At 41.6% G+C, this 144,179-nt stretch overlaps 1 protein-coding gene and 2 long non-coding RNA genes across 7 annotated transcripts; all 3 read right to left on the reverse strand.

The window, feature by feature from the left end:
• Positions 1 to 28,625: 28,625 nt before the first annotated feature.
• On the reverse strand, positions 28,626 to 82,284 carry LOC128742118 (interferon regulatory factor 2-binding protein-like B). Of its 5 annotated transcripts, none has more exons than XM_053838338.1 (6): positions 82,171 to 82,284; positions 80,913 to 81,812; positions 47,976 to 48,035; positions 31,189 to 31,401; positions 30,439 to 30,950; positions 28,626 to 30,260 (listed from the first exon to the last, which is right to left on the reverse strand). In XM_053838338.1, the coding sequence occupies exons 2-6, from the start codon at positions 81,604 to 81,606 to the stop codon at positions 30,117 to 30,119; spliced, it is 1,623 nt and encodes a 540-aa protein (XP_053694313.1). In that variant the 5' UTR covers positions 81,607 to 81,812; positions 82,171 to 82,284; the 3' UTR covers positions 28,626 to 30,116. The 5 variants fall into 5 exon arrangements, with proteins under 5 accessions (XP_053694313.1, XP_053694312.1, XP_053694311.1 ...); XM_053838337.1 differs by having other exon boundaries at positions 81,973 to 82,284; XM_053838336.1 differs by having other exon boundaries at positions 80,913 to 82,284.
• Positions 82,285 to 120,301: 38,017 nt separating this feature from the next.
• Positions 120,302 to 120,715, reverse strand: LOC128743936 (uncharacterized). Its single transcript, XR_008412340.1, has 3 exons — positions 120,639 to 120,715; positions 120,505 to 120,573; positions 120,302 to 120,450 (listed from the first exon to the last, which is right to left on the reverse strand). It is a non-coding gene; the product is annotated as an uncharacterized LOC128743936 (long non-coding RNA).
• Positions 120,716 to 123,042: 2,327 nt separating this feature from the next.
• Positions 123,043 to 123,376, reverse strand: LOC128743945 (uncharacterized). The gene is made up of 3 exons (XR_008412341.1): positions 123,300 to 123,376; positions 123,166 to 123,234; positions 123,043 to 123,111 (listed from the first exon to the last, which is right to left on the reverse strand). It is a non-coding gene; the product is annotated as an uncharacterized LOC128743945 (long non-coding RNA).
• Between the last annotated feature and the right edge of the window lie 20,803 nt (positions 123,377 to 144,179).

Raw genomic sequence — 144,179 nt, forward strand, 5'->3', positions numbered from 1 at the left:
TCCTCGATTTGGTCTACTGTCAATTGCTCCAACTAATATCTCATCCATAATGATGAGAGACAGAAGCGGTGATAAAATGCAGCCGTAATCTGACGGGTTGGAAAAAATCTCCGGCCATTTGCTGCAAGCGTCTACGACGATGAGGTAGTATTCTCCATCCAATGGACCCGCATAGTCAGCATAGGCGCGCTGCCATGTGGCGGTTGTGGACGGCCACGCTTCAGCAGTAGCCTTCGACGGAGACCGCGCAGCCACTGCACAGTGCTGGCAAGCCTTGACTGGAAACTGGAAATCTCCTCATCTAAACTTGGCCAGTACACATAACTGGGGGTGATGACTTTAATGCGTTGCATTCCCGGATGGCCTTGTGCAGTTGAGTTAAGCACTTTTTCCGGTAGATGGCGGGGATCACAAGTCTGTCCCCAAACATAATGCAACCTTCGACGATGGATAATGATCCTTCTTGACGATTGTGGAATCGCCGCAGCTCGCTGTCTTGTGCGTCGAGCTTGGACATTGGCAGCCGTCTCGAACGAAGCACTTCCGAAGGACTTGATCGGATTTTTGTAGCTTGTTGAACCATACTGAAACTGAGGCGAAGAGAATTGACGCTACTGGTTACTACCGACCTCAAATCTTCTTCCAAGGTTGTGGACGCGACGACAAAATCTTCGTCCGGCTTGGCATGCTAGTTGATGTGCCTGGACAACACATCGGCATTCCCGAACTTGTCAGTCGAGAGGAATTCCACGGAGAAATCGTAGTTGAGCAGAGTGAGGGCCCAACGTTGGAGCCGGTTGGCAGTGTAGACCGGGGTCCCCTTTTTGGACCCAAAACTCCGTAGTAGCGGTGCATAGTCCGTTTGCAGTCTGAACCTCCTTCCAAAAATGAACTTGAACAAAATCTTCTGAATACCAATAGAGCCAAGGGTTTTCGAGATATTGATTTTTGTCTGAAATTTTTGCTTTTTCGACCATAGTGCACTATCGGAGCAGCCCACTAGCTGTAGTCCACTGGTGAAATAATGTTCAATGTTCCAGTCGATCAAGATCCTTGTCTACTGTAGGGAGCATGGCGTAGGAAACTGGTCTGCGAGGACGGAAAACCAGTCGACAGGATTCCTTAAGGACTACCGGGAACGTACCATATTCTGCGCAGTTAAGACATTTTTATGATTCTTCCGCTATTCTAAGTATTCTAGATTTAAATTAACAACGTGGATAGCAGCAACGTGTAGTGCTACGGTCTATAATATCTGGTAAAAAATATGGGAATTATAAATCGACCAACAATTGAGTATATTTTTTGTTTTGTAAACTTATCCACGGTGCCTAATTCTGCGCACTCTCTTGTCCATGTTCCTAGTTCTGCGCATGTTTGCTCCTAATTCTGCGCACCCAAAAAGTGAAAATAAATACTCCTGACATGCTGCACGCTATATCCGAAGGTACTTATTATATAACTTACATGCACCTCAGATTTCTCTTCACAGGATGTTAGTATTAATCAAAACAATTAATTTAGAGAAGGTGCAAAGGGGATTGATCAATCCGTACAAAACTTTGGGAAAAAGAATGTGGGGTCGAAATGAGCAATTATACCAAATTTGGTTGAAATCGGAGGTGGTCGATTACAACGGATATGATCACTTGAGAGGGGATGACCCCTAATAACCTTGAAAATTGAATTTTTCAAAAAACCCAAGATAGAATATTTTAAGACCTTCTCTAAATTAATTGTTTTGATTAATACTATGAAGGGAAAGGGATTAATACATCCTGTGAAGGGAAATCTGAGGTGCATGTAAGTTAAATAATATATACCTTCGGACATAGCGTGTGCTGTTTATGTCTTTATACGCTGAAAGCACACCAAAAAATCCGGCATTAGCCATTACTATAATTAGATCCATCATCCAGCCTTGTTGTGCTGTTCGGGTGGCAAAGGAATATTGTTATCATTTTGATTGCCTCATTTTAAATATTTTATTCTCGATAACGTGAAAGACGAATTGATTTGCGTTTTCTGCATACTGAACATTACACTTTAGACGCTTTTTACTAATAATTGTGTTTTCATATAGAAACCACTTTCCCACGCTCTGATAGCCCCATGAGGTTAGACATTTAAAAAAAATAGAAGACATGGTTTCATGAATTGGCGCTCGTAGGTTCAGACCCCGAGACACAGCACAGGATTCCAATAAATGCAAGTTAAAGATTCTACTTGAATTGTCATGCCTCTATACATCAACCATTTGGGTGAGGTTGCGTATTCTTTCGCGATTTCTTCGTAGGATACATTACTGCGCAGAATTTGGAACATGAATAAAAAATCTGTGCCTAAATCTGCGCGTTATTGCATCGCATTTTTCTAAGGAAAGCAATCCATGCAATCACTCTTTTTGTCTAAAACGTAACTAAAATTAATTATTCTTTCTAATTATGCTGGGTAATTTGATAATTGCAAAGATTTCCGATCATAAATTTATTAATTTTCTAGAAGGACTTGTCTAGAAGGTTGGTGCCAACGACGATGTTTTCTGCCATATAAAATACTATCAGTTTGACGTTAAATTATTTCGCTCTCAAATATTATGACCCGTTTGTGAATAATGACGTAATATTCAACAGACATTTATAAAAAAATAACGCAATAATCATAGTTATGCACAATGTTAAAAAATACTTATATAAAGAAAAATGCGCAGAATTAGGAGCGGTCACGGTAGCTTGACTTTGGATTTGTTGCACAGCCCTAACGTTGTACTGAAAAGTTTCGGGTACGCCTTCTGCAAGGAATTTTCATCAACTGGTACACCGCGAACCTGGTTACAAAAGTTGTCCATCGGTAGACACCAAAGGCTGAATTTGTCGATGAAGTCTATAGCCAGCAGGTTGACGGAGCATTTGGAGACGAAAATCCGACCCCTTTGGGCCGATCCGTTGAACGTCACCTCACAAGCAAACTCGTGCAGCAAGTCGAGTTGCTCACCTGAAGCTGATTTGGCAATCTGTGTTGTAGGAACCGATGTTGGTTGGCCTAGTTGTTTCCAGACCTGCTTGGACACGATGGTGATGTCCGAAGCCGTATGCAGTTGTAGACGCTCGGGAACCCCGTTAATTTTACTTGTGCGAATCGTCGCTTGCTCTGGACAGTACTGACGGAAACGATAGTTTTGGTGGAATATTTACCGTTGCGCTGCTTCATTGGCTTAGACGAACGCTTGGAACTGGAGCAGTAGCCCTCCTTGTGACCAAACTGCCCACAATCACTGCATCGATGATATCGGAAACTGCAGTGCTTTGAGTAGTGCATTGCACCGCAGTTCCAACACGGCGTTGCTGGTACTTTCTTCGCCTCTTCTGGCATATTGATGGACGATTTCGCCTGTCTCTCGCCCGCTTCCGGAACTTGCTATGATACTGTGGATCTCCCTTGATTGCTTGCACCTGTCCCGATGGGCCTTCTATCATCGTCGTATCATTTTTTAAATTAATCAGCCACTGACATTCTTCGATCATCGCCTCCAGGGTGACGTCATCGTTGTTCTCTATTTTCACCAACAACCTGGTGCGCACATCGGCATTGCGCTCTCCTTTCATGCCGCAAACTGCTGCTGCTCGGACATCTTCGCCAGTTCAAATTCTACGCACCTTTTGTTTACCCGACATCCAAAAGTGACGTAGTCTTCAGTCGGGGCTTTAGTAATGCAGAGGGTACTGTACCGTTTCTACACCGTTGACTCAGTGGTCCCGAACAACGCTGTGAGCTTCTGGATCGTGACGTCGAACTTGTAGTCCTTGGGCGTCTTCGGCAGTATGTAGCTGACGTACCGGTAATGATAGTTGGTTCCTAAAAGACGCAACAGCAACTCTGTGCAACCTTTGGAGAAAAGGTCCTCGTAGCGGTCATACCAGGCAGCAAAAGGGCACTGGTTCTCAGTATCAAACTGGAACTCTTTAATAATACCAGCTAGTGAATGCAAAATGGCTTCGGGATTAAGTGAAACGTTGACGTTGAGTGATGACATCGCGTTCCGGAAAAGTGCTTCCTGCTGTTGTAGAAAACTCTGCTACTGGTGGGCAGATTCGCGCTGCTGCATTTGGACGATGACAGCATCTGCTGATATTCCCGGGGGAAACATTGCCTGCTGGTGAAACTGCTGGTTCTGACCGTTGTGGATTGGCTCCCGGATGCTGATTTTGACTGGGCAAACCGTTTCCCTGGTTTTGATTGTTCGGCTGCCCCTGATCCTCCATGTTGTTGCTGATGCGCTTCCTTTTGTACGGCGGTGGCGTCGTGGTTAGAATTTGATCGCGTTTTTACAATGGAGCCAGTTTTAAATGATTTGGAGAGTGCAGTTATGCCATCTCAACCCGCGGACTATTCTTTCGCGGAGGAATTCATGCATGTTTGCTAGCATTCCCTGTCAAACCAGTCATTTTCTGCACCGGGGTTTCTTAAATTAGCTGTGGTTGCTGACGGCCGAATGAATCCTGCCCCATCCGTCTCCGAGGGCCAAAGCACCTAGCTGCTAGAGGAAGAAAGCACAAATCTTTCATTTCATCTCTTTGCCTGTCAAACCAGAGGACTCATATTCGCCAAAATGCCTGATTAAACAAAATGAGATCACGGATTTTCACCCTTTCAGCACTTTTGTTAAGCACAATTTATCCAAAATTTGGTGAAAAGTTCTATCTGCCCATAAACTTTCTAGGATTGAAAAAATACACTTGATCAATGTTTTGAACCATTCCAATATACATGCATTTAAGTTCTACAAACCACCAGCAAATAAGCTAAACCGAAGATAGAACGTAAGCAGGCTTAAAAATGTGTAGACAGTAAAACGTATGCTGTCGCTGCAACTGCTACTAAATATATAGCTACTACATAAACGAAACTATCGCAAACTAGCCACCGTTTCCGGGCGGTGGGTGTAGGATTGTAGGAATTTCGGATAGAGAAAATCTAGCACGTTAAAAAAGGTTACAGATTTGTTGATTGGTTGAAATTGTACGTGAGTAAAAAAAATGACTGACTGAGCAGGATCGCGAAAAAATATCCATTGGTAGAGACAAAAATATTTTGCTAAAATAAATTAACTAAAAACAAGTCAAATCTAGCCGAACGTTAGCCACCGTGGATTGTTTAATGGATCTAAACAAATGCCGAAAGTCCACAAGAATGTTATTGGAAAACGCGTTTTGTTCAAGTTATTATTTGTAGTAACTTTATTTTCGAATTATTTTACTTCTCCTAAACTTAAAACTTCACCTTCATCCGATGATAGGAAAGCGATCCTCGTGGAAGAAACCGGAATTAGATGACCATCCGAGTAACTACTGTTGGGCGTACTATTCACTCGGTCCGAGGACGAAGCCGAACGTTCTATCGGCATGCTGTTCCGACGTTCACATTCAACTTCACTAGAAGCTAAACTGGAGGTATCATCCGATGATAAGGAACCGTCGCTCGATTGATACGTTTCGTTCCAGGAGCGAATTGATCCGGAAGAGTGCGATCTAGATATTGTAACAGACACTTCATTCAGATTAAGTCTACTCATCGAGTGTTGGCATGAGACCAAAAACTTCTTAGCCGCCCGTTCCACTGCTACGTCCGAGGAGCCCGCGCTTTTTCTGAACCGTTGATTTCGGCCGTCTTCGCAAATTTTCTCGATTACCTTCGAGTACTTGGGACTTTGCTGCAGTACTGCTCTTTGGAAACTTTTGTGATCGTCTATTGCTGCTAGGCCAAGAATGTCCGCAGGTGGGCTGCGCCCAAAATATGGTCCATCTACATGCAAATGACTAGAAGGAGCTACCGGAGATGGGCTCCTCGCATGACGCACCTTCAATTCGTTAATTTGCTTCAAACTTTCCTCACAGTCACGGGTTATTTTAGCAATGTTTTGAGATTCATCCGCAATAACGGCCATATTTTGCTTCAATTGTTCCAAATCGCTCGACAGTTGATTGCTAAGTTTCATATTTTGCGACTGTGCCGAAACAGCAGCTTTCCAAATTTGAAGATTTTCCAAGAACTTCGATGATCCACAAGGTTCCGGAGGGGACATAATTGAATCACCATCAGGTTCTACTATTTTTGATGGCAATTTCGGAGATGATGGCAGTGGGGAAACTTCAACCGTTTGAGCGGAGGTCGACTGGAAGTGGGATGATTTAACAGGACTTGAATGCCGTGGCACTGTTGATAAGGATTTCGGAAGGCGAGTTGGCTCAGAATGATGATGGTAAGTCAAGTCCAACCTTTCAATTTCATTTAGAGCACTGCTTTCGCTGGTATCAGATTCCACTATAATAGGATTTTCACTCTCTGAACTCGTATCATTGTTCATCAAATCATCAAGCAAATTACGCCCCGAAAGTTTGTCTTGTTTTCCAAGATTCACGAAAGGCCGGAAATACTTGTTAGTTTGGGAAAAAGTATTTGCCTTTAGTGTCGATTTTGGCACGATGATAAGTGGCTTGAATAATGGGTTTTTTATACTTTCATTGCCCGACGGGGAAACACAATCGTCTACTTTATCTTCTCGATTTACAGATTTTACGCAACCTTTATTAACCAAACTTTCGTGCTGAATTTCTAAATATTTCAAATTAGAAGGGCTAGCCGATTGACTTACGTCGAGTTTTTCGTCTAAAATATTGACTCTACATATCTCTTGAACCTGCAAGTTTGCTTTCCAGTCACCTTTAATGCTTATTGCTGGAATAATATGTTTCGTAATCGTGGCGGGTTTACTGGATTGAGCTACTATCGGCGTTGGATGTTGCTTTTCTTCAATCGTATTAACATTATTTTGTTTAACCGTTACAATGTCTTCAGCAGTAGAATTTTCCAATCCATTGGAAAGGTGAACGACTTTCTTGTCTTCATTTACGATAGACTCCACAGTCGGAGCTTCTTTCTGCGAAACTTCCATTTCGCTTTTCCTAACTCTTTTCGGAAACAGGCTGTTGGTTGAGCTTTTAAACCCCAACTCGGGGTGCTGCTGTTCCCAAATTTGCACTGGACTAAGCTTGCTGTTATAAAATCTATAACTCTTCACCGCATTCGGCGGTGTGGCCGGTTTTTTACTAATCGATAAAGTTTTAGACACACTTGGTACTGATTCCACAGAACCAACATTTTGTTGTTTGGAAGTTTTTGATGGAATTATAATATTAACATTAGTTCCAATGTTTCGAACTTGTTTCAAATGCTGCGAAGGTTTTTGATTGTTCAGTTCATGCTTATCTAAAATTAAGGTTTTATTTCCTACAATTGGAGGAATGCGTTTTATTATACGAACCGCAGTTGCTCGATTAGTTTCAGGCGCTTTTGCCTGACTCTTCTCTGACCATTTTGGTGGGGTGTTTAATTTTTTGTTGCGTTTTTTCTCCTTTCTCGAACACTGTACCGCATGCTCATCAAACCTCTTCAGATCCTTCTTAATATCACTTTTAATCCTCTCTACAAACTTTTTGGAATACTCGATAAGCTCGTCCACGTCATTGTCTTTCACAAACTCCGTAGGAGTGGAATCCAACGATTTTTCTACAACCACGTTAACCACTGGTTCAAAACTCGAATTCGGAAACCGACACAATCTATCAATTTCTTCGTACAAATCCTTGAAAGCGGTCTTCGTTTCTTCATCCATAGTTTCAGGATTTACAGAATACTTGTGTTCGCTAACGTTGCTCGTCCACATGTGAGCTCAATGCACTTCACACCATACTAGAACGGCAAAACAAACCTATCCTGGCGGAAACAACAAACATCTGGCCCTACCGTACCGTATCGATTGGTCTCCTCCATCTATCAGGTGCCATGTTAACTCACTATGTATCCTGGCCTGGCGAAACATTCACGGTCGACAGCACCCTTTCCTGTGAACTATTGTTCCCCCAAGATAGAGCACGGTTATGCTCGGTTATGCTTGGTTTCCACCGACGCGACGCCCGATTTGTTTACAAATATGAGCCATGGCAACACCGACTCTGACCAGCTTGCCACACCACAGGTAAATAAAAATAAAGGTAACATTGATGTTTTTGTCTCGCGGAACTGCATTCGAAATAAAAAGGATACCTGTACATTATTATAGGCTATAATAATAAAACATTAATGATTATAAAACCAACTTCATCTAATCGGCCACTGTTTTTGCGATAAGTAAATTAATTGCTTAAAAATAATTCCAGTTCCAGGTTCAATTTCAATTTCAGTTATGAATCTAATTTCAAGATTAATTTCAAGCCTAATTTAAGCTCGATTTTAAGTGCAAATTCAATTCTAATTTCATGCCCAATTTCAACACCGCCATTATGTCCAATTTTAAGTTGCAATTTTAGCCCCCTGGTGCCCAAATTTTTTTCAGTCTGAAAAAATTTTGATAGCTTTCTTTTGAGATCCGTTATCCGAATCAGCTGATAAATAACCCCAATTGTGAAAAATATGCCTTATTTACTCAAATAAAGATAGACCCGCCGAAAGGCGGTCTTGGGCAGGTGGGCCATACATTTTTTTTTTCAAAAGTAGCAGCAATTGGAACAAACTTTTTTTGTTTTCTTGGTAAACGTTCAAAGAACATTTTAATGATTTTTGAGCATTGTAAACAAAACACGGCCCGAACACGGTTGCACGATCGTGCAACTAAAAAGCAGTTATCTGTCAAATTACACGTGGTTTTCCCGGTGGTTGCTATAAACAAAAATGCAGCGTTGCCGAATACAAATTCTCTATCTCTGCATTACGTAGATACATTACAAACAAATTCATGCAATTTTTACTAAACTTTGACTAATTGAACACATATTCATTAAGCTTTTAGTCCGTTTGTGAAAATTTAAATGTTTTTCCCAAAATTTAGCGTACGTGTGAATGCATGTGAAGAGTTCTTTACAGTGATAGAACTTTAAGTGATAGATGAATAAATATTGGCAACCATCGTGCAATTAAAAAACGAAATTCGCTAGTCGCATCGCCTCATTCGTGCAATTAGCGAACAAGTGCTGCAGTTCCTGCGAAAAATGTACATAAAGTTCTAAAACCATGACTTTGCATACGAGGCGCCTGGTTGCGCAAAGCATTTTGTGGTATTTTTTCGTTCTCATCTGCCCACGACCGCCTTTACTGCCCATAAATGCATAACAGTCCCATCTGAATTTTCACCACTTTTGAGATAAACCTGGGAATGGGTATGAAATGGGGAAGACAAATGAGCGTCCAATATAGCTCTAGCCATCCCAAGCCCCTACCTAGCGCCTCCACGTGGCCATACCTGGTAATGCTCTATTGAGTAGCCAAGCTAGGAGGTGCGTTGCTGGGTGGTTCCCGGATGCCTGGTCTCAAAACCGCGGTTTTGGGCAGACGGCGGAGCCACACGGCCTAGCTAATAGGTAAGCCTAATAAGTTATTTTAATTATTTTTTTCGTTTTAGCTTATGAAGCATCTCCTACTATATAGTAAAAACTGGCCAAAACGAGTTTTAATACTGCACATGGATACCAGAATGAAAAATTAAATTAACTTTTAAAAATTAAAATTAAATAAGAAGCATTTATGGAACCCAAAGGATGCTACTCTATTCCATACGAAGGACTGCTGGTGAGATTGTTCTATTTTTATCATTTATACCACATTTCATCTTAATATCATATCATATATTAACAGTATTATTATTGATATCATAAATGTGGAAGGCTGGATGACGGAGTGGATTGCCAACCTGAATCCTTAAGGTCTGAAGCAAATATGGCACTTCTCAATTCAAAACAAACAAATCATCACGTGGGTTAAAGTTGGTATAGCGAAATTGATTATTACATGGAAGGATCCTAATGCTGGAAGGCGACTCTTATAACCCCGGAATGCGCACAAGTGCCTCTGCTTGTGGGTCCGCCCAATCCCTTTTGGCCCTTCTGTAACAGCATTAGTGTGAAATTCATTTGATAATCAAATTTGGATCTACTGTAATTCTACCCACATACATTGGCAAGTCCTTGAAATGATGGTGGCTTTCCCCTACTACTACTACTACTACTACTTTTGAGATAAACCTGGGAATCATCTTTAAATTAACTGTTCCTTCAATATTTCAAACGAAAAAGTTATGTTTGTTCCCAAGATGCTGAAAAAAATATCAAACTATGTCAGTCCCACAAATATTACAAATAAACGCATAACAGTCACTGTAGTAAAAATATATCAATAAGCATCTATTTTTTGGAAATGCCTTGACCGATTCGACTGCAGCAACTACCAAACGGAAGATTTTATGGCCTAGAAGAAAACTATTGAGTGAGACTACAGTGGGGATAAGTCCCGGACTTGAACATAGGCGCACCTTGAATCACAACAAACCCATCATTTGATACCTATAAATACACGGATTTGCAAACCTAGACTATTGGTAGTCGTATAAAGTGTTCAAGACGTCATTGGCCAAATCTAAACATGTCCGTGAATGTTCCGGATTCCTCTACGGGGATCAGTTTCTGAATTTAACTAAAATACAACATGTGACATCTCTAAGTCGGTAGTCGAAATTGCAAAACTAGTCTGAAATAGTTCATTTGTTGTCACATATAGTGTCCAGGATCACATTGGCCATAGTCGGACACGTTCTAGAAGTGTTCCAGACGCACAGGAAAGCGACCAGCTTCTGAGTGAAATAAACCCCATCATGCGACCCCACTATAAACTCAAGATAACAAATTACAATAAAAAGGAGAAAAGGTCAGGAAGAGATTTGAGTGAAATAGGACATTTTGAACAATTGATTGAACGAGCACGTGAATTATCAAAGCAACAACGACACGTGGTCTTGAAAATACTGCCGAGTCACTGTTATTCTTGCTTATTCGAGCACAAATAAACGCATATCAGTAACTTCGGCAGTTTTTCTAAGTTTTGAAACAAATTTTAGGTCACTTGTAAACAAATTGCTTGTAAAAGTATTCTGTTATGTACATTCAAGTGATTTTATGACGATTTGGACAATTTGCTTCCAAAATCGATTCAACATTAAAGAAAAATGGTCGTGGCTTCAACAGCGTTTTTCGTAGTTTCACGTTTTTGCAGATGTGACTGTCTTCCATTTATGGGCAGTTTAGGCGGTCTATGTTTTTAGGCAACTATTTAAGTATTTCACCAATAAATACAGGGTGTTTAATAAGTTCGAATACACTTTCAAAATGTGTTTAAAAAATGAAAATGCAAGATATCCTTTCTGAGTCAATTTTTATTGAAGCAGTGTTTATTGACAACCTTTACGACATATCTAATGGAAGCAGCCCCCCTCTAACTAAAGTTTTGTTTCGCATTAAGGATATTAATGTAAATAATTTTCGTCTTGGAGACCAGAGAGGAAATTTGTTTCCCGGTTCCCGCTAAACATAATTCGCGATTACAAAGTTGCTCATAATTGTTTGGGGTGCCGGCGCCACAACCTTCTCCAGAACCTCGGTCTTATAGTACGCGGCGTTGATGTTCACGTTTTTCTCGATAAACACCAGTGGAAGCTTCCCACGCTTGGATACGGCCCCTCAAACCATCACCGACGCGGCGCTCTGGAATCGCGGGATGTTTATGTGGGACTGGGTTATGCTGGCCATCGTCGGCGCCCACAGCCGATCATTTTGGACATTGTGCGGCTGTTGCAAGATAAAGAGTTTCTCATCAGAAAACACGAACTCCTGACCAGCGTGCCGCGAAAGTATCAATTTTGCTCTGTCCAGCCTCTTCTTCGTTGTAGCCTCCGTTACCCCATGAACCTTGCGTTTCTTACACGGCTTGCATCCCAGGTCCTTCGTCATGATGGTGTGGGCAGCCCCGATCGACATATCCAGGTCAACAGCGGTCTTCCCGATCGAGCGGTTCATTTTTCGATGAACCCGCTCCCTCACCACCTTGATGGCTGCTGGCGTCCTCGTCGAACGCGGCCGCCCGGAGCTAGCACGGTCCTTGACCGAGCTCGTCTCCCGGTACCGACGGATGGTGTTATAGATGAAATTCTGCTTCACCCCGTGGGATTTCAACCGCCGGAATATGTCGCCGGATCGCTCACCTCCCGCAAACAACTTTACTACGATGTTGCGGTACTCCTTCATCGCGCGCGGTAACTTACTTACTTACTTAATCAGCTCCAGGCCGTGGTTTCCTCTGCTGTGCGAAGAAGTCGTCTCCATTTCACTCGTTCCTCGTTCTGCGTAGGGTCTTGCTCCGCCGTCTCGTTCCAGTCGGATCGTTATTGAGAACTATTCTAACCGGGCTGTCGTCTGACATCCTCACGACGTGCCCAGCCCATCGTAGGCGACCGATTTTTGCGGTGTGAGTGATGGGTGGTTCCATAAGCTGCTGATGCAATTCATGGTTCGTTCGCCTCCTCCACGTTCCGTCTTCCATCTGCACTCCGCCGTAGATGGTGCGCAACACCTTCTGTTGGAAAACACTAAGGGCGCGTTGGTCATTCACGAGCATAGTCCATGCCTCATGGCCGTAAAGGACTACCGGTCTAATCAGCGTCTTGTAGATTGCTAACTTCGTGCGGTGGCGAGTTTTGTTCGATCGCAGCGTCCTACGGAGTCCGAAGTAGACACGATTTCCTGCCATAACGCATCTTTGTATTTCTCTGTTGGTGTCGTTATCTGCGGTAACCAGTGAGCCCAGATGTACGAACTCTTCTACCACCTCGATTTCATCACCGTCTAAATGAATCCGGGGAGGGAGGTCGGCATTCACTTCTCTAGAACCTCTTCCTTTCATGTACTTTGTGTTCGATACATTAATGACAAGTCCAATCCGTTTGGCTTCAGCTTTCAGTCCGATGTACATTTCCGCCATCCTCTCAAAGGTACTTATAATGATGTCAACATCGTCAGCGAAACCAAGAAGTTGGACGGACTTCGTGAATATCGTGCCACTCGTGTCTATCCCTGCTTTTCTTATCACACTCTCCAAAGCGATGTTGAACAGCAAACATGAAAGCCCATCACTTTGTTTAACCCTCTTCGAGATTCAAAAGGAGTGGGGTTTGGTATCCCGACCCCCCTAATGGGGCGCCAGGACCCAGACCCACTAAAACCCTACTCTACAGATATTGTCCCCTTCAGATATTGTCTAAAACGACCATGCCCTGACAGAATCTGTGTCAGGTGGAAGTTGACTTCTCCGTGGCGCCTGTCGACCCACCCGGATGCTTCCGGAATAAGTCGGTGTGTCCACCGGCCCTTTGTGGAATCAGACCATGCCCGCTGCCATGTGGTCATCGAGGCCGATCTTGTGGTACTCCGTATCCCTCTAGTTCCACGTTGGTTGAAGCACTCAACGTCCTCACTGATGATGATGCCAATAGACATCATACCCGCTAAGACGCAGATTGCGTCATATGAAACTGTGCGATACGCACTCGCCACGCTCAAGCACATGAGACGATAGGTACTTTCCAGCTTACGTAGGTAGCTTTTGGTTCCTAACGCCGATGATCACACCGATCCGCCATACCTAAGTATGGACTGGACCACGTTGGCTAAAAGCCTTCGCTTGCTGCCATATACCGCAGAGCTGTTAGACATCGTACGAGACAATGCCGAAATAGCTGCGGTAGCCTTCTTGCAGGCATAGTCGACGTGGCTCCCGAACTTGAGCGTGTCGTCGACCATGACTTCCAAGAGTTTTAAGAACCGCGTTGACGAAATAGTGCAGTCCCCGACGCTGATATTTGCTTGCTGCACTGACTTGCGGTTGTTCAACCCGATAACCTCCGTTTTGTGATGCGCTAGCTCCAGTTTCCTGGAGCGCATCCAATCTTCGATAATGCTTATAGAGTGGGCAGCCGTCAACTCAATTTCTCTGATAGATTCACCGTAGACTTCCAAGGTGATATCGTTCGCAAAGCCGACAATCACCACCCCTACCGGGAACTTTAGCATCAACACCTCGTCATACATGTTCGACAACACCGGGCCCAGTATGGAACCTTGCGGAACCCCTGCGGTGATTGGAACGAACTTCTGCCTCTCCTTCGTGTTGTAGCATGGCACCCGATTCTGGAAATAATTTTCCAGAATCCTGTACAGCGACATCGGCACTTGGACGTTTCGAAGCGAGTTAGCTATGGAGTCCCAACTAGCGCTATTAAACGCATTTCCCACGTCGAGCGTGACAACTGCGGATACCCGTACTCTTACGCTGTATTGCCACCTCAGCTGTCTTAGTGACAGACAAGATGGCATCAACCGTAGATTTGCCTTTACGGAAGCCGAATTGGTTCCTTGACAGACTGTTTGTACCCTCCGTGTACTGTACGAGCCTGTTAAGGATAACCCTCTCCAGTACCTTGCCGGCAGTATCGAGCAGACAGATCGGCCTATATGACGAGGGGACACTCGGAGGTTTTACCGGTTTTGGTTTTCCTGGACCAGGTTCTGTCGCTTTCATCTATCCGGAAAGTGGCCATCTTTCCGGCATCTACTCATTACTGCTCCGAATAATTCGGGAGTCTCCAAAATAGCCGCTTTAATGGCCAAATTCAGGATTCCGTCTGGTCCCGGTGCCTTGCTCACCTTTAGGGATTTAGCGATCTTAATGAGTTCCACGTTCGTAACCGTCACTTCCTCCCCAACCTCTAAGCCGCCGTCGCCCACGTTACTTTGGATGTTCGGCATGGAGGCCGACCATCCTACGCTATGGTCTGAGATATTGGAACGTCGCCCGTGGGACGACTCAGCGACCTGAGGCCAGGGCCTTGGCTCGTGGCGCGGAAAGAAGCCCTCGATGATTCGCTTCAGCATCTCTGGCGATCGCTCTGCGGGCGCCATCACGCCCTTGGTCTTTGCCATTACGACCCTGTAGGCATCACCCCAAGGGTTCGCATTAGCACTAGCACATAACCTTCGTCCGAACGAGCTCTTTGCATAATTCACCTCGCACGAAATTTCAGCCGTCCACCAATAAGCCGGTGACCTCCCATACCTAGGTCGGCTTTTCCTAGGCATGGCAGCGTCACACGCTCGCGACAGTACCTCAATCAAACGATCAGTGTTCGGATCGGGCATACCGCGATCACCGCACTTCTTCGAATCGCTTCCACAAATACTTCGGGATCGAAGTATGTCTTCCATCCACGGGTGGTTGGAGTGTCGGCCTGCCGCCTCGTTATTTGACCGACACCATAGCGGACCGCCTGATGGTCACTGTGAGTGTAGCCATTGTCTACCCTTCAGTCTCCTTTCAGACCAGGACTGCCGAAAGTCACGTCGATGATAGACTCCGCACCGTTTCTACTAAAGGTACTTGTGTTGCCGACGTTGGCCAGGTCTACGTTAAGCTTTGCCAGAGCCTCAAGCAGAATCCGACCCCTATGCTTCGTGCGACGACTTCCCCACTCTACCGCCCAAGCGTTGAAGTCGCCCGCCACAACCACCGGCCTTAAACCAGTCAGCACAACTGATACTCGGTCTACCATCCGCGTAAACTGCTCGATAGACCAACTCGGCGGAGCATAACAGCTGCAGTAGAAGACTCCACCCACTTTGGCAACCGCAAATCTCTCGTCTGCAGTTGACACAACCTCCTGAACCGGGAATCCGGTTGTCGTCCATATAGCCACCGTCCCAAACCTATTCGAGGCCCAGTTGCCGTTTCCGGCAGGGACGCGATATGGATCCGAGATTAAGGCAATGTCCGTTGCTGACTCAGAAACTGCTTGGTGTAACAGCAGCTGAGCCGTGCTGCAGTGGTTCAGGTTGAGTTTTGTCACTTGCACTATGAACGTGGCTTAGGTGTCGGCACACCGGCCGGGCACCTTGGACCTCCCGTTACGTGCTTTGCGTCCCGTTTACCGGTACAGATCAGGCACTTGGGAGGCTCCGCGCTTTATGACCTGCACTGCCATATCTACTGCACAACTGGCCAGCCACGTAGCCAGAGGTGGGGGCCAGGAGCCCTATCTTGGCTTCTTATACATTATATACATATCTTACTGCTTATAAATATAATACATTACTATACATTTGATGTAGTTCTAAACGAAAAAATATGCATATAAAACAGTTAAAATCAAAATTGGGCCCCGGGCCCCCCCTTCTGGCTACGTGGCTGCAACTGGCTCCTATCTGGCCCCTTGCAGTTCCAGGCTTTATGTCCGTGCTCGAAGCACCGGAAGCAAGCTTACGACTGCTTGAGCACGCTCAGTGGACCTACCGACCACCCACCTTTTAGCCTAGCAGCTTTCAGAGCTTCGTTTCCGTTAGTCAGCGGAAGTCGTATGGTGGCTATCTGGGTCCCGGCCGGACCCTTGCGTAGGCGAACCGCCTCGGTTGCCACTACCACTCCACTTTGCTCTTTGAGAGCTTGTACGACCTCGCGCACTTCGGTGATCTCGTCCAGGTTCTTAAGCTGGAGGGTCACTTCTGGTGTGAGAGCACGTACCTGCACTCCGTCCCAGAGCAGTCCTTCCGCTATGGACTTGTATGCGGAACTCTTCTTGGTGGCGCACTTCTTTAACTCGAGGATCATATCGCTCATGCGTGAGCGTCGGATGCTTGTGAAGCCCATAGTAAGCACGACTTCCGCTGATAATACGCCTCAGAATCTCACGGCGGGCAATGCCGTTACCAGTGAGCCAAGGTAGACAAATTCGTCGACTACCTCAAACTCTTCGCCGTCGATCAAAATACTACTTCCCAAGCGGCGTTGTTCGTCCTCGGTTCCGCTGGCCAGCATGTACTTTGTTTTAGACGTATTTACCCAATCTATCCTTTAACCCAATCTATTCTGCTTCGCGCTTTTGTCTGGTGTACTGTTCAGCCACCGCCACAGATGTTCTGCCGATAATATCCATGTCATCGGCAAAGCAGACGAATTGACTAGATTTGTTGGCGATCGTGCCCCGCGTGTTGATATTCGCTCGTTTCATAACACCTTGTAGCACTATGTTGAACAGCAGGCATGAAAGACCATCACCTTGATGAAGCCCTCTGTGTGATTCGAATGAACTTGACAATCCACCCGAAATCCGAACACAGCACTGTGTATCATCCATCGTAGATTTAATCTGTTTGATGAGCTTCCTGGGGAAGCCGTTCACGTCCATGATTTTCCATAGTTCTTTCCGGTCGATGGTATCATATGCGGCTTAGAAGTCAACGAACATATGATGCGTGGGAACTCTGTATTCACGGCCCTTTTGGAGGATTTGCCGCAGTGTTGTATACCGACCTTAGACGAAGCCGGCTTGTTAAATTCCCACAAATCTGTTTGCAATTGGTGATAGTCGGCGGAAAATGATGAACAATCGATTGCGGACCGTTTTCAAATGTTTTCCTATTTTTTCAATAACGGACAATATATCTTTAATTTCAGTAAATCTGGTTCAGTTCAGTTCAAGTATTTTTGCCTTTTTTGACTGTTGGAGAATTAAATTCCAAAATTTTAGATGTCACCCGTTACGTGAGATGAGACGTTGTGAGATTCTTGAACTCTTAGGACAACTTTCGGATACATTAACGTGCGATTCAAGGCAACTGGCTCGGTATAAATGTTTCAATATGTTCCAATGCATTTTATTCGTATGTACAAACTTGTTTGATTTGTTTACAAATTACCAATTCTTACAATTTACGTCTGAAGTAATTATTTTTTCCTTTTTTTTCTTGGATTATCAAGTAGCTAGTTATCGGTTTTAGTTTCCTCTTCAATGTGTACGTGTCATAAAATGTTTATTTTGTTGATTTCCAATGGCGTAACGCTGATATTTTGTATGTGAGTAGTTTCTCCATCATTTGTCGCGCTAAAAATTCTCATCGGTGACTACAAAAGTTTGACTGATCCTGTTCATTCAATTTTGTTTAGTTTTATGTTTAGTTCCTGTATTAGACTCACGAAAATGTTCCGGTATGAATGTTTGTTTTCGACAAGTTTTGTATTGCTTGTCGTCGTGTTTTTCAACCATTTCAAATAGACATTCAAATGAGAACTAATGACTGCAGTTTTTCTACGCGTAATTTTAATAATTTAACACTCTCTATGGTTACCACGGGTCTCTGATTGATTTCAATAATTGTTCCGTTTACGGTTCAATTTTGAGTTTTCGCTTTTACTGTTTGTTTAATGAGTTTATGCTTTACAAGTATGTACAAATATGGCGAGTGTTGTGTTCCAATGTGTGACTGTTTAGTACCGGCCACTGGCGAATCTAATCAGCACTCGTGCTTTGATCTCTACAGCACGGTCCGAATCTGCAGAACGCATGCGGCCAGTCTAAGTCAGCGAATGCTTAATCAAGTGACGAATTCTGTGAAATCTAATAACCGAAATGGATCCTTTTTTTATCTTTTCTCACAAGAGCATAAAACTCTGGCAGTGACATAAAATAACAAACAGGCGTTACCATTATTTTTCTTTTAAATTTCCAATCGATGGCAAATAAATTAATTTGGTCTTTACGTCTTTCACTCGCTCAGATGTGGAATCTGGTTTTTGTTTAATTTTGAGAGAAAACACATGAACACTACTATCAACGGCAAACCTAAGCCAAGTGGAACGCCATATCGAGTCAACGTCAATACCAACTGGTGAATAAACTTGTAGCAACGAGTGTGTAAAATTGCTACTCTCTGGAAAACAAACAGCTGAAAACAGAGTACTTAATCTTGCGACTCGTTTAAAAGTAATAAGGCTTGATGAGTCCCGATGCTTCGACAGCGGAAGTCAGGCCATAACATTCTAGCTCTACAAATACCCTTGCCTATACGAAACGAAACTGTAGAATCTGATTCTACCTGACTTTCGGTTTGTTTTCGAGGCACACACCAAATGCCTCTGCCTTATGATGCATGTTATAATTGTCGGTTGGATAAATCATATTTTGTTCCTCAATCAAAATGAATTTAGGTTTGTATTTTTTTCTTCTCTATTTGAATCTCGCACTGAACTGTACAGTTCTCCCTCTCGGTTATAATGATTAACGAGTAACAATTGGTGCTAATGTTGGATGTACTGCTGAATTAATATGCTAATAGTTTCCTATTTTTTTCTTTGCTGATTTTTGTTTAATTTCTACGTGATTAATCTCAAAAGAAGAATGTTTTCGCTTTTTTCTCAGGTTTGGTCAATGATTCCTCTAGTTGTTGAGCTAATCGAGCGTTATTTTATTATGAGTTTTTTTTTGGCTCAATGAGGAGAACAGTTAATGTTCTTTTCTAATTATGTTGAATGATGTGTGCTAAAACACTGTCAAGCTTTAGGTACTATTGAGCTTTTGAGGCAAATAATATTTTAAACTAAAAGATTTTTGCGCGGAACAAATATTCAAATAAGATAACTGAGCCAAATTTAAAAAAATATGTGGTATCCTTTGGATTTTCGTCAAAACTGCGCAACTTAGCTTTAGCAGATGGATATATTTTACAGAAAAAGGTAGTCTATAAAGATTCAGTAATTAAACTTTACAAAACTGTGTTATTCTGCAAAACAAATTGGAAAAATCAAGAAACATGTGCACAAAAATAACTGAGGGCTTTGTACAAACAAGTTGAAAGCCTCCTTCATTCATAATTGACTTAGGGTCTAAATTATTCACGAGGGTACTTCGGTGAGCATCTTTGTGAAATGCTTTTATACAAGAAAAGAATGAAAATATAAATTTTAAATATAGTAGATTGTGACGAAAAGAAAAGCACCCAACTTGTTTTGAAATGTTGTCCCAAATTTTCAGGCAACTCTCGAAACGTACCACAAATGTTCAGGTGCCGGCAGACGTACCCTTTGTGATTTTATTTCTGCTGTCGGTCTCGAAGAAGTAACGCAAAGTAATCTAAGCAGACATTGAAAATATTTTGACGTGCCGTTTTTGAACTATAATTGAGGAATGCTGAGGATTGTCAACGTAAACAAAATGGCGTTTATTGCATCCCAAGTACATTTTAATTGCTCTGTAAACATGACTGAGATGGAAAACAACTATAACTTTTGAGAATACAAACAGAAACATACAATTGACACTTGCTTTTACGGGTTTTTTGTTGTACTTTTATGTAGGAGTTGTTTGATCTGCCACTATTTGCCACCTTGGGAAATATTTAAGTTCAAAGAAGTACTATTTTTCACCAAAAAAGCTCAAAACCTCCGAAACTTCAGAAAATAACGTATAATAATGTTTTACAAAAACGTTTATTTTACCAAGATAAATAGCTTTCTAGAACACTATGAACACGTAAAAGTTGATCAGAATATGTCAGGGTTTAAAAACAGTTTTAAAGGGTTTGTCCACGAATAACGTTTCATAGTTAATTTCCATGAAGAGATACAAGTCTTTGACAAAGTTGTTTGTATTGATATTTACTACAACTTTGCCGAAGGTACCCAACCTGTATCTCGAATATGCGAGAAAACACTTAACACTTTTAAATTCCGCCTATAAGGTACTCTCCTGTATTCTGTTCCACAGATTGAGATCGTTATCAAAATCCTTTGTCGGAGATTACCAGTGAGCTTTCGAGAAGGAAGAACGACTACGGATTAAAAGTTAACGTGGCGTCAAATCCCTGACAAATTTCGGGAACCAACTTGCGGACTCACCATCTGTTTGCGGATTTCAAGGCAGCGTACGATTCAGTGAAAAGGAATGAATTATGGCAGATAATGTTCGAACACGGCTTTCCGACAAAGCTAATTAAACTGTGTCGTACAACGCTAATCAAGCGTCAGAATAGCTGGTGAAATATCAGATCCTTTCGTGATGTTAGACGGATTGAAACAAGGCGATGCACTCTCTAACCTACTGTTTAATATGGTACTTGAAGGGACGATAGCAGGCGTGCAAAGGAATGGAACCATCATAACTAAATCACACTTGCTCTTAGGCTTTGCCGATGTCATCGACATTGTTGGTGTTGATCGGAGAACTATTCTAGAGGCATTTGTGCCTTTCAAAAGAGAATCTGCGAGAATCGGACTGATCATAAACACTGCCAAAACGAAGTACATGCTTGCTAGCAGAGAGCGTGGAAGTCTGAATGATGTTGGATGAGGTGAAAATAGATGGGAAACGCTACGAGGTTGTCGACGAATTCACATATCTGGAAACTCTGGTAACATGCGACAATGACGTCACTCGAGATGTGAAGAGACGTATTGCTGCTGCAAATAGGGCTTTTTACGCACTCCGTAGCCAGCTAAAGTCACGAAGTTTGCGGACGCGTACAAAATTAGCTATGTACAAACATTAATATTGCCGGTAGCCCTCTGCGATCATGAGTCATGGACGTTGAGAGAAGCAGATCGGCGTATACTTGGTGTATTTGAACAAAAAAAATTTGCGGTCAATACTTGGCGGCGAGATGAAAAATGGTTTCCGTCCGTGGAAGACGCGTGTTTGTCTTCTTTGAGCCTCTTCCTTTCATGTATTTGGCCTTCGATGCATTTATTTTTAGCCCAATCATCCTAGAGTCCGCTTTCAATCTGGCGTAGATTGCCTTTGCCGTCGCAAACTTCCTGGCTATGAAATCATAGTCATCTGCTAAAAATCATGCCTCTCGTTTCGATCGATGGCCAATCTTCGGATTAGCCCCTGGAGAGCGATGCGACGTTTGCGTTAGTTTGTCCGAAAAACCATCGACTGTATCGTACGCTGCTTTAAAATCACTATAGATGTGAAGCTTGGGTACGCCGTACTCCCGACATTTCTGGACGTTCTGGCGGATGGCAAAAATTAAGTTCGTCCCTAAACAAATGTTTGGCCGATTTTTATGACAAACTTCATAAAAACCCAACTAGCAGTATTCATTTGCAATGTTTGCAATTTTCTAGTGAAGCATGGTGTTGCTTCCTTGCACAAAAGACTATGTGTAGTTCAGTGTTTTTCGACGATTAGTTCAATCAATTTCGTTCGCTCCTCTCCTCAATGTATGGCCGATCTACTTCCAGCTATTCTCCCGAATACTTGTTTCTATTTCGCGCTGGTGACATCGGTGATGGAGTTCCGAGTTGGAAATCCAAGTGTGAAGCCACTAATATCGAATGATGTATCGCTGGTAGCAATTTGCGAAACACTGCAGTTTGCACTTTATCCTTGCCGATACGTCCCATTTCTCGTAGATGTACGGTAGAACAGATTCCCCGTTTGAAACAAAAATTCGTGTGTTGTTCAGTGCTTACTTGCCCAATTGGCTGGTCGTCCTAAGACATAGCCTCATGAACAATTCTCCAATTCCTTAAACACCGTGTACTCTCCGCCAGATCTCGCTCCCTCCGGTCTAGCCATCTTGCTCGTGGCGCCCCGTCTTATTTCTACCGGATTTGAAACAAACACTGTTTTTCCAGGATAGTTGTCCGGCATTCTTGCAACATGTCTTGATTTAGCCACCTTTTGAGTACTGGGTTCACCATAGCATCACCTCCGTTATGCTGTACGCCGCCGAAAATCGTTCTTAGAACTCGTCTTTCGAAAGCTCCTGCCACTCGTAGGTCCTCCTCAACATACGTCTAAAACAAAGTACATGCTGGCCTGCGGAACCGAGGCCGAACGACACCGCTTGGGCATATTGTAGTATATTGATCGATGGCGATAAGTTTGAGGTAATCGATGAATTTGTCTACCTTGGCTCACTGGTAACGACGGACAATGCTCGAGGAGGACCTGCGAGTGCTCGGAGTTTTCGAACGACGAGTGCTAAAAACGATCTTCTGCGGCGTACAGGACAACGGAGTATGGAGGCGGAGGCGGGCATCAAACGCTCCTCCACTTTAATAGAAAGTTTACGTTGGCCCGCGAGTCAGAGACGATTAAAACAAAAATAAAACAAAGAAAAAACAAAAAAACCACTCGAAATCCAAACACACCATATCATAGATTGAATCAGTTTGATAAGCCTTTCTCGTCCATGATTTTCCATAGCTCTTTTCGGTCGAAGGTATCATATGCAGCTTTAGAGTCAACAAACAAATCTTATTTGAGTGTTAGCCATTCCGAAAACCCACAAAAAAACCACTTGCCTTTCTGATTCATCTATTTATAGTCTTGGTGAACATCCCCCTCCTCAACCGGTTGTACAGCTATTATACAGTTAGAAGGATTGTTGACGTTGGTTATGAGACTTGCTGCTTACAGCCTTGGAGCTATCAGAGCGATCATCAAGCTTGCTCCGCACATCTGATCGCAGTTGGAAGAGCAAAAATGTCGTCGGCTCATTGCTTCATTGTGAAAGCATTTCGACTCGATCCTACATCCCGATCGGGCCCGTTCCGATCGACATGTGTTATAACATACGGTGTATTCCGATCGAATCGCAATTTCTGATCGGATCCGACTCCGATCGGTTTGTAGAATAGAGGCGCTTGATTCGGTTTACTATCAATGGAACCAAGCCAATGCTGAACGTGTTCAGCCCAACAAGTAACTAGCTCTATGCTTGAGAAGTATCTTTACGGCGACCCTTACTTCCTCCTCAGCTAGAGAGTTAACTTAGGCGTTCTTTCCCCGTATAATTTTTAGCAAACCCCTAATACGTTTAGCGAACCCCCATTAGAGAATCGCTGCTTTAGTGAACATTATACTACCCATACGTGTTTGCAGGATACATACAGACCATTGATGACCACGGTAAATTGTCAATCGTTCTCAACAATTGGGGCACGTAGAAATTAACAGGCTGGTAAATGGCTAGGTAATGCGTACCATCGGTGCCTTGTGCACTGGGCATAAAATAGACCCCACAGTGGTTCACAGCCTCTTACCTAGCAACTCCTACCCCAACCTCCTCGTGGTACCAGCCGGGATACGAGCAACCTCGGGTGGAGATCGGGTAACCAACCCCGGTGGAAACCAAGGTCGTATGCTGACAGGGGGGGAGGGCTCCTTCGAGCTACGTTGGCCCTCCGGCGATACTGTGGGGTTGGTTGCGGGCTTTGCAAGCCTGAACCACTAAAAAAAACCAAAGCAATGGACTCCGTAAGTAATAATAATAACTCTAATCGGAACAATCGGCAAAGACCCAGGCGACGAAAACGGACTAACGATTGGAAATTAGGAACATGGAACTGTCGGTCTCTAAATTTCCTCGGAAGTACCCACGTGCTTTCTAAAGAAGTGAAGAGCCGCAAGTTCGACATCGTAGCGCTGCAGGAGGTATGCTGGAAAGGAACGATGGTACGTACGTATAGAGATGGTCATACCATCTACCAGAGCTGCGGCAATACACACGAGCTGGGCACAGCTTTTATAGTGATGGGCGAGATGCAGAAGCGGGTGATCGGGTGGTGGCCGATCAACCCCCGAATGTGCAGATTAAGAATCAAGGGCCGATTCTTCAATATAAGCATAATTAACGTGCACAGCCCTCACCTCGGAAGTACCGATGATGACAAAGACGAATTCTACGCGCAGTTGGAGCGTGAATACGACCGCTGCCCAAGACATGATGTCAAAATTATCATCGGGGACTGTAATGCTCAGGTTGGTCAGGAGGAGGAATTCAAACCGGTGATTGGACGGTTCAGCGCTCACCCGCAAACGAACGAAAACGGCCTAAGACTTGTCGACTTCGCCGCCTCCAAGAACATGGCCATACGTAGTACCTTCTTCCAGCATAACCTCTACCATCGGTACACCTGGAGATCACCCAACCAGACAGAATCACAAATCGACCACGTTCTGATAGATGGTCGGCACTTTTCAGACATTATCGACGTCAGAACCTATCCGGGCGCTAACATTGATTCGGATCACTACCTAGTGATGGCAAGGATACGTCAAAAACTATCTGTTGTGAACAACATACGATACCGCCGCCCGCCACGGTATAATCTAGCGCGACTGAAGCAACCAGAGGTCGCCGAAAACTACGCGTTATCTCTCGAAACCGCGCTGCCGGAAGAGGGAGAGCTGGATGAAGCCCCTCTTGAAGACTGTTGGAATGCCGTGAAAACAGCCATTAACAGCGTAGCGGAGAACGTCCTAGGCAGTGTGGCACCGAATCGACGTAACGAATGGTTTGACGAGGAATGCCAGCAGATATTGGATGAGAAGAACGCAGCGCGGGTACAAATGCTGCGTAGAGCCACCCGTCAGAATGTGGAGCGATACAAACAGAAGCGGAGGCAGCAAACCCGACTCTTCAAGGAAAAAAAGCGCCACCAAGAGGAGAAGGAGTGCGAAGAACTCGAACAGCTGTACCGCTTTCACGACACACGGAAGTTCTATCAGAAACTCAACGGATCTCGCAAAGGCTCCGTGCCGCGGGCCGAAATGTGCAGAGATAAAGATGGAGGTATCTTGACTGATGACCGTGCGGTGATCGAAAGGTGGAAGCAGCACTACGATGAACACCTGAATGGCGTGCAGGCGGAAGACCATGATAGCGGAGGAAGTGACCACATTGGTGCAGCAAGCGACGATGTGCCACCCCCATCGATAAGGGAAGTTAAAGAAGCCATCCAGCGGCTGAAGAACAACAAAGCAGCGGGAAAGGATGGCATTGGAGCGGAACTTATTAAAATGGGCCCGGACAAGTTGGCCGGCTGTCTGCATCAATTGATTGTCAAGATTTGGGATACGGAACGACTACCGGAGGAGTGGAAAAATGGGGTTATCTGCCCTATCTACAAGAAAGGTGATAAGCTGGATTGTGAGAACTACCGAGCCATCACTATCCTGAATGCCGCCTACAAAGTGCTGTCCCAAGTCCTCTTTCATCGACTATCGCCAATAGCCAATAGATTTGTGGGAAGTTACCAGGCCGGCTTCATGGAGGGTCGGTCTACAACAGACCAAATCTTCACCCTGCGGCAGATCCTCCAGAAGTGCCGCGAATTCCGAGTCCCCACGCACCACCTGTTCATCGATTTCAAAGCCGCATATGATAGCGTAAACCGACAAGAGCTATGGAAAATTTTGGACGAAAACGGCTTTCCGGGTAAGCTTACTAGACTTATCATGGCTACGATGGATGGGATCCAGTGCTGTGTGAGAATCTCGGGTGGATTGTCGGACCCATTCGAATCTCGCAGGGGACTTCGACAAGGAGATGGTCTTTCCTGCCTGCTATTCAACATTGCGCTTGAAGGTGTTATAAGGCGAGCGGCGATTGAAATGCGGGGCACGATTTTCAATAAATCCAGTCAATTTATCTGCTTTGCTGACGACGTGGATGCTGTCGGCAGAACATTTGAGGCGGTGGAAGATCAGTACACCAGACTGAAACGCGAAGCAGAGAAGATTGGATTGCAGATAAATACGTCTAAAACGAAGTATATGCTGGCGGGCGGGACCGAGCGCGACAGGGCTCGCTTGGGCAGCACCGTGGTAATCGACGGGGATGAGTTCGAGGTAGTCGACGAGTTCGTATACCTTGGCTCGCTGGCAACAGAGGACAACAATACCAGCCGTGAGATTAAAAGACGTATTATCAGCGGAAGTCGGGCCTACTACGGACTCCACAAACACTTGCGGTCGAACAATCTGAGCCCCCGTACAAAGTGCACACTGTACAAAACGCTAATTAGACCGGTTGTCCTCTACGGGCACGAAACGTGGACATTGCTAGAAGAGGACCTACGAGCACTCGGAGTTTTCGAACGGCGGGTGCTAAGAACCATCTTTGGCGGAGTGCAAGAGAACGGTGTATGGAGGCGAAGAATGAACCACGAGCTCGCGCGTCTCTACGGCGAACCAAGTATTCAGAAAGTGGTTAAAGCTGGACGGATACGTTGGGCAGGACATGTTGCTAGAATGCCGAACAACTATCCTGCAAAAATGGTTTTCGCATCAAATCCGGTAGGAACAAGACGAAGAGGGGCACAGCGAGCGAGGTGGCAAGACCAGGTGGAGCGAGATCTGGCGAGCACTGGGTGCCCGCGGAACTGGAGATCAGTTGCCATGGACCGAAACAGATGGAGAAATTATACTGCGCAGGCCTTGTCATAAGACGTTAGGCCAATTAAGTAAGTAAGTAAGTAAGTAAGAAATTAACAGGACGATCGTCACGAAATCGTATGTACATGCTTGTTGGTTTTGCAGATGATGTTGTTATCATCGGAATCAACCGCAGAGCAGTGGAAAAGGCTTTTAAAAATTCACAGCAACAAAATTGGGACTCGATATTAACACTGCCTAAACGAAATATATGGTTTTTCATTCCGCCAGCAAAATCAAATGGGCAAAACAACTCGTTCGAAACAAGTTAGTCGAGTGAAATAAAAATCCTTTCGAAATACGAAATACAAAAAATCTTCCAGATTTGTCTGGATTTGTTTTGGAGACAACAAAAGGTGCTTTCCGAAAATTGTCTTCCGATTAAGTCGAATGACTATCAGATTTTTTCTAGACATTTTTATTCTTGTTTGCCAAATTTTCGTAAAAACAGGTTGACAGCTGTCCGTATTTCTCACCAACAACGTTGGTCTGAATCTAAATTTTGTATTGATCCTGCAGTAAGACACAGTTCTACGTCAGAAACTTATTTCATCTGATTACAAGCTTTAAGAAACTCGTATTAAAGGAATAAACTGTATCAAAGATCTAGTCGACCTTCATGATTGTACTACTCTTCAATACAAGTCTCGCTCGTAGAGCCAGGAAGTGCGGCAATTAGTCCTCATTTGCCAATAAAAAGAGGCTTCATTGTGCTCCTCGAGTCAGTGCCACTCTTATAAATTGGTTTGGCCAAAGGCTTCATCTATTACTATAATCAAAATAATTTTCACATTTAAATTACGGGAAAAGTTATGTGAATATTTTCCATCCAATTTTTCCCGTACTATTTACATGAATTCAACGTAGTATGCGTGCATTTACGTGGAAATCAGATAGATTTTATTGTATTTTCCAATAATGTTCAACTGAAAGTCACGTAACTCCCTCTGTAGAGAAATATACGTGATTTTTCACGTGGAGAGGACGTGTGCATTGTTTTGCGTGTATAAATGTCTTATTTCGTCTGTAACTAAAACGAGGCCCCTGACAGGACACTATATGTTTGTTGTAAGAATCACGTTAAGCGAAGACTTAAACCAATTAGACCATATTGCAGTCAAGACAAGCACCAGTAACGTAGTTGTATCTCGTTGAGTTACGAAGCGTGTGATGTACATCTCCGTTATAGTGAAACTAGATTATCCAAGCCATAAAAATGTTTTTGGGTTGGGTAAAGTACCTTCGATTCGCTCTCAATTAAACGCGACGCGACACACGTGGGCGACAGCTCGTTGGTAATAATCCAGACTTTAGTACAAAGGAAAGCTGTGCAGGGACTTAAGGTTAACTCCCGACAAAAGTCACTTAACACTTAAAATAGCTGGTTCTAGTAAGATTCACAGCCATGACCATTGGCTTGTCGAAGCAGAATCAGTAAACTTGCGGCTACACGCCCCCTCCCAGAAATAAAGAAATATGATACGGATCTAATCCATCCGAGTTAAGTAAATTGAGAAACTTGAATATGAATTGAACAACCTAAACAACTCAAATTTTGACAATCACAGCTTTGCAGTGAACATAAAGTATTGTACGAATGTAAGCAACACTGAACAAAAGTTAGAAGGAGAATGTAAGTTTGTGAAAATTTTAACCTAGATAAAACAAAACAATAAACAAACAAAAGGTTATACGGGCAATAATTTTGCTCTGTATTTATGAATCGGTTCATCTCTGTAACATTATTCTTTTCCTCCATTTAAAATTGTTAAATTAAAAACAAAAAAAAGGTGTTTTTTCTTCTTTTTCTTCCCTATGCTCTAGAAGAACCTCTTGGCTATTTACAGGTATCATAGTTAAAAGCTAGCAACTAATCATAAATATATAGGCTTATAGGCTGTTTAGGGTTATGAATAGAGATAATAGCAATAAAAATTAAATAAGTCAACTCTTAAAATAGAGTTATTTGATTTGTTTCACATTTCGCTTCTTTTTTTTACAAAAACATGGTTCTTATGCTTGACTGCTTCTTCCTATGCAAATATGTTTACACTGTAGAATACATCTAAACTGGCTACTGTATAGCAACTGCTTCATAAGTGGCTATTTTATTGTTTTTTTATTGTTGTATAATCAATTATACGTGCCTTTTCTCCACGTTAAAATATAAAAATCTTAACTAATTAAAAATCTGTATAAAAAAACAAACATATTTTTGCAAGGGATATTTCAACTTCTACACAGTAGTATGCACGTGTACTTTTCTCGATTATCCACAATATTATTTGCTTCTACTGTTTTTTTTTACTGTCTTACCCAACTTACGTTTATCACTAAGAATTCTGTGTGTTTTCTGTTACGACTAAGTTATTTGTGCATATCGATATTTGCACTGTTTTGCAAAAAAGAAAACATACAAAAGATTAGTGTGTATGTGTATGTGTGTGTGTGTGTTTGTTTGTATTTTAAATCCCGTCCCATTCGATCACCGATGGGTTGCCCGAGATATGCCAAAAATTTCCGTCGGTCTTCTGTCTGCGCAAAAGACAAAAATTAAACGCCCCGTTTATCCTACCGTGGAAGGAAAAGGAGCAATCCTCAACTAATGCTATTTTGATTATGTACAACAATTGTGTTCGCTCTACGGCATGGTGTTTCCTCTCCAAAAAAAAAGTTTCTTATGAAGATTACAACACCACGTTCGACTTATGGATTACCAATAGTTTGTCAAAATCATCCCTAAGAACGTACCTCTGACGAGATTCTCTCGCTGCTTTCTAATTTGTATTAGCACTATGGCCTTTCAATCGAGTACGCTGCGTGTTCCGATGCTGCTGAATTCCCAACCACCCGACAACGCAGGCTGCTGGGCAGTATCATTTAGGCTATGGCCGGCTACTGCCAGCTGCCAGGAGGCCGATGCTAGCGGCTGGTGTATCCGCGGATGCGATTGCTGTTGTGACAATATGTACTGCTGATCAACGCCACCATCACGCCGAGTTGCTAAATCCGGCGGATAGTAGCTGCTGCTGTTGTGTCTGCTATCTCTAACATCGTCGTTGTTACTGCTGCTGCTGCTGCTGCTGCCGTTGCCATTGTGATGGTGGTGGTGTTGGTGGCTGCTGCTGTTGTAGTGGTACAAATATCGGTAGGAGGACGACGTCAGCTCGTCACCGTCGCTACCATAGCTCTACGTTTCGCGCTCCTTTTTCACCTTCGTTAGCTCCTCGCCAAGAATGGTCGCGATCTCACCCTGCATAAACGCCCACGGTATCGTCGAGTTGGCCAACGGACACTTTTCGCCGCTCGGGCAGTACACTTCGGCACCGGAGCCCTGCAACAAAGGGAGAAGAACATATTGGGTTGGGGTTGAGCGAAGATCAAAATTAAAAATGCTTGAACAATTTCGGGAATACAGTTTTTACTTGACATTAGAAATCTTTTGAACAAGAAAGCATTAAGGTTCTTGCAAAGCGTTCGTATACTGGGGTTTGACAGAAAGGAAAACCTACCTGACGTTTGATGCTCTCGCGGCTACAGGGGAAGCAGAATTTGTGATGACCCACTGAAGGACACTGGACGAAGTGGGTATCTTCCAACCGTTCCTGGCAGATTGTACATTTGAGCGTAGGATTTGGTGCTGGAGCCGGTGCGGGTCCTCCGGTGCCGTTGTTCGGCTGTGGACCGGTAATGCCCGGCGGAGCTCCTGGTCCTGGAGGACCGGATGCCCCGGGAGTGCCAGGTGGGCCACCGGGCCCGGGAGCCATACCTGCCACGGCATCTGGAGGAGGTTGAGGACCCGACTGTGATTGGGGTGGCTGTTGTGGTCCACCGATGGCTGGTCCACCTAACGGACCCAGTGTGACCGGTGTTGTGCTACCGTTGCCACCGTTGGATCCACTTCCGTTGGGGGTGGATGCACCGCCAGGCACTCCGGGCTGGTTCGATTGTTGTGTTTCGCTTGATGTTACCGTCGTACTAGAAACGTGCCGAGAACCGGAGGAACGGCGACCACTGGAGGATCCTGAAAGCGAGATAGCAAGGCTATTAGCACCATAATCAAAAATGGAATAAGAGGACAAAGGAGGAAAATGGAAAGAAATGAAGAGTGAAAGCAATTTGTCCACAACAAGAAAAAGAAAAAAAAACACGAGGAGTTTGTTTTGATGCGTGATTGCTGTAAATTGCTGACAAACTAACAAGAACGGTGTGCATTTTTGCATAGTCTTTTCCTCTGCATTGGCTTGGCTGAAAACACCTACCGGAGCTGTTCGGCGAATGCTGGGAACCCCGCGAAGCCGTACGCGGCGGTGGCGGTCCCGGTGGGCTGGGACCGTTTCGTGGGCTGCCCGGTGGAAGGGTTTCCGTGATCGACATTAGATTTGCCATCGGACTTTGCAGGGGTGCTACCGATGGGGTCGGCGGCGTCGAGTCGCCCATCGAAACCGGTGGGATCGGTATCACGGTCGGGTACACTGTAATTAGAACCGGCGATAAAGAAAGAAAACGTGATTGCGATATCCTTATCGTGCGTTGGCATCGGTTGGCATGTGGAGGCGGAAAAATGCTCGTGCAAAAAGACGCCAGTTGTCAGATTTTTTTTTATAAATATCTATGTACACAATCTAATTGTCAATGTGGATACTCTTTGATACCGATAGTTGTTATTTATTTGCTCCCCGCATATGGAACAAGTTTGCATTAGAAAATTACAATTACACTAAATTGTGCTGGTTCATATCGATGTTTGAAGTAGGTATACTGATATTACCTACGCTGACTTATCAATCACAACATAGTTTCGTATCTTATTTGCCTTTGGACGAATAGTAAATGCAATGTTTAAAGGCGTTTGTTAGCTTAACGTATTTACTAATGGCTAATATAGTCTTATCTACTTTTTTTTGTATCCTATAATAGGTTTTCTAGAATTTGTCAAGCACACAAATTTGGTTCTATAGAAAAACATTGATTTCTGATAGCCGCCGCACTGTGTCATGCGAGCGAATCCGTTTCTTATCAGTCACTGTGCACCTTTAGCACGCTGATAAACGCGATTCCTTGAACGATCGTCTTCACTAGGAACAGTGCTCGCCGCAGATAAGCGGAACACTGATATGAAGAAAAAAAAAACAAATTCAAAGCATATTTTTTTCGTTGTGCCGGCGCTGATAAGCAGTAACGAAAAATGTTGATATAGTAAACAGAACACTGTATATATGTGTATGGTACAATCGAAGTCTTTATCGCCCCCTTATCGTTATCGCTGTTACAGAGCATCGCAGTGTATAATTCATCCTTCAAAACAGCCACTCGCGCGGTCACTCGAGCGCAGCTGAAACGATTCGGAGGGCGGCGTAATGCTAGCCAGAATGTCGGCGCACGATGCACTGGCGTAGTGCCCGAATGTGAACGTGGCGTGGCGTTATGCGTTATTCAAATTACGTTACATTACAACCTTTGGACTGCTAGTAGCACTGATAACAGTTTGCGCGTGTTTCGTCGAATGCACGGAGGGTAAAGTTTGTCAGATTTGCTTCCTTTGTTTTGTTTGTCGTTAGATTTTTCATCAATGCAGTTTTAATACCAAACCGTCATTAACGATTATAAGTTTAGCTGAAGTGAACCACTTTATTCGCCGCGAGGTACTGACCTGGTAGTCTCGAACTCACTGCCGCCGCTAAATCTGTCTACCACAAGTTGGGATTTTATATAACAGTTCTTTAGTTGCACAGGATTATCGTCAAGAGGTGCCCAGGGTCTCACAAATCTTTCGACGATACGAGCTAGAAATGAGGTGACAACACGGGGAAGAAATCGTCATCAACCGGAATGCCGCATGGTCCAGATCTGGCGATATTTGCATCTTTCAGCAGTATATTTTTTTTAAATCTCATCTGTTGGCAATTTTGCTGCATTCTAATACGGCTAGTTTTTTTCTTTCTTGACAGTGCGGATCAACCGCTCCCATGCTCCTCCCTTATGTGGCGAAAGAGATATTTTATCGTCGTCTCGTTGTTATGAACAGCGAGAGTGACGCCAGTCTCGCAGCTACATCAGAAGCCTGTACTCTTGAACATAAGATTGAAAGTCGTTTGATTTGCAAGTTGAGGTAAACTAAATCGCCAGCTTGTCATGATCGAGCTGTTGAATTGCTGTCTGCAATTCCTTACTGATAGGTTGAAAGTTGGCACCAACATAGTCCTCCTAACCGTAATATTTTGGATCGCTACAGCACAAGAATCGGTAGTCAGTGTATAGGCGATCTGCATATGGATGAAGCTAGTTAGTGGAGGCATGCTGCAGCGAAAACTCTCCATTGCTTCTCGAAATGGTGATCCATCGAAACCGGTATTGGATCAAAGTAATTCATCCACACAAGAGGTATGAAAGGATGGCTGAACGTTGGCAATTGTGACTGAGAAAGCTCAGCCATCATAGGTGGTCGTTGTTATGGTTGAGATTTCTGGCGACATTGGAAATCTATTACAAATACTTTAGGAGGTTACTTTCAGTTCAGGTGCTACAGTAATTCATTCAATCATCGAATGCTTTCCGTAGCCGAACCATTCATGAGCGTCGGTAAGGATCAATTGTTAGTTGTTCGTCCTTCTTATTCAAGAAAGTCAGCTCTCATCCAAGAAAACATCTCGGAAAAACGGATAATCTTCGTTCGTGGTTCTTTCTATAATTTACAAACGCGACTAATGGGTATTTACGGTAAAAATTTGGTTGACTTTCTTTTTATCATGCATTTGAAAAAGCTGAACACCCCTCACTTTGTGGATGTGTGCGTGCAGATACCTCTTTTTTTGACATTTCCTCTCGTTATCTAATGACGCGAAGTAAGCGGAGCAACGCATCAAAATTTTGCTCACGTTACCGAAACCAACGTCATAAAGTGTCCAAAAGACATTCGAACAACCTTTCCATCCTAGATGTTGCAAATAAGCTGAGAGTTCGAGTTAAATCAAGTTAAAAAGGTGAAAACCCTGAACTTATAAAAAGGCAATAACTCTAAATCGCGACGATAAACAAAACTATCCGGCTAGAACACAATCCCGGAAGCTGTACGTGACGATGCTGACCACGTTCGATTGCCTATGGACGACGAAACCAACATCAAATCAGACTTCAAACAAATTTTGGCAGGAATTTTATATGGCAGCCGGAAGGGATAGGGTAAGCAGACATTTTCAAGCATATGAAACCATCAAAGTTCTCTATGAAATATCCAATGTAACAGGGTGTTGGTATAGGTGGCTTGACAGTGACTTTTTCCGTGCAACCGGGACAGTTAACTAGGAAATTTACGTGAACGAGTGTCTGAAAAAAAACGTCTGCTGTCTTTTCTGAAGTAACCCGATCATTCTGTTTTGACTGGGTTTGGTATTCTACTATTACTAATACTATTACTAATGAATTGGTAAATAAGGAAAAATATTTAAAACATTTTAAAAAAATTACAACACGGTTTTTTCCAATTTTGCTTTAGTTTGTTATTAAAATTTTGTGCAAAACTTTGCACCCATATTTTTCTTTTTCCCAAAATTTCTTGTATCATCATAAGAAAAGTTTCTGTTCTACGCCGCTTGGTTCGAAAGTTATGAACTTTTGAAATAAGTGATGTCCGAGAAAATCGTAGGAGTTTTCTGGAAATACAGGACACCTTAAACATTTTAAATATTGCTTTCATCAATTAGTCCATAAAATGTACCACTCGTATGCGAAATTTCACCGAATTCGGAGGTTTTTCTGAGTGCTCTGCTTGGACAACCAGCGCCAGAAAATTTTCCCTCCATGCTCCGTATAGGTACAGTGGACTCTCGGAAAAGTTAATCGATTGGGGAATGGGTCGATTAACTTTTCCGAAATATTAACTTTTCTGAGTAGTCCTAAGAGTCATCAAAAAAAGCGAAAAATATATTCTCGGATACAGGATACACATTTTTAGGAATCTGGAAGTTGTAATGTAAAGTAATATGTAGCAAGATCCTTATGAAATGATACTTAGTTCCTTTCAGTAAATTTAAAATAGTTTACTTTTGATTTTTCGTAGTCTACGACAACGTTTAACTCCGCCAGTGAGGGACCACGCTGATGAACTAGCACGTGTGACTCCATAAAAAGAGTGAACAAGTGATGGGGAAATTGGATCGGGACCCAAACTGTCTGTCACAAGCCAGGATAAAGGAGGAGTGTTGAGATTTGTCTTTCGGTGTGCAGCGCTGGATGGCTCCATGACAAACACGTGATGGATCCATCTAGATCTGCACCGAGTCTCTTCCGCGGCAAATCTTGTAAAAAAACGTTTGCTCCCAATGTAGCAAGCAACATTGGAGCATGCTGCATTCTGAGTAAATTGCGGAGGAGGACCCCAATCCTCGGTGTAACGCGACCCGTGCCTAAGGATGAATGCTTGGGGGGGTCTAATTAAGTCTCCCAAGGTCGAACGGAGCCTGCATGGTACCAGGGCACCCCGTGCAGTAATTTGCTCCCTCTGTTCTAAGCTGGTAACGGACAGCTGATTCTTTCTCCCAGCAAATTAAGACCATTGAGATGGAAACAAATAATAAAACTTTTAATATAAATATAAATAACAAATCAAGTGGGGGATCAGCACTCAGGAGGGACCCTGACATCGATAAGACCCAAGAGGAAACTGGCGATGCTGATATAATCAGTCAAATCCCAGGACCCAGTTGTGTCAACGGTGCAGGACTAAACCCAAAACAGCCCGGTCGTACCACAAATCGTATAAAATTACAAAGAAAAAATGTTAAATTTGTCCAGGTGAATCTTCACCATGCAAAGGGAGCAACTGCTGTACTTTGTAGAAGATTCACAGAAAGCAACCTGGATGTAGCACTGATCCAGGAGCCCTGGACCTATAAAGGTAGGATACAAGGAATTCCTACAAAGTCGTGTAAATTGATTTACGCCGAAGGTGAGCTCACGCCAAGAGCTGCCATTTTGGTAAGTGAAAACATAAAAAGTTTTCCAATTACAGAATTGATTACAAAAGATCTCACAGCAATAATGATGGAGGTTCCAACGACCCATGGCACGACTGAAATTTGCGTAGCATCTGCATATTTTCCAGGAGATTTGGGTGAAGTACCTCCACCAGAAGTGGTAAATTTGGTTTCTTACTGCAAGAAACAAAACAAAGCACTTGTAATTGGATGTGATGCAAACGCCCATCACACTGTTTGGGCCAGCACAGATACCAATAACAGAGGTGAACTCCTTTTAGACTATATATCATCAAATGATATAGATATATGCAATAAAGGGGAAGAGCCAACTTTTGTAAACGCAATAAGGCAAGAAGTACTTGACTTAACACTATGCAGTCCAACGATGACTGATAAAATAAAAAATTGGCACGTATCGGATGAAGAATCTTTGTCCGATCACAAGCAAATCATGTTTGATTACGAAGCTAATCAGCAACTTAAGGAAATTATAAGAGATCCCAGGAAAACAAACTGGGATCAGTATAATTTGAAACTGAAGGTTGGAGTCAAGAACTTGAAAGGCTGCTCAAGGACATGTAAAGAACTTGAGGACAACTCAAAACAACTTTCAAACCTGATCCAACAAGCTTATCACGAAAGCTGTCCTGCAAAGGAACGCTCTACGAATAGAGATGTACCTTGGTGGAACAAAACTTTGGAGAAATTTAGAAAGAAAACTCGGAAATTATTTAACCGGGCAAAAAGAACACAACAGTGGGAGGAGTATAAACAAACTCTCACTGCCTATAATAGGGAAATACGAAGATCAAAGAGGATTCACTGGAGGCACACATGTGAAAACATTGAAAATACTCCAGCAACTGCTAGATTGCAGAAAATCCTCGCTAAAGATCATTCTAATGGGTTAGGTACTTTGAAAAAAGAGGATGGCTCTTTTACTAACTCAACTAAGGAAACATTAGAGTTAATGATGAGAACACATTTTCCCTGTTCAATCATTAATACATGCGGAGACCAAAGTGCACCGGCATTGAGAACTGTAAATCTTGAAACCAGGACAGACATTCTCGAAATAGCGAGTGAAATGACTGGGTTAGATAGAAACAGGAATGATGCTTGTACTTTGGCCAAAAAAATTTTTACAAGAAGCAAGGTTGAATGGGCGATTGACACTTTTGAACCCTTCAAATCACCGGGTAGGGATGGAATTTTTCCTGTACTACTACAGAAGGGCAAGGCGTTTTTAACACCTATTCTAACAAACCTTTTTCAATCAAGCCTGATACTAGGTCATATACCAGCAGTATGGCGACAAGTACGGGTCACGTTCTTTCCGAAGGCTAATAAGAAGGATAAGACTTCACCAAAATCCTTCAGGCCGATAAGCTTATCGTCCGTTGTGTTAAAAACAATGGAAAAAATAATTGATGAGCATATAAAATCATCATATTTAGCCAAAGATCCTTTGAGCGAATATCAATTCGCATATCAAGAAGGCAAATCTTCAATAACAGCAGTACAAACTGTTGTAAAAAAACTAGAAAAGTCTTTTGAAGCGAAAGAAATTTCACTAGGTGCCTTCCTTGACATAGAAGGCGCATTTGATAATTCATCTCATAATTCAATGATTACGGCTATGACGAAACGTGGTTTCGATATATCCATTATCGACTGGATTAGCGAAATGTTATCAAAAAGGGAGATATCAGCAAGCCTTGGAAGCTCATCTATAAGCATTAGAGCAGTAAAAGGTTGCCCACAAGGAGGCGTAATATCACCTCTACTGTGGTCTTTAATAGTTGATGATCTTCTTCAAAAGTTGACGGCGCTAGGCTTTGAAATAATTGGCTTCGCAGATGATATAGTCATAATTGTTCGAGGAAAATTTGATTCTATTATCGCTGACCGAATGCAAATGGCTTTAAATTTGATTTCATCATGGTGTGATAGGCAGGGTCTCAGCATAAATGCCAATAAAACTACTATCATACCATTTACGAGAAGGAAAAAATTTACATTAAATAACATCAGATTGAAAGGAACACTTTTAAAACTTTCAGACACTGTTAAATATCTTGGAGTATTTCTTGACAGAAAACTCAATTGGAACACACATCTAGAGCAAGCAGTAAACAAAGCAACAAATGCTCTATGGATATGTAAAAGAACGTTTGGTAAGCAATGGGGACTGAAACCGAAGATGATCCATTGGATCTATTCGGCCATTGTCAGACCCAGGATTACCTATGCTTCGTTGGTCTGGTGGCCAAAAACGAAAGAGAAAACTACCCAAATAAAGCTGGAAAAACTTCAAAGGCTAGCCACTCTCTCAATAACAGGTGCAATGAGAAGTACACCTTCGAAGGCATTGGATGCTTTACTCTATATACTTCCATTGCATCAGTTTATACAATTAGAAGCTGAAAAAAGTGCTCTGAGGATCAAAAGATCAAAGAACCTTTTTGAAGGGGACTTAACAGGTCATCTCAGTATTCTAAAAACTATTAGTATAAATCCTCTTGTAACCAGTAATGAAGATTGGATGGAGAAAAAATACAACTTCAACCGAATATTTCGTGTATTTGAGCCTAGACGTGATTCCTGGGAAGATGGTGGTCCCGATATTCGTCCAGGCTCGACAGTTTTCTATACAGATGGTTCAAAAATGGACAATCAAGTGGGAGCAGGAGTCACTGGCCCAGGAATAGACATGTCAATTTCTATGGGCAGATGGCCAACTGTATTCCAAGCTGAAATACAAGCAATTCTAGAATGTACGACTGTGTGCTTGCGCAGGAACTATAAACATTCAAATATATGCATCATGTCCGACAGCCAAGCAGCTCTAAACGCTCTAAAGTCGGCGACATGCACATCAAAACTTGTCTGGGAATGTATTCAATCACTCCAAAAATTGTCTCGTCGTAACCAAGTCAACTTGTACTGGGTCCCAGGTCACTGTGGAATTGATGGAAATGAGAGAGCTGATGCACTAGCAAGACTCGGATCATCTCATCAATTTGTAGGACCTGAGCCCTTCTGTTGCTTATCTGCTTCTGCTTTAAAAATGGAGCTAAAAGCATGGGAATGTACGAAAGTGGAATCAAATTGGAATAACACTTTCAATGCTAGGCAGTCGAAACGTTTCATCTCTCCAAACGTTTCAATTACTCGCAAAATACTGGAGCTTTCGAAGAAAGATCTAAGCATTTATACTGGTCTTATAACAGGGCATTGTCCGAGCCGCTATCATCTGAAGCTAATGGGAAAACTTCATGATGATATATGTCGCTTCTGCGGCATAGAAAAAGAAGACTCGGAACACCTGTTATGCCGATGTCCGGCAATTCTCAATAAAAGATTAAGGTTCTTCGAAAGAGGGCTGTTAGAACCCTCTGATATTTGGAGAACAACTCCCAGCGCCGTAGTGCACTTCATCCGAAGTGCATCACCGGGCTGGACAAATGCTATTAGTCAAACAATGACAATCACTTCTGCTAGTGGTGCGTCATCTTGACAACATAGCTATAATAAAACGGGGAATATATCACAATAGATCAAACAAATGGTCGCAGTGATCAAAATACCCAACATGGAAAAAAAAAAACGACAACGTTTTGACAATGTTCGCGCTTATTTTTTGTTCCCTACCGTTCCTTCTTTTGCATTTAAAATTCAATCTGAGTTTGCGCTTTTCCAGTTTATTATCAAAAATCCTGAAGCAACTATGTACCCGTATTGAACTATTACTACAACTGTCCGGTACAAGAGTTTATTTTAATCCCAGCTATGATGATACTCTGTATAAAGCTGTGGAAAGGCGGTAATAATCCGAAAAATGAGAAATAAAGATATAACGAAAACACACGTGTGTGAATGAACGCTTTGCACAACCAATAAATTTAAACTCTCAGAAAAGTTAAGCCAAAAATTAACTTTTTAGAGCATTGCGTGAGAGCTAATATTCGCTTAACTTTTCAGAGAGTTAACTTTTCCGAGAGTCTACTGTATCTTTTATAGCAGATTTAGTAGACTGTACCAACCTTTCCCAAACGCCGCTCGATATGTGGAGCTCCAGGAGTAAAATTCTACTTTGTTGTAATGTTATTAGTGTTAGAAGTGGAAGCATCAAACCCGACTCTTCCAAGAGAAGAAGCACTATAAGTAGGAAAAGGAGTGTCAGGAACTCGAGCAGCTGTTTTATTTTCACAAGACACGGAAGTTCTATCAAAGACTCAACGAATCTCGCATGGAATTTGGGTTGCAACGGAGATGTGACACCCCGTCGATAAGCGAAGTTAAAGAAGCAATATAGCGGCTGAAGTATAACAAAACAGCAGAACAAAGATGGTACTGAAGTGGAACTTATCAAAATAGGCCCCGGGCAAGTTGGTCAGCTATTTGCATGAATTGATTGTTAAGATTTCAAATATGAAACTACTACCGGAGGAGTAGAAAGATGGGGTTATTTGACCTTTCTACAAGAAAAGGCGATAAGCTAGATTGTGTGTTAATGTCATGAATGCCGCCGATAAAGTGCAGTCCCAAGTCATTTTCCATCGACTGTCGCGTCTATTGACTATTATTCGTGAGAAGTTATCAAGCCGGCTCCATGGAGGGTCGGCCTACAACGGACCAAATCTTTACTTTGCAGTAGGTTCTCCAGAAGTGCTGCGAATGTCGAGTCCCCACGAATCACCTGTGAACCTGTAAATCACCTTTTAGTGTAAACCAAAAAAAAATCTGGAAAATTCTGAACGAAAACGGCTTTCCAGGGAAGCTTACTAGTCTTATCATGGCCAGGATGGATGGGATTCAAGTGCTGTGTGAGAATTTCGGTTTGACTGACGGACCCATTCGAACCTCGCAGGCAGCGTTACCAACCGGTTTTCACGAAAATGTGGAAATCGAGAATAAAAACGTCTGGAAAAATCTGGCTGCCATTTGGTCTAATGGAAGACAACGTTTGAAAAACGTCTTTTTTGTCTGATTAGGCATCAGAAAGGCTGGAAAATCCAGACAAATCTGGAAGGTTGGCAACGCTGCTCGCAGGGGACTTCGTCAAGGAGAGTCTTTCCTGCCTGCTATTCAACATTGTGCTTAAAGGGGTTGTAAAATAAATGGTACATCCCTTGCCATCTATGGGGCACGGCTAAAAAAGGACCTGCAAGAACTCGAAATTTTCGAACGGCGAGTGCTAAAAACCAGCTTTGGTGGCGTGCAAGATAACGGTGTATGGAGACGAAAAATGAACCATGAACTTGTGCGTCTTTACGGCGAACGCAGTACTCAAAAAGTGGTCAAAGCTGGATGATTACGTTGGGTAGGACATGTTGCTAGAATGCCGGACTTCGACTATCCTGCAAAAATGATTTTTGCATCGAATCCGGAAGAAACACGATGAAGAGAGGCACAGCGTGCGAGGTTGCAAGACTAGATGAAGGGAGATCTGGTGGGCATTGGGTGCCCGTAGAGCTGGAGACCAGTTGCCATGGATCGAGTTAAATGGAGGAATTACGTTAAAAATGTTACGGAAAGTGCTTAGGCAATGTACTCACAGAATGCGTAAGTGCCATTGTCACTAAATATCTCTAAATCACTAAATCGATTGCAAGAAATGCAGGATAACTTTAATAAACTGTAGACATCCTCGAAATGAGCGGCTCGAACTGTGAGACACGTAAAAAGAGCTAATCATCTCTTCGGGTGGCATACACCAACTTTCGTCCAAACTAATCTAAGCTCAAGTAAGTAAGTAAACGGACGGTAAACGGATTTTCAGGCTCGCTGGGCTAACCTTGCAGATCTTAAACATTTAGCACTTCACTAATAGGTAACTGACGTATGCTTGAAATCGCGAAACGTTATCGAAGTTCATTGACAGTGGTTCAATCAATGTTTGCATGGTGTTAACTGCGATAATAGTCCTCTAGCAGAAGGTTCGCAACTCAGTGTTTCGGTAGGAATTTCTGGATATCGGGCGTCGTAAGTGACGTACTCCGTAGCAACTATATAGCTTCGTTGTCTCAACATTCATCCGACCCTTCATTGACATTAACTACTGCAACTCGCTTTTTCGAGGGACCGAGGGATTCAAGATGCGTAGTTGGATTTCCCAAGTAACAATTCTAAAGCCACTTGGTTTTGCTTAAATTTTATAAAGGTTTTATGGCGGTATTAATCATTACCTCTGGTTTAATTGTGGTACTGCGCAATACCGAAAGGATACGAGTCCAAACACACTTTTAGCTAGCTAGAAAACCATAATAAAACTGTTAATAAAGCAAATTTATTGTGGTTGCTTATATTACCACGTTAAGACTTGTTGGTCTGGCGCACCAATCAAAATTTATCTTATCGCGGTTGCTTGTCAAACCGCAATAAATCTGTTAGTTTTATAGAGCTATAGTTTTATAGAAAAAGACAAAATTTTATTTTTTTAGCAATCTTTTCTTCTAAGCTGTGTTTTATTTACGACACTCAAAAGTTATAAAAGCCTTTGCCAAGCTACTACCAACACAACAACAAAAAAAGTTTGTTACAATACGTTGCGTAGTTTCCGAGAAAAAGGTACATAAAGTTTGAAAATCGTGGTTTTCCAGGAGCGGCGTTTTATTCCGCTGAAGTTGTTCCACGCCGCACTGGAATGCTTATGTGTATGATCGTTTTTCGGCCACTTCCCGTGGTTGGATCATTACAAAATTAGTATCAAAATAAGCCGAAAAGACTGCAGAATCAAAATCTGAAATAAAAAACAATAATTTTTTCAAAATTTTTAGTTGTTTATGGCGCCCTAAAACAACCAGTTTTCGAAAATTGCAAAATTTTAGGGGCGTGTTGATTTTATCCACCTATCATATCAATATTCACGATGAAATTAAGTGCGCACATACTGCAAACCAACGAAATTGCTTAAAATTTATGAAATACAGTAATGTTCCGATTTTGTCAGCTCCCGATTTTGTCTACCTCCGATTTTATCAGCTTTTTATCCCGATTTTGTCAGCCTATAAATTTTGTTTAACTTTTGTGTTTTTAAACATGATTTATAAAACTTTTCAGCCTGCTCGAAACTATTTTGATTCTCTGGGAAGAGTTTCTGAATAAAATGATGCCTTATTGCGAGTAATTCGGGGTCAATGTTCCGATTTTGTCAGCTCCCGATTTTGTCTACCTCCGATTTTATCAGCTTTTTATCCCGATTTTGTCAGCCTATAAATTTTGTTTAACTTTTGTGTTTTTAAACATGATTTATAAAACTTTTCAGCCTGCTCGAAACTATTTTGATTCTCTGGGAAGAGTTTCTGAATAAAATGATGCCTTATTGCGAGTAATTCGGGGTCAGAAATTAGAAAAATTAGAGTATTTTTATAGTAAAAGTTCTATAGTTCCTAAACAAGCAAAGATAGAGGTATACTATATTCAGCAATGTTGTGTATTTTTACTATTTGTACAACTTTATAAAACAGGAAAAAGTTATACAACAACTACAAAAACAACATAGAAAAACTGATTTTAACGATTTTTCATGTAGGCCATTGCATATTATTTTCAAAGTTTTTGTCCCCCCCCCGCCCTTCAAATTTGGCTCTAAAAAATCGGGGGGCAAAAAAAATTTGTTAAGCTTGAGTAAAAATTTGTTGTATAAAATCAATTATCTGTGGGTTTTACAACCTAAAGAACTCTAAAAAAGAGTGTACGGAGTGCTAACGCTTCTAGCACGAAACAAAAGTGGAAATACAAATAAATGCAGCTTCCGAAAACTGGCGAAAATTTATTTTTTTTCGATTTTGACTTTATTTTGGAAGATTTTTGCATAGAAAATAACAACGTATATATCAAAAGTAAGAATAAATTCGGGTTTCACAATTAAACTTCAAGCAAAAAATCTCAAAAATTATAATTTTTTTGCGTGATTAAAAAAATCTTTGTTTTTTTGACCCCCCCCCCCCCCCCCCCCTTCAGTTATCTAGCATCGGAAGGACAAAAAGTTTAAAAAATATTGGTGATGGCCTTATGAGAAACAGGATTTTTCTATCTTTGCTGAATAGATAGAAGGTTACTGTCTTCAGCCAAACTTCTTGTAATAATATGCTGTAAAACTTTGCAAAACACATCAATGTGTTCTATTGAAACTGAAGAAAAATAGATTTTTTAGTGCACTTTTAGGGGGATTAATCAAAATTTGAATTCAGCTGGGCGATAGAACTTTTAATTTGAAGAAATTCTTCCAAAGGTTTCATAAATCTAAAACCAAGTTTTCCCACTCAAAGCTAATGCACGTTTTTGGCGTGTGCGTTTGGGGTTCTGGACCAGTGTGCTGTGCCCGGTCCATTGAGCTGTTGCTTGACCAATTGAGGATTAAAATTTAATTTTTAGTAGAAGTCTTCGATATTGCAAGGTCTTAAGTTTTGAATTTTGAAAAAAATTACGAAAAAATTCCCCTTAGTCAGAAGGCAGTTTTATAGCGATCATCAGAAAGTTCTGGTGAAGCTGATAGTTTTATTAGCGGTTTTATGAAATTGGTCATGAAAACCATTATACGAACGTAATAAAACTGGGAATTTTTACTTGAGTTAGGCAATTCTAGAATACATACTTAAGCATAAAAATAATATTTTACGTACCGAGCAGAGCTCAATTTGCATTGAGAATAGACTCACATAGCATTCGTTTTAGTTTGAAAATCTTGAACAGAAAACGTAGACGATAAACTATTGGTGTTACTTTCCTTGTGCATGACGAAAAACGTTTGAAGTCCAGTCCAGTACTACTTAAAATGCGAAATGAAATACCACAGACCTGACCTTTTCGGTTGTAGATTCCATCGGATCATCCACCTCCGCTCATGCCTGGTCGACTTGGTTAAGCTTGGATAGTACCCATTAGTAAGTCTTCCCTATCTGATGAGCTACGATAGGTTTGTAGCACTGTGAGTCTGACCGAATCCACGATCGCGTACAATTCGTCAAAAGAGTTGAAGAGTTACTAATAAGGCGAATTGACTGACTCCCTTTTATCGAAAATAGTTTTACATTGAATTTGATTATTAAATTTTGTGTCACAAATTGATGTCCGAACTACAAAATTTGAGCTTCGAATTGTGTTTTGAAAGCTTTGACTAGAGTATTTCTTGCTATAGACCTTAAAACAAGAAATCCGGTTAAGAGATTTGATTCTAATAGTGGAATTATAGCATCCCAGATGGCCTCGAAGTACGATACTGGACTAACAAAGCAGTCGTCATGTGTTCGAATCTCAACCTAGAAAGACGAAAAAAGTCAATAGGTTTCGTTTCGCAGCACCAGGCCTGCAATTGTCTTGTACTCGAAGTCTGTCGAATAAAAAACAGCAGATCAAGTTTCGAATGCGGAATGGAGCCCAAGGTTCTGCTTTGCTTTTTTGCTGTGTGGACTCTTCACTGCGACCAGTATAGTTGATCTATTGTGATATCGCCCGGGTGTTTGCTGTATGACCAGCACTGCATTTCTTTTTGCTATAATCGCTAATAAATGAGCGATATGCTTATTAAATTTTATGCGTGCTTGTCTATTGGGGTTTACCCTTCCTTCAAAACTTGATCTACTTTACCCACCTATTCCTCACTGCCAGTACTATCCCATATTATACCCGTCCCTGGCGAGGACTCATTCGTTCCTCTGACCAGCACACTCAACTATAGAAGGAACTTTTGCACTGTCAAGGGGCTTCGGTGGGAAAATTCAGAATTCAGCATGAAGGAAGTGTGAATGAGGCTGAGAATAAATGCATGCTAAAGTCGCTTGACATCGAATGGTTTGATTCTACTAAGATGCGAACCCATGACCACTCGCTTGTCAAAGCAGACTCGGTAACCTTGCGGCTACGGAGCCCTACTAAGCTTTGCTTAGTGAATTTATAGTTGCAATTACAGATTCCGATTATTTTAAACTCAAAAAAATCTAAGAATTACAATTACGGAGTCATTGTTTGAGAGACATTCAATCTGCGGCTGGTTTTATCATCTATCAAAAGATTTTATTATAATTTTAATTTTGGTGCGATTCCGTCTTAACTACAAAAGAACACAATGAATGAAAAAAATATCCAAACAAAAGTGTTCTCTAAGTTTTCATAAATGAAAAATACCTAAGTCAAAAATAAAGCACTACATTTTGAAATGCCAAAAGCTGCTTTATGGATATTTTCCTTAATTTCATACATCAAAAAAAAATTCAAGTAAGAACACAAAACATAGAAAACCCATAAAACTAGACGTTGCCTTCGTTTCCTATTTCCTTCCGTTCTAGAAGGCATTGGACTTCGCTTTGAACTTCTTCTAGTAGTGCTCAAACCGGCGCGCGTAGTCACCGAGAAACCACGTAACCTAATAGAAAGCAAAATATTTACCGTTTCATGTCCAACTTGGCCTTACATACAACAGCACTGGCGTGTTTACAGAAGCATTTGTTTACTGCTGACGTTGACTGCTTGCGAACTGCTTGCTGCAGTTCATTCCCGGTATGAAACGGTAACTGACGACGCTGACGTAATTTCTTTTATTACTCACCGCCACACGAAGGAAGGTGGTAACCAACCGGCTATTGTGTGTCTGGTTGAGTTTACAACCGTAAAAATAACAAAGAAGGAATCGAATTTCGTTTGCTTCCTGAATTCGCATTCGGAGGGTTCTGGCGTGGAGTTCCAGATAACTAGCAGTGTATCATAAAATGTGTCCATGATACGACTAACAGAATTAGGACCAAATTTCTAAGGCACAAAACGTGTTGGCAAACGTAACTGGAACTGGTTGTTGTCTAAAGATATCAGCAGTTTTTCGTTCGTTTAGCTTTACTATTTGAACGGTAAACACGGAACGTGACAAGATCAAGAGCATTTGCTAAACGTCAGTCACGAACAAATAATCAACGGTACAGACGGTAGGGTGCTGGATGGGTTCGTCTACGGCGGGTCTTCGTCTACTTTCCAGACATATCGACAAGAAAACAGCATTATAACCAATTTCGATGCGAATTACAGTCAAACCAACCTGGTATTGATATTTATGGATTGTCTCTTTGCTATCGAGGAAAAGATTATGTTAGAAAATTACTATTTTTCAATATTTGTTCAAAAAATAGAAGTCCTCTTGATTTTCCTACCAGTTTTGGTATGACGAAAAGAAGCTTGAGTATGACGAAGAGTAACTACTTAAAATTTTGAGCTGTGATTCAAACTATTTCCACTCATTTTATAGTAGTTGGGTAGCTCTTGGACACAGCTCAAAGAATATGTGTATAGATTTTTGTAAATAATTGCTGTCTGTCCATGATAAACGAAAGAAATCTGGCTTATGACGAAGTGAATTTTCGTATGACGAATTCCCGCTGGAGCATGAAAAATTGTTCCACTGAGAAATGTTAGTTCCGAAATATTTTTTCACGCTAAATGGGTATACATGTACAGGCAAGATGTGTCAGATTTATCTGGTGTAAAAAACTTGAGTACTTGTGGATTAATTCTTATAAAAACTCGCAATAAAGTCTGGATCGTGTTTACGTATGACGAAGAGGGTCTGTAACCCTACAAAGAAAAACTAGAAATATGTTGAATCTGAATTAGTATTGATTAGTATTGAAAGCCAAATTTTAAGAGGTTGAATTTTCCATTTTGAATTTTACTTGCATCGTCACAAGCTTTATGAGACCCGTCTTAATACCAGCTATCAATATCCAAACCCATTTCGTGACGATCCATTCCTACGGATATGATAATGACAGTAGTATTAGCCATCTGTATACTGTATTATAACATGCAATTGCAGCATTGTAGAGCTCTCCAATTAGGAATTTGAGTTTGCCGCTGACAAACTGGCGTACCAAGAACTCAAATAACGCAGTAAATGAATGGTAATAATAATAATAATAGCCTTCAATTATCTAGTGCATATTATTTGCCGGTGGGTTTGCTCTAGTTAGTTATTTACCTTTGCGTGTACATGGTATGAATTATACATTTTTCTTCAATTTTTAAAATAATACTGTAAAATGAGACAAAAAGAACTAATAACAATACAGTTTTTAACTTACATTTATAACGTTGCACAACAGGGGCGTTCACGTAAATCCCCATATTTTGATGCTTTTGGTCTGGAATAGAATGAAACAATGGGAAGAATTGATCAGAATCAAGATCGGACATGATTATATTTAGGATATTGTAATTAGAAAAAGAAATTTGAATTTACTGAATGAAACATACACTTATTGCGTTTATTTTTGGCGAAATCCACTCAACCAGTTTACGAAAATCTGGCAGTCAAGCGGACAGTACAGTTTGTTGCAGAAAAAAAACCAAAAACAACTACAAAACATTTTCTTCGTATAAAATGGCCTCGGTTAGGTCAAAAACCAAAACGATCGAATACAGCTCCTGTCACGGGACAAAATCCGGAGCAGAAAATTAAAAGTGGATGCAAAATTTAAACACATCCAATTGAAATAAATGTACCTGTCCGATCTTGATCCCCCTTTGTTTTTACAGAAATTCTAATTTTTACTTTTAAGAGCCAACAGTCTTCCTGGAAAGGCTCATACCTACATAGAAAATTTAAACTCAAAGGGTAATAAAACCTATAAAATAATAACTCCGTCAGAGGAGAACTGTTTCCGTGTTTTATTCAATTTTTAGTCATGAAGTTGTTAATATCTATCACCAGAAGAACAAAAACGATTCAACGAGATCCTTTCAACACCTTCCGGCCGTCGTAACCAACCGCGCGGCTCCATTCCGGGAGCTGCCGGCGGCAGCGGGTAAAGAAAAGTATCATCAGTACCGTCGGTCGGTCGTTTCGGTAGCAGCCGTTCGTTTCTGTCTCTGCTGCCAGAAACGGATTCTGACGTCGACGAACTTGCATTTTGTTGCCCCGCCTCTTTCCGCTTCTTTTTCTGAGACCGTTTTTTACGCCGACGGACGGGCGCGCTGCCTCTGCTGCTGCCAGGCTGCCAGGCTGCCACATGCGAATCATTCCGCTTCATTTCGGTGCTCTATTTCCCTCTGGCACCCGAAAGCAGCGAACCAGTCAATCATGCAACACCCAAATTTCCCACCCAGCCGACCAACCCTTACCCAGTCAAGGAAACGGTGAAGATTGTGTCGTCCTTGGTGTGGATTTTTTTTTAATTCGCAAACTCTCACTACTAGCCTGCTTCGTTTGTGATTTCTTATTTGACCATGTGTACACTACACTGTTATCGAGAAACAGTCGTCGCTGGCGTTTTACAGCGGTGTTGGTGCTCATGTAGGTACTCAAATCTTCTACGCTGGTAAATGTATGCCGTTTTTCAATGCTACTCCAACATACGTACATGTTTTTTTTCATCGTCTTCTCTATCTGTTTACAATGTACATAACAGTATAAATTCTCCGCCAAATACCAACCGGCTAACCAGTCAGCCATCCGCCCATCCAACCAAACCAGTCAGCCGAAACCGGTCGGTCAGGTTTTACTGGTGACGTGCTAGTCATCTACATAGCTAGTCACGATCACGACTCGCGGTTGCATTGCGCAGAACGGAGCGCACGTAATCTACCGATACACTCTCAGCACGCTGATGCTCGAGCGGAGCGGTTTGTGTACAGGACGGACGGACGGTGGGTGGTTGGTTGGCTGCGAGCTGAGAGGTACGTAACACTGAAGCGGGTACGAGAGTGAACAAGTCGCGACCGAAGACGAGTGCGACGACGAGATTTTTGCGTAAGCAAACATCGACCGTACATTGCGCCAGAAATAGCTGCCATTATTGTGTGAGTCAGAATGGTGAATGGAAAAAGTAGAAAACCATACCAAATACAGGTTAAACCGATACACACATACTGGCAGCGAACGAGCGAAGGGCAGCAAAATCGATTGGTAACGGTATGAATGCTAGAATGACGTAAGCGACACCGGTTGGTGAGGAACGCTATCGTCTCAATTCTACATTTCGACTATAGGCGTTCTGTTCAGAAATTTAATTCGAGTCGAATCATATTTTGGTCAGAACAAAAAGCACAATGTAAGGTTTTCGAATCCTGTTTATTTTAAATTACAAGGAGATTGCTATTCTAGCCTATTCTGGTAGAAACTCAGAACCTCATTTTAGAAAACGATCTTTCATCAAAATTTGAAATCGAATACAATATAAAAAGTAGTTTGCATTTGACATATAACTACATTTTTGAGTTAGATTTTACAGACATATTGAAGAAAATGTCAAGTCGATTTTTTCTTGATACATATATCAGATTGAAGAATACGAAAACATTTAAAGTCGTTTAAATCGGGGTAAGTCTGGTATCATTACTTAAATATCAGATTGCATACCTTTGTGAATTAATTTCACTTCTTCTGAACATTTTTTCACTTCTTCACTTCTGGAAATTATTTGTTAAAACCTCATGACCGTAGTCTTACGCCTAGAAACAGGAATTACGGCTGGTTGAGTTTAAATTTTAACAATCTCTGCTCAGCAAAACTTTTGGCGAAAAAAATTTGCTTTCAACACAATTGCATGAGTTGCATAAAATCAGCAATAAAGATGCTAGAAGCTTATTTTAGTATGACCTTTATATAACAAGCAGAAGATGGATGTTGAATGTCATTCAAAATGATGAGCAAGACTACAAGGAGATCATGTCTTAGAATTGTATATTTCGCATCCTGGTGGGATGGTGAGGAACGTAAGGTCAATATTTGTTGCTACTAAAGGCCTGCGCATTCTCTGAATCTTCACAAGCATTTTAGAAAGGGAATTGTTAGTAGAAGGAGAACTAGATCATTATAGAACTAGTAGGATTCATTTTATTTGATAATATGATTTGTCAGCGAGAGCTAGGTGTGCATGTTATTAAAAGGGGTACTCTGACGTTAACTAACTCCGGTATTCGACAGCTTTCAGTCGATGGAGATTAATAGATTGGTCATATGACCCCAACAAATTATGTTATAATTTGAAGAGTGAAATAATATTAATTTTGGAGCTTATATAATCGAAAAACGCAGGTAAACATAATCCGCAGCTGCGAACCGAAATAATACTGTGTGGAATGTTACGTCCTTTTATCGCGAGAAAATTGGAGTAACATACCAGAATTAAGCAAAAAAATTTATGCCGAAATGGATATAAAAAGACGTGCTGTGAACAAATACCAGAATTATTTTTTTAAAGTCGGAACGGACCAATCTCCGAACACCCGCGTTGAAAATCGCGGCTTACACCCTAACACGGATGACCAACGTCGCGTGCAGTGCCTTGTAAGTGCAAGCAGGGATGGTACGATCACTTTGACTCAATTCACATTCATTTAACAGTACCGTCTCAACTAAGCAAAATTTGAGAGTTTTATATGGGATATTTGTAGAATTAGTAATTATCTATAATTTTGCTGAATAAAGTTTTGCTGTATCTTTTTTAGTTACGGTTCTACAATGCTAGTAGCTCATTAGTAGCTAAGTGAACGTTCACTCTGCTACTAATGAGCTACTAGCTTTGTGGCACCGTAAATACAAAAGATACAGGCCAATTTTATTCAGTAAAGTTGTAGATAATATTTAGTTCTTAAATCGTCCCATATATAGCTTTTTCAAATTCTGCTTGACTGAGACGGCACTGTAAAATGAATGTGAATTAAATCAAAGTGATTGTGCCATCCCTGAGTGCAAGTATGTACCTGTACAGCTTTGTCGTTCCGTTAGAAAACCAGTTAGATTCAAACTTCTCGTTCGATTGTTAATTACAATAGACGGAGGAAGAGGCACAATTTCTGTCTAAAAATAACTCAACCCGCCAGTGTTCGTGGAATTTGAGAAACGTCACGCGCTTATAAGGAGGTTGTCGAGTGTCCTTTTTACCTAGTCCGCTGTGGTTCACAGGTTCACCAATACTACAACTTACTACAGTGGACCCCCGTTCGTTTGAACGATTCCTGATGCAAACTAACGGGGTTACTTTTTAATTTGAACAACTGGCCACCCTAAATATGCTGAAACTCGTACGAACTGGCCGCCCTGCTCTTTGTTATTGTTTTGGTGGTTTGATTCAGTTGGCAGTGGCAAGCAGCGAATATTTCATTCTCCGATCGAATTTCTATCGTAATTGTTGGGAAACGGAATGTGAAACTGATTAAACATGCTAGATTAGTACAAACAAATCGTGTTTATGTGCATTGTCTGCATAAGCAAATGATGCCATGTTGAGAATGACATTTGAACCATTTTTAATTTGCACATCGTGCAAACCAACGGGGTTCAAATTAAAGTGTTCAGATTAAAAACGGTCAAAAGAACGGGGGTCCACGGTACACATAGTCCTATGACCTGCACTTCGATTTCAATTTATTTAGCTACGAAGCTGATGAATAAAACGTATTCAACACAACGAGAGTGTTGGTTCGGCGATCTCATTGAACAAGCATACCAACACGTTATGCCTGGTGCTAATTCAGTATCATATCAATAAAGGAGATAAAAAGGGAATGTGAAACAACTTCTACTCGATATGAAAATAGAGACCAGTTGCCATATCTGCTGGTTTAGCGATACCGTTGAACAACTTATACTGGCTACATATTGCTTGTGGTGTTTTGCAAAGCCATGAGCATATTTGCCATAGTGTGCGTGTATCGCCGTAAAGTTGTCATTTTTGAATATGGTTCAATAGGTTTACAAAACCATGCATTACTTCTGAGCAAATTATCATGGAAACCGAGAGAAATATGCTGTGGACAATGTTTTGAAGCAACCCTTTGCTACACGGAATATGGAAGGAAAATTGATATTCATGGAAAGTACAGTGCCAGGTACTGCAATGAAGGAACTAAAATCTACATATATACAAATTGAAAGGAAAAGGAATGCACCGTATTTTGAACTTTTGAACATTCAATGCTACGAAACTCAGTGCTTATGTAGTTCCAGTAAATTGAATAAATTGTTCTGCTGGTCTCGTTTGCTATTCAAGGGCTGCACTGATAAAGTCCGGTTTTGCAGATTTAAATCATTTATACGCAAATTTGTATTTATCGCTGGTTGAACACTTACACTGCTCTTACCCCTTCATGTCTTGTTCCACTCTGTTTGGATAATATAAAACACTTTGATTTCGTTACTTTCTTACAGGAAATTAAAACGGTTGACACTTTTTCTGTACTTTTACCAGCACGGAATGCCATGTCAGACTCTGACAAGAATCGAACCAAGCTGTGTTCGAAGCATTCCAACCGGATCCGAACCCGTGACTTGCCGGTAGTGATAATCCTTTGAATCGCAGTGGACTGGACAAAAAACTACAAGGTATACAGCCCAAAGGGTTGTACGAAAAGGTGACGTAGGACTATATCAGATCATTAGATCAAGGACTAATGTAAACTGCACTTCTGGCATATGTATCTTTATACGAAAATTTGTGTACCATTGTTTAATTGAAGAGTAGAGCGAAATATTCAAATTCAATTCTTCATTGAATACGTGGACAGTTCATAAGTACAAGGCCTGCAGCCAATGAGACATATAGTTTCTTTTAAAAATCACTTGTATGCATCATAAAGGTTGAAATGGTAATAAATGACCAGCTCACAGATTATTGTATTGAATATGATTATGCGTAGTTTGACATGTTTCAATAATCTTTCTTTTACTCGCTTGTTGCCTTTAAAAGGGCCATTGGTTACAAATAACATTAAAGCCAAAGCACGTTTATCGCAAATATGACGTGCCATTCGAATGTCCTTCTCTTTTGGCATAAATGGCAACAGGATCATAAGTTAGCGGCGTCGATTCACAGTCTTTTGCTCCAAGAAGATTTTACTAGTTTACTTTCACAGCTTACCACTTGTTACATAGCAGAAAATATGGCTCATACGCAAAAATGTCTGTTTTATTTGTATGAGAGTCCTTATCCTAAAACTGTCATAAAATAAATTCATGCCTCCAATAACCCTCGCATGCCAAATTTGGTTCCTTTTGCTTGATTAGTTCTCGAGTTATGAGAAAATTTGTATATTATTTATATGGGAGCCCCCCTCTTAAACAGGGGAGAGGTCTCAATTCACCATAGAAAAATTGTTAACTTCTGAAACCACCACATGCCAAATTTGGTTCCATTTGCTTGATTAGTTCTTGAGTTATAAGGAAATTTGTATTTCATTTGTATGGGAACCCCCCCCCCCTCTTACGCCCTTCTTAAATTTGGTCTCTAACTCCCCCATAAAATTGCTGGTCATTTTATCTATCCAACGACATATTAATTGTTCATTTTCGTTCAGTAGTTTAGTAGTTATTAGCATTTGAAATCTTTCATTCAAACGTTACACTATTTCGTTTTCACAAAGTTCTATCCAGTCCCAGTATAGTAAACAAAGACGTAGTCCTACGTCAAAAGAGACTACGCACCCCCTTATTACGCATTATTATTGGTGGAGTTCGTTAAGAAGCATGAGGAACTGCGTATCCTTCAATCAGCATGTATTTGTTCTTGGTCGTTTCGTGATAACCAACTTCCGAATGATTTTATGTCAAATTGCATTCGGGATATTGAACATAAGGCGCAAGCTGATGCAATTCTTACAGATCTGACAGCTGCATTCAACCGAATTATTCACCACGTTTTACTAAAAGAGGCTCAAGTCCAAAATGTGAGATTTATTCCTTGCTGGACTAGCATAGGAAAATGAACCCTCACGAGGTTTGTTTACGTTTTCGCCTTGAGCCCTTTTCAATTGTTGGTCATCATTTATAAACAAATCAAATGTGCCGCATGGGTAGCACGCTTGGCCATCTCCTTTTCATTATTTTTTTCAATGACGTAGCAAATGCAATGGTCGTGGGTTTGAATCTTAGTAGAATCAAGCCATTCCTTGTCAAGTGACTTTAGCATGGCTTCATTCTCAGGCCCCTCATTTATCCTTCCTTCATGCTGAATTCTACATTTACCCTCTGAAGCCTCTTGACAGTGCAAATGTCCCTTCTATAGTTAAGTGTACTGGTCAGAGGTAGGAATGAGTTCTCACCAGGGACGGCTATAATATGGGATAGTACTGGCTGCGAGGAATAAGTGGTTAAAGTAGATCAAACTTTGAAGGAAGGGTAAACCTCAATACATACAAGCACGCATAAAATTTAATAAGCCTATCGCTCGTTCAATAGCGATTATAGCAAAAAGAAATACAGTGCAGGTCATACAGCAAACACCCGTGCGATATCACAATAGATCAATAAGCATATCGCTCATTCAATAGCGATTATAACTAAAAGAAATGCAGTGCAGGTCATACAGCAAACACCCGGGCGATATTACAATAGATCAACTATACTGGTCGCAGTAATGAGTCCACACATGGAAAAAAAATCATACGAGTACAATAAAACTTACATTGTTGATTGGGGTGTATCATCATTAGCCTAAGTCAGGCTCAGATAAAATGAGTCGTCATTGATTTTGTACATTTCAAAAGCAGTTTTATTTATTTGAAACAGAAATTCTGTTCATGAAAATATATTCGCTGTGTTCAAATCGGCAAGAAGAATGCAGTGAATACATTTTTGAATACAGAACCCATGTTTTGGCCTAAAAACTGCTTCTGAAATTGAGCTCTCCGACGAAAAGTTAATGACTGCTCATTTCCCGTTAATTTCTTCTATCTTCAGCTAATCATGTAGATGCCAATTCATTGCAAAGCATCTGCGTTTCATGAATCGGTTACTGCTGTTTTAAGGTAGTTAGGTCGTTTAGGGAACTTGCCTTGAAATGCATCAAAAGAAAGGGACACCAAAGAGAACCTCTCAATGTTACCTAGGTCCAGTTTCACGAGATTTGTTACCGTAAGTAATGCTCATGGGTGAATTTTGATATTTGGTGATGAGTTGAACGACCACGATAGACTTCGATAGATTGAAATAATGGTCACAATAGTTTAAGTCTTTGCGTGAAAGCTAACCAACTGACTCCGCGCATCAGAAAACCATGGAAACCACAACCTCCCAGTTGGCTACAACCTTAGCCTAACATCCCGGTAGTCACATGTTCGAATTTAAGCTGGGAGACGCTGTTACAATCAAAAGGATCCTTCTGTTTCTTATTCGACAGACTTCGCAGTCAGTTATTAGAGTTAGAGGACCATTGCTACCATCCTATTGATTCTTGACTGACTGGCCTCTCCCAGTCGAGATTTGAATCTACAACAACTGGTTTGCTAGATCAATGTCGTACTTCAAGGCCAATTGAGAGGCGAAGCCTAATCTCAGCTATTGACACTTAAAAAAATATATATTAAGAGAAAGACTCATTATTGAGGTTACTTTAAATTATTTTTGAAGCTTTTGTTTTTTTAATAGTTTACACTATTCAATTATGAAATTATTTTAATTATTTTAACACATTTTTCACTATTATTTTACTATACAGTAATGTCCCGATTTTGTCACCCCCATGATGAATTTAGGGGTGACAACAACGGGACAGTGACAAAATCGGGCATGTTTTTTATTTTTATTTTTTCTCAGATATTAACTTAGAACGAACTACATATATTTCATTCTGATCACTTTTAGGACATTTCGCACTTCCTGCTACCTCTCTGTGGACATTTGTCACCTTTTCACAGCACAGGTCCCAAAGGTATGAAAACACGCGTTTTTTAATTGCGCCGAAATAGTTGATTATACTGGTTAACTATGTTCAGAGAAATTTCACAGCGTAAAAAGCTCTTTCTTATGGTATGAACCATTCTTTGACTAATCCCTCTAAAAGTAAGATAGAAAATTTATTTTTCAAGCAGTAAGAGATAGAGCAAAACAATGTTCTACAAAATTTTTGACAAGACTATTATAAAGAACTTTGCCAAAGAAAGTAACCTTCTAGCTATTATAATTGTGGAGATAAGCAACAACTTTTGTGAAAACCCCACGATAATCAACTTGTTGAACACAGTTTTTTTCACAGTGTTTTAACACATTTGACATGTTTTAAAATGATTTTCAAACTAAGCTTTCGATAAATCAAAAGCGTGACAAAATCGAGTAAAAAACGTGACAAAATCGGGGAGTGACAAAATCGGGTTACCACTGTACCACCTTTTGTACAAAAAAAACTATTTTTAACTTGAGAGTGTTGCTACATTCATAAAAACCAACTAGAATCAACTAAATCTTCTTAATCAAGTTCAAATTGAAGTAAGATTCATCTCTGATTTTTTTAAATCATTTAAACAGTAGGCAGCAAAATCATGTGACTCAAGCCACTGCTAATAATATTCAAAACCACTTAGAGCCATTTCATAAATATGCAATCGAGCATGTTACTTCTCAGTGGCGTGTGCGTCATTTATACCTTCGCACGTCAGCGAAACCGAATGAATGTTTCGACGCAATTCGACTTCATCGTCACGACTCGCGACAGCCAGCCAGCAAGCAGCATGATGCCGAAGGGGCCTGCTGGCAGCAGACAGAACGGATGAAGCGGCGGGTTACTCTGCTAACCTACACACGAATCATGCGCGGTAACCTCTGCGTGTCGAGCCGATGTATGTCGCATCGATCTCGACGGAGATTTTCTTCAGCACTTCCGCCGCCACCCGCAGCCCGCCGCCCCCCGTTCATCGATACTTGGACTCATCGTAGCGAATCGAGCGGGGGTCATTGCCACCCCAGGCCCCATTCCATCATCGCACAGGAATCTTCGGCGTGTAGTATATTGTGCACTTGTGGGACTTGTTCCGCATTTAAACTGTGTTTTAGTATGTGTATGTGTGTGCGTGTGTGCAAAGGAAAGAAAGAGAATGTGAAGTTAAGAAAGAGAACGCATCCAGCAGGACGGACGGAGACCAGAACCTGGCCCCGGCAACATTGGATCGATATTGCTGCGTTCCGCAGGAGTGTGCTCTCGAAATTATGTACCTACCACGCAGATGTAGCATATTGCAGTCTTATCTACCGCTTTGGTTTATGCAGTTATCGATTGATGGATTATGTTATGTAAGCCTGCGCCCTGGTCGATTCACTTCTTGTCTGTCACGCGTACCGGAATTCGTTAGGTCCTCCTTAATACAGATTTTATGTTTAATCATAGTTTTATTACAATTAACAATGATTTTGAATGGTATTTAAGGTGACATTGCCATTGGTCGTCGTCGATTCAGCCAATTTCAAAAGCAGTTTTTTTGTTTGAAACAAAAATTCTGTATATGAAAATAGATTCGCTGTGTTTGGATTGGCGAGAAGAATGCAGTATTTGCATTTTGACAAACAGAACCCCGCTTTTGGGCCAAAAAACTGCTTCCGAAATTGGACTCTCCGTTAATGACTGCTAATTTCCCATTAAAAGTCATCATTTCATCATCAGTCAACATTTTATACTGCAATTTTATATACCATTTAACTTATTTATTTTTAATGGAATGATTTTTTAAAAGGTTAGGAGCATATTTCTGGAAAAAAAAGTTGTGCTATAGTGTAGCAAGCAAATTACTGGCCGTGATGATACAATTTGTACAGGAAATAAGCACATAGTGCATCGAATTAAATGACAAAAAAATATTTAACCAATTGCAGCTAGCATTCGCAAAAGCGTGCTGATACCTGTAACAGGATAGCTGGGTGTCGAGTTTCGCAATGCGGAAAGCGCTAGCTCCCGAATGCATGTCGGAATGTGACTTTATCGCTGTGTAAAACATGTCATCTGGAGGCCTGAAGCACGCACACGTACACCGCACCGCAAGCCCGCCTGGTCAAAAAATCATCAGCGGAGCGGTTATTTACATCAAAATCACGAACAGTGGGATGTGATGTGTTGTGGAAAACGAAAATCGTGACTGGAAGCGGATTGCGGAAGCGGTAGCGGAGTGCACTCTCGGTCGATAAAATACAACCCAATACGACGTTGTATAGCTCTGTCGTCGCCTTCTCCGAAAGCGGGAGAAGGTGCTGGTGCTCGACGGACGCCACCAGAGGACGAACACCGTCGGTTGATCCGCATCAGCCGACGTATAGACAGAGCTACAACAATACATAATATACAGTTAGTCGAAATGTAGGTTATTGAGTGAGGAACATGAGACGTCCCTACACACAACATAACGCGCACGTACAAATGTGAGGTGGCCCTCGACAGAACCATCGCGCGTGTTCTTTCCCTGGCTTCCATCTCGCGTGAGCTGTATCGATCGCGCTTTAGTCACGCTGACGGAGACTGGCCCCGGTTTGAAGCCAAACGCCGTCGGCATCCTCCTCGTTGTGCTTGCTGCTGATGAACAAACCCTACCCAACCGACCGTCCGACCGACCGACCGCGCTCCACAGTCACTTTCAATGTTTATTAAACCGGATTCCGTGTATTAAGCCAGCAGTTCTTTCAACTTAGATCAGGTTTTATTCGATGTTGAGCTGGACGTAAAAAAATCTCCACTGGCCGGGAACGAACCAATCGGTTTTTATTACGTTGATACCATTTTGGTGTCCGTTAAACCAGTTTATTCTGCAGAGTACATGGTTCAAAAAGCAATTGTGAAAATCATTTAAACTAATTTTTCAATAGTTGTTAAACTTTTAAATCTCAGCCCTATTATCTAGTATAATACACGGTAAAAATTATGTGACGAATTCCATGAAATTAACTGATTCTACATGAAGTTACTTGGCACTGTATAATAACTCCAACTCTTGGTTCCAATTTGAAAAAAAATGTGATAAAAGTGAGCATGGAAACTCACACCGGCACAGGAAAGCATACTTACTTTACAACCATCGCGAAGCTTTCCAATTGCTGCTGTTGATGGAAAATGAATTGTCTGCTTGTACCTAGCATAATGGCATAAACCGTCGCCGTAGCGTGAAAAATGCCTTAGAAATAAACGTTCAAGAATGCATTGCTAATGCCTTTTATTCACGCCATCATCATCAAACGACCACCACCAACACCATCGACAACCCCGCCGGGGTGCTCGTATGTAGGCAAACAATTTTAACATAGTTGGACGGTTGGTTGACTGACTGACTGACTCTCGCAGCAGTCCCGCAGTCAAGCTTTGGTTACTCAGTTATGATGTAATCTATAAACTTGAAAAGCAAAAAAAAAAATACTCCAAACACGGAACGCGCGTCTTATCAAACGTCGGGTTACTCGAGGAGACGCGAAAGACGGACGGACGGGGGGGCATTCAACGGACAGCGTCGGTCGTGAAGCTCGCACAGCCTGAGTAAATGCATTTTTGTAATAGCATTTACTCGGTCGACAAAGTAAACACCGCGCCGCGCAGATGAGAGGAGTTCGTGCGGCACCATTCCATTCCTGTCGTAGCCGCCGTAGCTGCCGTAGCCGGCTGGACGGGTTGATGGAAATCGAAATCATGCTCAAGACCGGTTTCGGATGCCCCCGTCGATACAAGAACTACGCCATCCGATCCGTCGTCGTCGACTGGCTAGCAACGCGAATCGTGCGGGTTTTTTTTCGAAAGTTGTTCTTGATTGTGGCTCTGCACGAGAACTTGTTTCTGCTGTTTTTTAGCGCTATTGAACTGGTCATGTGATGCGAATTGGAACGATGAGGGCTATAACCGGGCGATGTTTTTTTTTGCTGGCCGATGCCAGATCTGGCCTTTCACTTTGCTCCGGCTCAGGCACGTAGTGATTTCTACGATGCAATTTTCTGCATGTTTGTAGATAATATAACTCCTATAAAAGCTAAAAAATTTAAATTGAAAGAAACATTCTTGTGTTACTGCATTTTATTGGGTAACAGCAAAATGGAAAAAATCATTTCACAAGGCGCTTAGAAGTGATATGTACTTCTACAATTATCTGCGACTTATCGACGTAGAATGGAGGCTTTACATAACCTCAAAAAAACATTCGAACGGTATAAAATAGCATAATGTTGAAGGACAGTTAGTTCCCCAAACGTTTCCTTGAATCAATTGTGATACGTGCGGCAAGGTATGTTGCGCCGTCTTAGCGCAACCACAGCACCTGCACATTAAGAGTACCCAATTGAGGTGGCACGAAATTCCCCTGCGACAGAAGTGAGGGGTCTCAAACCATCATAAAAGAAAATCCGGCCTACACAATCCCCCACATGCCAAACTTTGTTCAATTCGCTTGATTAATTCTCTAGTTATGAGAAGGTTTGCATTTCATTTGTATGGGAGCACCCCTCTTATAGGGGGAAGGGGTCATAATTCCCCTCCTAAAGACGGGAGGGATCTCAATTCGCCATAGAAAAAAAAATTGTCACCAAAAACACCCACATGCCAAATTTGGTACCATTTGTTTGATTAGTTCTTGAGTTATGAAGAAATTAATATTTCATTTGTATGGGAGCCCTCCTTCCTAAATCGGGGAGTCCTAATTCATCATAGAAAAAATTCTTGACTCCAAAAACCTTCACATGCCAAATTTGGTTCCATTTGATTGATTAGTTCTCGAGGTATGCCGAAATTTGTGTTTCATTTGTATAGGAGCCCGCCCTCTTAGTGGGGGGAGGGGTCTCGAACCATCTTAAGAACCTTCCTCGGCCCCAAAAACCCCTACATGCAAATTTTCGCGCCGATCGGTTCAGTAGTTTTCGATTCTATACGGAACATACCGACAGATAGACAGACAGAAATCCATTTTTGTAGGTAGGGTATGTTGCTACATCGTCGTAATTGCCAATTCCCGTCCTATCCAACACAAATTATTAAAAATAGCAGCATTTTTATGACACACAATGCAAAACTAGTTATTCCCTAATATTTTAGTTAGTTGTCTATCATACGCAATCAATCAAAGTGAGCTGAGATCTATTTAAATGCTTTTTATCATTAAAGAAGTCCTACCAGCCAAATTTCCTACGTTTTTTCGTGCGACGAAGAAGACAATGTCGACTAATCGTTTTAATTTCCGTCATTCATAATAGAAAATAACTCACGCAAGGCATTGTCGTTATTCTACAGCCTGAAAAACTTGCCTGACCTGCAGAAATTTTGTAGAATAACATTTGTCATGCCATCCTACACAAATACATGCTCGTTAGCTTCGTAAACGTTGTTGTGATTTTTAGTTCGGACGATGAAAAATTTTGTTGGACGGATTTTAAAACGGTACGACGAATTTTAGCAATAAAATCAGTTGCGTAATTTCAATAATATGCTTTAATAGTCGCTTTTCAGTGATTTCAAAGTTCACGGACCGGAAGGTAAGTGTGTTTTTGTCAAATCAGTACAAGAACTTTTGGAGTATTCACTAAATCCATCCAGCAAATGATAAAAATTAGAATGGCTTTCCTTATTACGACGGGAATTAGAAAAAGACCCTATAGATTTCTAATCCCATAACGAACGTTGGAGTAGTTCTGCAAGGTGCTGTCTGCTGTATTAGGTTCCATTATGCATATTCATTATGTACGGTGTACCATCTAATTTTTACTTGCATTTTCATACAAAAAAGACTACACCGCTTGGATCAAGGGTTTCTTATGAGTTTTTGGGATTCCATCACGGTCTAGAAAATCATAAATTTCACTTGTATTGCGAAAAATCCACCTTCTTAGACTCTCACGCGAAAATTATTAGCGCGATTTTTTCTGCGTCTCACGCACACATTTGCAATTTAGCAATTTGACGCCCTTATTCACTTCCAAATTGACATCTCGGTACACCTCCTTATTTGTCAAGCATATTTTCAATTTATTAGTGAGTACGGGATAATTAATGTTCAAATATAAATTTACGTTGAGCTCGTAAAATTGCTGCAAAGCACAATAATAACATAATATTGATTTCATTAAGATAAAGAAACACAGAATTAGTTGATTGTCATTGTTTGTCTCATAATGTTCTAATTTTCGACTACTTCGAGCATGAGATGGTTTCTTTTATGATATTGATGGCATCTTGTAGAATCATGTTCCTGCACCTCGGCCATGTATGAAGCCACCGTGGTCCAACTTCGATTTTTCAAATGGCAAAGATCTGTTGCTTTGGGAAGGTATACTAACAGGCGTAATCCCGTGACGAAGCGCGCTTTCAACCTGGTGAGCAGTGAGTATAGGGCTTATAACCGACATCGGTATTCATGCTTTGTAAATAGAACCCAGGACGACTTAAGAAGAAATCCAAGGTGATTCTGGTCGTTTGTTAATGATAAGCGTAAACAAAATGAACTTCCATCTAGTATATTCCTCGGGGATTCGGTGTCTGATAACATTCAAACCACATGCGACATGTTTGCTAGACACTTATCCAGCGTGTTTTGCTCCACTGTAGCTCCTTCTTCTCAAATTGACGAAGAAATGTGTAATGTTCCGGAAAATATTTTAGACTTTGGACCTCTCCAGTTTTCTATAGCTGATATTGAGGCTGGCCTTTCGAAACTGAAAACAGGTTTTAGCATCGGTCCTGATGGAATTTCATCAGTTGTTCTCAAAAAATGCACTGAAGCACTATGCAAACCACTGCAGAAGATTTGCAATATACCTATCACTTGAACAAAACAAGTTTCCGGAGTCCTGGAAAAGGTCCTATATTTTTTCAATATATAAAAAGGGGATAAGCGCAACATAGCAAACTACAGAAGTATCACTTGTTTATGTGCAGGATCGAAACTGTTCGCGATCATCGTTGGAGAGATGCTGTTCAGCAAAGTCAAATTCTATAGCTTGACGGAGCAACATGGCTTGTTTCCCGAAAGGTCCATTAATACGAACCTGCTGCAGTTTTGTTCGTTTCGCATTCGCCAGATAGAAGACGCAGCGCAAGTAGACACAGTATATACTGATCTTAAAGCTGCTTTTGACCGCATTGACCAAGTTCTGCTTCGGAAACTGAAACGTTTAGGAACTTCCAATGAGTTTGTCTGCTGGTTTCAAACGTACCTAGCAAACCGACAACTCTCAGTTAAATTAGGTTCTACTGAGTCTTACTGCTTTTGTCATCAATCCGGAGTGCCACAAGGAAGCAACCTAGGACCATTGCTATTTACTATATTTTTTAATGACGTTTGTTCTGTGATTCCTCCGGGTTGCAAGCTACTGTACGCTGATGATCTAAAGATATTTCTCTCTGTACGCTCTGTTGAGGACTGTGAGCTACTGCAATGCTATATTGACCACAAAGTGGTGTTGCCTAAATAACCTGACCATCAATTCCCAAGTGCACTGTCATCACCTTCACTCGAAGCAAAACACTTATCGTATATAATTATAAAATCGACGAGTCTAGTCTTGAACGGGTCAGCGTTGTTAAGGTCCTAGGAGTCTACCTGGATACTAAAATGACTTTCAACAACGATTACTCAAACATCATCTCAAAAGCGAATCGAAATCTGGGTTTTATCATGCGCATGGTCAAAGACTTCCGTGATCCATATTGTTTGCAAACTCTCTATCTACTTTTCGTTGGTGCGCTCTATTCTCGAGACGGCTTCCGTGGTATGGAGTCCATTCACTCATATTTGGTCAGCAAGAATCGAAGCCGTGCAACGGAGATTTATTAGACACGCGTTAAGACATCTTCCGTGGTTGGGTCATCAAAATCTCCCACCTTATGAGAACCGCTGTAAACTGCTAAATATGGAAACCCTATATAAGAGGAGAGTCATATCCAGAGCCATTTTTGTAGCCCAGCTTCTGAAGTAGGAGATAGATGCACCTGAACTTCTGAGTATAATAGATGTAAATGTTATACCTCGGCCACTTAGATCCCGAGGATTTCTTCGGCCGGCTTTTCATCGCACACAATACGGGCAACACGAACCAATCCAGGCAATGTGCTGTTTATTTAATGTCGCATATCAACATTTTGACTTTTCTATATCGACGAGTACATTTAAGAATAGGATAAGGACTAATGCATTTTAATGTGAAATATATGTTTTATGTTTGAATAAAGTTTGTGCTTATATATGTTAATATTATCAATCGAAAAGATAATGTGTTTTTATGCCGATTTGAGAATAGGTAAAATCTCAACTCAAATCGGCTTTTCCCATTCACATTGGAAATCTTCATTTAGACTCTAGTTCCGATGGAGAAAACAATAAACAGACATGTTTTTTGCTGTGGATGCCTTAAACTCGCGACGACTTTGCGGTCGCGCACGGAAATTAGTGTAATTATATCGTTCTTCAAGATAAATATATAATTCGTAATAGCGTTATCATTACCGGCGTTCGTCGTTCAAAAACTGTTCAGATATTACTTTTACGGCATCAGGTCATGAACTGTCACGAAAAAAGGAACTCGTTTCCCGGGAAACACGAAACTATTTACGATCCATGAATCCGAGTGTAAATAGTCGAATATCCGAGCGAATACCCAAGTAACATCCTACCAAATCCACGCGTATTTCCCGTCGACAGGTCACATCATACGTTAAGATCAGTAGGAAACAATACTGTTACATCAAACAAAACCATTATTTCGTCATACTCAATATTGCTTGTTGTCTAAAATTTTTCGACAAATCTTCTATACTCTTAGCTGCTCGACTAGGAAATTTCTCTCGCATGTCTAAGAAGTTTTTGACTGGCTATTTTGCCAATATTTCCTTATGAGATCCAATTGCCGAAATAATTTCCCGCATACCATTGCCTGATTTGTTGGTTTTTATGAGATGTTGCATTCTTGGTAACAGTGGGTTTGGAATGTGAAGAGTTTACAGTTTTCAAAATGTCCCATATCTTTATAAAGTACTAACTGAATATACTGAATAACTGAATAACGAAAAATATTTTCGTTTGCTAATGTGTGACTTCGGTTATAGAGTTATGCAGACATTTGTGTTTTGTTTGTATGAGAGCTCACCCTCACAGAGGGGGAAAAAATCCTACCTCCAAAAACCATCACATGCCAAATTTGGTTCCATTTGCTTATTTAGTTCTCGAATTATGCAGAAATTTGTGTTTCAGTTGTACGAAAGCGCCCCCTTCCAGAGAGTGGACGAGTGAACCAGCATAGAAAAAAAATCTTGTCCAGAAAAACTATTGGAAGTCATTTTCGATGGCTCTCGCTTTTAATCCACGACGGACAACTGTTGTTAGGGTTCCGATCACAACGGAAAACTTGACTGAAAATCGTCTGAGAATTAAGCTACGTTTCGCATATGGTCGGTATTAAATTAAACACGACCAAGTCGCAAAATTTAAAAAATGAGTCAATGACAGCAAACGATCAAGAATTTTGTAAGCTACATTTTACTCTAATCAGACTACATCAATCTTGCAAACAGCCAGAATTATGAGATGATTTTAAGCGATTGATAGCTATAAATCATACAGATAACTTTGTCACTTGGTTCGGTCTGACTTAACACCGACCATATGACAAAGATATCATTGCAGCAATCCGGACTACGACTAGTCGGTAGTCTTCGGAGTTCATTCCATCGACGTTTTAACAGCAGACCACGACATCTTGCTCGCAACTTGGGGTCGGACGATCATTTTCCTCAATAATTACGGATTTGTTGGATGAATGCTGTTCATTAGCAATGCTAGAGGAAATCGCACCAACGTCGTTGGGCTGTGTTATCCTCCCGTCAGTAGAAAGCCTGGCGGAGCCGAAGTTGACCGCAGTGCTTTCAATTGGATCGACTTCAGGCAGCGGAGGAACTAGTTCTCGAGTATACTTGCCGGAGGAGGCAAGTTGGAAGACTCCTGATCCACATATAGCCACAATTCCGGAAAGAACCAGAAGCTTCCAAAATGCAGTACAATGAGCGTCCCGACGATGAACTAGTGTGACTCGGACGGTGAAACGGACGTTGAGCATCAATGAAATTAAAAGCAAAAGCTACGTTGTTCGGTTGCGGGATTAAAATATGAACTTTGAAGACGGGCGGACTGAGGGTTTCCATCATGCTATCTAGGTACATTGCGTTCCGTTGCTGAAGATGAGCTCTTAATACGACTAGAGGGTGGTGCAACTGTTTTAGAGTCGTTCTCGTCGGAAAAGTGGCTAGGAGCACTACAGTATCTTGACGGCTGGTCGGAGGCATTCATAGTACTGAGAACACGGCATGGTTAAGTGGAACGAAAGAAATAAGCGTAACAGTAGTTGTCGGGAAGAGTGCGCTGGAAGCCTCGTTCTCTGTGTCACACGTAGGACTGGGGCGACTGATAAACGCTGGCGGCGGTGGCACGGCTACGATGGTGGAGTCAGAGGCTGCCATAATACTTAAACCGTTGCATCCCAATGTCCAATCCGAAGATGGTATTTAAAGGCCTCAGTGCCGACTAGTCCGTTGATAAATATACACTAATCAAAAAGATAGTATGTATTACATTTCTGCGAAATAGTACTTTCCGCCAAACGGTTTTCTGCGAACTATGTAATGTTTTCCGTTAAACAGGTTTTCGGCGTTATAGTACAGCGAATCTTTCTGCGAAAATGTTTTCCACAAAATAGTGTTCCGCAATATGCTACGGCAAAAGGTTTTACTCGATTATCCGATAACCCATTTAAAAATTTTTTTTCACCCGGATAATGGAGTCCGACCTGCATAACCAAAACGGCATGATGTCGATAGATCACTTTGCTTTTAAACTAGTAGTTTATTGTAAAACCTTTGTTAGACAATAAAGTCGCCCAACCACTTTATGTATATTGTTTACAGAGGTTTGATATCGTTCCCGAGGAAAGCTGGTTTCCACTACATGCCAAAGTTTGTTTGCTGTTATTGGGTTGGCTCTGAAAACAGCTACTTTCACGTCATTCCATAAATTCTCCATAAGATCGAGATCTGAAGACTGGGCAGGCCATTACGTAACATCAAGTTTATTAGAACGCAAAAATGCCTTTGCTAATCACCCAATTAGCTTCGAGGTACGATGTTAGTCTAACAAGCCAGCGATCGTATACTCGAATCTCACATAGTGTAGCTAGATGGTCAGCAGGATTGTTGTACTAACCTTGTAATTGTCCTGTACTCTAATAACCAACGGCGAGGTCTGTCGATAAAGAAGGGTTTAATCTCAAAGACGCATATGACTTGGGTTATAGCCTTGAGGTTTGTTTTTTATGTACTGTCTGCGTCTAGCAGTTCGGAACAAAACGACTTAAGACTCATCCGTCCAAAGAATATTGCGCCATTTGGACAGCGGCAAAGCGATAAGTTTTTTGGCGAATTTGAGCGTTAATGAGCTTTCTACTTTTACTACTTTATGATACTTTCAACTTGAGCTCCTGCTTCAAGGCCGTAGGCACGAGAAATGGATCGTTCTTCGATGTACGGAATAAGAGATTTGTCTGCTAATCCAAAAGTTTCTGTCTCCAGCCTCTTGTCTCTAATCTTGAAGTACAGTTAGAGCCAACGTTACAGCGCAAGAGGCCCACTGCAGAATAACGGAAAACTATCAGTCATTAACATTTCTTCGGAGAGCTCAATTTCGGAAGAAGTTTTTGGGCCCAAAAGCGGGGTTTTGTTTATAGAAATGTATTCACTGCATTCTTCTTGCCAATCTGAACACAGCGAATATATTTTCATGAACAAAATTTTTGTTTCAAGCAAAAAAACTGCAATTGGAATTTGCAAAATCGGTGACGGCTAATTTCACCTTGAACAGAGAGGCCCTTTTTTGTGTTCCAGAAGGGCATTGGGTTGAAAGGCCACTATGATAGTCTTAATGATCGTCTTTTGGAGTAGGCTTCGATTGCTGTTCGGACTGATCATATTCATTGATAATGTTGAGCGAGATAGTTATCCAGAGCCGCGATTCTGTACTAGATGATAAATAAAATTAATGGCCTCTTTGGATTTGGATTCTATACTCGGTATGGAGCAAGCAGGAAACTTACGAAGAAGTTATGCCTAGATAATGCGCTAAACTTTCAAATGCAGAGTAACAAGAGCGGATATCATTCGATACTTAAATAATAAAGAGCGTTAGGAGCCCCCTGATTGTGCGTAGCTCACTGTTTTTTTAACTGTTTAGTCCACAATCCTGTATTTGATTCATACGAGATGCTATCCTAACAGCAAAATGTAGGTAGGCTGGTAAGTTAAGTTTTTTACCCCAAACTTTCCTCTGACGATAAGTACTACGTTCGATGTAAGCAATGGTCTCGTAACAAAGATGCGTTACTTGTGAAGGAAAGCGTCGGCCACCAATGACCAAAGCAAGAGTGGGAGAGCTCCTTGTGGACTTTCTTTCATCGCCGAATATGTTAAGCGATGTATCTCCCAATAAGGCTGTGATTTTACTGCTTGAAAGCATTGCTAAAATCAAGCTTGTTGTAGTTGATTCCATTTTGAAAAAAAGCCGTGAAATCTGAAGCGAATGACATGTTATCAAAAGCGCCTTCAATATCAAGGAAAACCCAAAGTGCCTCTCTTGATATTTGAACGATTTCTCAAAAAGTTCAAAAGAACTAAGTACCCACTTGATCGAATCCATCGCAAACAATCGTTGTGCAAGCAGAGCCGAGTCGTTTGGCACATTATGTAACGACACATTACAAAGTAGCAAGGCATAGTTCATCGATATTTTTAACACTTTGTGTTGTATACAGCCAGAAATTGTCCACTAGAATTTTTAACTTTTTCTCTCTAGTCATCACCAAGCGCGAGGCTCCGTTCCACCGCACGGGTTTGCCGGCCTAAACGCCGGCTCTGAGTGCAGTTCTTGGTATATATGATCATTTTAGCACATCAGCCGAGTGTTTTTTGGATGAACTTGTATATTTTGTTTTCAGAGAGTAACTTTCTGATTAAGTCAAGTACTTGTCATTTGTATGAGCTCAAGGAAGTAATGCAAGTTTTCTTGATGCAATGTTTTTGGTAAAGGATTAAAAAAACTAGGTTTGCACATCTACTATGTTGCACGCAGGTATAAGAGACTTTTTTCACAGGGTCGAGCACAATGCGACCAACCGTTGTCGTGCAGCAAAATCACTCTGTCGTGTCTTTGCATGTATTGTAAGTTTTTCATAAAAAATAATGAACATGCAGTGAGGTTTTGTAAGCATTTTACTCGATTGACAAAATACAAAACATAAAAAGCCCAAATTTTGAGATTAAATAGCGGCCAAACAGAGAAAAGGCACCGTGGTATGTCACTTAAATACGTAGTCCTACGTCAGAAAATGCACATACTTCGTATGTATTTTATTCATACATAAATAAAATTAAATCAATGATCAATGTATGACACAACCAACAAACAGAACTGCAGCGGGTAATAATTTTAGCGATGAATTATTGCCAATCCAAACGCTAGTATGACTATAGTATAGCGTACCAATCACGAACCCCACATATTGTCACGAGCTTTGCGAGTGGCAATGAAAAAAAAATCGCACAACTCACAAGGGTAAACGAAAAAACTAACACAACTAAGCAGCAGTTAGCTCTCACTGAAAAAAAAAAACAATCGCCTAAAATAAGACAACCATGAAGAAAGTCAACCATCATGACACACGTCGCAATCGTCGCGGTTAGCGGCACGACACGGCACGGTACGGCAGGCAAGGCACTGTGCGAAACAGTGGCAACTAGTGCAAAATAAATTCGACAACGTCGCGCGTGGATTGCCGTCGCTCGCTGTCGTCGGCCCCGTTGTTGTGCTGGCGTCGGTTCCGAAAAGTCATATGTGCTGACGATGCTGGCCCGCCGCTGCTAGTGTTGGAGGCCATCACCATCATTTTCAATCGATTTAAACCGGTTTTGTTCTCTTCTTCCTTTTCGGAGTGTTCCACAAAAATAACTTACGCGCTTTTCCTTTCTCCCTCTTTGCACACCCATACTACGTGCCCCTCGCTGATACACAATGGTGCAAGTGTATATATACAACAAACCGATCGGCCAGGCCAGCTGCCGTGTCGCACAGTCGCGTTTCGTGCATGACTCAAACTACTGTTCTTTCGCTTTCGGTCTGCGCTGTGTTGTGCTTCGTCGCTCACTGGTGTAGGTGCAGCGTCGTATGCGTGTCGTCTCGTCGCGCGAAAACATGGCAACGTTGCCAGGTTGGAAAAAACCGCTCGATCCTTTACCCGCGCGCATTTCCAGTTCCAAGCCCCCTTCCTCCTCACTTGGCCAATAAAGCTTATTGAAATATGTACAACCGTCTGTAGACAGATGGGATCTGCATGCACGAAAAACCCCCTCAGCTGCCACCAGCCACCACCCGGCTGCCTTGCCCTTTGTCGAAACCAGTCAGGCCTGACATCACACGCAAAAGCAAGTTTTATGTTTATTTTCTGCGCCTTTTTCGTAGTCTTCTTGTCAGTGCTGTTCTATTACCGGTTTCTGCTTTCTGTGTTGATCGCGCGGCGCAGTTTTGTTTAGCAAGAATCCAACATGAAAAGAAAAAAGACCCGGAGTTGCTGGTTGGAGGAGCCTGCAATCTCGCTCGCCTAGGACCTAGACTGGTGTTGGTTTTGGCAATGTTCGTTCGTTTCGCTGGCTTCTGTTGATAGGTACCTATGGGCCCTATTCTGTAAGTCACGTCGAGTGTCACTTTGCTCGACTAGTCGACTTTTGGTATTATGTAAGTCACATGCGACCCGGTTTTGTCGAGTAACTTGACTGAGTCCACCGCCAAAAAGCTAGTGACTAAACGGTTAGCAAATGACGCTTGAGTTAGCTTTGTTTTGGTCCTGCATTGAGTCGCTATGCTGCCCGTTTTTCTTGCACTCGACACTCGACAGTGACTGAGTCGAGCCTAGTTGCTCGACGTGACTTACAGAATAGGGCCCTATAGCTACGTCGTGCAGCAGTTCGACAGTAGAGAAGCAGAAGAGTGAAGGAATTTTTGTTTCTATGAACCACCTTTTGTGTCCATTCATCACGCCCGTATTTTTTAGCCGGCAATAAATAAGAACCTTTCTGTTTTCTTCTCTCGCTCTTTCACGATGATGTTGCTCGTGGTATGTGCTCTGTGCTCTGTGCAAAATGGGTATAGTCGAGGGAAAAAAATATTATACTAGGTATTAATCTTCCGGGGCTACATTCATGATGGCCATAGAGTAAAGGCAAAAAAGCGAGGAAGACATTTTTTGAGTAAAGTAAAGTAACTAACGCGGATGGATGGAAGGAACTGGCTGGCTGGCTGGTAATACGACGCTCTCTTGCCCTATTGCCTTGCCTTGCGTAACGAATGTAAATCAGGGTTCTATCGGATACCGAGAGATGGAAATTGAATAAGTTGCCACACTAGGAATATACCTATGTACATGCGGCTTTTCTAAGTAATGACCGTAAATCATCTGAGAGAATCATATTTTAATGGAACGTTCTGGTCATGGGCAATTCTCCAAGGATAAACTGCAGCACGTGTGCTTGGCATCTTATTAGAAATTAAAGTGTAAAAATATCTAACAATTTTTTCATCCTCCTAGTTTTTACTACATTAGAATTGTTATTTTGTTTATGTTTTATCACTGTACAATAAAACTGAATACTTGAGTGGTACCACTGCTGATTTCGGTTTAAAATTCCCAACCGAGAAAGCTAGGTTCATCCCCGCAGTCTAAATGCTAACGGTTTATCGGATTTTTGTTTTCTTCTCTGCCACTGGGATCTATCCCAATCCCAACATTCAATGCGACATAAAAAGCAAAGCATTCATGAAAGAAACGAGACAACAGCAGAAGAAACACCAACACACCACTAATCGTCTATATTTAAACACGAAAACATTTTTTACCGTTGCTTCGTACCGACGTTTTTCTTCTAGACGTCGTCGTCGTCGTGCTGCTGGCTGGCTGTTCGATTGGGACGGTTTCGTTTTTCATGTTTTTAAGTTGAGCTTTATTTTTAAAACACGCTATACACTTCATCGAAAGCATCGAACTCTCCCAGCCCAGAACATCAAGCTGTAAACAACGTGGTCGTCTTCTTCGTCTTCGAACAAAGAATCTCGATCCTGCCTCTCGATAGCAGATTAAAACTTGAAAAAAAAAAGATCCTATGCATGCACAAAAACTGAAGCCATCTGTTTTTAGCATTCCATGCGTATTCTTTCTATTTCCGTCTAGTTTTACGGCCAGACAATGAACCTTCCGTAAATATGCCGATGAAATTTTCGAGAAAAATCGAATTTAAAACGTCATGGGTGCATTTGCGTCGAAAAGACGAAGAAGGGATTGCAACAGATTTAAAGGGATGCTGATTGTTGAAGCTGCTGCTGCCTAGCCACCGCACCGTTACATTGGTATTTGTTAGCCGACCTAACCGTGCAGGCAGGCATGGCATGGCAGCAGTTTGTGATGCACCAGATGATAATTGACGTCAGTCAGCTGTGTTGATTGGTGTGTCTGCAAGTAGGCACAGTAGCTCGGCTCAGGCGGCACCCTTTTCCAGTGGTTTTGCAGATGAGTCTGATGATGATCTACGTATTGTGTCGTGTTGGATTGCATACGGTTAGCCGCTTTGCACTGCGAAATGAGGAAAGCAGAACTTGGCCTTGACCCCGTGTTACACCAGTTGACGAGTGAGACGTTGTGGATTTGATTAACTGTTTCAAGCGAAATCGGAAATACGTTGTAAAAAAGTCAGTCAGGATGTCAACTAAATTTTCAAATCAAATCTTATAGTTTTCACATGCATGAAACGTAAAGATCTGATCTCTCATTGAAAAAAATATTTTTAAGACGGAAAAAATTAAATTGTTTTTGTAAGGCTAAGTGCTTTCAAAGCACATAGGTTTTCATAAAGTTTTACTAAGATACAGTAATGACCCGATTTTATCACCCCCATGATGAATTTAGAAGTGACAAAAACGGGAAAGTGACAAAATCGGGTATTTTTTCAATTTCTATTTTTTTACAGATAACTTAGAACGAATTACATATATTTCATTCTGATCACTTTTAGGACATTTCGCACTTTCATCTACCTCTCTGTGGACATTTGTCACCTTTTCACAGCAGTCCCACAGGTATGAAAACACGCGTTTTTTAATTGCGCCGAAATGGTTGATTATACTGGTTAACTATGTTCATAGAAATTTCATAGCGTAAAAAGCTCTTTCTAATGGTATGAACGATTCTTCGATTAACTCCCCTAAAAGTAAGATAGAAAATTTATTTTTCAAGCAGTAAGAGATAGAGCAAAACAATGTTCTACAACATTTTTGAGAAGATGATTATAAAGAACTTTGCCAAAGAAAGTGACCTTCTAGCTATTATAGTTGTGGAGATAAGAAACAACTTTTGTGAAAACTCCACGATAATCAACACAGTTCTTTTCACAGTGTTTTAGCACATTTGACATGTTTCAAAATAATTTTCAAACGAAGCTTTTGATAAATCAAAAGCGTGACAAAATCGGGTAAAAAACGTGACAAAAACGGGGGTGACAAAATCGGGTCAAAAACGTGACAAAATCGGGGGTGACAAAATCGGGGAGTGATAAAATCGGGGAGTGACAAAATCGGGTTACCACTGTACTAAGAATTTTCCACAAAATCTTCTGGTAACTTTAAATGGAAGTTACGTGCAAAAAACTATTTTCTGTAAAAATATCATTGAAATCATCACCTACCTCGGATAAAAACAATGCATCTCTAAAATCTTTGATGATTGTAGACACAAACCCATTCGGTTGACAGTCTGATAAATAATAAACTTAATTTTCAGAATCTCTACTGTATATATAATCATATGGGATACTAAAATCCCTCCATCCTTCCCTTCTTCTAGTATTAATCTTTATAAATATTATTTATTGTAAGTATTGGTTTTACTCGTAGTGAAAATACGTCTGTAATGAACAAAATCTAAACTGGGAAGAACATATTTTTCAACTATTTACAGGGTATCTACAACTTCCGGTTTTTAAGACCTGCTTGCTGTGATCGTAGGTTATTTCAGCAACCACACTATATCACTCCTCCTTAACCTAAGATGCCTATTAGCTTCCTGAATTCTTGTCACTTCAGTTTCGCCAACGGCTTTGTGTATCCATCTGCCGGATATTCTTTCGTGGACATGTAATTCAGTTTGATGTTACCATTTTCAATCACATTTTTCACGAAATGGTACCGGATGGATAAGTGTTTAGTCAACGGGTTGACGCCCATTGTTTCGGACGATGCAGATTGCGGATTGGTTGTCGCACAACAGTGGTAAAGCCTTCTTCCGAGCGAATTGCTCCGGCAACTGCTGCCAGCAGAGCCCTTCTTGAATTGTGACCGATGAAGCCACAAACTCTGCCTCGCAACTTGCGAGTCGCAAGACGTTAAGACCACATAGATGGTTGCCGCTTAACGCTCCACGAGACGGCTTCTCCTATCATGGTGAACATGTATCCACGGGTCGATTTCCTCAACACCCTCCAATTGATGGTACCTCCACAGGGTCACATACGTTCGAATGTACCATATTAAAAAGACCGTCCGCCCTCGAGAAACTCGAGCCGAATGTGGCTTTTGCTTGCTTGCCCCCGACTACACGCCACGCAGTTCAGCATTGCATCTTTCTTGAAATCGATTCCGTCAACCATGAACACTTGATTTTGCATGCTCTGTAAATTCGCAGCAGACTCCAGCTTTCGCCGTCAAAAACGATTTGAGGTACAGACCATCAACTTTCGTTCCAGATACGATAACGCCCCCTGCGGAATCCAGGACTTCAAACCCTCCGCTTTGAATACCATCGTTAGCCCGTTTTTGCAGATGTTACCGCCAATAGGTTTGTGGCCATATTAGAAATGTGTAGAGCTTCTTGTACTTCGATCGACCCTTCTAACTCAATTGCTACCAACCCATTGGCAACGGATTTGATAGACTGGTTGCCCGTTGTATCGATGGAACCTACCTAGTCTTCATGCTTCTGAAAGTTTTCACATAGCCCGCGGACATAGCCGGCCCAGTTAGCTTCGGGGTACGATACTGACCTAACATGCCAGTCGTCGTATGTTCGAATATCGGATGGTAAATGGCTGAATAATGCGCTCCAGAACCACCATGAGGTTCCGCAGCCTCTTATTCAGCAACTCCTAACTGTACCTCCTCGTGGTACCATCCGGGATACGTTCCTTAGTGGAAATCGGACAACCGGTGGAAATTAGGGTCGTATGCGGACCGAGAAGGGAACACTCAAGCGTAGGCTGAAGTGTAAACTCTACCTGCAGAACGGTTCTTCTTGACTCCCAAGAACCAACGCAGAGGTTCCAAAGCCCCTAAAGGAGATGGTTGTAATAGATGTTATCCATGGCTATTATGTAAAACCTTGAATGGATACGCCCCTAATCCAAGGCGTGATGCGACCCGTGCCGTGGGATGAATGGTGGAGGGGATTCTATACATTTTCCCGCCGCAACGGAGTCTGTGGAGTACCAGGGCGCCCTCCACAGTAATTTGCCCTTGCTACATCCAGCCGGTCGCTGATGCAGTGGACGATTTCTTACCGTGCATGTTCTCTCTGCCGAAAAACAAAGAAACGAATGAGGCGGAGAGGAGAATAGGGAAGGAGCAGGACTTGAACGATGCGCTAACAGAGGATCAGTCCTGATCCTCGTCTATCCTCAACATGCCGACTCGTTGTGAGTCGACAAACGAAGATGTGGCTCCAATTCTCTACTCACGGGTCGAGATTCCCTCTGCCTGATCTCTGACTGTGTGCTAGAGGGCGGGCGGAAACAAAGGAGAGCCGAACAGTTATGGCCAGTAGGATGGCTGTACAATCGTTCAAACAATCTAAAAATATATAACGTCGAGTATGAGGGTTACTCAAAAGTTGCTGAGTCTCAATAAGAGAGATCTCAGCAAGCTTACCGGTCTTGCTACAGGAAATTGTCCGAGTAAATATCATCTTCGGAATCTCGGTTTCGTACAAGATGATATTCAACCTCGGAACACTTGCTCTGCAATCGTGGAGCACAAATAGTACGCAGACTGCAGTATCTCAAAAAGGGGAGATCTGGTTGGCGTCCCCGATCAGGGTACTAGGTTCATAAACCTAATCATCCCTGATTGGCACATGTCTCGCTTCAGCTACCAGCCTGTCACTTCCTCAATAAGTGATAGGTAAGCTTGAAGCGTATAGTATAATAAATAAAACGGGACATACCACAATAGTTCAAAATAATGGACGCAGTGGTAAGGGTACCCAACAGAAGAGGATGTTCGAATCTCGGCTGGGAGGTGTTTCTGTAGAGTCAGAAGGCTCGTGGCATTAGCCCCGTAATTGTCCTGTACTCTAATAACCGGTTGCGAAGTCTGTCGATAAAGACGGGCCAAGATCTCCACAAGACGTTTATACCCATGGCTTTGCTTATTTTTCTGCGGACAATTCGCTGCAAAATGTGCTAGTTTCTTGCACGTAAAGCACACTCTGTTCTTTTTCTCTGCTTTCGCTTATCGTGGATTCTGTTTGGTGTAGAGAACTCCTTCTATACTAGAGGTCTTCAACACCCACTCGACGTCCTGCAAAAAATCTTCGCTTTTACAGCGTCCGCTGTCAATTCCATTCCGAAGTGGGGTCATGGGGTTGTAGTATTCGGAGAGTCCTTTCTACCGATGCTGGTCTAACAAACCAGTCGCCTTATGTTCGAATCTCGATTGAGTGGTGCTACAAGAGCCAGTAGATTTCACTAGCCCCGTAATTGTCCTGTACTTAAATAACTGGCTGCGAAGTCTCGATAAATAAGGGTAATGTTTAAAGACGGTTATACCCAAAGCAATTTTATGCTTTCATCAGTAATGAACGATGCCAACCATTGATCGCTGACGTCGAAACTGATTTCGCTCTAACTGTTGGTCGTTGTCACCAGCTAGCTCGTCCACGTAGTCCTCTACCGATCCGCACTCCTCGAGCTTTACCGGTATCAGTCGGTCCAGTAGTCAAACAACCTTAGCAGACCGTTGTCCTGGAACGCCTTCTGCAGGTTATTCCACGCCTCTTTTGCCGTATTTGCCCACTAAACCAGGCTGTAATTATTCTTCTCGAGGCTTAAGCAAATCGTCGCTAACGCCCTCTTGTCCAAATGCGGGTCAACGACCTAATTTTCAGCCGGTTTTACTGCTTGTCAAAAATCTTTTCTATGCTCACGATACATAGTTTTGACCTTTTCGCACCCTTTTCATGACCGGTAAGTTCACTGCACTTCTGCCGGAACGGCTACTGCCTCCTGCAACTCCATCAGTATTCTGAGATGTCATCCGTGTGCTTTCAGTTCCTTTACTTCCACGAGAGCTTGATGATCATTCTTCCGAAATTGGACCTTCCATGTTCTTCAGTAATTTAAACTTTGATTTAACAATCTTCCATTTCTTCAGGTAAAGTCTGGAAAGAATATATTTGATCGTAACCCGTATTAAGTGGAACTATATTCTAGCCATAAATGTTATCAAATCATCTATCTTGCAATCTAGAACCATTTGTAAAATGGTTGGGTACCGTATCCCAACTGTTGCCTGGTGTAATATCAAGTATATTAGTTTTATGGTTATTTATCAAGTAACCATAAAAACTATCTGTCGTTAAGAATGTTCACTATACGAAATCGAACGAATTTCCATATACATTTTTGGCATACATGGTGAACACTATCATAATGGGCGAACCATAATATTAATGGTTGCGTTGATGAAAAATTGTGCTTTTGGACTGTACTGTAACCTTTGATCTTATGGTGATTATAAAGATTATAATAGTGATATGGTTTTGACCATTTTCACAATTGTTGTCATTTATGCAGGAAGTTACTTTAACAACCACACTACTTCAGTTTCGTTATTGTGGAGGTTTTCTGACCCGTTTAATTTTCCTTCCGATAATTTCTTCACATTTGGAGTTTTTGGTTGTAACGCATCCAGTTTGGTTTTCGGGTTATAAATTTATCTTCTTTATCGTGTATACCTAGGATAAGGATGATGGTGTTATTGATTAAAATTTTTTGTATATATTTAATGTTATATTTTAGTTATTATTTTGTTACCACTATGTAATATAAAAGGATTTTTGCTGAATATTTCATTTGGTATGATTATTTGGTATTTGGTATGACTACTCCCACTGCTTGTGCTTTTTAAATACAATCTAGTTCCTTCTCTTCTCAGTGCAGTACATTGTTGAGAATGAAAAGTCTGTGAGTTTTGTTTTTCTTTATGAAATTTTTGACAATAACCTTATTTCCGACATCAATGTTGTTTTGCTCAGCTATCCTCTTGTATCAGCGTATTGTTCTTCTTGTTGTTTCGATAATTTATCGCTTCGTTTGGCAAATTAGTTTGAAGATGAAGATGAATCATTTTTCGCAATTTTCAAAATCGCTTCATTGGGTGCAAAGGATTTTGAAGGAACATCCAAAAAGTTTTCTTCGCCTCTATTATTCCAATCACAATAGTTGTATGTATTCATGTGACTGAAAGTACTTCACCTATGGTACGATCTTTTTTCAGAATTTCTTTAGTTGATCATCCTGAGTGGTCATAACGACTTGGTCCACAATCATGTTTTTTAATAGATCAACGTAATTACAATTAACTTTTTGTTTCTTCAATCTTATTACGTAGCTATTCATTTTTTCATTAGGGTTAGGAATCGTTTGACGAAACTTGTGTCGGTCGAACGTTTTCGAAACTCGTGGTATGAGATATTCGTCCAATAGTTCGATTGTCGCATGGTAATGATCTTTCTTACATCTGGGCTCTCGAAAAGCATTAAATTTTTATAATTTTTTTATTAAGATAAGTCAACTACTATTACTATAACGGTAAGTATCAAAAGTATGGATTTTCTGATTATTTTGCCAAATTTCAGGTTTCACGAAATGTGAATCTCATTTCTAAGAATTGGGAAAGTAAAATATTTCAACAATTTGTGGCCAATTTATTTCTAAAATACTGTTTGTCTCTGCACTCCTCGAGAGTCACTTAGTATTCTGTATGCTACAAACTTTAGATTTCATCCCTAAGCAACAAGTAGAAGGATATTTATCCCTAAAGTGCTTATCTCTTGTTTGTCTGCAAATTTAAATGATTTAAGAATCATCTCTTTTGCCGGGCCTTGAAATACCCTGTGTGTGAGCATCATCCTGTATAACATACTATTCAATGCTAATTCCGGGCTTACAATGAAAAGAGTCATCCTAAAATCCGTATCAGTGATGGTTTTCTGCACAATTTTTAGATTTTTTCAAAAGATTCTATTAACATATGTAAACAAACCGAGCTAGTCTTTCTATATTAGTACAGTACAATATATTAGTACTATTAGTTCTATTAGTTCTATATTAGTACAAGAATGGCTCTCATTTACATTTGTTGCTCAGGGTGCTCTTTGAAAAGTTACACCAGACTTGTCCTACAATTACTGTGGCCAATGTTCTCTCGAGGGCAGTCCTAACAAGACGCAAGTCAAACTCTTAAAAAGTACTGTCATTTATCTAATGAAACTATAAAAAAAACTAATTGGGTATCAAATAAGTTTTAATTCAAATTCAAAAACAATAGAATTAAGTATTAAGCATTAACAATCCTCTAAATATGAGAAGAAATTTATCTGCTTGATGACAATTTTCTTGCTCGCAGCCCTTGAAATTGACAAATATACCTCAATGATTCATCCACAAATTTTTCCGTCATCTTCTGATTTATCAACATATTCGACACGCTGTTTCTGTTCTATTATCTGTCTTCCTTAACAAACTGAAGTAACTTCATTTTAAAACCCGAGTAAATTATTGAAAAACCCCATCCTATTCATATTGGGATAGTGCTCAAACATACAGTAACAACTTTCAATAAATCGAGGTTTGATGGGTAAGATTTTTAAGTGCTTGCAATGCACTTAATACTATGACAATACAGAACTTCAGTAGGAGACGGCGATTAAAAAAAGTTCTACTTTCTGTTCTTGCACAATTGCCTTTATGTGAATATCCAATTTAATAAACTCACGCTTAGTTTAAACAACCGCTACTGCTTTTAACAGTCTAATATTTACAGCTCACACACTTCAAAACTTTGACATTCATTATGGAGGAGAAAACAGCTTTTTCTTGAACAAAAAAAAAACAAAAAACGGGATAGAAAGTGTGATCCTAAAGTTCTTTCCCTAGTGGAAACCATCAACTTACCGGCAGGTTTGAACGTAGCCGTATCAAAGGAAGCGGTTCGCACCGGGTGCTTATCCTTGTAGCTGGGCTGCCGATCCGGAACGAACGGTACGGCCGGCAGGGATTCGCCGCGCGTTAGCGGCGGCCGTTGAATGGAAACCGGATCCTCCGGTCCACGTTTGGCACTGCCCGTCGGGCCATCCATTGGGCCATGTTCGTCGTCCTCCGGCGGTGGTCGTTTCAAGTTGACAGAAAGTGCCGGCGGAACCTGCTGTCGGTTGGCGTGTGGTAGATGATGCGGTGGCATATGCTGCTGCAGCCGTGCCCCCGGGCGAACTCCGGGTATGTCATGTGCCTCGTGTTTGGGTGTGAAATCAACCAACGTCGGTCCGTTGGGTCCCGCGCGTACGGAATAGTGGTGATGTGCCTGCGGTACTGACCGGTGTGGCATTTCACCGTTTTCATGACCACGCTTGCCACCGCCACTTCCGCTACCTGCAGATCCACCTCCGCCACCGCCTCCACCTCCACCGCCGGCACCAGCATGAATTCGTTTCATTTGTCGAGCCGTATCCAACACCAGCTCTATTCGATCAGCTCCTTCATAGTTTACACATCCTCGGCATACAGCTTCCGTAAAATCGTGGATCATGGCCCAAGGCATCCGGGGCAGATCGCACAGATAACAGTGCTGGCGCTTTGCTTGAACAGACATTTTGATCACCGATTTAAATCACTTGCAGAAAACAGTTTTTCACCTTGCACTACTTTTTCTCTAACCAATTCACCTTGAAGCGTTAAAATTTAACAATCACTTTGTACGAATCGCTTCTAGCCGGCTGTTATCCATCACAAAAACTATCAGCTCCATTGATATCTTCAGCGCGCTCCACGCTCAGGTTAAACCTAATTTCACACTTCCTATAGCACAAAGGAGAATATCTCAGACAAAAAATTAAAAATTCATTCGTTTCGATATTTTTACTAGCCGTGACACACTTGAACTATCACGCCTGTACTTATCTACTTTAATTCATAACAAATGACGCAATCGTAGTCTAGTTTTCTTCCCGATAATCACCTATCTTGTCACTCTTTGCTTTGCCTTCTGTCGCAAGAATTGCATCAATTTTATTCAACGTAGGTATGGGTTGTGATAACAATTGCAACACCATCGGTGGTGCATCGGTTCGGAAAATTCTATGTTCTATGCAACTTTCTCTGTTTGTTGCGGTTACAAAATTTCCAAAAACGTCCAACTGCCAAAAGATACGCTCACTTTTATTCACAGCGGATGTTCGCTGTAAAGCAAAAAATCACTTCCGAAAAAAACAGAAAAAAGTCTCGACATAACAAACAACGAACGACCAACGAGACGGTGTGAAGCAACCAACGAGCGCGTCACTTTTGAAACGAACGGTTCGTTCGAGCTGCCGCGGGACCCACGTACTCTCGTCGTATACGCGTGTCGCCGTCGGTCGTCGGGTTTGTGTGTAGTGGAAGAGAGGAGAGGCAGAAGCAGTAGCGGCTGCGGCGACGGCGGCGGCGACGACTAACAGCAGCTAGCGTAAAGTGTGTAGGAAAGAAGAACAACAATATTATTATGTACTACCACGAACGACCGCTTGCATACATTCACGTTTGAAAATGATAATGTTCCCGCGGTAGATGGGATTACATACGGCAAAAAGAATACTGCTGCTGCTGCTCTGCTTGAACTGCTATTCATGAGTCGCCTATCGTTGGCTTGCCTATACTCATACCAACACTGTCGTATACGTGCACAAACACATATTCAGCTACTCGCTAGTTGATTGCCGTTAATTCTTATTAGCAAAATCGGTTAGGGTGGCTACGACAGTGAAAGAAGACTTTTAATTTATTAATTTTTATTCCTAATCATACAATTATAAATTCAGCACAGGCAGTATGTTTTGCACGCAGCATAATTTTTGTACAAAGAATTTTAGGTGGCTTTACAGCATTCACATTTTCTAACTATTCTATATACATGTTTTCTATGTTGTTCTTCTATATATATAAAAGTGAACGTACGTTTGTATGTTCCAGGTTTCGGCATGACTCGAGAACGCTGTGACCGTTCTTCACTAAACTTTGCACACATGTTGCTTGACATAAGGGAATCAGCACCGAATGGTTGACAAAAGGGAAACGTTTAATAACAAGGGGAGGGCGGCATAACTTCATAACGCCTTGATCGTTCTCCACCAAACTTGGCACACATTCCTTGACATATAAAAGATGAGATGGTTCCTAAGAAGGGGGGGGGGGGGGGGAACAGCATCAGCAATCAGCAATGGTGAGTTTCCAAAAGGGAGGGGGAGGAGGTTCCTAAGGAGAAGGAATGGCTTAACCCCAGAACGCATTGACAGTTTTTCATTGATCATAGAAGAATCAGCGCAGGAAAGTTGGCGAAATTGGGGGAGAGGTCCAAATAAGTAAAAGGAGTGGAGTTTCTCTTGCATTTAGACCGATTGCAGTTGTGTAAGTAACTGGGAGAAAAGAAGGGGGGTTATAGAGGGGGTCCATCAAGGTGGAATAATTGGAAAAAGGCTTTGTTTCGATTCCGTTATAGGCATTTCCAAACAGCAAACAGATACATACATAATTGACTACGTGACAGAAGGAGGAGCTATCTGGAAAACAATAGGAGAGAACGAGACAAGTGAGTATGAATGTATGTTCCGTCATAACTCCGGAACGCCTGGACGGTTCTTCACCGAACTTGACACACATGTTTTTCGATATAAAAGAATCAGCGCGGGGGGTCGACAAAAGTGAAAGACGATCTGTTACAAGGCGAAATGAATGAAGAGATACGTTTCTTTTGTATTTGAAGCGATAGCAGTTGTTCAAGTGCACGCACAGTGGTCCAAAAGGACGAAAAGTGTAACTTTTTTCCTAATGTCTTTTGCTTTCATTGTATCATTTATGGTCTTCAGCACTTTTATTCGTATGAACATACTCCTCAATCTAAAAGTGTTAAAAGTTAGTTATCGCTCACTATAATAAAAATAAAAAAATTACTTTTTTGTGTTAGGAAATATAAACATAGTTGTAAACAATATAAAATCAAGCAACTTTGCTGAAGAAATAAAATTTCTATCTCAATCGAGTGTTGAACTATAGAACATATTCCTTGAAACTTCTTTAAAAATTAGTTTTTCATACTTAGCTTTTGTTAAGTGCATTTTACAAGCATACATTGTTTTAGGCAATTATCGAAGCACTCAAAACACACGTTTTTGCAGAAGGCCGCAAATCTCTTGGACCTTTACTTGCTAAGTTATCACATATTCAAGCTTTAAATTTCCATAGCTTCACGAGGATTTATGAAATCAGTGCTTCATCTTAAAGCTTAGGCCGAGTACTATGAACTTGTATGGGTTCCGTTTATCCCCGACCACCCAAATGAGAGTACGTCCAACATATGTTTTATGTGTTTCGCGTTCGCTATAGGCTCGATACACGTCCACATTTTTGTTTTAACAGATAGATAGATGGTTTCTTTAGTAAAGTTGTAGAAAATATAAAGGCAAACAATTTTGCTAAAGAAATGAACTTTCTATCTCTATCGAGTGTAGAGCTACAATGCATTCTCTTTGGAAATTCTTTAAAAATAAGTTCTTCATACTTAGAGTATGTTGGTTGCGTTTTACAAAAGTATATTGTTCTATGCGATTATTGAAGAACTCAAAACACATGTTTTTGCAGAAAGTTGCAAGTCTCTAGGACCTTTCCTTACAAAGTTATCAGTTTTGGTTCGTGAAGTTAAGAAAAAATAATGCTTAAATAAGCGATAGCTCTGTAAGGAAAGGTCCTAGAGATTTGCAACCAATATTTTAGTTTCCATAAAGCGAAAGGCTTGCGTTCTTGGAAATTTTTTTCATATTAATTTATGCCGGATGTTGACCGTTCTACCTTTGGTTCAACACGGCTGCTTTATTTTAATTTATCCTGACTTATCCCTGATTCCATCTTCCGGATTCAGGCAAGATCTAAATTGGGATGAGTAACGGGCAGGGCCACTATAGCACAAGGCTCAATACAACTATCTCCAACACAACTTTCGAGTATTGGAAAATGACAAACTAGTTTTTACACCCTACTACTTATTTCTTACCAATGGCCTAATACAGTTGCTAGATATAGACGTTTTCTGAAAGCCCAGTATTTAATCGATTACACCGAACGCTGTACTCCTAAAAAACTACAAAACTTACCTTATACTTCGAGTAGGGATGATGTATGGGGATAGGGACTGATTGGGTTCGTCTATGACGGGCCTTCGTCTACTTTTCCGACGTACGCAGTCAGTCCACAATCATGAGTCACACACAATTGTGGGTCATTTAAGCTTTAACTGCTAATTTTCGTTAAAATATCGCCTTATAATTATTCAAATTATTAATGCTACTTATGAGTAACAATTAAGCCTCCCAGTTGGCTTCGAGGTATGACGCTGGCCTAATAAGCCAGTCGTCGTATGTTCGAATCTCGACTGGGAGAGGCTGTTAGAGTCAATAGGGTCGTAGAAACTGGCCCTGCAATTGTCCTGCACTCTAACAGCTGGCTGCGAAGTCTGTCGTATAAAAAACAGAAGGTCAAGTTTCGATAACGGAATGTAGCACCTAGGCTTTGCTTTATGAGCAACAATTTTATCAATCAATTAGTATAATATTCACGCATTAATCGGCAGATAAACTTAAAATGACCCATAATTGTGTGTGACCCATGATTGTGGACTGACTGTATATGAAAACAGAACTTAGGACCAACTTTGATGCGAATTACATTCAAATTATATCTTGGCATCAATATTTATGGAATGCCTCTCCGTTATCGACGAAATAAATGAGAAAATTATTGTTTTTCACTATTTAAAAAAAAATAAAAGTCTATATTAGGCTTATCTTCTACCAAGGCCGGGAGGCTCAGCCGTCTGCGCAAAATCTTAGTTTTGAGGGCTGGCATCTGGGAACCACACAGCATCGCACCCCCTAGCATAGCTACTCAATAGAGTATTACCGGGTATGGCCGCGTGGAGGCGCTAGGTAGGAGCTTGGGTTGGCAAAAGCTATATTGGTCGCTTTCTCGTTTTCCTTCCCCATTTCATACCCACCTAGTAAAGTATAAACTATTTAGCAATAAAGTTTTTAGTCTTACCTCTTAAAACGTAATGAGCCCGACAAGTGAAGTATGAAGTGTGCTTTAATTAGATACACCCTAGTCGTGCAATACGATTTTGGTGTATACTGAAGTGCACTGTCTACGAAGTACTATATCTTTCAAGAGTTCGTAATGACGAACTAGCGTCAGTGTTAGTAAATAAGTGATAAAAAATTAGAGTAAACATAAAAAATAATCAACATCAGATAATGTGAAATTTATTCACGGCACCACTGTGTATGTAAGTTAACGTTAGTATAAGAGTGAAACATTTCGGAATACTTCCGTCGAAAGTAAATTGTTATTCCGTCTCGTTTATTTAGGTTATAAAATCCAGAAAATAGTACAGAAATACTTACTATATGACGAGATAGGTATTACTCTTAATCTATACCTCAATACTCACGTATGTTCGACGTTTATAAACAGATTCTGCACGATAGGGATAAAAAGGGGAAGGAATGATTTTTGTGTTGGCCATAATATTTCCGCTCGAGATCATTGTAGTATTGCAACATCTCACAGTGAAGAAAATCAGATGGCGCAAGAAGAATTTTAAACATTTTTCACTCTACTTCTAGATGTTTGCAAAAGTGTTCTTATATCCGCTGTAACGCCTACTCGCCATAAAGTGAGTCTAGAGCTACACTACAAATCTTTTTAGAAGTCTTGTGGATACAAAGATGGACGGATAAGATAAGTAATCATGCATATACTCATTGTGTAGAATTATACATCGAACTGTCAAAAATAACCATACTTCATAGTACGGTTGTTTTCAAATTATAGCTAGAAGTGAAAAATTTTTGCTAAAAGGTTTACAGCCTAAGATGAAAGAAATCGTTGTTCTGGAGACGCTTTTCAAATTAATAACATGAACTTTTTTCCCTTGTCTTTATGTTTTTTTATAAAATACACTCGCCATTGTACACACTGATTAAATTTGTTAGCTATTGCAAATCAGATGTTAATGATAATAAAATGATAGGTCATTGAAACTACTGCCATTTTTTCTCTAAAAGCTACAATCGATCCCAAATTGACTTGCATTGGACATGGCCAGCTTTGCTATTGATCATCACAAAGAATTGGATCACCAGAAATATGCACAGCAGTTGTCTCCATACAACTCGATCTTGAGCCACTAGTCGTCAATTTCCCAATCGTCTCAGAACTCGCAAATCACTTGCGACCTGGTCGAGCCATCGTACATGTTGAGCCCCCTTGTTCCTGGTGCCGGTGGGGTTTTTACAGAGAACTATTTACGCCGCTTTGTCTTCCGGCATTCTTACGACGTGTCCGGTCCACCAAAGCCTACCGACTTTCGCCAGATGTACGAAGAGAATCTCTACAAGCAGTGCATTTAGCTCGTGTTTCATATGTTTCTACCTTCAAGAGCGATGCTAAATAGCATGTACAATAAGCCGTCAGCGTTACCTTGTCTCAATCTTTGCTGTGTCTCGACAGTGTCCCCAAAATGCACACGAAACACATCATTCGATCCAATATAGCTCAGTCGGGTCAGTTCATCCGGAAAACCGTGTACGTGCATGCCGGTTGTGTACGTGCATAGCTGGTCGCGATCGTATCGTATGCTGCTTTGAAATCAATAAAGATGTGATGCGTGGGCACGTTGTACTCCCGAAGCGAAGCCTGATAGTACCTAACGAAAGCCTGTGCAGGTAACGTAACAGGAATGTACCTTGTAGGCGGCGTTTGCCGGCGTTATACCGCGTTGCAGCAGTCGAACCGACCACCATTTTGACGTAAGACTACGTCTTTGTTTACTATACTGGGACTGGGTAGCACTCCCGAAAATAGAAGTGTAACGTTTCAATGAAAGATTGCAAATGCTAATAACTACTAAACTACTGAACTACTAAACTACTGAAATGGTGGTATTCCCATACAAATGAAACACAAATTTCCTTATAACTCGAGAACTAATCAAGCAAATGGAACCAAATTTGGCATGTTTTTGGAGACATGAATTTATTTTTTGATGGTTTGAGACCCCTCACCCCTGTGGTAGGAGAATAAAGACTCTCATACAAATAAAACAGAAATTTTTGCGTATGTGCCATATTTCCTACTATGTAACAAGCGGTAAGCTGTGAAAGCGGTAAGTGAATCGACGCCGCTAACTTACGTGCCTGTTGCCATTCATGTCAAAAGAGAAGGACATTCGAATGGCACGTCATTTTTGCGATGAACGTGCTTTGGTCTTAAGGTTATTTGTAACGTCGCTACAAGATACGTAGAACCAATCAAACACAAGAGTTAGTCTTCGTTTATACTTCTATTGATTTTCAAAGTTGACAAGTCTGAGGTTTGAGCAGACAGCAAATAAAATCCGGCACCAGCTTGTGCATAAGGAATTCACAAGGTCGCTCTTCTTCTTCTTCTTCTTCTTCTTCAGCAGCATAGAGCCAGGGTAGCTCGTGCTGTTTCAAGCACTCGTCTCCATTCAACTCGGTCTTTTGCCACTCGTCGCCAATTTCCTAGTCGTCTCAAAAGTCGCCAATCGCTTTCGACCTGGTCGAGCCATCGTGCACGTTGAGCCCCCCTGTTTCTGGTGCCGGTGGGGTTGTTGAAGAGGACTATTTTCGTCGCACTGTCGTCCGGCATCCTTACGACGTGTCCGGCCCACCGTAGCCAGCTAACTTTCGCTAGATGTACGTCTCCCCAAGCAGTGCCTGTAACTCGTGATTCATACGCCTCCGCCACTCTCCGCTTTCAGTTTGTACTCCGCCAAATATCGTCCGCAGCACTTTCCGCTCAAACACGGCAAGGGCGCGTATGTCCTCCGTACGCAGCGTCACGGCTTCAAGTCCATAAAGAACTACCGGTCTAATAATGGTTTTGTAGATTGTTAGCTTCGTGCGGCGGCGTATGCTTCCTGATCGTTTACGAAGTGCGTTTTACGAAGTGCAAAGTAGGTCCGATTTCCCGCTTGGATGCGCCGCTGGATCTTCTTACTAGTGTTGTTGGCCGCGGTCACCAGCGATCCCAAATACACGAACTCCTCTAGCACTTCTAGTTCGTCGCCGTCAACGGTTACCGTCCGTGGGAGGCGCGCGTTTGTTTCCTTTGAGCCTCTTCCTTTCATGTATTTGGTCTTCGACGCATTTATTTCTAGCCCAATTCTCCTAGACTCCGCTTTCAGTCTGGCGTAGATTGCCTCCGCCGTCGTAAAGTTTCTGGCAATGATATCGAAGTCATCTGCAAAGCCTAGAAGTTGGCTACTCTTGGTAAAAATCGTGGCTCTCGTTTCGATGCCCGCTCGTCGGATCACCCCCTCAAGAGCGATGTTGAACAGCATGCAGGATAGACCGCGTCTCGAAGGGACTCTCGAGTGTCCCAGAGATGCGTACGAAACACATCACTCGATCCAAGGTGGCTCTGATCAGGCGCGTCAGTTTATCCGGAAAACCGTATTCGTGCATTATCTGCCATAGCTTGTCTCGATCGACTGTGTCGTATGCTGCTTTGAAATTAATAAAGATGTGATGCGTGGGCACGTTGTACTCCCGACATTTCTGCAAGATCTGTCGGATAGTAAAAAATTGGTCCGTAGTTGCGCGAGCCCCCATGAAACCCACCTGATAATTCCCTACGAAAGCTTGTGCTATCGGTGACAGCCGGCGTAACAGGTTCTTGGAGAGTACCTTGAAGGCGGCGTTTACCAGCGTAATACCACGATAGTTGCAGCAGTCTAGCCGATCACCCTTTTTGTAGATGGGACAAACCACTCCTTCCATCGATTCCTCCGGTAGCTTTTCCTCCTCCCAAATCCCCGAAATAACCCAATGTAGAGCCTTTGCTAGCGTTTCTCCGCCATGTTTATAAAGCTCTGCCGGTAGGCGGTCCTTCCATGCGGCTTTATTGGTCTTAAGCAGCCCGATTTCTCGTTTGACTTCTTGGAGATCAGGGGCTAGGACATTACTATCTTCCATGGGCGCTCCTAGGTTAATTTCCGTTCCGCCTCCTTCTGCGACATCGCCATTGAGGTGTTCATCGAAGAACTGCTTCCATCTGTCGACCACCTCGCGCTCGTTTGTAATTAGATTCCCTCCCTCGTCCCTACACATGTCAGGTTTCGGTGTGTAGCCCTTCAGAGTTTGGTTCACCTACCATGTCGCTAAACACGGTAAAAAATTTTATACTTATCTTTTTTGAAAATATTAGATATTGGATGTCTATGATAAAAATATGCTTCTGACAAACAACATAAATCGGAGGATTTTCGGATTAGTACAAACAAATGTGAAAAAACACTTCATTTAAGATTTTAACCGTGAGTAAAAATATTCAAAATACATAATCAATTGGTTTAGAAAATTATGCTACACAGCGGCAGCGCTGGCTGGTCTGATAATCAACGGAATGAAAGTGGAAGAGATAGAGCTAGCTAGCGACAAGCTCTCGAGCACCAACACTAGTTCAGCACTGAGCGTTTACGGTTCATTATATCGTGCTACAGAATAAAGTTTAGCACTTTCAATAACTCTACGGGGAAAAAATGAAGAATAATTCAACTTTACTACACTTGCTGAGCGTTAAGAGTTTGATGCTTTGGAAATTAAGCTTACAGGACACTGCTCCTCCTGCTGACTGAGACATTATAGTGCAGCAGTATTTACTGAATTGAAGCAATGATCTACATTGGTAAGGTCAGTGGGATGTCCAGTTTTGTAGAACGGTGTTATGTACCGGCTGGCGGTTGTTCTGATTGCAATAATACATAGCACATACAAGATACAACAGCAGTGTCTGTCTCTCTGCGAACGACCGACGATGAAGTAGGAGGACAAAAATAGGAAAAATCGCTATAGAACGGGACGGCTGGCAGAAGGGAAAGAGATGCATAGAAGAACCTGTTTTTGTAACGTTTACTTAGCTAGGTACGTAGGTACTTCTACATTGTATGTGCGAAAATGCGATGTTGCTGATCTCTCGAAACAAAAAAAACACCCACACACCCACGATGACGACAACACTCACTGGGACGAAGAAATGGAACGAATCGCCGTGATAGTAGAGAGCAAGGCAAGAATGTCGCATGCTTTCGCGGAACTGGGTGGTTGGAAGGTGGGTGGATAGATGAGATGTGAGCGAGCGTTTTTCTCGTTACCATGTCTGCGCAGGCTGTCATAAAAGCGTAGGTACCGTCTGTCGATAGTCTCGTGAGCTTTTGCAGCAGGATATCGCGTGTACTAGTATGAATGGGAAAATGCGCTAATACAAGGAAAGAGCGTACATTTTTGGCACAATTTTTGGCATTCAGCCAAATTTACCAAGAAAATTTGTTTTCGATTCATCTAACGGTGTATTCTAATCTTTCTCATGTAGCGCACAAATTGTATTGAATTTGTGGGATCTTTATTCATTTTTTATATTTGAAACAAAGAAAAATCTTTCACAGTGGTAAATCATGAAAAGACAAATTTCTGCTCAGAGAATTCTCTAACGGTCAAATTACAATACTGACTGAAATATATGTTAAAAACCATTAAAATACGTATGTACAGATAATTTTACAATAACCTACATACAAACTGTTTTTTTATCCGTGTAAGCTGAAACTGCATTTCTTACTTGAGGATTATAATTTAGCTAATTCCGTAGCCACTACCTCGGCAACGATGTTTTAGCTAATACTATAGGCAGGGCTGGTGTACATATAACCTCAAACAACATACACGAACTGCACAGTCCAATGTTAAGGTTCCATCGACGTTCTAAAATTATTTTCAGAGCGACGCAGCCTGTTGGCCTTTCCAAACGAACAGTTATGTCTATATTTTATGGATTTCTCTTGACTCCGACTTGGCACAAGGGGAGTCACGAGACTGTGTGAATTGACTGCACGTTGTGTGTTGAATCATGCTTGTGCCTTCTCATACTCTCCACACGCCAGAAGAAGGGAATAAATCTACTTGGCTGATGACGAGAATGACGATGATTGGTATGAACTTGGCTTGGCCAACCTCGGCAATGCGTAAAAGATCCAACGAGCAGGTAGATGGTGAGGAGACGAGCAACCGGAGGATGGTAAAAATAGTGAGAATCGAAATGCAGGCCACTATTATTTAAAGTCACGTCACGGAAGATGATTACCAGAAGGAAGTAAACACGAAATAAAAAAAATACAATTTAAAGACACAGGCAGCGCGTGCGTATAAATTCACCCATACATTCGCGTTGGCATGCAGGGAATCCTACATAGGAGAAGGCACTTGTCGCTGAACAAGGGCTAGTGGAAGGCTGGGCTGTAATCAAATTTTTAAAATTTAATCACGGTTCATAATCATATCCCGAAGGGGCTCTTATCGTTACGGTCGGAGTCGGAGACGAAAGATGGAGTAAAAGTTGATCGTACTTGAGCCAAAATGGTGAAGGTACGAGACGTGATGATTACAATTTTAATAGATATTGCAGAGAAACATTTTATCGTTTGTTGAACAGGCGGTGGCAATTTGATTGGTAAATTGAATTGATGATATCATCCGAGGATTTCTGGAAACTGACGGATATGATTTTTTGGCTTTATCTTTCTTCTTGAATATTAGACGAACCTCGTGTTTTTGTCTTGACCCTTTAATCAGGCATATAATTAAATTTTTTTTAAGTTCTTTCACAATTAACCCAAGTTCTTTCACAATTAACCCTTACGTTTTTTTAAGTTCTTTCACAATTAACCCTTTCTACTGTAGTAGAAAGTAATGAAATCAAAGAATTAGGTATAAGGGAGAGTCATTGAAGCAACGCCTAAGAGCTTTTGTACCGTTCCTTTTAATCCAAGCTGAGGAATTGGCGGATCGAACCCACTTCGCCTCCGAGGTTAGTTATTTCCAAAGCAACGGAGCCTTTCCCCGAACAGTCGCGTTAAGCAAGTGCCTGTACAGTCTTGTTGGTGGATTTTGGAATACGTCGCACGGTTAATAAGGGGGTCGCGAAGTCCCGTCCGTTGTGGTTCAAAGGTTCATCACTATCTGCAATCCACAGGGCTTGGGATGAGAAGTATGTTCAAATCCAGTTATAATTTGCTTCGATTATAGCTAGGTTGAGGGCCGCGGATCACCCAGCTTGAATAAAAGGAAACGGTACACACCTTCTTAAGCTTTGCTTCAATTACCCTTCCTTACTCAATTTCCCAATTGTAGATAATAACTAGTTTTACAGATATCTCATATATAACTTTGTCAAATTTTGCTGGGCTGAGACTGAGACTCTCAAATGAATCATAATTGAGTCAAAGTGGTCGAACCATACAATATAAAATGCTACAAGTTACTCCACAAACCACAACGTGCTCTGTTATGCCTCTGGTATGGTGCTTCTTCTGCTTCTACCAGCCGAAGGCTGGGTGGCTCTAACTGTATCAAGAATTCCTCTCCACTGTACTCGTTTCTGAGCTTCTCATCGCCAATTCGTTGCGCTTCTCGACACATGCAAGTAGGCTTCAACCTGGTCGAGCCTTCTAGCATGTTCGGCCCCTCTATTCTTGGTGCCGGTGGGGTTCTTGAAGAGAACGGATTTCACTGCATAGTCGTCCGGCATTCTTGCGACGTGGCCGGCCCACCGTAGGCTCCCAACTTTCGCCAGGTGTACGATGAGAATCTCTCCAAGTAGTGCCTACAGTTTGTGGTTCATACGCCTACGCCACTCACCGCTATCCGTTTGTACTCCACCAAAAATAGTCCGCAACATCTTTCGATCAAATACGGGAAGTGCATGTATGTTTTCCGTAAACAAAGTTACTGCCTCGAGTACTTAAAGGACTACCGGTCTGATTAGCGTTATGTACATCTTCAGCTTTGTGCGACGGCGTATGCTCCTTGATCAAAGCGTCTTGCGGAGGGAAAAGTAGGCTCGGCTTCCAGCTTGAATGCGTCGTTGCATCTCTTTACTCGTAGCCCCAAGGTAGCTTTGATCAGCCACATCAGTTTGTCCGGTAAACCGTACTCGTGCATTATCTACCATAGCTGTTTGCGTTCAAAAGTGTATCGAATGCTGCCCTGAGATCCACGAATATATGAACCACACCTTGCCTCCATTCCTTCGGTAGTTTCTTCTTTTTCCCAAATCCTTGAAATTGTCCAGTGAAGTGCCGTTGCTAGCGGTTCTTGGCCGTTTTTGTAGAGTTCTGCCGATATTTTTGTAGAGTTTCAGCTGACCGATTTCTCGCCGTATCTCTTCGAGATCGGGAGGTGGAACACTGTTATCGTTTGTAGACACTCTTAGGTTTTTTTATGGGATCCTGAACTACTGCGACCATTAGTTAGATCTATTGTGGTATACTCCGAGTTGCTGTTTGCATAATCAGTTCGTTCCATCACTAAGAGTCAGAGTGTTGGTCGCCCTATGAATTTGCATTTCCCCCCAAGAAGGTATGACTTCCTTAATGAATTTCAGTACCTTTTTTGTTTCAGCAGACAATATCTCGCTAGGCATTAGAACGCCCTCTCCGAGAATACGCAGTCTTCGTTGAATTAGAGCGCTGCATTGACACAGTATATGTTCTGAGGTCGCGATCTCAAAATTACAGAATTGACATATATCATCTGATGCATTCCCAAACCAGCCGTTTTTGTGTATGGCATGTGTATGCCTTTAAGGCATTTAGAGCTGCTTGACTATCGGAGAAAATACAGATATTGGCATGTCTGTATTTCCTAGTCAAGCAAATATTTGTACAAGTTGATATGGCATGTATTTCTGCTTGGAAGACTGTGGTCCACTGTCTCATTGGAATTGATATGTCGATTCCTGGTCCAGTAGCCCCAGCTCCTGTAGATTTGCCAATTTTAGAACCATCGGTGTTAAACAGGAGTGATCCCGGACGAGTCTTAGGACCCCCTTCTTCCCATAATCTGCGATCGGTTTCGATTACTTCGAAGGGTACCATGAACGTACCATATTCTGCGCAGTTAAGACATTTTTATGATTCCTCCGCTATTATAAGTATTCTAGAGTTAAATTGATAACGTTGATAGCAGCAACATTTAGTGCTACGGTAAAAAACATGGAAATTAAAAGTCGACCAACAATTGAGTATATCTTTCGTTTTGTAAACTTATCCACGGTGCCTAATTCTGCGCACTCTCTTGCCCATGTTCCTAATTCTGCGCATGTTTGTTCCTAATTCTGCGCACCTAAAAAGTAACAATAAACATTCATACCATGTAGTTTATGTCTTTATACGCTGAAAGCACATCGAAAATCCGACATTAGCCATTACCATGATTAAATCCATGATCTGGCCTTCTTGTGCTGTCCAGGTGGCACAGGAACATTATTATCATTTGGATTGGCTTATTTTAAATATTTTATTGTCGATAACGTGAAGGGCGTGTTCATTCGGGTTTTCTTTATACTGAACATTATACTTTGGGCTAATATTAACAATTGTGTTTTCATATAGAAACCACTTCCCCACTCCCTGACAGCTCAATGAAGTTCGACTGTCGAAAAAAATCAGAAGACATGGTTCCATGAATTGGCGTTAGTAGGTTCGGACCCCGAGCCGTAACACAGGATTCCAATCAATGCAAGTTAAAGGTTCGACTTGAATTTCTATGCCTCTATACCTCAGCCATTTGGGAGAAGTTGCGTATTTTTTCGCGATTTCTTCATAGGATACATTACTGCGCAGAATTTGGAACATGAATAAAAAATCTGTGCCTAAATCTGCGCACTACTGCATCGCATTTTTCCAACGAAAACAAGGCATGCAATCACTCTTTTTGTCTAAAACATGACTAAAACTAATTATTCTTTCTAATTATGCTGGGTAATTTGATTATTGCAAAGAATTTCGATCATAATTTTGTTAATTTTCTAGAAGGACAGTTTTAGCGTTGGCGCTAACGACGTTGTTTTCTGACATATAAAATACTTTCAGTTTCACTTTAATTTATTTCGCTGTCAAATATTATGGCCCTTTTGCGAATAATGGCGTAATATTCAACAGAGATTTATAAAAAAATAACACAATGGCCATAGTTATGCACAATGTTGAAAAATACATATATAAAGAAAAATGCGCAGAATTAGGAGCTGCGCAGAATATGGTACGTTCACGGTATATCGAAGTTTGTCCTAGTTTCCATCCAGTCTTCGTTCATGATTACCAGGGTGTTCAGTTGAAAATCTCGGAGGATTCGTAGGTGTTCATTGAGATCCCCATCTTGAAAATGTTTAACACGCCTAAGCCTAAGAGCACCTTTTTCTGCTTCAACTTGTACGAATTGGTGCAACGGTAGAAGATATAAAAGAGCATCTAGAGCTTTGGAAGGTGTGCTGGTTATTGCTCCAGTTATTGAAGAGCACACCATACGTTGTAGCTTTCCAAGCATTTTATGAGCTGTTATTTGTGTAGTTTTAGGCCACCACAATAGCGAAGCATATGTTAATCTAGGTCTCACAATTGCCGAATAGATCCAGTGAATCATCCTCGGTTTAAGTCCCCACTTTTTGCCAAATGTATTATTGCTGCAAGCCCACAGAGCATTGTTTGCTTTTGAGATTGCATACTCTAGATGATCGTTCCAATTTAGCTTATGGTCAAGTATAACACCCAAGTATTTTGTACGTTTGGATAGCTGCAATTGGACTCTCCTCAGCTGCAAAGCTGCAATACTGTATTTCCTTCTTCTTGTAAATGGTATTATGACTGTTTTAGAAGGGTTAATACTTAGTCCTTGCAAGTCACACTATTTAAGTCTGTAGTTCAGGGCAGATTGCATTCTATTGGAAATAGTATGTTCATACTTTCCCCTTACTGAAATTGTTATCTCGTCAGCGAATCCTATGACTTCATAGCCTTTTTCAGCCAATTTATTTAGAAGACCATCGACTACTAGGGACCACAGCATAGGAGATAGGACTCCCCTTTGAGGGCAACCTCTAGTTGGTTTTGTCGTTGAAGTAGATCCTCCTAATTTTGTAGTTATTGTGCGGTTGGTTAGCATAGCATGTATCCAACTGGAAATGCACCTGTCAAAACCCCGTTTCTCCATGGCTTTATTTATTGAATTGTGGGAGGCATTATCAAATGTGTCCATGTCCGCCGGTCCGGCAGAACAAAGGGATGAAATCAGAGATCTCCATTATCAAATTATCAAATGCATTATCAAATGCTCCCTCAATATCAAGACAAGCTGCAAGTGAGATTTCTTTATAGTCAAAAGACTTTTCTATTTTTGAAATCAACGTATAAGTGCTGTTTCAGTTGATGATTTCAAATATGATAATTTGATATGCAGATCCATGATTTTTTCAAACGTTTTTAAAATCACAGATGTGAGACTAATTGGTCTGTATGCTTTGGGATTTGTCCTGTCACGTTTTCCCGCTTTAGGAATGAAGATAATCCGGACTTCTCGCCATTTCTTAGGTTAATTTCCGTACCGTCTCGCGTCTCCTTCTGTTATATCGCCGTTGAGATGCTTATCGAAGAACTGCTTTCACCTGTCAACCACCTCGCACTCGTCTATGATTAAATCCCCTGTCTCGTCCTTTCACATGTCTGGTTTAAGCGTATAGCCATTATGAGTTTGGTTCTTCTCGTAAAACTTACGGGTGCCACTAGCCCGGAATAGTTGTTCCAGCTCCTCGCGATCCCTGTGCTCCTTCTGACGCTTTTTCCTCCTCAGGAGCGTGGTTAACTCATTCCGCGCTCGTCGATACTTGCCAAATTTTTCCTCGTGGAAATGCTTAGATAGTTTTTCTAAGTTCTTTTTTCCCTCTATCGTTGTTGTTGGCACTGGTATGGTGCTAATGTGCAAGAAAATTGTGTAGAACGATGATTTTTAAAGGGTTTGCTTTTATGTGTCATGTTAGTTCGTCAGTGGATTTACTTTCAATTGGACGTAAAAATTAACTGGAATTTGTACTTAAAATTGAGCATAACCCATTAAGGGGACATAAACTACTAAAACTTTTGAAAATTCCATTATTTTTTTATTTCAGATTTTGATTCGGCGGTCTTTTCCGCTCATTTTGATACTAATCTTATAATGATCCGACCACAGGAAGTGGCCGTAAAACGATCATGCACATAAGCATTCCAGTGCGGCGTGGAACAATCTCGACGGAATAAAACGCCGCTCCTGAAAAACCACGATTTTCAAACTTTATGTACCTTTTTCTCAGAAACTACACAACGTATTGCAACAAACTTTTTTTTGTTTTGTTGGTAGGAGCTCGGCAAAGACTTTTATAACTTTTGAGTTTTGTAAACGAAATACAGCTTGAGAAAAAAGGAAAAGAAAACAAAATTTTATTTTTTTAGTCATCTTTTCTTCTTCTTTTTCGTTTTACTCAAGCTGTATTTCGTTTACAAAACTCAAAAGTTATAAAAGTCTTTGCTAAGCTCGTACCAACAAAACAAAAAAATGTTTGTTCCAATATTTTCAGGAGCGGCGTTTTATTCCGTCGAGGTTGTTCCACGCCGCACTGGAATGCTTATGTGTTCGATCGTTTTTCGGCCACTTCCCGTGGTCGGATCATTACAAAATTAGTATCGAAATAAGCGGAAAAGACTGCAGAATCAAAATCTGAAATAAAAAAATAATGAATTTTTCAAAAAATTTAGTCGTTTATGTCCCCTTAAGCCACACCTTTTTCACCAGCGATAAAATAATAAAATGATGAAACTTTCAAGAAAGCTTTGTTTTAGAAAAACTAAAAATAAAACGCAAACATGTATTTTTTGTTTTGTCCCTACGTTCCGCAACGTACAGTAGAAAAAAGAGCTCGTAATCCCAATTTTTTAGACGCTGCTAGTTTTGAGTTCTACCAAATTCCTATTCCTATGTAATAAACACCAAAAAATCGATTAGTAATGGTCGTATATTGTACAGACCTCGGGAGGAGGTCCATTTTGCACTTTTATCTCCTAAAGTCATGATGAAAACTAATTAAACTGTAGAAAAACTTCTTTGCCATCCATGAAATGAACTCAAATAGCTTTCAAATATTTTCAAAAGATCATAAGGTTCAAATACCATCATCACAAGAATAGTTCATTTTGCACAATTGAGAGTCTCAATCCATAGTGAAACCTAATTCATAAATGAAGAATTCACAAATGGTTTATTTTACCCCCTTGATTATCCCCTAGGAAAATGAACGGAATGGCGGAAAAACGGACGGAGAAAAAAGGTGAAAACAGTGACATTCGCTCTTTCTTCTTCACTATTAAACAATTTTCATTACTTTCTTCAAAAACTACCGTTCCAAAAAGTATTAAAATGATTTTGTTGAAAAACAGCATGATCAATGAGGGACTCATGTTGCTTCCTCGCGGAACTCACACATAACTAGTGCGAGTCTCAGATCAGTGTAAATCACATCAATTAGCGCTAACTTTTCCATTTTAGATTTTTTTCGTTTCTAGGAGGCAAAAACATTACGACCATTGTATAGCTCTGTTGTGGTATATTCCTGACGTTCTGCCCGTACCCATAAAATGTAATTTTATGACCATTAGTGCTTAAAGGAAAACAAATCTAATCTATTGTCCTCATCCATATTACTACCTTGTTTATCCTGGGCGGCTCTGGACAGGAATTATTGTGAAAGTTGTTCTAACTGACAATATTCAACGTAATTCCAACGCTACAGCACGTAGCCGTATTTGTGCAATCCATCGGGAAAAGGCATTGATCATATCGCTGTCCTAAGTGGGGCTTGTGAATTACTATCACGTATTGCCAGCATTACGCGATAACAAGACGTGACCAGTGATGTTATTCGCTATTTCAATGCTATACTCGGACTGGGCTGGGTGGCTGACTTGGCCGGCTCTGACTGTATCCGTTTTAACATTATCCGAGCCAGCCAGCCAGCCACAGCGTTAGCATTCCGATCAGAGTCGAAATTACACCCAGATTCGTCATTATAGAGTACAAGTCACAAACAAACTGCAATGGGACTTCCGAGCGATGAAGAAACGAAATTTGACAATACAATTGTTTCGATAAACATGCTGGTGTATAATCGCGTATTTTTAAAACATGCATGGAATAGCAGGCGAAATGAAGTAATTAAAATTCCGCTCATAACTTCCCGGCTGGAATAATAAATCTATTTGGAATAAATTTCCCGTCCCGTCCCGTTCGATACGTGCCACATCGAGTTTTTCAAACGGTGCTCAATTCGCCATTGGATTGTAGCGTAAGCTTGTACATGTTTAAACGTCTGCTGGGGATGCTAATATTCAATCTAGTAGATTCGTGATTGGATTGTGTTACGGTGATCCTTTTGCTTATGAGATTAGTCTCTATATGCGATTATTCTCTCCGCAACAGGAATACAAGGAGGCGCTGTGCAATTTATATAAAACGGTGACATGTTTCTGATCATCACTATCTGTCCCAACATGGACGCCATAAACATTTATTGACTGTCATTGATTTTGAAGAAACGAGTAGGAAGTTAATATAATCTATGGAATTGCTAGTAGCATATTAATTTCTAATCAATACAAAATCGAACTTAGCTTTATTGAGAATAGAACCATTGAGTGCGTTCAATGACTCCACGTCTTCCAGGTAGTAAACACTTCGGAGAAATTGGAAAGAAAATGAACAACTTAGCTTCAGAATCTACCACTGAGGCTTTGATAAGATACGGTAAAAAAGTAAATTAGACCACGTAACAACTGATACGTTATCAGCATGAGTAGAGAAAGCATTCAGGCAAACGTAATTAATTGAATCATGCACACAACGACTGACTGACATGCACACATAGTAAGCCTCGCTTATCAGAACCGTGTAAAACTGTAAACAGCTTAATCGTCATCCTCCTCGCGGGTTGTGATAAGAAATCAATGCACATTTCTGGGCCTCGCTTTGGGGCAGCACGAGTTCGGCATTAGCGGCGTGTTATGTACTAGTTAGTCAGTTATCAGGAACACGATGCGATATGTTGATCACCTACCCAACACATTTTGCTGGCAGCTGGTGCTGCGCGCTGGTGGTGGGTTTTAGCCCTTTTCCACAAGTCTGCTCGATCGTTCTCACATAAATGGGTGTATTGTGAAGAACAACTTGCTGATTGTTTCGCGCATTAGGATCTGAGAGTTAGGAGCTAGCTGGGATTGTTTTTGTGCATCGAACTGTCAGTGGAAACTGGGTAAGAACTGTCACTATGAACTGGGCTAGCTCTATTGAATAAAACAGGGGAAGCATTTATTTGCGATAAAATTTCAAACCTCTCGCAAACCCGAGCATGCTGACTTGATTTAAATGGTGCTATTTGAAATTTCTGCATCAAATATAAGAAGAAGAAGAAAACGAAAACAATCAATCTGTCACTGAGCTGGCTCCTCTCTCTCAGATTAGGATGTACTCCTAGAAAACAAAAACTAGATAAGAGTTATAGTGGTAGCATCAGTATGGTACTTTCATTGAATACTCTAAAAGTTCCTTTTTAACATTCATCTAATAAGACGTACAAACAGTATGATAGAGTTTAAACAAAAGAGAATCATCACTTTTTGTAATCAAAAAGATAAAGATTTAGCGATGACATGAAATAAAACAGGTGCTAATCTTAGGCTTTATCTATATTAGACCTCCCAATAGAACTCGAAGATAAAATACAGGAAGAGATAAAACTAAAAATAGATGTGACGTGTATATTGTATTGTATTTATACAAAAGAAGCAGGCAGGCAGTATGTTGATAAAAAGTCGCTTTGATACACTAAACGGTTTATTGTTATGCAGGTGTAATCTAATACTATAAGCGCCTTACCCTGTCTGTGACGAAAACCAGAGCCCTGACCGGACGTCATGTTTTCGTAGCAAGAATCGCAGCTCGGTCCCTAAATGCTTTACAAAAACATGAAATTAATCCATATGCACCTAAACTTCAGCTGATGCGAGCACCTCATGAACACTCTCTTATCTGGAGCAGAGTTTGCTATGGGCCCAAAAATGGTGTTATAAACATAACAATATTCAAGATACAACAATGTATAGATGCCAGTGCTCTGGATCAATAACGTTGTTGTATCTCTTTGAGTTACATACCGTTAGACGTACATCGACCGCATTAATCATCGAATACTGCTTGACAAAGTTTTACGTCTGGGTGCTTCGCAACAGTTTGTCACATGATTACGATCGTACTTGTGCGATAGAGTCCTGCAAGTGAAACTTGGGTCTAAGTTGTCATTCATAAATAACTCGGGTGTACCTCAAAGCGGTAACTTGAGTTCACTTTTGTTCATTTTTTCTTCAACGATGCTGTCTCTGCTCTAGGAACTAGTTGCAGATTGGTCTATGCCGATGATCTTAAAATTTACTTGACGATACGTTGCATCGAGGTTTATTGTTGTCTTTAGACACTTTTGGACACATTTGTGAATTGGTGTAAATCAAATTACTTGACTATCAGTATTCCTAAACGTGAGGTAATGATATTCCACCGTAATAAATCACCGTTCGAATTTAATGGTCATTGGTGGTCCGATATTAAAATGAAAGGGTCGATAGCGTTAACGATTTTGGTGTCACATTAGACTCGAAAATGGCGTTTGATCGGCATCATGCAATGCTAATTTTAAAAGCAACCCGTCAGCTGGGATCTATCGCCGAAATTGGACGAAATTTCAATGATCCACATTGTTTTAAAGCAATCTATTGCGGGTTAGTCCTTCCGATTCTCGAAAACGTATACCTAATTTGGACTCTCCATTATCTCAATTGGAACCTTCGAATTGAACGAGTTCAGAGAAGGTTTATATGATTGGCTCTACGTAATCTGACTTGTCGTGGCGGTGGCAAGCAGAATGGGACCACGCTGAACATGGCAGGTGGACCAATACGCTGATCCAGAACATCTCGTCCTGGATCGGTAGAAGACATGGTGAGGTAAACTTTTTCCTCGTTCGATTTTTGTCAGGTCATAGATGCTTTAAGAAGTACATATCTACATACGCGTGGAGGGGTAGGCTCGTCCTTTTGCCCCGTTTGTACGGTAGCCGAGGAAACGACGGAGCATGTGATGTTTCACTGCCCGCGTTTTGAGGCCACACGGCGGGTGATGCTTGCGGTCGTTGGAGAAGACACCAATGCCGACAACATCGCGCAGAGAATGTGCGCGGAGTAGCGCTCATGCAGCGCCGATAGGGTCGATAGGACAGTGACGGACGTGATGACGGAGTTGCAACGGCTAGAACGTATGCAACGGCAGGGCCTGACATAGCTTAGCCCAGGCCCTAGATGAAGGGTAGTGGCGGTATGAAGTGACAAGGGATGTTGTTTGAACCCACACTAAGCAACGGATACGACGGAGTGCTTATGCACGTCCTTCCTCCAGAAGTAAACCCTAACAGTAGTTCCGGGAGGGGTTCAGGAAACGGGGAGCAGTAGAATTTTTAGTAGGTAGATGCATGTTGGCACCTTGCGAATCCTATTCGGCACCGTGGAGGTGCTGTCTATGAAGATTTTCTCCCTGCATAAACAATATAAAAAATCTGACTTGTGATTCAAATAATTTACCTCCGTATCCTGACCGCTGCCTTTTGCTTGGTCTCGATACATCTGAGTGTCGGCGTAAGATGCAACAGGCGTAGTTTGTGGCGTAGTAAATGGCGAGAATGTCCGGAGTTGTTGTTGCTTTTTCTCTGTGCATCTCAAAGGACTCTGAGATCATCATCGCTGCAGACTAACCGGTTTCACCGTACCGAATTTCGCCGCAATGAACTTTCAGACAATAAAATATAATCCATTAGTAAGCTTTTCGCATATTTATTTCATTCAACTTCAATACTATAACCGTACGTATGCTCGCACCATACGCTTAACTCCACTTATAAAATTCAGTGCAACATCTGACTGCAGCTTCTTCTGTAAGGAAATCCAATTTCTCTTCATGTCTTCTTCAGATTTGACCTTCTTGGAATGCTTCCGTAGTGTCTGCTTCATAATTGCCCAGTATTTTTCGATGGGCCTTAGTTCCGGTACGTTGGAGGGGTTTCATCCCAGCTAGCATTTTTATATGTATAAAAAAGGTAAAAATCAGCATTACGTACAGATATACATGCTAAATAAATCGTATTTCATGCGCAAAATTGGCATATCCGTACTATTTTGGAGGCACTATACGTGATTACGAATAATTTTGAGCGTTACGACTATATAAGTATTTAAATACGATAATATCCGATTAGGCGCGAATCGCTCCGTACTACTCTACGATTTTGTGCTGAAAATCGTATGTATGTCAGTCACTATCATTATATACGACAGAAAATCAACTTGATCCCACTTTATCCAGCTTTAGTTACGATTTCGAGTTTGTTAGGAGATATTTACGATAGTTTTCATACATTGATATACGAGTTGGTGCTAGCTGGGATGTCCTTGGGTACGAAAGTGACTCTGACGACAGTCCCGGTAGCCACGAGCGACGCTCTCCGTTTGAAACATGAGCAGATCGCTTGTCAAGTCATGTATTTCTTGGCAAATTTTGAAAGTTTCTGCTTCCTTACTTCCTCCGGAATATAAAACTTGTGTTGGACGGTTAAGAACAGTAGCTCCGGAAGCTGCCGGAACTCCGATTTGACGTAAGTCTCATCATCCATAATGAGACAAAGAGGCTTTGTCAGCCTCTGGGTGCACAGTTTCCGGGTCCGTGACTTTCCCACCGTATCCCACCGTCCCACTGTACTTTGTACGTATGCAGTCCGTCCCAATCCACGGCGCTCTGAACGAAAGACTTGGACAGATTCAACTTTTTGGCCACAGCCCTGATCGAAGCATTGGGATTCCGCTTAAACGCTTTCACGACACACTTGTGATCCTGATCACTAATAGAACATCCATTCTCACCGCTTTTTTCTTCCGTTCGATGGTCAGAGTTTTGTAGTAACGTTTAATCACTCGACTCACCGTTGACTGCATGTTTTCGAGTTGTTTTCCGATATCCCGACGGTTTTCCAGAAGCTTGCGCAAAATTAATGCGCGACGTTGCTTTTCGGGTGACGCCATTTTTTAAGCTTTCGAAAAACTGACAGCGAAAAAAATACAGTGTAAACAATACACTCTAAACTACTTCAACCCAAACTCTCAAGAGAAAATACCGAATGGGTATAAGCGGTGAGGATGCAATGCCTGCACACCATTACAAGTGCACCATTAATAAAACTTTGGGATCGCAGCTTTTGGATTTGGTTTTGATTCTATTTGAATTTGATTTGGCATGGAATTGTACTAGATTTTCATTAGTTTGGATTACGGTTAATTTCGGATTGGAACTGTATTGGATTTATATTGAATATGAATTGGATATGGATTGGATTTAGATTGCCATTGGACTGGATTTGATTTTTATTGTATTAGGATTCGATTAGATTTGGGTTGAATTTAAGAACTGTTTTTTTTGTTAGATTATAGTCAATACAACACTTTTAAGTCATTCGTGACTTCTATGGAGGTGGGATTTGAACCCGGGTCTTCGGCGCGAGTGGCGTGAATGCTAACCAATACACCAGGACTGACCCCAAGAATTTGGTTGGTTAAGAATTGGATTTGGATTAGATTTGAATTGAATTTGGATTCGGCTTGGATTGGATTTAGATTAGATTTGGATGGGATTTGGATTAGATTTAGATTGGATTTGGATTCGATTTGGATTGGATTTAGATGAGATTTGGATGGGACTTGGATTGGATTGGATTTGGATTGGATTTGGATTGGATTTGGATTGGATTTGGATTGGATTTGGATTGGATTTGGATTGGATTTGGATTGGATTTGGATTAGATTCGGATTGGATTCGGATTGGATTTGATTTTGTTTAAATTTAGATTGGGTTTGGATTGGATTTTTTTATTATTTTCTTTATTCACTAGGAGAAGGGAAACCCCTGTGAGTGAAGCTACTTAGCCTCTTCTCCCACAGGCACAAAACCATCTTTTATGTATGTCAAAGGATTGCACTTCCAGTGAATTAGAAACTCTTTTAAGGAAGTGCATGAATTAATCATTTCACAAAATAGCAATTGCAATTCAATTATGCATAACTAACAGATATGTTATTACAGCCAACTGGGGCTTTCATAAGACCTTGTGTGCATTCAAGTTGAAATCCGACACTTGATCGATGAACTTGGGCTACTGGGCCAGAGGACGGAGTGGTCTACACGTCGCTGCGGATAAAAGGCATTTCAGTGCAGGGAAATCCGGAAATATTCACGCGTACGTGCCTGGAGATACATACTGAGAGACCTCTGCCTCGACTCCGACCACAAGACCGAGATGACTTTGATGGCAGGATACAGTAAGGCTGTGGCGATTCGTCCTGAGGGTCACGATTGGGTCAGAGCCGACAGGGGCTCTCATAGTGCCTTGAAGTGTGCGTCCCAGTTGAGCTCCGACAGCTGACCGATTACTTACTTACTTACTTATGTGTCCATGTCCGCCGGTCCGGCAGAACAAAGGGATGAAATCAGAGATCTCCACTGCTGACGGTTACCCGCCATGGCTTTTACCTGTCGCCAGGACAGGTTCTCGTCTACAGCCCGGATGTCGTTGGCTAAGCTCCGTCGCCATGAACCTCTGGGTCTGCCTCTTCTACGCTGTCCTTGTGGATTCCAGTCGAGTGCTGCTCTGCAAACCTCGTTCGCTCCTTTCCTCAAGGTGTGTCCGATCCACTTCCACCTACGTTCACGAATTTCTGTGGCTATCGGCCGTTAATGACACCAACGATGGAGTTCCTCATTGGATATCCAATTATCAAGCCACCAGGCACGAATAATGTATCGCAGGCACCGGTTAATGAATACCTGCAGTTTTTGCGTTGTCTCCGCTGAGACGCACCACGTTTCGCAGGCATACAGCAGTACGGATTTAACGTTTGAATTAAAGATTCGGGTTTTCGTACGTAGAGTGATCTGGTTTAAGCGCCAAATGTTTCGCAGACCTGCAAAGGCACCCCTGGCCTTCCGGATCCGTGTGGCTATATCAGTCTTGGTACCACCATCGGGCGTTGTTTGGGTACCAAGATATTGAAAGGCGTCTACCTGCTCAACTTGTTGTCCCGCTACTGTGAAGTTGGCGGAATTGTCAGTGTTCACTACCATTGACTTAGTTTTCGCTACATTGACTGTGAGACCTGCTGCCTGGGAGCTCTCGGAGAGGTCGTCTAACTTGCTCTGCATATCGTTTCGGCGTTGTGCGAGCAAGACAATGTCGTCGGCTAGGTCGAGGTCATTTAGCTGCTCCATCGTTAGAGGATTCCAAGGCAATCCTCGATTTGGTCTACTGTCAATTGCTCCAACTAATATCTCATCCATAACGATGAGAAACAGAAGCGGTGATAAAATGCAGCCCTGTCTCACGCCAACAGTAACCCTTATGGGGTCGGACAAGACGCCGTCGTGCAAAACCTTGCACGAGAACGCCTCGTACTGAGCCTCGATGAGATGGACTAGCTTATCTGGAACTCCTCTACGCCTAAGTGCGCCCCAGATGTTTTCGTGATTGAGTCGGTCGAACACCTTTTCGAAGTCAACGAACACCAGCAGAAGAGAGTCCTGTAATTCGTTGATTTGCTCCAATATAATGCGGAGCGTTGTGATATGGTCTACACATGATCGGCCAGCACGGAATCCAGCTTGCTGCCGCCGGAGAGTAGCGTCGATCTTCTCCTGGATCCGGTTGAGGATTACCTTACAGAGTATTTTGAGAGTAATACAGAGCAACGTGATGCCACGCCAGCTACCGCATTCCGTTAGGTCTCCTTTCTTAGGGACTTTGACCAATATGCCCTACATCCAGTCCACCGGAAAAGTTGCGGTTTCCGAAATATTGCTGAAAAGCTGATGCATCATCTGGGCTGACAAAGATGGGTCAGCTTTGAGCATTTCGGCTGAAATACGATCTATCCCTGGCGCTCTATTGGATTTCATACTCTTGATGGCTGCTACAATTTCATCCAGCGATGGCGCCTCCGAGTTGACGCGATTTATTCGACGAATTGTAGGCGTCATACGCTGCTGGTTTTGTTGGTCTCTGACATTTGAGTTGTTCAAAATGTTCAGTTCATCGCTTAAGCTGTTCTGTACGGTCAGTCAATAGCTGACCAGCTCTGTCCTTTAGCGGCATCTTTGTATTCATCCTGACACCACTAAGGCGGCGAGAAATATCGTACAACAAACGGATATCACCATTGGCGGCGGCGGTTTCTCCTTGTTTGGCTAGGGAGTTAGTCCAGGCTCTCTTGTCCCGCCTACAAGCACGTTTAACAGCCCTCTCCAGTTCGGCGTATCGTTGACGGGCAACTGTCTTAGCCGATCTGGTCCGCGCTCGCTCAATGCCGGCTTTCGCCTCTCTCCGCTCGTCGATCTTCCTCCAAGTTTCATCCGAAATCCACTCCCTCCGCCTGTTGCGCGCTTTGCCGAGGGTTTCATCACTGGTCGTGATTAAGACGTTCTTGATGCCGGTCCATTGCTCTTCGACGGTTCCACCAGGTGGCAACTCCGAGGCTCGAGATTCAAGTTGTTCAACAAAGGCCCTTTTCACCTCAGGATTCTCCAATCGGCGGACGTCGTAGCGGCACCCAACATTCTCCTCCTGTCGTTGGACACGAGCGACGCGCAGACGTATCTCAGCGATAACAAGATGATGGTCGGATGCAATATCAGCGCTGCGTTTGTTGCATACATCAAGAAGGTTCCTTCTCCATTTCCGACTGATGCAGATGTGGTCGATTTGGTTTTCTGTTCGGCCGTCGCGGGAAACCCACGTGACTTTATGTACTGGTCTATGGGGGAAGAGCGATCCACCAATGACCATGTCGTCATTACCACAGAATTCTGTAAACAGCTCCCCGTTTTCGCTCATCTCTCCTAGGCCATGGCGTCCCATGACGCGTTCAAGGTCCGCGTTGTTTGAGCCAATCTTCGCGTTGAAGTCGCCCATGTGAATTTGGATGTCCCCCTTCGAGATTTTCTCAACCACGCTGTTCAGTTGGCTGTAAAAACTCTCTTTCTCCTGCAGGTCGGCAGCATCTGTTGGCGCATAGCACTGGATTGCCGTAAGGTTCCTAACCCGTGTTCTGAATCTGGCAACGATTATTCGCTCATTTATTGGTTCCCACTTCATCAGGGCCGCATGTGCCCCTGGGCTCAGTAGGAATCCAACTCCTCTTTCTCGAGTAGCATTTTCACCTCGTATGCCAGAGTAGAGCAAGACTTGCCCGGATGATGTCTTGTGTTCGCCAGTACCCGGCCAGCGGACCTCGCTCAGCCCCAGGATTTCAAGCTTCAGGCGGCTAGATTCCCTTGCAAGTTGAGCCAGCTTGCCCTGCTGGGCAAGGGTCACTATATTCCATGTTCCGATTCGTGTCCGTGTTTTCATGCTAAAGGTCGTTGCCAATAATCCAGATAGATTTCTTCTATCATTTTCGGTAACTTTTTTATGTTCTGGTACAGTAGGCTGTCAACCTAAGGTCCTTATCCCGCTGATGGGGCTGCCATCTTAATGTGGGCGGGAGCCACTGTGCCCCCTTTCCTGTTAGCATACGACAACCGAAGTTGCGTACCCCAGCCGGCACCTCGTGGAGGTAGGAATAGGAGTTAATGAACAGAGGTTATGGAATGCACATGTTCACCCTTTGCCAGCCCACAGCTGACCGATGGCCTTGGGCTAATGTATTCACGACACCGATCGGATTGGATTTGGATTAGATTTGGATTGGATTTGGACTTGATTTGGATTGGATTTGGCTAAGAATTGGATTGTATTTGGATTGGATTTGAATTGGACTTCGATTGGATTTGGATTGGATTCGGATTGGATTTGGATTGGATTTGCATTGAATTTGGATTGGATTTGGATTGGATTTGGGTTGGATTTGGATTGGATTTGAATTGGATTTGGATTGGATTTGGATTGGATTTGGATTGGATTTGGATTGGATTTGGATTGGAATTGGATTGGAATTGGATTGGATTTGGATTGGATTTGGATTGGATTTGCATTGGATTTGGATTGGATTCGAATGTGATTGGATGTCGAATATATGCAATGATTTGTAGTTTGTAAAGTCACATCAATTGACGGTTTTTATTATTGTCACTTATATTTAATTTCGGAGATGTAAATTTTCTTTTAAAGTATTACCACAAATACAGTGTGGGTTTGCAGTGTTTTGGCTCTGGCAAAAATATTTCGGGTCGGCAACACAAAAGAGCTCACTTACTAAAATGCGGTAAAATGCTAATTATCACGAAAAAAAACTGAAACTTGTCATTTATAAATGTCAAGGTTTTGACGCAAAATCCTACTTCAGTAGTTCTACGTAGTCAACCATGCGGACGTGTCTGAAACAAAATCCTACTGATTTTTTTTTCTAAATGCAAACCAACATTTAATGCAGCCGTGAGTGATGTCCTCCGCCTTATCACAGTGGGGCAAATTGTATTCATGTGCTGATAACGGTGGCTGTCTCTCGGGGTAAACCTTATCTTATCTCTTACTCCTCTCCATGCCCACTTCGCGCTCTCCAACGGGCAAACTGCTCACTCCGAGGTACCTACACAAATATGTACATGTATTATATTACGCAAACAAGATTCTAGATAACACCCGGTCGGGCGGTCATCGCGGCGAAATTCCAGCACTGATATTTTCCGAAAGCTTCCACGACGCAACCTGGTGTTACAGCCATTATTGTTATCAGCGCGCGTTCGGAACACGGTTGTAAAAGTAACGAGTATGGTTCATCCAAAATAGATAGTTCGTTGATTTTTTTGTAATCGATGGATGATATGATGACAGGGTAACACGGGAGGTTTCAAAACTATTTTTCTTAACCCAAAGTTAAATTTTCAGGAGATAAAGTAAAGCAAAGTCTAGGCGCCATATTCTGACAAAATTTGGCATTATACTTTTTGTTCTACTGACTTCGCAATCATTTGCTAGCGTACAGAACAATTGCGGAGCCTCTAAATTATTCAAAATTAGATTTCTAGCCGCGTTACATACTTCATCTTGACAATACCACCTGTTGCCATACCGCTGAAAAACGGTTGGAAAATAGTAGCTGGAAAGTTTTACTCTACCCGCCTTATTTACCAGATTTGGCCCTGTCCAATTGGAATACGCTCAATATTTGAGTGAGGCATTAAATAGAGATGATTTGTTCTTTTCTTCTTGTTTTTGCTAATAAAAGTATTAGGAAAACATAGCGATGAATATGGTATTTAGTTTATTCGTCAACTTTCTACTGGGTATGGATATAAACAATGTGTTCGAAACAATTCACTTGATATTTTGGCACCAAAATAATATATTACTCGGTAAATTTTTGACTTTTAGCGATAAAAAATTACCAATTGAAGAAAAAAGCATTCCAATTTTGCTGTCAGTAGTTTTATTTTATGCTAGAAGGTTAAAATAAAACATTTTTGTCCAAAAAAGTTCGGTTTTCGATGCATGCAGCTGATAATTCCACATCACATTCCAGCCAAGCTACTACAATTTCTTCTTTTTTCATTATTTTTTCACATTGTTCCTTATCAGCAAGTAGAAACAAACCAATTTACGACAAAACATGTAGATTTAATTACATTTTTATATACTCACGGAGGTGTACGCGAAGCTTCCACAAAAAGCACGCGGAAAGAAAGATAACAGCTGAGTTTGTTTGATTAGAGTGTGTTTTTATCAGCTTTCAGCCTTATCTACAGACAATTGTGACAGAATGATAGTAACGCTTTGTGACGTACTTTTATTACTATTTTCCTGCGTAGAAAATAATATCTGTCGAAATATTTTACTCAGCTTCCGAATAACTTCGGCGTACTTCCGTTTATTATGCTTATCAACTGTTTGTGTTGGATAATATTTACACGCACGACAGTTATTTTACATTTGCGTTAAATTCATCAAACTCGTTTTGTAACATTTTATGCTTATTATTGGAATTATTTCCTTGCGAAAATTTGGTGGTCCGATTTGGAGCATTTCTGATGAAATTTGCACCATTAATCAACAGTGAGAAGAGAACAGCAATTATCTGTTGAAAAATAAATTATTTTTCAGACCAAAAAATATACTAAATAAGTTGGAGTTGAATTTCATCATCATTATCCGAATGTTTACTGCGAAAATGAAAGAATTGAGTTGTAAAATCTTTTTGCAGGATTATGAAATTAAATTGACGTTACGTAATTAAATTAGGATCCTAAATAAGTTAACAAGTTATACAGTGACCAAATTAGCATCCCATATAGCAACAAACGCTGAAGCTCCCGTGCTACAGAAAACGATGAAAAATGGAAAGCGCTTTCTTGGTGGAAAACATACGTTCGGCGCTACCAAAAGTACCGATCGATATGGGCCGCTCCTATTTCCCGAGTTACACCTTCCTGCGGAGCGGTGCGATGGAGGGGCGCCCAGTTTTCATGTATTAAAAGTGGGCGGTAAAATTATAATATCCAACTCGGAAAGCAAAACGAGCAGCAGAAAAAAAAGCTTTAACTTCTCGGATGCTGGAAGAAAGGAGAAGACGCTGAAAAAGGAAGAATAAACTTCCCAATAAGCTCCCGGGAAGGCAGAACGGGCAGACGCGTTCCATTCTCCCGAAGGCGCTCATCGTACGCATGTGCCGTGACATGATAATGGGATTATATATATGTATGCTGCTGGAGCATAACCTTAAATTTGGTTGCATGCTAAGACATAAATCAAATCGGAACTTCAAGATGTAAGGATTTTACTTTTAAGGATGAGTAGCAAAACATTGCTGCAGGAATCTAAGGCCCAAACTAGGTAAGTTTGTAGGTGTCAACGAGTCAAAACATTTTCACACGAGTAAAACGTGTTTCACGGATTAACGGAGTTAGTAGACCGCTTGCAAGTGTGTTTGTATATAAGGGTGTGACTGCGTTGGGCTGCTTTTGATTTTTCAGCGGCTTTAGTTCACATCCGGATTCACTATTTCTCTCTCAGTGAACAGCAATTGTACAATGTTAGGAAGCACACACTTTGAAACAAGATCTTGTAACGATTTACTTAATCTGCAAGGGTAACGTTTACATTTGCAAAAGATAAACGTTTCGATTATATTTTGTAGTTTTTATCAAGGAATTAATACTGTCTGCCCTTTGTCAATTGTCTTTGTTTTGCTAAAGTAACATGTCCAAAATCTGTTCTGATTTAACGAAACTGACGGCCGGTAAACGGCTGAATAATGCGTACCGTCGGTGCCTTGTGCATGTGTAGGCATAAAATAGACCCTACAGTGGTTCATAGCCTCTTATTCAGCAACTCCTATTCCTACCTCCTCGTGGTACCAGCCGGGATACGAGCTTTTTGGTGGAGATCGGGTAATCAACCCCGGTGGAAGCCAAGGTCGTATGCTGACAGGAAAGGAGGGCTCTTTCGAGCTTCGTTGGCCCTCCGGCGAAACAGGGGGTTGGTGTAGCAGGCTTTGCAAGCCGTCACCCCGAAAAATACTAAAGCACGGAACGCTACCTGGAAGAGCAGGAATATACAGAGTTGGAGCAGCTTCATCGTTCTCAGGAAACGCGAAAGTTCTACCAGAAACTGAACGGATCCCGCAAAGGTTTTGTGCCGCGAGCCGAAATGTGTCGGGATAAAACCCCTACTAACACGGTTATTACAAAGTAGTTGTGGTAACCGAATTATGACTAATTTCAGTCGTAATCCGGTTGCTTCAACTAAATGAACCCAAAATGTGCTACTTGGGACTGGCAGTATTCTGACGGACGATCGTGAGGTGACGGATAGGTGGAAGCAGCACTTCGATGAACACCTGAATGGCGCCCAGACGGAGAACCATGGCGGCGGGAAAAGCGATTTTGACGGTGCAACAAACGGGGAAGAGGTGTCAGCCCCAAAGATAGGCGAAGTTAAGGAGGCCATCATGCAGCTAAAGAACAACAAGTCAGCTGGAAAAGATGGCATCGGACCGGAGCTTATTAAAATGGGACCAGAAAAGCTGGCCATTTGTCTACACCGACTTATTGTTAGAATTTAGGATACGGAACAGCTACCGGAGGAGTGGAAAGACGGAGTTATCTGCCCGATTTATAAAAAGGGCGACAAGTTGGACTGTGAGAACTATCGAGCAATCACCGTTCTCAATGCCGCCTATAAAGTACTGTCCCAATGTCATTTCCACCGTTTATCACCAATTGCGAATAGATTTGAACTTATCAAGCCGGCTTCGTCGAAGGTCGGTCTACAACGGATCAAATATTTATACTGCGGCAAATCCTCCACAAGGGTCGTGAATACAGAGTTCCCACTCATCATTTGTTCGTTGATTTCAAAGCCGCATATGATACCATCGACCGGAAAGAGCTATGGAAAATCATGGGTTAAAAGTAAATACATCTAAAACAAAGGAGATACTGGCTAGCGGAACCAAGGCAGAACGACACCGCTTGGGCAGTAGTATATTTATCGACGGCGATGAGTTTGAGGTACTCGATGAATTTGTCTACCTTGGCTCACTGGTAACGGCGGACAATGGTACCAACCGTGAGATTCGGAGGCATATTAGCAGCGGAAGTTGTGCTTACTATGGGCTTTACGAGCAATTGCGGTCGAGCAGACAGTCCGACGTACCCTGTATAAGACGCCTATTAGACCGGTTGTTCACTATGGGCATGAAACATGGATAATGCTCTAGGAGGACCTGCGAGTGCTCGGAGTTTTCGAACGACGAGTGCTAAGAACAATCTTCGGCGGTGTACAGGAGAACGGACTATGGAGGCGGAGGACGAACCATGATGTCGTCACAGCTCTATGGCGAACCCAGTATCCAGAAGGTAGCTAAAGCTGGACGGATACGATGGGCAGGGCATGTTGCAAGAATGCCGGAAAACTACACTGCAAAGATGGCGCAACGAGCAAGATGGTTAGACCAGGTGGAGCGAGATCTGGCGGAGAGTACTCGGTGTCTGAGGAATTGATGAGCGGTAGCCCTCAACCGAGTTACATGGAGAAACTTTGTTCAACAGGCTTTGTTTTAGGACGGCAATCCACCTAAGTGAAGTGAAGTGGTATTATTTAGGAAGAAGAGTTTAAAATCATCAGCATCCAATACTTTCATTCATTTGACGGTAAGATGAATGTAGTTAGAGTACATCAGGACAATTTGTGGACCTAGATGACTTCCCTGTGATACGCTAGAGCTGCCGAAAAGATATTTCACTGTCGTAAATGCGCCAGCACTGAGACCGTGTTCTGCCGGAGGCGCAGAATTGCTTCGAGAGGTGCGATACGAGAAGCTTCTTTAATACGAACAACGGAATCAGGAACCGGACCGTGCCAACTCCTGTTATGTTGTAACATACGACTAGCTTGGTCGGCTACTCACTTATATTTGGAGAGGACTCAAAACCGATAACTTACCTGGATGCAACCGACAACTCATAGATTAGATGCACATGCAAAACCAGACAGATAAGGCTAAGTAGAAAGCAAAAATTATACAACGTAAGAATTCAGGAATGGGCATGCGAAAGAGGGAGAGTATTAATCATACCTGCAGCTGGTTCACAAGGCTGCTCAAAACTCCTCAAGTTCAACATTCGCTCTGTCCACCATGCTCGCAGACGAAGAGGGGACTCATCGGATCAAACAACGCAGAGCGGGGGTCAGGCTCAAGCAGTCCTCTCCGAGTTCTCTCCTCAGAAACAGACGTTCTCTTCGACGAAAATGTGTGACGCGACGATATCGAATGGCTCGCCGAACACCAGCACCTCCACCCGGTTTTCGATGAAGTGTTTTTCTGGAGTTTACTACCCAAAACAATAACCAAATTGGTTAACCGGCACACCGGTCGAACGATGACAATCCCGGAAATTCTCACCCGGTACTATGAACGGATTGCAGGTCACTGTAGACGAAACTCTGATGGGCGCTGACACGTGGCACTTCAACCGGTCTTACGATGACGCTTCTGGGGATTCCCACCCGGTATTCTAGTTGGCAAGGCACTCGCTATGGACGAAATCCGTTGATCGTTGACCCCAAAAAATATCGGTCTCTCGTGAATTTAGTGACTGCCCAATTATCCGACGCATGTGGAATAGCCGGTTTTTTGTTCCGGGTCTAGCACGTACACGACGAAAAACTACTGTTATTTCACGACAACTTTTTTCAATCGTGATAAGCAGTTACTGTAGGAGATATTCTCCGGTTATGGGCGCACCGCGAGAACTACTTATTTCCACGTAAAGTGGCGTATTCTACGGTATTCACGACTTCTTATTTCAACTACTACTACTAGATTCGCTAAACTGGCCCTCCGCCCGAAGAAACAGGATGCAGTTGTACGTCCTACTTTTCGCGTGTCCATTGAACTTAAGCGGTAAGAAAGATGTTAGTGGTTATTTCGAGGGTGCATAATTTAGTGCGGTTCTTTGCCGTCTTTTTTTAGGGTTAAAGCATATTTTCTAACTTAAATCTAATAACAAAATTATGTGCCTTTTTTCCAGTTTTTAAACAAATAATAAGTAAGACAAAACCAACCAAACAGTATGGCACGCATGAGCATCTAATGGTATTGTTCCAGATATAATCGGTAACAATGTGCAACGACATGGACGTTGCAAACAACAATTCGACGTATTGTTGAAAGGTGAACAAGAAAGAGTGGTCAACGGAAATAGAATAACGATTGAAAATGATGAACAAGCTGTGGAAACCATGGTATAGACTCAGGAGGAACTACACACTAGTTGGAAGGTCTCATATGCCTTATTTTCAAAAGGGCCATCGGATAGAATGCAGCAATTACCGCGGCATTACTCTCCTCAATTCTGTTTGGATGTTTTGTTGGCGAATACCAGTGTGTTTTCGAGAGAGATGCTCCACGACCTTGCGACTATTGACCTTGCGACAAATCCTCGATAAATTCCGAGAGTTCAACTTGCAAACTCACCATTTGTTTATAGACTTCAAGGCGGTGTACGATTCAGTGACACGAAATGAGCTGTAAATGAGATTTTATAACTAAACTGATTAGGCTTATACGTGCTATCCTTGATGGGTCCAAATCAAGCGTCTGCATTGCGGGTTAGAGATCAGACTCGTTTGTGACGTTAGATGGTTTGAAGCAAGGTGACGGACAATCGAATTTGCTGTTCAACATTGCATTGCAAAGTTCTATTCGAAGGGCAGACGTGCAGAGGAGCGGTATCATCACCACGAAATCTTACATGCTCCTAGAGTTTGCGAACGACATCGATATCATCGGTGTTAACCGTAGAGCTGTGGAAGAGGCGTATACGCGTCTTAAGGAGGAAATTGCGAGGGTAGTAATTAACATAAATTCTACCAAAACAAAGTATATGGTGGCTGGTAGAGAACGTGGTAGCTCTTCGGGTGTTGGGACTGCTGTTGTGATAGATGGAGATACTTTTGAAGTGGTCGACGAATTTGTTTACATTGGTATGTTAGCCGTGAAGTAAAAAGGCGAATAGCGGCTGCCAACAGGGCCTTCATCGGATTACGCAGCCAGCTGAGGTCCCGTAGCCTGCAACTCAGCACAAGATTCGCTGTACCCTATAAGACGTTAATTCTCCCGGTGGTACTCTACGGTCACAAAGCGTGGACGTTGACAGAGAGCGACCGACAAGCTCTTGGTGTTTCTGAGCGCAAGATCCTTCGCTCAATTCTTGGCGGTATATTACAAGAAGGAGTGTGGCGCAGTGGCATGAACTATGAAATATACCTAGTATACAAAGATGCGGATCTTTGTGAGGCGACTAAAACACGACAGGTTCCAATGGATTGGCCACGTAGCAAGGAAGCCGGATGAGAGACCAGCTAAAATAATATTCAGCAGATAACCCGACAGAGGCCGATGATTTCGAGGCAGGCCTGTTGACGACGATGCTAGAGCAGCGGGTGTCAGGGGCGCTTAGAAAGCGGCAGCTCAAGACCGACCACTCCTGAATTTGGCACGGATTCGATGAACGGATTGTCGCCGAAAACCAAAAAGTAAGTAATACGTCAAACTGGCGCAGCTTTGCAATGCTCAGAGTTTGTCGTTTGTTGAAATGGCCGAATTTCTACAACTGCGTAGCCATAGCGTTGGCACATCTCTTTTAAAGCATCTCCAAATTAAACAAGCACCTACGTTTCTAGTATGGCTGTAGGTTTCTGTGACCACACTATGAAAAACTCGGAGAAGCGCTGTATACACCCTGGTATTTGCAGATCCAAATCTATTGGTGAGACTATCTATTACGGCACCGAATTCGAAGATAGACTGTACCAGTGAATAGAACAATGATACAACATGAATCTTCTCGTCAAGCCAGGTTTCCGTTAAAATGATCATTTCAAAGTGTGACTCTTTACTTACTTACTTTAGTGGCAACGGTCCGTTACCAATCCCGCGCCGAACGAATTATGGGCCTCCAGTACCGTTCGTCCTGGGCTGCCGTTCTCCAATCCTCACGAACACCAACTGAACGTGCATCGTCTTCGATAGCACACACCCATCGGGTGCACGGTCTGCCTCGGTGTCTACGGCCTCTTCCTGGTTCTCTGCTGAAAATAGTTTTGGCTACTCTTTCGTCGGGCTTTTGGCCACGTTTCCAGCCCACCGCAGCGTGCCACATTGCACTACCTTCACTATATCAGAATAGGTGTACACTTGGTACAGCTCGTGATTCATGCGTCTGCGCCACACTCCATTTTCCATTTTGCCACCAGGCAAAATTTTACGCTCAAAAACCCCAAACACTCGCCGATCAGCTTCCTTTAGCGTCCATGATTCGTGTCCGTAAAGGGCCACCGGGAGGATTAGCGTACTGCAGAGCGCTAGTTTTGTGCGAATTTGCAAACTACGGGAATTCAGCTGGCTACGTAGTCCGTATAAAACCCAATTCGCGGCTGCAACTCGTCGTTTCACATGTCTTACATTATATCGTTGTCACATGTCACGAGTGCGCCAAGGTATAAAAATTCCTCCGCTATTTTATATCGTTCCCCATCTAACTCCACCTCGGCACTAACACCACTTGGACTCCCACGTTCCCTACCAGCAACCACGTACTTCCTTTTGGCGGTATTAATGGTAAGTCCCAATCTCGCCGCTTCCCTTTTAAAAGGCCTGAAGGTCTCTTCCACTGCTCTACGGTTGATTCCGATGATATCGACGTCATCCGCAAGAAGCATGTGAGATTTCGTGATGATAGTTCCATTCCTTTCCACGGTTAGAGAGTGCATCCCCTTGCTTCAGTCCATCCAACGTCACGAAAGCAGCTGAGGTCTCACCCGCGATTCTAACGCATGATTTGGATCCGTCCAGCGTCGCACGAATCAGCGTAACTAGTTTCGTCGGAAAACCATGTTCTAGTATTATCTGCCACAGCTTATTTCTTTTAACTGAATCGTACGCCGTTTTAAAGTCCACAAACAGATAGTGTGTCTGCAAGTTGTACTCCCGGAACTTGTCTAGCAACTGACGCAGAGTAAACATCTGAACCGTCTTGAATCGACCCTCACGAAAACCAGCTTGATACTTGTTACAATTTTAAGATTCGGACGGAAGACGAACCGACCGTCGACCACTACACCGCACCGTACATGGAGAAGAGACTCTTATTTCGCTCTGACCAGTCAGCATACAATCGCAAAACGCATGAACACCCGAAAAGCCAATAACTTTGCTTGAAATGTCTGATTAGCCACACGAAATATATCACAATAAGGAAACGATTTATACATTTTGCTTAGATCTATTTGGACGATCGTTCACCTCTTCTATTCATTCTGGATCCATACTTATGCTAGCACATCACCTGCTATCGTTGGGGGCCCCTTAAGTTCAGCTAATTGTTTCCGGTATACTGACTGCGGTCATACGTTGAATCATCTCTATCGCCGACTCACAGGTGTAAATGATGGCAGCACTCCATCTGTTCCGTTACCCTCGTTCTGTCGACGCACGTTCTTCGTCCGACGCCGGTTGTATTCGTGGCGTACACGGCGACGCCAAGTTCGTGTGTCTCGACGTTGTTGATCGACTCCAGCCAGGAATGGGGTGATTGTCCTGAGCTGTTCCTCTTCCTGGAATCACTATTCATCCGCCGAATGGGCCTACGGGAGCAGTATCGTCGAAGTGCGAAAAATGTGCTTAAGAAGAAAAGCCCTGTAAAAACTTAGCGATAATCTTCTGTGACATGTATAAAGAATGTGGCCGTTTACCTCTTTTGAGGGCTTTTCGTCGGTCTCGATAAAGACACTGCCTAAATAGGCTTCGCAGAAGATCGCCGGTTGTGTGCTACTTTTGATTCGCTTTGTTCTTCGGAGTGAGCTTGCTTACAATAGCAGTACTTCCTTATGCTTTGTGCTGCCGAGTAGATTTTGGTTAGTTACAACCTCCCCGTGTGTCTCATAAGTTTACCTTTTAATCGTATGAATTTGGCTCCGTTGCCGTGACAATCGACCTTGAGCATCAACTGTTGTCTACTGCCTGGTTAATATAAACGAAAATCAGGTTGGAATTCCTATTCCAATACGAATTTATCTAAATCGTACCTGTTATGCTTATATCTCCGAAAATAACGGAGGCTTGATTCCAGAGATACGTGTACGGGCAAGGTAGTCACAACGATTAGAATCACCAGCTTGAAGCAAGGGAGTTACACTTAACGCGTTGCTTTCCCTTTTATAAAATGGGCGACAATCAAAAGCGCAAGCACACTGACGCAGTGCGACTGTTCCACTTCGTGGTTTACCGGAAACTGTCTGATCTTGAGAGCAGTTTAGCGAGCATAGCCTGGTGAGTTCTTACAGATAGTCTCTTTTGAGAACTGCTATAATCTTGTTGGTACATTCTTTACTGTAGATGCATGGGCTGCGTAATTATAGGAATTGCACTGTGGGAAAATTGTGCGCATTTTTGTCGGCATAATTTCGAAGTGTAACACAACATCATACAAGCGGCAACGAAATTTTTGCGGAGGATTGCATCCGCAAAAATTTCGTGTGAATGTTGACGTAAGATTTTGAAGAGGCCAATTGATATTTACTGTACGCAATCTCGAACAAATATTCTCCAAGTTGGACATCGATGACTGCTTTCTCCTTACTTCGTAGTGCTCCAATACATATCTTATTAGCTAACGGTAACTGTTATTCTTGCTACACCGTTTGGTGCCAGATAATTCCAAGAGGATTTTCACCGCTGATGCATTAGAGCGGCATATTTTCTAATCTACTTAATAACTATCTAAACCTAAGGCCAATCGCATCTTCAATATCTGTGTTACGGTTATGAGTTGGGCGCCAGAAATTGCGCCAAGAAAATACATAGTTATAATTCAAACTGAACGAAAATTTGTTTTGAGGCTGTTACATATGTAGGTGTTCTAAACTTAAGTCAAAGTGATACTAATTAGCTTAGGTATTGTGTGGCGTTTGCGTAATTGCGTCTGGGTGTATGATCTATCCGAATGGAGTGATGTACTCGAATCCGGGGGGACCCTCTCACCGTTGTCAGTGAAGAGGGGAGCGATTTCTCACGTTTCGCGAACGGCTCGCGCGGTTGCGCTTGTCTGCTGGGAAATGCCGCACCAAATCCGCTACGTGTTTCCTCCTTTTTCAGTCATGTGAGACTTGCGAGTCTTGCTTCCCCAATAGACGATATATGTTCGGTAATGACTGTTGCCGATAGGGTTACGATTTTACTGGTTTGGTTCCTCTAATCGGTCAACAGCATCAGGTTCTGTGGCATGAATGCTCTTGGTCGACAGTTAAACTGTGTACATAGCTGGAAACTAGGATAGTTAATCTGCTTTGATGTCCTTCAAATGTTCGTATTTTCGGACGTCAGTCACCTTATGTGACCAGTAGTAGTCTCGCTGTATCCGATTTAGTGGGCGCTCTTCGTTGAAATGAGCTGCCGTGGGGGTGTTGTGGATTCGATGCATTGTCTCTCGTCGTAGATATGTAGGAACCACCTTCCCCTGTAGATATAATGCTTTTGTTTCCTTCTTTCCTCGTAATTTTAACTCGAAGTCCAGCTCATCGTCTCCCAAATGTTCGAAGTCCATGGTTGTCCACAACTTTAGTAATTTTGAGTCACTATTGTCTGCCTGTTTATTCAGTTTCGCTTATTCACTATTATGTACGAAACGTGGTGGTCAGAATGCGAACGTAGGTTTTTTGGTTGGGCGCCAATGTTACAATTTTAAGATTCGGACGGAAGACGAACCGACCGTCGACCACTACACCGCACCGTACATGGAGAAGAGACTCTTATTTCGCTCTGACCAGTCAGCATACAAACGCAAAACGCATGAACACCCGAAAAGCCAATAACTTTGCTTGAAATGTCTGATTAGCCACACGAAATATATCACAATAAGGAAACGATTTATACATTTTGCTTAGATCTATTTGGACGATCGTTCACCTCTTCTATTCATTCTGGATCCATACTTATGCTAGCACATCACCTGCTATCGTTGGGGGCCCCTTAAGTTCAGCTAATTGTTTCCGGTATACTGACTGCGGTCATACGTTGAATCATCTCTATCGCCGACTCACAGGTGTAAATGATGGCAGCACTCCATCTGTTCCGTTACCCTCGTTCTGTCGACGCACGTTCTTCGTCCGACGCCGGTTGTATTCGTGGCGTACACGGCGACGCCAAGTTCGTGTGTCTCGACGTTGTTGATCGACTCCAGCCAGGAATGGGGTGATTGTCCTGAGCTGTTCCTCTTCCTGGAATCACTATTCATCCGCCGAATGGGCCTACGGGAGCAGTATCGTCGAAGTGCGAAAAATGTGCTTAAGAAGAAAAGCCCTGTAAAAACTTAGCGATAATCTTCTGTGACATGTATAAAGAATGTGGCCGTTTACCTCTTTTGAGGGCTTTTCGTCGGTCTCGATAAAGACACTGCCTAAATAGGCTTCGCAGAAGATCGCCTGTTGTGTGCTACTTTTGATTCGCTTTGTTCTTCGGAGTGAGCTTGCTTACAATAGCAGTACTTCCTTATGCTTTGTGCTGCCGAGTAGATTTTGGTTAGTTACAACCTCCCCGTGTGTCTCATAAGTTTACCTTTTAATCGTATGAATTTGGCTCCGTTGCCGTGACAATCGACCTTGAGCATCAACTGTTGTCTACTGCCTGGTTAATATAAACGAAAATCAGGTTGGAATTCCTATTCCAATACGAATTTATCTAAATCGTACCTGTTATGCTTATATCTCCGAAAATAACGGAGGCTTGATTCCAGAGATACGTGTACGGGCAAGGTAGTCACAACGATTAGAATCACCAGCTTGAAGCAAGGGAGTTACACTTAACGCGTTGCTTTCCCTTTTATAAAATGGGCGACAATCAAAAGCGCAAGCACACTGACGCAGTGCGACTGTTCCACTTCGTGGTTTACCGGAAACTGTCTGATCTTGAGAGCAGTTTAGCGAGCATAGCCTGGTGAGTTCTTACAGATAGTCTCTTTTGAGAACTGCTATAATCTTGTTGGTACATTCTTTACTGTAGATGCATGGGCTGCGTAATTATAGGAATTGCACTGTGGGAAAATTGTGCGCATTTTTGTCGGCATAATTTCGAAGTGTAACATACTCACCAACGAAGGACTCCGCTAACGGTCTCAGTCTGCAGAACAGGAAACGGGAAAGCACCTTGTAGGCAGAATTGAGCAATGTAATTCCTCGATAGTTTTTACATTCCAGTCGATGTCCCTTTTCGAAACTTGGGCGAATGACGCCATCCAACCACTCCCCCGGCATTTGTTCTTCCTCCCAGATCCTGACAATGATCCGGTGGATTGCTTCGTACAGCCGCTCGCTTCCCGATTTTAGAAGTTCAGCCGGGATACCGTCCTTCCCAGCAGCCTTACCGTTTTTCATCTCACTGATTGCCTTTTTAGCCTCCTCCTGTGTTGGTGGCTCCACAGCTTAACCATCGCTTACAATTCCAATCCTGTCCCTGCTGATCTCCGCGTTTACCTCTCGATTCACCAGTGTCTGGAAGTGCTCCTTCCATCTGGCTGCTACCGCCGTTTTGTCGGTAAGCAGGTTGCCAGCACAATCATTGCACATCACAGGCATGGCAAAATTCCTGCATCTCACCGTTTTATAGAAACTCCGTATTGCTGACGTGCTCCTCGTACTCGCGTTTCTTTAGACGATGGATTCTTTTTTCCGCAGCTCTAGTCTCGCTGTACTTCTCTCTGTTTTGACGCGTTACCGCAGTGAGCATGCGACTCCTGGCCTGGTTCTTTTCATCTGTCGCTCTCTGGCATTCGGCATCAAACCAACTGTTACGCTGTCTTCCACGCGTCGTGCCTTCCACCTCTCTCGTGTGACTCTTTAACAGCAATAAAAAAGCCTTCAATATTGGTTCAAAGTCTACGCACGTTTTGGTAGTAAATCAGTAGCGGTTTGGAGGAGTTCTGCTACGGATCAGGCATAAAGCTGGAAACGGAGACTGCATCATTGGAAGAAATGATATAGCAGTTATCCCACATTCTAGAATTAGAATCTTGGGAGCCTTATTCTGGACCAGTGTCGGCTATTCGCAGACAATAATGATTCGGCTGTTTTGGCGAACTTGGGGGCTTCCTTAATACCACAGTCGAGTATGCCACTGGAAGCATAGAGTGTATCAACAGTATTGAGGAGATAATCACACTTTTACTTGCCATGATTTACGGCTTTGAGCCAAAGCAGCTTATGAAAAAATAATAGATTTGATTTCTAAGCTTAACAAAAGTATGAAAGAAAGTGACCAAAATTATCGCGAAAAATTCTATGCAGAAACTTATGCGCAGATCAATTATCCGTTCATTGGTGTACGGTTGATCGAGTCTCAGTTTTGTTACGAAAAATATATTCCTAGATTAAATATTTAAAAAGAGATACAAATTGAATTTCCTAAAAGTCCAACTTATCTTATCAGCTACAAGTCTTGTTAAGACATTCTGAAACGTTTTATACATATTACCATTGTTTGCCAGAAATTGGCAAATTACGCCATAAGGTAATTTTTATCTTTGCTCGACCTGATGTAAGTTGTATTTTTACAAAGGGTAAAATTACTCAAGTTATTTTAGTCGTCCGAAGTTACAAAAAGCTAGTACAAAGGAATTTAGCCATCTAACGGGCAACATCACCACAATAGATCAAAATAGTGGTCGCGGTGGTAAGTCCCCAACACGGGAAAAAACGGGCAACATCGTGAAAATTATCGGATCAAGCAAAGGTTTAAATTAAAACATAATAAGTACCTATTATAATTAAATTAGTACAAAATAATGCACGCAGTGGTAAGAGTACCCAACAGAAAAGGATGTTTCAAAACAAGCTGTGGACTTATTATCTTTCTTATAAATATGAACCAGCATAATTAGACGAGCATTCAGTTTGACAGTTCCACATTAAAAAATATTCATCTGAATCAAAATCCTGCCGCGTTTTATATTATTTTCATCTTGTATTTAAGTTATATATCATAGCAGTACGCTAATACTATGTGCAATCCGCTGCCAACTGACTGAGTGAGCTGCCATCGCACGGAGATATTTACGTTATCCTGCAGCAGCAGACGAAAGCAAAACTGAAAATTATCGATTTTTGTGTTAGCCGAGAAAAATACGTTCGTCCCAGACCCTGGCCAACTTCGCGTCGTCGTTTATCGATTTTCCCCGCAAGTAGCCACCACGGTGTGGTGGTTTCTAGCGAAATCCTTGCTTGCACACGGTAAACGTACCTACCTATCATTGCATTCGCCAGTTCGCACGGAAACTCTGTCTATGATGTTAGTTGGTGTTAGTACACTTTGCTCGGACCAACCAGCAGAAGCCGTCGGTCGGCAATCGGTCGTTCGGACTGCCATCATGCCACGCCAGCCAGGAAAGCTTTTCCACGAACCCGAGCGTAATCTCCATCCGGCGGTTCTACACTTTTACGCGTGTGAGTCGGAATTCCGGGAAACGGACGAACGAGGACTATGAGTTGGCTCAAGTATATTATGTATTGTCGATTACGTTTTTGTATGGCGCCCAGCACGGTTGTTCGTGTTGGTAAAACACATCAGACTGTGTACGAACATCGCAGCACGATATCGGTGGAAAATCAATTTTCAGTACATACATAAATTTGATTTCAGCTAGATAGTCACGTTTTTTCCGATGCCATGTTTGCTTTTCGAAGAAAAAAAAAAGAAGCAAAACGGTTTCCTCAATTGCATGCATTCAATGAATTATAATACTTCAAAGTGACTCCCACTATGGGGAGTCCCGCCCTCACGGTCACACTCCAGCTTGATACCAATCTTTTGCCTCCCATTAGTTGTAATGTGGTTTTCCATGCTAATAGGTTTCACGCCAGCATATTTATTTTTCCTTTTTTGCTCGAAGATAATGAGCAGAGTTGACTGCCAGTTTCCGATGTGATCGCTGCAGTATGTATTACTAAATAAACCAACTCGTCGGTAGCCGGCGGGAAAAAATCGTTTAAATGTAATTTTCCGAATTTGGTTGTTCGGAAAAAATAACACGAAAATATTGCTCATATGTTTTTCGCTGAAGCGTCCTTTCCCGGACATAATTACGTTTTGGTTAGCTTTTCCGCTTACTTTATGATGGAGACACGTCGGTATATTTTTGTGAGAAAATAATTATGCGTCTCCATTGAAAATAGATTTTCCTATAACAGCACAAAATAATTCGATCGTAAAACTTGAAATGTTAACCATTATAAGATTATAAATCGGTATTAAACAAAAGAAAAAATTAAATTTGGAACATAGTTTTTTCGATACTTTTTTTATTTGATTATAGTCACTTTAACAGCTTAGGTCATTCGTGACTTCTGCGGGGTTGGGATTTGAACCCGGGTTCTCGGCGTGAGAGGCGTGAATGCTAACCACTACACCGGGATTGACCTCTAGGCGACATTTCTTTGGATTTTTTGGATGGATTATTTCGTCGCCATGGAATATGTTGGTTCCCTTCGGTCTGAATTGTATAAAAATTTAGAAATGTCTGTTTTTAAAACAAAATGTTCTTTTTACTTTCAAAATAAGGCCATTTTAAATTATTTCCAAAATTTTTGTTTACAATGGAGGAACACGATATTATTGCAACATTTACAACTGACCATAACTTTTTTTCTACTCTGTAGAAATTAACCGAATTTGTCACAATTTCTCTTTAGCCCATTTCTTCCCAGCACCATTTTCTCGATTCTAGAGAAGACTAGGTTTGAGATATCAACTTGGACCCTAAGAACCAAAAAAAGATTGGGAAAAATCTAGTCGGCCTGTTTTTGCTCAAAGCTTAGATGTTACATATGACAAAATTACAGCCGTGTAAACATAACATGTCTTACTAATTTGCAGGCAGCTCAAACTAGCAACTTTGCCTTCGGATGGAACAGGCGAAACCGGTGAGTGAAAGCGGGAACGTCAATGACAGTATTTCTAGATTCGAGTTTAATGTTTTAATCTCTCCGGAATGACTGTGTAAAAACTGCATACCATCCTCCCGCCCCCTGGAAGTCCCTACGTTTGCATTTTTTCAGCATATCGTTTCAGCCTTTTATCTCTGGTGTAAAAAGTGTGGGGCTTAATCGGTTAATTACAGACGTGTTTCTATATTTTTCATTTACAGTGTAGTCAATAGTCAACAGCTCGCAACTTTGTTTCGAATTTCATTCGTTTTAGAGTCGTGGTAATCATGTATGGAAAAAGAAAACTTGTGATAAGTCTGTTTTTGAAAATTTTTCAACTCTGTGATACTTCAAAGAAGCTGAAGCCGCTCGAATTAACGAAAGATTTGTCGTTCGTACCATCAAGCGATACATGGGACCAGGGCTTTGACCGATCCTTTTTTTCTACCGCAGTCACACCAATGCGCATTCAAGTTCACACCGTCCGTTTAGAGGTGGAATACGAACGCTATGCATAAAACAACTGGCAGTTTGCTCAGTCAAACGCCGAATGCACGCAACAGAATGAACGCTTTTTGACATTTTCGTTTCGATCAAGTTACCTTTACCGTTTGGAGCAGCGAATGACTGCAAAACAGTCAAATGACTGGCAATCACCACGCTTACGAAAAGCAACCGCACAATCGTATGATTCAATACTACAAAAAAACAACCACTACATGTGCATGGAAGAAGTCGGTCGGACTCCGTCCAATACAAACGAATATTTTGCTTGCGTCGGACCGACGTCCGGGTGACAAACTATTACTGTGAGCAGCCGATTTGGAGACAAAAAGAGAAACGAAAAAATACGTCACCGTATGCTTCCAGTCAGTTTGCAGTTTATATTCTCAAAGCGCAAAGCAAAACGGGAGATTGACTGTTTGCTTTTGCTGAGATGCCGCATGAATTGTAAGACGGCAGCAGCGCAAGCGGCAATTTGACTGGATAAGAAAAACAGTCAAATGATCGTTCAAAAAGCGGAGTTTGAATGCGGAAAGTTCGCATTCACGGCAGTCACATTCAACTTGCGATCCCTTTTCAAGCCCTGCATGGGACACAAAAGCAAAGCCATGGGTACGTCCTTAAGAACTTGACCCTTCTTTAGTGACAGACTTTGCAGCCGGTTATTAGAGTACAGGAAAGCTACGGGGCTATTGTAAAGATCCTATTGACTCAATAGCGGCACCGCCCAGTTCAGGTTCGAACCTACGTCGACTGACTTGTTAGACCAGCATCGTACCCCGGAGCTAACTGGGCGGGACACATGGGACCCAGTTCTTGGAAAATACTCGCCAGACCTGGCCGTAAACGCATTGTAAGGACACCGGAAGCCATCAAACGAGTAAGAGAGACCACTCGACGGAAACCTGATCAGTCTGGACCTGGACGTAAGATGCACAGGGAACTGGAAATTTCACAGTCAACCATAAAGAATATTTTGAAGGATGATCTTCGACTGATTCTATACAAAAAACAACGGGTGCATGGTTGACTGAAAAGCAGAAGGTTGCGAGAGTCGAAGATTTTGGCAGCTGCTTTCCAGGGTGATGGTATGAGGATGTTTCTCCAAAAACTTGAAGATTTCATTGCTTGAAGATTGAAGATTTCATTGCTTGTTTTGAAGAACCATTTGCTTGCCATCATCAAAAAACTAAAAGAGTGCACCAACAAGATTCTGTACCGTCTCATCAGGCGAAACCACACAGGCTTGGTATGGGGACAATTTTCCGCAAAGAGAGAAAGAGAGGCCTTCGAAAGAGTGGCCTGCCTCTTCGTCTTATTTGAATCTTCTCTTATATGCCAGGCAAACTAGGGAGCAGCAAAGGATTGACTGTGGATACTTTCAACCAACGCACAATGGGCAAAAACGAGTTCGTAATCCCAAGAATTGGAAGCCGCTGGTTTGAAATCTTACAAGATACATATTGTTATGTAAAAAAAGCAGGAAATCGATTGGTGACGGTTTCATCCTGCGCAGACTTCGGGAAGTGGTCCATTTTGCCCTATTTTCCCCAAAAATCATGATAAAAGCTAATTAAACAATATAAAAACTTATTTGCCGCCCGTGAATCGAACTCATATAGCTTCCAAATTTTGTCAAAACATCAGAAGAATCAAATTCCATCCATTCTATACTGTGCGAAATGCAGGTATAGTCCATTTTGCCCAATTCACCTGTAAATTCATAGTAAAACCTAATTAGAGCGATTAGAACTGATTCATAGACAGGGGAATAAACTCGAATAGTACCAATTTACTCGAAAGACATCAGAGTTCGACCATATCATATCAGGAAATATGATAAACCATAAAAATATCAGGAGAGTTGATTGACATCGCTTTCGTACCGTGATGAATTCACTACCGGTTCGTTTTGCTTGATTGTCTCCTAAATCTACAAAAACACGTTCATTTGCTATTGCTCAAAAAAAATTTCTCCGATGGTGTCTTTGGAGAAGTTTATCAATAAAATACTGCGCATCTTTTCAAACTATCAAGGTGATCTTATATTCATCTATCAGGGTGATACAAACTTTTGTTTTACTGAATACGTCCAAAAAAATTTTTTTTCTTCAGAAAAATTATAGAACACACTAAAATGATTAACTTTGCTGAATATAGTAACTATCTATCTTTTGTTAGTTGCGAGATATAATGATTTATTTAAAAAGTTCACTTAAAAATCAATTCTGCACAATAACTCCGCATCCAATTAATTTATTGCTTTCAACTGTTCTCCAAAGTTATTCAGTATGATAAAATGCACACTTTTTTGAAGACTTTTATTACCATTGAGTTAGTTTTAATCGCTCTAATTAGGTTATCTATGTATATTAGGGGGGAATTGGGCAAAATGAACTATTCTTGCATTTTGCACAGTGTGGCATGGATGGAATTTGATTCTTCTGATGTTTTGACAAAATTTGGAAGCTCGTTTGAGTTGAGTTTGAGTTCGTTTCAAGGGAGGCAAATAAGTTTTCATACTGTTAATTAGCTTTTATCATGGTTATTGGGGAAAACAGGGCAAAATGGACCACTTTCTGCAGTCTGCGCGGAATGAAACTATCACCAATCGAAATCCTGCATTTTTTTTACATAGAAATAGGTATCTTGTAGGATTCCAAACCAGCGGCTTCTAATTCTTGGGATTACGAGCTCGTTTTTCCCCATTGTGCAACGTTTAGAGAATACAGTAATGACCCGATTTTGTCACCCCCATGATGAATTTAGGGGTTGGGCCACTGAAGGGGGGGCAAAAAAACAAAGAGAATTTTTTAATCGAGCAAAAAAAATATTGATTTTAGGCATTTTTACTTAAAGTTTAAACGTGAAAACCAAATCTATTCTTGCTTTTAATATACGTTATTATTTTCCATGCAAAAATCTACGAGAAAAGACAAAAACGAAAGAAAAATTTTTCGGTCGATTTTCGGAAATTCCGTTGTTTGAATTTCCATTTCTGTTTCATGCTAGAAGCATTAACTCAACTCGTACACTCATTTTTTGAGTTTTTCAGGCTGTAGAGCCCACAGACAATTGATTTTATGAATAAAAATAACTCATATCCTACAAATTATTTTTTTGCCCCCCGATTTTTCAAGCCAATTTCCAAGGGGGGGGGGGGGGTGACCAAGACTTTTTAAATTATTTGCAATGGCCTAACTTTTTTCATCGCTTTTAGGATATTTCGCACTCCCTTCTACTTTTCTGGGAACATTTGTCACCTTTTTACAGCACAGGTCCCAAAGATATCAAAACACGCGTTTTTTAATTGCGCCGAAATGGTTGATTATACTGGTTAACTATGTTCAGAGAAATTTCTCAACGTAAAAAACTCTTTCTTATGGTATGAATGATTCTTTGATTAATCCCCCTAAAAGTAAGTTAGACAATTTATTTTTTAAACAGTAAGAGATAGAGCAAAACAATGTTCTACAAAATTTTTGAGAATATTATAAAGAACTTTGCCACAGAAAGTAACCTTCTAGCTATTATAGTTGTCGAGATAAGAAACAACTTTTGTGGAAACTCCACGATAATCAACTTTTTGAACACAGTTCTGTCCAGAGTGTTTTAACACATTTGACATGTTTGACAATGATTTTCAAACAGTCAAATTCAAACTTTTCTAGAATATAATAACTTTCAACCGTCAATATTGGGAAGAAAATTTTAATTTTCTTGTAAAAATCATGCAACTTTCAATAGCAATAACTCCCAAATATACAAATCGTGCAAGCCATTCTTTACCCATGTGAAAGTACAACAAAAATACTACAAAATGCTAAACAAATAAGCCTGACCCTGCATGACTCTCTACCGATATACTTGCACTGAATGTTGTTACTCAGTGAGCTTAATATGGGCTTAATGGGCGGTGGGCTTAATATGGTGTAGTTCAAAAACAGTGTTATCCAGATTAAGTAAATGTCCGAAATAAATAACGAAAATGTGTAATTCAAGCAACATAGATTATTTTTAGACATTCTAAACAAAAACGTAAAACGCGATTAATGCCTATTTTGTAAAAATTGCGTAATTTTTTTAGGCTGGTAAAGGGTGGTCCATATCAAATTGCACTACGGGAAAAACGCTGTAGAAAATTACCCATTGGGTATTTTCTCTTGAAAATTTGAGCAGAAGTAGTTTAGAGTGTATTATTTACATTCTATTTTTATCGCGGTCAGTTTTTCGAAAATTGGAAAAAATGGCGTCACCCGGAAGGCAACGTCGCGAATTTATTTTGCGCAAGCACCTGCAAAATCCTCAACTCTCTCATAATGAATGATGAGACTTACGTCAAGGCGGACCTCCGGCAGCTTCCGGAACTACTGTACTTCACGTTCACCGCCCAGCACAAGTTTGATGTTCCGGTGGAAGTAAGGATGCAGAAACTTTCTTAGTTTGCCAAGAAATACATCATGTGGCGCCTTTCGTGACTACCGGAACTGTAAACGGGCAGATCTACCTCAAGGAGTGTTTATAGTGTTCGAAGCAATACGAGTGCCCTATGATCTTCTGGCCGTATCTATCTTCGCGCCAATATTCAATGGATGTATTGAAGTGGTACGAAGCCAACGGAGCCACTTTCGTACCCAATGACATGAACGCCTCCAACGCACCGGAACTAAAGCCCATCGAAAAATACTAGACTATTATGAATCAGGCACTACGGAAGCATCCCAAGGTGGTCAAGTCTGAGGAAGACATGAAGAAAAGTGAATTTCCGTACAGATGAAGCTGCAACTAGGTTGTACAAAACTTTTTGAGTGGAGTTAAGCGTAAGGTGCGAGCATACAGTTATGGTATTGAGGTTGAATGAAGCAAATATGCCAAAAGCTTACTAATAGGTTATATTTTGTTGTCTGAAAGTTTGAAATGGATCGGTCAATTAGGTAATTTTCTACAGCGTTTCTTCCGTGGTGTAATTTGATGTGGGAGGTGGGACACCCTTTATTTTTGGAGAAGTTTATTAATAAAATACAGTGCATATTATAATTACCTCTCTAAAGATTGATATCTCTTAATAAATTACCCATTTTTGTGTAAAAAAGACCTGAGTGTATTCCGCTTTCTTCCTAAATTAAACCCTCAGATTTTTTGTTCGACAGACTACGCACCCAACTGTTAGCACAGGACAATTGCGAAATAAATAACAGACTTTCCAGTCGAGATTCGAATGTGCGTTGACTAGCTTGTCAGACCAATGTCGTACGTCGAGGGTAATCTCTCAGTTACATGCTGCATATATTTTTATTATGTATTTTCTAACACACTTCCTACCGTACTGCCCATGGATGCATAGTTGACGTAAAAACCAAAATGACCAAAATGTACTTTTTCGGTCCTACGCACTCTTAACTATGTTGTTCATATGCCCAATACTCAAACAACATATGTTTGTTCGAAAATATTCGAGAAATTTAGGAAAATTGAGCTACTCTGCTATTGGTTTCACGTAATGCTAATGGTTGACGTAATTCCCCGCATAATCAATCAGCATAGCAACCTATTTGTTTTTGCAGCTTTACGCCAAGTTATGTGAATAATCGTTCAAGAAAACAGTCTGTTTATTCGCATAAACTGGCGTTCGCATTTTTTAAACACAATAAATGAGGAATGAATCATAAAATCCCATTAGTCCTATTTTGATTAATAAACTCTACTGAATTGACAGATTATTCAATTGAAAAAGTTTATAGTTATTTATAGTTTATAGTTTTCTCAACAACCATGGTGCTGGTCGTTACGTCGACTATGCATCCATGGGTAGCGTGCACAGCCCAATGCACAGCATATCCCTCGTTATTCTCTCTAAGAGACCAATTACTGCTACGCTACTGAACACTATACATCATAAAAGCAATCTATACCTATAAAGAAGGATTTCTGTCTGTCTGTCTGTCCGTATGTTCCTTATAGAATCGAAAACTACTGAACCAATCGGCATGAAAATATGCATGTAGAGGTTTTTTGGGGCCAGGAAAGGTTTTAGTGATGGTTAGAAACCCCTCCCCCCACTAAGAGGGGGGGCTCCCATACAAATGAAACACAAATTTCTGCATAACTCGACAACTAATCAAGCAAATAGAACAAAATTTGGCATGTGGGTGTTTTCGGTGACAAGAATTTATTCTATGGTAAATTGAGACCCCTCCCCTCTTTATAAGGGGAATTATAACTCCTCTCCTCTTTAAAAGGGGGGGCTTCCATACAAATTTCCTCATAACTCGAGAACTAATCAAGCAAATGGAACCAATTTTGGCATGCGAAGGTTTTCGAGGGCAAGAATATTTTCTATAGTAAATTCGGACCCCTCCCAACTTTAAGAGGGGGGGCTCCTGTACCAAAGAAACACAATTTTCCTCATAACTCGAGAAGTAATTAAGCAAATGCAACCAAATTTGGCATGTGGGTGTTTTTGGAGATAAAAGTTTTTTCTATGATGAATTGGGACCCCTCCCCGTTTTAGGAGAGGGGGGGGGGATCCTATACACATGAAATACAAATTTCCTCATAACTGAAGAACCAATCAAGCAAATGGAACAAAATTTGGCATGTGGGAATTTTCGAGGGCAAGAATATTTTCTATGGTAAATAAGGACCCCTCCCCACTTTAAGAGGGGGGGCTCCTATACAAACGAAATACAAATTTCCTCATAACTCGAGAACTAATCAAGCAAATGGAACAAAATTTGGCACGTGGGTGTTTTTGGAGACAAAATTTTTTTCTGTGATGAATTGGGACCCCTCCCCACTTTAGGAAGGGGGGCTCCTATACAAATGAAATGCAAATTTCCTCATAACTCGAGAATTAATCAAGCAAATGGAACCAAATTTGGCATGTGAAAGTTTTCTAGGGCATGAATATTTTCTATGGTGAATTAGAACCCCTCCCCACGTTAAGAGGGGGGGCTCCTATACAAACGAAATACAAATTTCCTCATAACTCGAGAACTAATCAAGCAAAAGGTACCAAATTTGACATGTGGGTGTTTTTGGAGACAAAATTTTTTTCTATGATGAACTGGGACCCCTCCTCACTTTAGGAGGGGGGGCTCCTATACAAATGAAATACAAATTTCCTCATAACTCGAGAGCTAATCAAGCAAATGGAACAAAATTTTTTTCTATGATGAACTGGGACCCCTCCTCACTTTAGGAGGGGGGGCTCCTATACAAATGAAATTCAAATTTCCTCATAACTCGAGAACTAATCAAGCAAATAGAACCAAATTTGGCATGTGGAGGTTTCTGGAGGCAAAAATATTTTCTATGGTGAATTAGGACCCCTCCCAACTTTAATAGGGGGTGCTTCTACACAAATGAAATACAAATTTCCTCATAATTCGAGAACTAATCAAGCAAATGGAACCATATTTGGCATGTGGGTGTTTTTGGGGGCAACCATTTTTTCTATGATGAATTAGGACCCCTTACCTTTTTAAGAGGGGGGGCTCTCATACAAACGAAATACAAATTTCCTCATAACTCTAGAACTAATCAAGCAAATGGAACCAAATTTATCATGTGGGTGTTTATGTAGGCAAGAATATTTTCTATGGTAAATTTTCTATGGATTTCCCCACTTTAAGAGGGGGGGGGCTCCTATACAAATGAAAAACAAATTTCCTCATAACTCGAGAAGAAATCAAGCAAATGGAACAAAATTTGACATGTAAGTGGTTTTGGACGCAAGATTTTTTTCTATGGTGAATTGAGACCCCTCTCTTCTTTAGAAAGCGAGTTATGGCCCATCTCTCCTTTAAGAGGGTGGGCTTCCATACAAATGAAATGCAAATTTCCTCTTAGCTCGAGAACTAATCAATCAAATGGAACCAAATTTGGCATGTGGGAGATTTTGGAGTCTTGATTTTATTTTACGATAGTTAGATACCTCTCACCCCTGTGGTAGGGGGATATGGGGGGGCTCCTATACAAACGAAATACAAATTTCCTCATAACTCGAGAACTAATCAAGCAAATGGAACCAAATTTGACATGTGGGTGTTTTTGGAGACAAAATTTTTTTCTATGATGAACTGGGACCCCTCCTCACTTTAGGAGGGGGGGCTCCTATACAAATGAAATACAAATTTCCTCATAACTCGAGAGCTAATCAAGCAAATGGAACCAAATTTGGCATGTGAAAGTTTTCGAGGGCTCATACAAATAAAACAGAAATTTTTGCGAAACTCAAAAACTAATCGAACTCGAGAAATTCGAGACTCTTCCATAAAACATTAGTCAATACAAGACCACAAAAACTATCTATAGTAACACTAGATCATTCAGGACGAGACGGTCGCGAGTGTTGCCGGTGACCCGCCGTCGGAAGCGCCGCCCACTGGGGGGCTGCAAAACTCGAGATTGTGACAAAGATCATCCGAGATTCATGATTTATGTACAACACTGGTTAATTTGTGGCAATACGAAGTTTGTCGGGTCAGCTAGTAACATATGAATTCTCAGCAGAAAAGCTGTTCAATTTGACAAATCACAAGCGTGACAAAATCGGGTAAAAAACGTGACAAAATCGGGTCAAAAACGTGACAAAATCGGTGGTGACAAAATCGGGGAGTGACAAAATCGGGTTACTACTGTATTTAGTTTATTGTTTTTTTTTTAATCATAACCGATATCCTTGAAAGTTTGACAAACTATGGCCAAAACTGGTGCCTTTACCCTATTCATTCCAACATTGTCATCGAACAAAATCATCATCACTTCCTCACTAATCCGCTGGTTCCGTGCACGTGCCGCCAGCAATTAATTATTTTCTAGAAAGCATCCATGAGCCCAGTTCCCACAGCATAATTATCATTATTTTGCATCTAAAAACACAAGATACATCTTCAAATATACCTTAACCAATAACCAAAATACTTTTAACGCTTTCTAGAGTAGGGTCTTCTTAAATAATTTCATTAAAACTGAAATCTAAAAAACATGCAAACTAGAAATGGAACCATCATAGTTCGCTATTGGAGAGTAATTTACAATCGCAATTTTCCGGCTGATTTGGTTTCAAATCCGATCAAACATGCCTAGGTATAGAAGAACAATTTACTTAATCACAGAGCAAAGCTCACCAAATCACGAAGTTTCGCGACTATATCGCGCCCATCCTTCTCCAAAGGGAAGGGATCCGAACAAAATAAAGCTTTTACTATACAGGGAACATATAGTGAATGTGCAATGGAGGTAGGTCGGTTATTCGTCCCGGGATCTACAACGGTGTTTTCTCTGCTGTGGTGTTGATATTCATTAGCATTCCACGCGTGCTGTCTTTCTTCTTAACTTATGCGAAGAATACAATGCAAGTTTAGTGTTGTTCAGCTGACGAGTTATGAAACAGTTGTCTGTTTGGGTAGTCTAACAATGCTTTCATAAAAAATGTCAAAGTTTGTAGCAAAGTGAAATGAATATTTGATAGTCGTTGATTGAACCTAGCGTAAGCGCTAATGAGCTGGATGTAAGGTTTCTAAAAACTGAACCACCCTAGTGCTAACCAATTTGTGGCCACAGGATGCGGGTCCACAGTGAATACTAAAATTTACCGGTTTGCTCATAGAATACCAATCGGTACTTTCCGGGTGAACCTGCCCGACAACGTATCTGTATTCGAAGGGGGTACTTCGTGAGCAATAAGAAATCTGAAAACTTGAAGCAAAGCATCATTTCCCAGGCCCACCGTGAGCGGCAGAAAGTATTCAACCAGTTCACGTATTAGTAGCACGACCACGTTGCATGACGTTCAGCACTTTAGTCACGATTTTAGTTCCATCCGCTAGGGGATACTACTACGCTGCGGTGTGACTTTTGCGATTCTGGAGGGGTTAACTCACGGTGCTGCGCTACTCGTATGTATGGGAGTCACTTGGCTTGGCGAGGCTCTTGACTGCAAACTGTCATGGCATGACGGGACGGTCGGCCTTTGACATACGATTTGACATTCTACGACACGTTCGAAACGTTTAGTGGCGCTTCGGTGGGTTTGAAAGGCGTAAACAGTAGGAATACACAATAATATGCTATTTAAAATGCAATCATAATAATAATAGAAATTATTTTTACATTAATAATAAAAAATATCCAAGCTCGGACCTGTAGCAACACTTTGAACCAATGAACCAAAGTTATGGCTGATATAAATACGTAAGAGATTTTTCGTTTTCCAAGATATTCACCGCACAAATTGCATACAAAAAAATTCACTCTAAAATATTTCACAACCTTAAATATTTACTGTACAAACATTATGGTCAGGTGACTCGCGAGTCCGTAAAAATCTGAATTAAACGAGACTATACTAAGTTTCTCTCAATCGAAATCGACTGGCTTTGTTGTGCATTTCCGTTTGAGCCAAGATGATGCTCATTCAAATTTTCAATTATTGTTTGTTTAATTGACTTTTCGTCCTAAGACATAGCCTGATAAACAAAATTTCTTGAATTCAATCGGCTGTGGGCTTCCTCCACTTCTCCACTTTCTCCACTTCGCCAGATCTCGCTCCACCTGATCTAACCATCTTGCTCGCTGCGCCCCTGGTAATCTTGTTCCTACCAGATTTGAAGCAACCACCATTTCTGCAGGGCAGTTGTCCGGCAGTCTAGCAACATGCCCTTCGTGTCCGTCCAACTTAAGTCACCTGTTGAATACTGGGTTCTCCATAGAGCTGTGCGAATTCATGGTCCTTCCTCCGCCTACATACTATGTTCTCCTGTACTTTGCAGAAGATTGTTTTTAGCTATTTCGAAAGCTCCAAACACTCGCTGATCCTCCTCGAGCATTGTACATGTTCCATTCATTGATAGAAATGTGCGTTTCCTTGCAGTTAAAAATTATGACGTATTCAAAATTTAGAAAGGTATTATTTTGTTTTGAAATACTAATTTTTTCAGGAAACAAAGTTTCGATATCGCAATGGAGACGCAATTGTGTACTACTACTAACCGTTATCGCATTGTCGTCGGCATCCATACGCTTACCGTCTTTGGCCAGATATACGATGGGTATCTCGCAAGCAGTACCTGTTGTACTCCGCCAAATATCGTTCACACGTCGCGTCTGCTCGAACACGGCAAGGACGCGTATGTCCTCCGTGAAAAGCGTCACAGCTTCAAGTTTATAAAGAACTACCTAATGTTGCGTTTTGTATATTGGTACAGTCATCAATGATCCGAAAGCACAAATTTATCTAGTTACACATCTAATCATTGCATTGGCGGAATGGATTTGGTCTATGACGCATTTGTATTGAGCCCTATTGTCTCTTTTCTTCCTTTGGTGGATTTCATCACAAAGTTCCTATAACAGTCTTCTGTGTAGCCTATGCTAGAACTGGTAGAGTTCCTGCCTTTCCTGTCGATGCCCGCTCTTCGGATCTCCCTCTGAACGATGTTGAAAAGCTTGCAGAAGCCGTTATCTTGTCACAACCCTCACCGCATTTCAAAGGGACTTGAGAGTGTTCCCGATATGCGCAAGAAACACATTACTCGATCCATTGTAGCTCCATTGTATCAGTCGCGTCAGTTTACCCAGAAAACCATGTTCGTGCTTTATTTACCATAGCTGACCTCGATCGACTGTATCATACGCTGCTTCGTAATCCATAAAGATGTAATGCGTTGGGTCGTTGGTAGTGCCTCCTAATAAAACTAGGCCCTTTTCCCCTTACGACAGATTTTATGCAGAACTATGGGTCTCGCGATGAAGGTGCCATTATGGCGTTGATTCCAAAAAGAACCAGAAATATAGGAGCTCACTAGGATGAAGAGACGATATTCTACCCTGCAGTTGAATAATCGTCAAGAGCCGTCTCTGGCATGGAATCAGACGCTCAAGACTGTCAAGATTATTCATACCTTTATTTACACCAGAGTTGGTGTTCCGATTATCAACTGTATTACTACAAACTGACCTACGGCTTTCGGAACGCTTCAAGAATTAGCAACAACTAGTCCAGGATGGAGTGGAGTGGCTTCATCGGTTACCCAAGCAACACGAAATGCGCCGGAATTCATGTTCTGTAGATTTTGGTCAATTCACGTCTTGAATGGCTGCAACCCTGCAACGTTCATATTCATTTTCTGTAGCTCGCTGGTTCTAGAATTTCCAATCACTTACTTGTACGGGAACCAGCCCATGGAGATCCAGCTATATTGTCTTTACTTATTTACTTTTAAATGGGGCTTTTAACCGGTAATTGGTTCGTCCCTACTATGTAGTTTTGGCAATACTGTTATGTAGTAAATGTCAGGGTTCACGTACAGTTGCGTTAAGCTACTTCCTGTAAATCGTCACTCATGCAGTGACTATTACATCTATTTATATAAGAGGCTTATGTCTGTACCGAAAACCAGGTCTCTGACAGGATGTCATAAGAGGTTTATCGGTAACTAAAAACAGGTCGCTGACAGGACGTCATGATATAGTAGCAATGGGTTGTATTCTCAGTCACCGCACTGGTCGACTGCTGGACTGTTCATTTCATTTCATTTCATTTATTAATTGTCCAGTAGCGTAAGATATAAATCTTTTGAAATTTGCTACCTCCGATTACCCAATAGTTACAAATTCAATTTTCAATACTTAATAAATTACATAATAATACGACATACATTATCTGGGCTATTCTCTTGGATTTAATCATAACAAAAATATTTTAATCTGCTCGGTTATAAAAATTGATGCAGCCTCTCTTGAAACTTGCTTCCGACGATGAGCGAATTGCTGTGATGAGTTCGATTGCTCAACTGGTTGACTAGACTGCTCGACTGGACTGGTCGATTAGATTGCTCGATTTAACTGCTCGAGTGGACTACTCGACTTAACTACTCGATTCGACTGCTTGACACATTTGTTTGACTTACTACTCGATCCGACTGCTCGACTTAACTGCACTATTGAACTTCTCGACTGGACTGTTCGGTTCGACTGCTCGACTGGACTGCTTGACTGGACAGCATGATTCATCTGCTCGACTCAACTGTTCGATTCGGCGCTCGATTCAACTGCTTGATTCCACTGCTCGATTCAACTGCTCGACTAGACTACTCGATTTGATTGCTCGACTCAACGGACAGATGCCAAAGATGCTGATACCAACGGACAGCTTGATTCAACAGCTCGGCTAGACTGCTTGACTGAACCGCTTGACCCGACTACTTGACTAAACTGTTCGATTCGAGTGCTCGGCCCAACTGATTGACTAGACTACTCGATTCAACTGCTCGACTGGACTACTCGACTTAACTGCTCGGTTCAACTGCACAACTCGACTGGTCGACTCAACTGCTCGACTGGACTGCTTAACTGAACGGCTTGGTTTAACTGCTCGAATTGACTGCTCGACTCGAATGCTCGACTCAGCTACTTAATTGGACTACTCGACTCTATTGCTCGAATAAACTGTTCGACTGGACTGCTCGACTCAATTGCTCGACTCAACTGCCCCACACAACTGTTCGACTTAACCGCTTGACCAGACTGCTTGACTCAACCATTCGATTCGACTGCTCGACTCAAGTGCTCGATTAGACTACTCGATCCAACTGCTCGACTGGACTACTCCACTTAACTGCTCAACTGGACTGCTCGACTTGACTGCTCGACTTGACTGCTGAACTTGACTGTTCGACTCGACTGCTCGACCCAACTGCTTCGGCTGCTCGCTCAACTCGATTGCTTGTCGCGTCATATGGTCGGTGTTAAATCAGACCGAACCAAGTCGCAAAATTTTAAAAAATGAGTTAATGATAGCAAACGATCAAGAATTTTCTAAGCAACATTTTACTCTAATCAGACTACATATATGTTGCAAACAGCCACCGTTAGAAGATGATTTCGAATGCATCAAACTTTGAATGCATTTTTCTCGAAGTCAGAAGCCACTCGGTTCGGTTTGACTTAAGACCGACCATATAAATCTGTCTGCGGCAGACAATAGACGGTTCAGAGCTACTCACACAAAAGAGCCATATTGCCCGCCTATAGAATCAGTGGAGATAATGTTTTTATTCAGTTAAATAAAATCCAATACGACCATAAAAACTATTTGTTTCAGTTTCCGGTTATGACTCTTTTATGTACAACATCTTTGAGCTATATTATGCAATATAAGATCTCAAAGAACTAACACAAAGATTAAACATCTTCACAAACACTGGCCAATGGAATGAATCCGCAGTTTTCTGAATTCTGAACAGACATTTATATTTTCCGGATCGTAAGATTCGGGCTCAACTAGTAAAATCATAACAGACATAAACTTCTTGAGATATCACGTGGACGGAATTTTAACCATGATCATAAACGCCAAACTCACACATGAATAGAGTAGGGCGGGGCATAAGTGCGATGTTTGAAGTTGTCATCAATTTTCGTGAGATATAAAGAAGGACAACAACATAATATATTTTATAAAGATGCAGCAACTCAATATCTTCACATTCAACTATAAATCATCTGCGGTAATAGTGTTTTGCAAAATAAATTCTTCTTTCTTCTGATCAAGTGCAAATTCGCACTTTTACCCCACTAGCGGGACAAAAGTGCGAATACCGCGGGGCGAATGTTCGAAGCTAGAATCCATGAAATTAGCCCAGCAGTAGCTAACAAAACCATATTATCTTCAATCTGCGTTTCGGTAAGGAACATTCTCAATTGGCACCTTTTCTATTTTGCGCTGCTGTACTGCAGCCTCCGTTAGATCTAAACTTTTCCAAACGTTTGTTTTTTGTTTCATCAGCGGAAACACATTGTTTTTCTTCGGCCAACATCTGTAGAGCACATAGTTTCCTGCAGATCTTTCATTTCTAGTATCTGTAATATAGTGCCTAAAGCTTTACATAATTAGCTATACATTTTTGCCTCGTCCATGAATCGCACTTTTGCCCCGTCCGTGAATCGAACTTTTACCCCGCTAGGCGCTTGACGGGGTTAGATTAAATTACGGGAAAGCGAAATATATTTTGTAAATTATTTTCGCCGTATTTTCAAAACAGATATGTGAGTGATGTAAAACGCTGCTACAAATTTTCAACAAGTAATATCCTCCTGTTGATATCGTATTTGCCATGTAATGAAAAATTACATCAAAACCGCCCTAAAATAACATTTGCACATAACTCAGCAACTATGCCTCGTAAGCAACCAAAGTTTTCGTTAGATTCAAGCTGTCAAAGTAGTCACCCATCCATGCCAATGTAGAAAATTTACTCGGAATCTGCACCGATAAATTATTAAATCGCACTTTTACCCCTCCTTACTCTATCGAATTTCTCTCACTATTATATGCGATGTTTCTGTTGCTGTGCAATATTAACCAAATTCAACTGTAAAGGCCCGCGCAGAATTGGTACTTTACGGTTGCGTTCGCGTAAATCTGACAGTTCTCCCATACAGTTTGACAGATTATCTGTCAGATCTACGCAACCGCAACCATAAAGTACCAATTCTGCGCGGGCCTCAAGCGTTTTTTTTCTGCCACGAGAGAAAGCTTCAACAGTAAAAAATATTGCACGCTTTCATGAATTTAAGATTATGTTTGCCATCGGCTTCCTACATTCGCGTTTTTTCGGATCGACATTTTCTTAACTAGATACAAAGAGAAAAGTCCAACAAAAATTTGATAAAAATTACATAAAAATAGTAAAACACTTTTAACTTTTCAATTTATTTAGTGATTCATTCTCTCACAGATTCCATTCGCAGAAGAGAAGGCCTGTGCTATTCAACAACGGGTTTCACGGTTGATTTTGCGTTTAAATGACTGTCAAGACTTCGAGTTAAACCATTGCAAATTATTTTTAAAGTTTTTATCACTCCCGCCTTTCGCCCCTCCCCTTCGAATTGACTCAAAAATCTCAAAATGACTTGTACATGAGTCAAAATTTTTTGTATAAAATCAATTTTCTGCGGGTTTTACTGCCCAAAGAACTCCAAAAACGAGTGTACGGAGCAGGGCCCGGCATCGTCAAAACAAATAAATGATACTGACTTTTTCTTACCTTCGCTTAATCATGAAGCGACTTGCTACATTTGTTGAACAGAACATTTTAAGCAAGCTTTAATTGAAGTTGGTGGCAATTTCAATGGACGACGACTGAA

This window comes from Sabethes cyaneus, chromosome 3 (assembly GCF_943734655.1).
Source record: "Sabethes cyaneus chromosome 3, idSabCyanKW18_F2, whole genome shotgun sequence".
Taxonomy (NCBI): Eukaryota; Metazoa; Arthropoda; class Insecta; order Diptera; family Culicidae; genus Sabethes; species Sabethes cyaneus.

Coding starts and splice junctions, on each gene's coding strand:
- LOC128742118 (XM_053838338.1), bottom strand. CDS start 81,606: ATGTCTGTTCAAGCAAAGCGCCAGCACTGTTATCTGTGCGATCTGCCC. Junction 48,036..80,912: donor GGCTACGTTCAAACCTGCCG/GTAAGTTGATGG, acceptor ATTCTATTCCAG/ACCAAAAGCATCAAAATATG. Junction 30,951..31,188: donor GCATTCGCCGAACAGCTCCG/GTAGGTGTTTTC, acceptor TCTCGCTTTCAG/GATCCTCCAGTGGTCGCCGT.